General features: G+C 41.8%; 1 protein-coding gene and 1 long non-coding RNA gene across 2 annotated transcripts; both read right to left on the bottom strand.

Moving 5' to 3' along the window:
• Positions 1–27,040: 27,040 nt before the first annotated feature.
• On the bottom strand, positions 27,041–91,574 carry LOC124292553 (QRFP-like peptide receptor). Its single transcript, XM_046729687.1, has 6 exons — positions 90,821–91,574; positions 72,125–72,246; positions 31,137–31,260; positions 28,942–29,144; positions 28,366–28,510; positions 27,041–27,860 (listed from the first exon to the last, which is right to left on the bottom strand). Exons 1-6 carry the CDS (start codon positions 91,127–91,129, stop codon positions 27,354–27,356), a joined length of 1,410 nt encoding a protein of 469 aa, XP_046585643.1. The 5' UTR covers positions 91,130–91,574; the 3' UTR covers positions 27,041–27,353.
• A 13,858-nt stretch (positions 91,575–105,432) lies between these two features.
• LOC124292536 lies at positions 105,433–115,634 on the bottom strand. Its single transcript, XR_006902473.1, has 3 exons — positions 115,625–115,634; positions 106,008–106,017; positions 105,433–105,539 (listed from the first exon to the last, which is right to left on the bottom strand). It is a non-coding gene; the product is annotated as an uncharacterized LOC124292536 (long non-coding RNA).
• Positions 115,635–124,041: the final 8,407 nt, after the last annotated feature.

Raw genomic sequence — 124,041 nt, 5'->3', positions numbered from 1 at the left:
CAGATGACAGCGATTTGTTTGTCGGGTTTGGTTCCATGTCTTTTACTTAGCACCGACTGAGAAATACAACTGATTCAAGCGGAATGAAACGGAACCGTTAATAAAATAATAGTATAAATGGTAAGAGCCGACATTGACCATTCAGCATTTGGTCATGGAGTGTGAACAGTTTATCAAGTATAGTTATAATCCATCACTAATATCATGCTACAGGTGTTTCATAATAGTTATTAAACGAGAAACTGGACTGTGAAAGGATGGGGTCGCCTTCAACGGCGTTTGCTCCGTGGCAAGTGCAGCAGCATCCGTAAGTTTATGACAGCTGGTCTATAAACGTAGCATAACACCATAAGTGCCTATTTATGATTATGCATCAGTATCCATACATTTCGTGAATACAGCATCAATATATACATATGCATACACATATGTAGCTCAGTGCATAATGGTTATCGATATATAGATCGAAGCTGTCATATAGAAGCCGAATGTTGTTTGTTTGTAGGGAGGTAGATTTCAAAGGAACTGGATAGATAAGGACAATTCAGAACAACAAATGACGTAGAGTCCAGTATATAGTGACGATATTGTTTAGCCGTTTAGCTCCTAAAACTCGAACTCTCAGCTTGTATCGACCGGTTAGGGAGTTTGATAAGTCTGAGAAGTCCTTGTCCAGCGGCTGTGTAATATTAACCAAAGCTGCAGTGAAATTTTCGGAAATATTTCTCTCATACAGGCGCATGTATCTCGTCTTTACATTTGTCGTGTAACAACGTTCACCATGTCCGTTTCGCCTGCAAAATTATTGAAGAATGTTTGCAATTATTGTTTTGCCAAAATCCGAAGAGGATGTGCATCCCATTGTCTTCGGACATGAGTTATGAATGACTTTCCATTATACAGCGTGACGTAGCTAGATTCTCTGCCGTTACAGGTACTCTGCGTCAGGATTGGCGTGGAGCCAGACAACCAGATGCGTAACCATCGTTCAGATCAGTGACCAAATTACAAATGAGCATTAAACCTCCGCTGAAGTGGATAAACTCCTATCTGACTTAGGTATTACTTATTATCCTCGTGGAGATGGATACGATTGTATGTGTGAAAGTCGAATATATTCAGCAAATATACTTTCCCAAAAAAGAAACGCATAGGCCAGAAATCTGTTGCGAAATGCTGTATTTTCAAACATGTATAACTCGTCCACAAATAGACTTTAGTACATGATGTTTTACATCAGTATAGAAGAAAAATGTCTATACAGCCAAGTGGATCATATTAGATAACGGAGACGACGGAGATAATGGTGACGACGCAGCACGGTCCCGACGTCGGGTCTCCTGGCTCTCAGTCCAATCTCTCTCAGCCTGTTCCGTACAGTTTCACCGGATATCCTCCGATGTTCAGGCACCCTGGCTGCTGTGCTTTCGCCCGTGGCAGTAAAAACACGCAAATGTAGTACCCGGATATACCGATCTTGGGCTGCAGTGGTGACTTAAGGTCTGCCTGTACGGGGACGGTCATTTGTTATACCTGTTTGGTTGTAACGAGGTGCAAGCCGTGATATCGTGCTCAGACTAACATTCAGACGTCTGGCAACAGAAGATTGGTAATCTCCAGCGTGCATTCTTTCAATGGCGATGTTCCGTGTAGCAGAGTCAAGACGTAGCGTAGTGATTTGACCTTGAAACTCCTTCAAAACGAATACCGATTTCCGAAAGTAATCTGGATTTGTATAGCCAGACAGTGCATGCTCTTTGCTGCACAATTTCAACTGGAAGGTGATTTCGGTTGCCTTGTGGCGATGCCTTTTTAATCCTTGTAAGAAATCTCATCAAAATCAACATTTTCAGGTAAATTCGATTTTTTTCTTGTGCAATTGTGTAAAATCATGGTATCAACACTTTTGTTACATATTTTGACGATTATTTGAACACAAAAGGTAATTATTTTTAAAAATACAAAACGCCTATGCGTTTCTTTTTTGGGATAGTATATATTCTTTGGTAAAAATTCTACCAGTGATCCAACATTTAGAATTTTGGCACGCTCTTATTTATTTAGTGAAATCTTAAAGAACGTTGGTAAGATGTTCTTTGTCCTGGAAAAGAATATTGATGCTTTGATGCTTTGCCTGTCTTAGTAAAGAAAATAAGCACACAAAACACTCTGATACGATCTTGATTATTTGTAGCAACTGTAGCAAATTATTTTTTAAATAACAACTGATTCATTAAGTGAAACTTTAAATCGCATCTAAAGCCTGACAATTTACAAGTAGTAACATCAGTCAAGTGTCAGCGAACCTCTTCCTCTCTGTAATGACTGGTTGGGCTCGACGACGACGACGACGACGTATGAGGACCCTTCAATATCTCCACGCATCAGATTATCGGAAAATCTGCATAAATAATTCTTAGTACGTCACAGGTTCATTATCTGTGTGATTACAGCTCCATAGTGGAGAAAGTCTATCTGATGTAGCATTAAAGTCGTTCAACATCTCGGGAAGCGATAGTAGGATGGTAGTTAAACCTACAAAATTACCCACAAATCCAGCCACAATATAAAACGTTCGGCACGTTGAGAGTGTGTCGTTTTGCTGCTTACAAATAAGTTCAAAGAGACGTATTCATGTACAAATTGATCGTTGAGACGCCTCGTGGCATTGTCAGATGCTGTTATCGTGTATAGCATGCATCTGGTGCTGGGTATTCGATCTTAAATATCATTTAAGATTTCTATAATTGTTCACTACATACACTGAAAGTTTCGCCATCTGTGGTCAAACAAAGGCACAAATGGACTGTATCCCCTGTGATAAGTATGTACGTATAGGTTTAATTACACAAACATGAAATAGCCGTCCATATTAAAATGTCTAAAAGTCATCAGCGAGGCATGAAATCTATTAAGTACTTATCCTATCGATCTATTATTATTTACCCTATCGAACTATTATTTATTAACGTGAACATTTGGCAAGTGTCCAGCTCCGATGGATCACAACGTGGGCGATCATGACTCATTACATGTCAATTATAGCATTCCTTAGTTCCATACAAACCGCTCAAGCTACAGCTGTCTAACATAATATCAGCAATGTTAACCACATGTTGCACATCATCAATTTGATATATATTTCTTATATATCTTCCGTTAAATAGTTTATCCTAGGGATTCCCGACAACAACAAACTCCAACTGAACAAAAAACAGACAACAAACTGTGTGGAGTGCATGATTGATTGATTGATTGAGTGAGTGAGTGTGGTTTTACACCGATTCTAGCAATATTTCAGCATTTAATCACCGGAGATGGGCTTCACAAATAGTTACCATGTCGGGAATCGAACCCAGGTCTTCGGCGCAACGAGGGAACGCATTACCGCTAGGATGGACATCCAGCCACTGATTATACTCGTGTTACCGTGACATGTGTATACATAAATTGTCACTTAAACAGGATTACTCCCAAACGTTAGACGTCCCACAAGTCAGACGTCTAACTTTTGGGAGGTCACCCTTAAACAAGATGGACATCCAGCCACTGATGTATGCTCGTGTTAAGGTGACATGTGTATACATATACTGTCACTTAAACAAGATGGACAACCAACCACTGATTTATACTCGTGTTACCGTGACATGTGTATACATATACTGTCACTTAAACAAGATGGACAACCAACCACTGATTTATACTAGTGTTACCGTGACATGTGTATACATATACTGTCACTTAAACAAGATGGACAAACAACCACTGATTTATACTCGTGTTACCGTGACATGTGTAAAAATTGAAATAATTGGGTTATAGCTGAAACGGCCCCACGGCAAAACGGCCCCGAGTCGAAACGGCCCCAAATTGGCTAAAACGGCCCAAAATGTTTCGGCTGAAATGGCCCCATGACTAAACAGCCCCAAGTGAAAACGGCCCCATATTTGCCAAAATGGCCCCAAAATAATCAGTTTTATTTCAATGTGTTTCAATGTGTCCTTAGTCATAAATGATAGATCAAAACGCATATTTTCAATTACTTATTAAATAATTAACTTTGACATTTTCATCATGATTTTATTCTGTTTAAATAACCATGAGGCCAATAATACATGTGGAAGATATGAATCAAACGAACTGAATAATGTACAGATCGTCTAACAATATTCACTAGAATTTAAGTTTGACAAATAAAACATTAGATTTCAGAATCAGAATTCAAATTGTTAAAAACACATCCATACCATGAAGTCACACATGCAGTCATTAAAACAACATTGAAGTAGCAGTTGCTCTGTCGAGTGAATCCTGACAGAGCTGGTGTTTTGACAAACATTAGCAATAGTACATAAATGAATATGATAAAATATAAGTCTATGAACTCAAGACTATGGCATAGTGTTCTCTGTGTCAATGATATACAGTATTTATTGATGGGGATAGATGGTTACTGGACATTCACAATGACACAACGCTGTGTGGTTTGCAATAAGACCGTCGGAAAACCAGCACGCCATTAGCTGTGGTGGTTGTCAACTATGGACACACCGTCTTTGCGGCACAGGGATTTCAGCACTCAGATACAAGGAAATATGCAGAAGCAAAGAAGATATTCCCTTCACATGTGAACCATGTTCACGTTCACCAGAGCAACAACCCATGGCACAGGATGACCAGTCAATCAGTGGGAATCAGACATTCAGCAATTTCAACATAAGTCTTGAATCCGACGTACCAGAGGGTACCAGACACCACTGATGTAAACATCTTCATGACCGCCACTTCTTGGTCAACTTTTGACCAGATGCAGCCAAGTCCATGGACCCATCAGCCGCTGACTTAATATCTAAGAACTGTTCCCTTGTTGGTATCATGCTAGAATCATTGGAAGTTTATTGTCTGTGTCGTTATTCTATTTAATACCCATTATGTAACTTCAGATTACACCAAAATTGAAAACAAATACATGGTCAAGCACGTTAATGGTACTGCTGTGTGTGCCGCAAGGAGTGTATTGTTAGGACTTTTTTCTGTTTTCAATATATGTTACATGTCAATATATATGCTCAAATATATTTCACGTCCTTTTTTTGCAATTGTACGGGGTCATTTCAAGCAATCTCTGGCTGTTTTCACTTAGCAACATCGGGGCCGTTTTGTACTATGCGCAAAGCCACCAAAGCAATATAAACACCGTTGCATTTTAAACCGTTTTAGCCAACCAAAATTGGGGCCGTTTTGCCATGGGGTCGTTTTAGCCTGATTAATCATGTCTCACATACAAACTCAACCACACACTCCAACACATATACACCATCCACTCAACACCAGCCCACACAACACACACCCTCTACACCTTGTACCACTCCCTCAACCACACACTCCAACACATATACACCATCCACACAACACCAGCCCACACAACACACACCCTCTACACCTTGTACCACTCCCTCAACCACACACTCCAACACATATACACCATCCACACAACACCAGCCCACACAACACACACCCTCTACACCTTGTACCACTCACTCAACCACACATTCCAACACATATACACCATCCACCCAACACCAGCCCACACAACACACATCCTCTACACCTTGTACCACTCCCTCAACCACACATTCCAACACATATACACCATCCACACAACACCAGCCCACACAACACACATCCTCTACACCTTGTACCACTCCTCAACCACACACTCCAACACATATACACACCATCCACACAACACCAGCCCACACAACACACACCCTCTACACCTTGTACCACTCACTCAACCACACACTCCAACACATATACACCATCCACACAACACCAGCCCACACAACACACATCCTCTACACCTTGTACCACTCCCTCAACCACACATTCCAACACATATACACCATCCACACAACACCAGCCCACACAACACACACCCTCTACACCTTGTACCACTCACTCAACCACACACTCCAACACATATACACCATCCACCCAACACCAGCCCACACAACACACATCCTCTACACCTTGTACCACTCCCTCAACCACACACTCCAACACATATACACCATCCACCCAACACCAGCCCACACAACACACATCCTCTACACCTTGTACCACTCCCTCAACCACACATTCCAACACATATACACCATCCACCCAACACCAGCCCACACAACACACATCCTCTACACCTTGTACCACTCCCTCAACCACACACTCCAACACATATACACACCATCCCTCCAACACCCCACCCCACACAACACAGACTCTCTTCACACCTTGCACCACTCACTCAACCACACACTCCAACCCAACACATATACACACACCATCCACCCAAGACCCCACCCCACACAACACACACTCTCTTCACACCTTGCACCACTCACTCAACCACACACTCCAACCCAACACATATACACACACCATCCACCCAACACCCCACCCCACACAACACACACACTCTACACCTTCCACCTCTCATTTACATACCGTTCCTACGCTATCCAAACAACTATCCGCCAAGATCCATTACACAAGGTACACCCCGCCCCGTACATTTAACCACCGCACCGTTCCATGGCAGCCTCACACCGTGTACTCGCCAAACCTTCTCTCACACCCCTTCAGTATCCCAGCACTACCCGTCACGAGAGTGACACAAATCTAGAATTGCTTTGCATTTTTTAAGTTTTCAATTTTCCAGAATATTGGTTTAGTTTCTTATTCTATGGCATGTTTAAATCTGCAAAATGGCGTGCATGCCAAAAGATTGTAAACGATATCAGCTTTAGTATGCATAATGTTTAGTATGTCAGTATTTTACGAGTGTTTCAGTTCGTTCCTCGACACTGTTGACGTTCCAAGTATCTTCTTGTGCTCCCGTGTATGACGTATCGTACACAATGTATACACTATCAAATAAAGACAACAGACACTTACTTGCTATTGGGACCCGTGGAGGTCCGGCTTAGAACTGATCTTCAGTAACCCATGCTTGTCGTAAGAGGCGACTAACGGGATCGGGTGGTCAGGCTCGCTGACTTGGTTGACACATGTAATCGCCAGTTGCGTAGGTCGATGCTCATACTGTTGATCACTGGATTGTCTGGTCCAGACTCGATAATTTACAGACCGCCGCCATATGGCTGGGATATTGCTGAGTTCGGTGTAAAACTAAACTCACTCACTTACTCGCTATTTGCGTCATATTATTTACCTAAAACTATGTTTACCTCAAATAAGTAAATAACATGATATCGTTTTGTAGTTGTGTGAATTGTTTTGAAAGAAGTCCGAGAGGAATATTGAAACTATTGTTCCCAAAGTTATAACTAAAAGACTATATGAAAGCGAATGTTCTGACATACAATATTGATGGGACAGAAGTGACTAATCGATGGATTTGTCTTCTGTTTTTGTTTAACGTCCCAGCGCTATGTTAATATAATGACATGCACGTCTGACTGACGGACCGCCCATCTCGTTAGCTGCCTTTTACGACAAGCATGGGTTGTTGAAGACAACTTGTGACCCTGATCTTCACGCTAGATGGAGTCAACTTCTTGACCTTATACGATATCAGGTTAACTCAGCCAGTCAAGATTGTCAGCTTGTACAACAAGACATCAACACATAGTTTGACTACACGAGGTGCATATATACTCTCAAATAAAGTAACGCATAGGTGATATTGATATATGAAATTTCACACATTTTTCAAACAAGTGTTTCACTGTTATAATTTCGCCATTATAATGCTGGTTTTTGTAAGAACATCGTTATGCCACGACACACTGCAGTAAACAGAAACATTGCCATTGGACGCCTGGAGGCTGGGGAGTCTGCCGTTGCACATCACCTCAATGTTCACCAGAGTACCATCAGTCGTTTATGGGACCCATATCAACAAACCAATTCTACGCAAGATCGGTCTCGAAATGGTAGACATTGGATTGCTACTTGCAGGTAGGTACATCCAGCAACTACAACTGCAAGTGGAGTGTCTGGTTTGAGGAGAGTGTCGGCGCAAACCATTCGTAATCGTTTATGAGAAGCTGGACTTCAAGCCAAAAGACCCTATTTTGGCCCTGTGCTCCGACGACTACACCGACGTCGACGGATCCAGCGGTGCAATAACGTTTGATTCTTGAATCTTCAAAACTGGTTCAGTGACGTGACGGAAGCGTATGTCGAAATGAACGTTTTGCCAAGAATTGTATCGCTCAGGTTGACCGATGTGATGGTAGGAGTGGCAGGATATGGGGAGCCTTATCCTACATGCAGAAATCGAACTTTGTGCGGCTTCAGGGCAATTTAACTGCTATTTGGTACAGAGACGAAATCTCAAGGGTTCACATGGTTCCGATCATTGGCCGCCAGAGGGAGTTGTTCCAGCAAGATAATGCCAGACCTCACACAGCACATGCCACTATTCAGTATCTTCAGAATGAGATCATCACAGTGATTCCATGACCTTCCAAATCGCCCGTCCTCAACCCCCATCGAGCATTTGGAGGATGACCTACGTGAAGATCGAATTTAAAGACTTATTCAGTCCATGCCGAGACGGTGAAGAGCAGTTTTGAGGGATCATGGTGGCCACAACAGATATGGAAGACAACGACCAACTTTAACGGACGCCTTCACTTACTGAACTTTTTATAAGCGATACATGTTAACACACATTTAGTCTTTTATACACTGAAACTTGGCTGCCACTGATCCAGAATTAAACGCGTTATCTCACTTTAAATTTAGCAGATTAAAATCGTGAAATTTCTTTTTGGGGGGAGAGTATATTTCAAAATAGTAAACACTTTACATATAACATATATACTCCCCAAAGGTTTATGCGAAGCCGGAAGTTTTCTATTTATGTAATCACAGTAAGGCATTTTCTTGTTGTAAATACGTATGTATTTATTTTCATTCTTGTTCGACCTATTACATGACCACTGCCCGCTCACTTCCCCCAGAACTGTCTCCTTCAGATATATTGTATTACCCATATACTCTCCGCGCACAGATTGGCCTGTGTTAAATCCACCATAATTCATTATACGATACCGAGGTTTTCCATTTTGAAGGTAGTGGGCATTATTTATATTTCATATTTCATCAAACCGATGAAAACTGATGAAAATTGAAATCATGGTATACATGTACGATAAATGGTAGAAATGATTCACTTCTTACTACTATGGCGACCACCGGATATGACCACTAACGGTGTGCCATTATATACCTTGCTTAAATTAAAGAACATATTGGAAATAATTCCACTGGTAAATCCCTACAGGGACATGATAGCCGATGGCTTATAAAACGTTCCCAATACAATGTGGCAGTAGAAACAGGACACGAAAGCAGGCACTCCTTAAATATAAGTGGGATGAATCTTATAGGGAAAATAGTACAATAAAAACTCCGTTATCAATTATCAATTTTACCGCAAGCACATTTACATTTTTCACAGTTACGTCTTTTACAAAGTCCCGTCTGAGAATGTTAATGCTACTGCATTAGAAAATGCCAGGGTGAGCCTTGAGGGAAACACACTGATCCTATGATCCCATCGGTATCTGTTGTAAACCAATTAAGACTTGTCGATTTGTCTTGAAGGACAAGAGTTTAGGCTCAATCAGTATTCCTCCTGTCCTCAACAAGCCTAAGTGACCACTAATGCACTCAAGCCTCTAGCTGGGCCAGTGTTTGGATCCCATTTCATTTAGAATGAGCATGGCCCATGGGCTGTTGAGGTGTATAGGCGCAATGCGACGTTGTCCCGCTGATGCCCTTCTTAACCTGATACAGGGTCACAATTCCTCTGCTTAAATTGAACAAGCATGAACTCTGATTTGATTAAGCAGGGAACTGCCCAGAGAAACACGGCTTGAGATCACTAGACAGTTAATTGTGCATGAGAAGATCACACGCCGGAACATTTCAAGATATCGACACATCACTTTGGCTATTTGTTCACTTCCTCAGTATAAGCCAAACTCATCCTGAACGTAATATTAGGGAAGGTTTACGTTAGTAACCTCTCTTGTGAACATCGAAACATTTGCTCGAGACAACCTGTACTGATTTGCGAGAATCTTTGGACATCTTTGAATATCCTTTTGGGCAGAACCCAGCTTGAGAAGTTCAGTATCTAATAAACTCACTTCTTTTATTTTGTGAGTGCAACGTTTCGGCACAGATTCTTGTGCCTCAATGTACAAATAAATCTCTACCGAAACGTCACACTCACACAATAAAAGTCGTTGTAGTCCATAAGGTTGTCAGCAATCTGAGAGATAGATTTGTGAACAAAGTCTGCTCGACAAAAACAGGTTGAGGTGAAATGGGTTTAACATGACGTCTCAAATTACTGCACTTCTATTTTGACCAGATCATGTTTATACCGTTTCTGTCGGAGTGGGTAACACCATTAATGAACAAGTATTCTGGTATGACGGACCAGGTTATCCAGCCAGCGACCATCTTCCCGGACAGGCCCTCCAGCTACTATCTACACCCCGGACACTATAACGCTTGACATCGGAGAATATCAAGAAGATGCAGTTACAATATTGAAGCGTGCGTCTCATTGCCTACTGTTAGAACTGGACATGAAGAAAGAAACAGTTGGAAGTGGTTTACACATTCTGTTATACATTGTTGTGGTCTTCTAGTTATATCATGTTTTAGCAAACATATATAAATATATATAATAAGCAATGTATTCCATATCTTTCATCCTCACGGGTCCAGATTAGAAGAAGATGCACGTTAGGGTTTACTGCTGTTGGACACTATCCTAGATATAAATATTACCTGGCAAGTGGTTCGTTTTTTAAAATTATAATACAATTGAATCTATCTTCACTAAACTCTGCCAACACAGCAAAACCGACAAAAATCCAGATGTTGCTGTTTGTGAAGATTAGGTGTTTTGCTTATCGATTACACTTTGAACAATTATGACGCAATAAATGACTCATCTTTGACAGATTTATAAATGACTCTATACGTGTCAGATTTATTGTAATCACCAGTCTAAAGCACTGACAAAAGGTATGGGGTGTGGCATGTCACAAGTAAGAATGAAGACAGACCCAACACCAACGAATCACAGATCAGGTGTAGTTATATTTTTAACATACCATTCCAATTTATAAGTACAATATTTAGTTTGCCATACTTTAGTTGGTACTTTAGGTAGGTAGCAAGAGTTCTGTCTATTAACACATATAGATATAGCCATTCATATTCATATTATTATTATGTTTGTGGGAATGCATATTTTAAAATGCATTAATTTTAGATATGCACTGCTACGATCAAAGGCAAACATCATGTCAATATGTATACAGGTCATTGAGCAAATAGCAAGTTTGAGTAACCAGTCCTTACAGCTCGAAAGCTTGGAGAAATCAATTGATTCCGTTGTTGATAAGCAAATATGGGCCTCCTCAACTGACAACTGCTCAAAGATGGCAAGTTAATGGTGTGCGAAATGCTGGCATGGTATAGAGGGCTACTGCAAGAGAGGTTGGTTGTCATCCATCGACAATCATCCACTGGCCAGGAAACATCAACAGACAAATGACGTTAAGGAACATCAGCGTTCAAGTCAACAACGAGTGACGTCCCTTCTTATCCCCGGAGCACAAGACAGCACGACTAAATTTTTGTTAAGCTGGACGTCACTGGAATTTGACGTCAGGAGGAAGGATAAACCGGTCGGACGTACGAAGGTCGATTCCTATCGTTCGTTCATGTCTGCCGACCTAACTCATGCTTGGAACCGCAGAAACACTGCATACACACACCGGGATATCTTGGAGCAAGTATCGTTCGTCGGGGGTTCATTGAAGGTGTGGGAGTGCTCCTCACATGACGATAAAACATCTGAACAGATGGGGTTGTTCTACCACCTTTCGCTGACCATCCTCTCAACATTTGGCCATTCTTCATGGACGACAATGCTTGGTCACATCAAGATGATGTGATTTCATGCTGATTATGAGACAGAATTTAAAAACTGATCTCACTTGTTAACGTCATACGACCATAGTTATCACCACTACAAAGTGAGCAATGATTCGCGATATTTGTTTCTCTGAATAAACTAGTTTTTTCGGGGAATATTTCGTTTAGATTTGCCATTTAATAATTACATCAATACATTGGTGAGAACAAGGTATTCACTATAAAATATCTCTCGACAAAGAACAGTGGAAGTCAAATAGGTTTGGAAGTGGATTACTTTGAGGCATAGTTGCATTATACCGCGATAAGGATGTATTATAACCAGATACCATAAAGACTAAACAAGGATGAATCTGAAGTGAAATCAGGATTATGACTGTTTCAGGAGTGACAACACGGACATGTTCCATCAGATGAATAATTGCTACCAGGCTCAAGCACTGTTGTGGTCATGCACACCAGATAGGCAGCTGCCTCGAAGATTGTTCACCCACGCAATAGACGGCATACCGAGACACCAACTGCTGCTGGGGTTTCATCAATGCATTCTTTAGAGGAACTAAACCGTGTCAACTACATGTTGCGAAAACCACTCATCTCTGTCCAGGATGCCAAGTCAGAATATTCTAAAAAGAGAATACTCATTTTCTATTAAATGTTAACGATCGCATTATTGCATGATTACTCTCAGTGCGTGATTTGACATAGAGGAACACGTTATGGTCCTATGACAAGGAATCCGCGAGCATCATGAGTCTGTCAATCACCTGCCCTACAAGTTAATAACTCAGATACGGCCTTCAGATATAGCAACTTTATAGGCAGGGATCTGTGTGTTCTCCGGCTCATATTAATGGAACATTCCTTTCACTTTCACTTTAATGATCGTCAACCTCATCGCTTGCGACATGAACCTAATCGCAATCTTCTACTTAAAAACAGATTGCGAATTATATCTAGAAACATTTGAAGATCGTTTCAGAATTATACAAATTGGTTTTGATTTGCGAATGTAATGTCTGAATTCCAAAGCTAGGAGAGATTCAATATGAAAGGATTCACGCAAATTGGGACACTGTTTTGACTTGTCTATTATCTAATGCAAATCATGATACAGTTATACTAGAACTGACGTCACATGGCTGCAAGGGTTAAGGTAATTGAGAACAATGGCTGAGTTATGTGACTGAGTTGAACCTGGGGAATATGGAATGTAACGTTACGATGTACACGATTGCCTTCCCCAAAGATGAATTAACTGTGTGATATGACCTAAATGTTGTGCAAAAATGCGTAAATGCAAACTCACATGTTCTCAGGCTCAGCTGTGGCTAATGTAACGTGGTTGGATACACACAGGAAACACATAAACAATACAAACAAAAGGCTGCCGGTCAGAACACTGCGTACCTGTAAAATGACCGTATCACTCATTGAACCATTAGAGGAGTGGACTTACGTTACAAGTTTAACCTCTGGTAGGATATTATCTTTGGGTTACCATATAGCATGAGCATTCATGAATGTACTAGTTCTCAGTCTCATCTCCACTGATGATATAATTGTATAACATTAACAAGTACGTATGTATAAAATGTGTATTTACAAGTTTCTGATATCGAACTATGTAATCATTCAGATACGAAACGCTCTTACGAACGGGCCATTACATAAGAGAAGATACATTGAGTCTCAGAGAACATACGTGAATGCATCCTCCGTGCGCCGACCGAAATTAAGACAAAACACGGTCTTACAACATGCCGGGTACATATCTATACAATGGCTCAACAAGCACACCACTACGTACAATAGAACGGCGTAGTGAGAACTGAATGTTTAATACCTGAGGCAAAGCACACCACTACGTACAATAGAACGGCGTAGTGAGAACTGAATGTTTAATACTTGAGGCAAAGCACACCACTACGTACAATAGAACGGCGTAGTGAGAACTGAATGTTTAATACTTGAGGCAAAGCACACCACTACGTACAATAGAACGGCGTAGTGAGGACTGGATGTTTAATACTTGAGGCAAAGCACACCACTACGTACAATAGAACAGCGTAGTGAGAACTGAATGTTTAATACCTGAGGCAAAGCACACCACTACGTACAATAGAACGGCGTAATGAGGACTGGATGTTTAATACTTGAGGCAAAGCACACCACTACGTACAATAGAACGGCGTAGTGAGAACTGAATGTTTAATACCTGAGGCAAAGCACACCACTACGTACAATAGAACGGCGTAGTGAGAACTGAATGTTTAATACTTGAGGCAAAGCACACCACTACGTACAATAGAACGGCGTAGTGAGGACTGGATGTTTAATACTTGAGGCAAAGCACACCACTACGTACAATAGAACGGCATAGTGAGAACTGAATGTTTAATACTTGAGGCAAAGGACACCACTACGTACAATAGAACGGCGTAGTGAGAACTGAATGTTTAATACTTGAGGCAAAGCACACCACTACGTACAATAGAACGGCGTAGTGAGAACTGAATGTTTTATACTTGAGGCAAAGCACACCACTACGTACAATAGAACGACGTAGTGAGAACTGAATGTTTAATACTTGAGGCAAAGCACACCACTACGTACAATAGAACGGCGTAGTGAGGACTGGATGTTTAATACTTGAGGCAAAGCACACCACTACGTACAATAGAACGGCGTAGTGAGAACTGAATGTTTAATACTTGAGGCAAAGGACACCACTACGTACAATAGAACGGCGTAGTGAGAACTGAATGTTTAATACTTGAGGCAAAGGACACCACTACGTACAATAGAACGGCGTAGTGAGAACTGAATGTTTAATACTTGAGGCAAAGCACACCACTACGTACAATAGAACGGCGTAGTGAGAACTGAATGTTTAATACTTGAGGCAAAGCACACCACTACGTACAATAGAACGGCGTAGTGAGAACTGAATGTTTAATACTTGAGGCAAAGGACACCACTACGTACAATAGAACGGCGTAGTGAGGACTGGATGTTTAATACTTGAGCCAAGCACACCACTACGTACAATAGAACGGCGTAGTGAAAACTGAATGTTTTATACTTGAGGCAAAGCACACCACTACGTACAATAGAACGGCGTAGTGAGGACGGCAGTTTTCTGACGTCTACGTCCTTGACTTACTCTTATTAAAAGCGACTCTGAGTAGGAGTGGCACTGATTGAACTGGTCATCCACACTTTGAACTGGTCATCCACTTTTTGAACTGGTCATCCACACTTGAACTGGTCATCCAAACTTGGACTCCTAAACTATGCTGACAGGCCGTTGACAACAAACACCACACAAAATGACTGTATTACCCAAATTTACTAATGTTAGGGAATATACGTTTCATCCGGCGGCCATATGAACAACGTTTGAAATATACGTATCATCTGGCTGTCAGATTTACACACGTTTAAAGGGGTGTTAACATAAACGAACACTCAACTCTGTATTTACACGTATTTCACAGGTGTGTAAATCTGGCAATTGTTTTCATGTTTTCTAGCATGTGTAACATATGTAAATGCTGTGAATGTAGGACATGCATTTTAATACCTTTGAAATCTCGTATGACCAGGGTTAGGTTTGTCATATATTTAGTACACGCGTAAACGGTTGGTAATGGGTAAATATAGTGTTACAAGATCAACACTACTTTAACATGTATTTCAATGGTTCTGTAATGTAACTGTCACATCGGGTTCGTTAGCGCGTCGGACCACGCCATAATGCACGGAGATCATTAGAAACACATGGCGAAGTGATATCCATGACTGAGCACCACTATTAACGTGCCTGCCTTTCTTGACATACACATGATGTATGTTTAAAAGGTTCAAATATTATGTCTATGGGCCAGAGCGATATGTATGTTAGGGAGTGTGTGTGTAGGCCTAGGGTGGAGTGGTGGCGGTGGGGTACTGATAAGCCTTTCTGATCAATAGGTAATACCGTTTGTACTTTTTGTAATGGAAATTACATTATAGTTTAAGTAACTGACCTTAGGTACACTTCTTATATATGACATACAAGGAGAGACTGCTTATTGCAATAAAACACAGACAGGTGTCATCACACAGACATGAACCGGTAGGTCCCTAATTTTAGTGCACACTTGTATGAGTTATCATACTCATGATCATAGCTGCACACATTTCATTATCTATACTTTCAAAAAAGATGATTACAATGTTTTAATGATTCCCGATGTAAATTACTGTTGTAATGTGTAAATATGCACATACTTGGTATTAGAGTTGTGTTTCGTAGCCTAAGTGGGGAGACGATATAATTATCCTGATACCAGTTTAATGAGGCGAGACGATATATCATGAGTGAGTGAGTGAGTTAAAGTTTCTAGTCACAGTGGCAGTATTTCAGCCATATCGTGACTTAAAATAGTTATAAATTCATTAAAACCTGTGTTACATTCACACACACACACTTAATTAGCTGTTGATCTAATAAAATTTCAGCATCTCATGTTGAAGAAGGCACAGTCAAACATGTTCAGCACGCCTATAAAATTGAAACTGAAGTTCCCTTTGGGAAGTTGTGTTTCTACACCAATTCTTTCACAAACAATTCAATGTAATTTATATCACAATTCAGAATTACTGAAAAAACCTCTTAAGTCTGCTGTCTAAATTGTATCTTATCTTTGTTCTCTTTCTTAACAAAGCTAAGACATCATTCATAGTTGTGAATAAATGGTGTTATTTGTCAAACAAATAAAACATATTTCAATTACCTGAAGACACGTACTGTACAGTTCACAGAGTTTGAAAAAAGTTCATTCTTTATCACTCTATCACTCCTTTGTTCATGTAACAGATACAAACAAATTCCTATAAGGCTCAATTTGTTTTTAAAATTCAGAAGAATTTCAAAGAGACTCCCTTCCTATTCCTAATGCAATACTCCTTACAACTTTAAGTAGTACTTAAATAGTATCGGGATATATCGTCTCTTGTGGCGATACATCGATGTATCACGGACCCTCGTGAAAGAAATATCCTGATATATTGCCTAAATGTGTTTTGTATTGATGCATTCGTATCGATTCTCAAATTACAGTTACCCGGCGGAATATACTGTACACCCATTTTGATTCCATCTCTTGGGTAGATTATAGAAAACTCTAGTGATTGCAATTAGTTCATAAAGTTAGATAACTAAGCTGTTTCTGTAATTATTGAAAGCTTGCTACCTGACATCATTTATGTTGCTCATGCGTTTTTAATTTTTGCATTTTGTTGTCTTATCTGTTATATATTAAATAATAATGTTAATCATTTTGGCATCCCAATATCATGGAATATAATGTGAACTTATTAATCTATCAAAGTACCGAAACGTATTATTTGTATGCTTTACTGTTATTGGTTGAACTGTTACATGTACCTCCGTACAAAGATTCCAGAAAATAATAGAAACTGAAAATTGCTAAATAAATGGAAACTAAATTGGGTAAAGATTACAAACAGTTATTATTTATATACCTGTTTTAAATTATCAGTTGTGCAGATCATATCACAAGGATGGGTGTGGAAAGAGTGGGGGAAAATACGTGCAAAGTATCTGAGTCAACTGAAATTATGTTTCAAAATATCATTATTTTATGTACATTTAACAATCACTTATTATTAAGTGCAACCAAAGCATTACAAAAACGCCATATTTCCAGACAGCATAACACCACCTTTGGCCGGAGTTACAAATATTAGATACCGAAAGCCTGTCAGTTAACTCAAAGGAAATAACCCTTGTGTTTTACAGTGATGACTTAATCATAGTCACAATGAATTATAGGCTGCTATGTGTTTTCCAATGTGACTGAGTCTGTGAAATACTAATATTTACCAAATAGAATTCTAAAGGAGCCTTTCTTCAAGCAGTGACTTAAAGCCATACATTGCTCGATTGCTTAGATTATACTTCATATAAGGCATCATAGATATTTCACAAACATGGTACAGGACCCTTAGCCTCATTAGCGTATTGCCTCACCACTTGCGAATTAAGCGTTGCCAGATGCAAATGTTACTGAAGATGTTGGTCCCCGCCAGCCATGGGTGTTTGGTATGTTTTGTCTGTAACCCGAACCCTGCAGTGAGTTTTCCTGCAGATTATAACAGACGGTGAACCAGGGAATATCTAGATATGCTTTATTGAGGGCGTAAGCATTACAGGAAAGGCTGTACGGAAGGGGAAATAATATCGTTCTGTGACTATGATACAGCAGAGACCATATAATAGACTATTATGCGGTCTCTGGATACAGATTGGGACAAGATATGGAAAACAAAATATTTGGACAACAGACCATTGTTTGGGTCTTTTAATTGTAAATATGATTCAAATAGCTTAACCTAGATTTCGATATCCTTCGAATGTACATTTGGTTGAAACTGGAAAGTATACATTTATCCCGAAGAACGAATGTTTACTTATAATTCAAAAGTATAACAGCACGAGTATCCATTTTGTCTTTTGTCTTCTACCCGTCCCTACTAGACTAACAACTAGTCTCTGAAACGAACATATTTTACAGAAAAAAGTTCATAGTAAAAAATAAATAAATATAATGGAAAAGGAGCCCTGAGACTTTCTCCAGAAGCTGTGGAAATCTAGACTTGCCACATTTTCTAGACTTGCGTGGACTTGGATATATTTATTTCAGGGTCTGTATGACAGACTACGTCCCTACATACGCTCAATCACATGTGTCTCCAGGTCACGGAGCATCAGTGGTTTAGGGGCCCGTATTGCAATTCTCGTGCGTGTCCATGTGTTTTTGATGCGGCATGGACGCCTTGTAACATCACTATTTGATTATGATTCACAAACACATGCTCATAATATGGTTGGAATCGTGCCACGGATTAGCAGATATTTATCATGAAGGTTTTTTATGTAGGTGGCTTGAAACTCGCTTTTACAAAGGCAAATAGGTTCGATCACATTAATATTCCTTTTACAGCTTCTTTTCTCTTAACAAGCTCACGTCAAAACTGATTTAAATTCTAATCGCAGATAAAACAATAAGACAATAAATAATATGCCAAATTATCGTTACCATGACAACCTTGTGATATTTCACCTTATATAAGAGAGTAATAAATACGATGCTAGGTATGGCAGTACGACTGCAGATGATAGTGTATGTCGTAAATTTCAATAAGTTGCTGCAGCGCTATCCCTAATCACTGGGTATCTATACAATTATATGTGTGATGGAGGAGAACACATGTCGCTACTTTTCTCAATAATCTGAATACATGTATGTAGCGTGAAACCGGCAGATACCTATAGAAGAAAGTGTTTGCCCTACCTGTAACAATCATGTCCCGTGTCTATAAAGGGGATGTAATGTGGGAATGAATGACAAGTACTTTTATCTGGGCCCGGTTATGATGATACATATTGCTATCTTTCACAATAATCTCACTGCCTATCAGATTGAGGGTACTTTTCAAACATAACCGGTATATCTAATATTGTATTTATAAAGCAGCATTCTTCGAACTTTGTCCATATACGTCCGCCAGATACATCGCACACTACCCCTTTCTCTCTTAATCTTCTCAAACGACTGTTGCAAGTTCGGAGAATCCTGGTCATAGTAGAAAAGTCTTAAGACTATTCCCTACAAATCTGTAACATACATATTGTACCCTAAATGGGTAGAGCTTCCGTTCGGAGGAATATCAGAAGGACAACGATACCATTATCTCCAATGTTGTAGAAAGCACCCCACTTACTTAGGAAAACAATAACCCACTGAGATATTGCTTTTCTTGTCAGAATCAATATTTTCGGCACCTGTCAGATCTGAACTTGAACATGCGAGGTCTGCGTCTATGTCAAGCTAAAGGTCTGCAAGATGTTTAGCAACACTGGGGCGTAATAGTCATAGGCCTGCTCCAAACAACGGAATATATATCTTGCGAGAAGGACTTCTCCGACAGGGAAAATTATAGCAATGCAACATCACATTTACTTGTGTGACATTTGCTTTCGGAATCTGGGTTTATGGATCGTCAATTTAAACAGGACCATCAAGACGAATTTCACAAAAGGCACGGAGGTCCAACATGCCTATGGTATACTCAGAGAACGCACCCGACTGTGCTATCCGGTCATAATCGCTACACGATAAAAACTATTTTTCATTTCATGTCTCACAGAATATATTATTTTATATGGCGTTGTTTGTTATCGTATACGTTTGTGGTAATGAAACAAATGTGGACAACTTTAAGTTCATGAATGGCGTTATTACAGCAAAGTTTGAGCGGAAGGAGAAACAACATGGTTCAGGCACTGTAAGACTATTTAGAAAGGTCACATGCAGCGCAATAATATTCCAATTATGTACTGCCAAACACTATTTTACAGTAGTGATGCGCGAGCTGAAGAGACTTGAAGAAATTACAAGTTGGTTCATGTAGCGTATTTGGCCTTGCTCCAAGAGAGATAAAGTGCTATTCTGTTGGGACAGCTGGGGACACTTGCAAGGACAAAGGGGCAGCTCATCGCCCTTTTGTTCATCACTCACAAGATTTGCCAACACCACACACAAAGCGTAACTGATACTTGTAGCAAGAGCGTGTGCAGCTTAATAAGCCATGTTAGCTTGCGTTATACTGCTTTCTTAGTCAGGCTCTTTTGATGATAAGAATAATGAGGTCACATGAACGTTGATTTCAAACGTACTAAAATGTGTGACAATGAAATTACATGAACCAAATACTAGTAATTCACATGATGGAAACAAATTATCTTGCTTGAGCACAGGTAACATGAAGGTGTATGAACCGTTCATATACATACCCCTGATATCCGGTATGATACATACATATCTAAGGTGTGTAAACATTTGCAAATTTGAAGACTTACATGTGTTTCCACCTCAGTAAATTTACATGTTTCCAACCTGAGTAAACTTAGAACGAAATCGGAAATTTCACCACCCATTAAAATTCAAGGGAATGCATCGGAAATACTGTATGATCATGTATTTACTGGGGTATCTGTTTTGCAATTCATGTTTGGAAATACCTGACAATCCGGTCACGGCATACATGAACGAGGTGTTTGTGCATACGAAAATGTACGATGAGCATATGTTTCAAAGGTATAGATTCATATGAAATATTTGCCCGATGTTAGGAAATATCTGGAAACATACGTAAATCCGGTCATGGCATGTATTTCCTACTGTATTTACGTTTATTTCAATGGATTACACTATCCGGCTTTTGGTCCTGTGAAGTTGCTATTATGGGAACGATGTGAGCTGATTGATACAATGAGCCTGTCTCAATGCCGTGATCACATAGTCGATTCGCTGCATTGAAATAACAGGGCCACTTACAAACACCCTGGCGCAGGAGTTACAGAGCAGACACGCAGCTGCTCCTCAGCATTATTTGAGGCCTACGTGAATCTTCGCTGAATAATTCTCAGTGTGATTTACATCGATTTTCAACAGCACAGTTAGGTGATTGTCAGTTTGAGAAATGCTCGTCAGATACAACGCGTTCAGTTATGTTTAAGGAAGCTGCAAAGTTGCGTCCATTATGTCAGAATCCTTTGTGGTTTCGAATTGACATTTTGCCCTGTTTATGAAAATGGCTGCAATGCAAACGGTGCCCCCAGTGGCGCAGGTCTCGCTCACCTTTTCATGAACATCTGGTATTACCACTTGATAGTAATTCATAACCATACTCATCTTAAAGCCGCCCTTCAGTTACTGGTACGCAAGATTACGGAAATAGGTACGATGTGTCTATCTTCTCCATATCGAGAATTGCGTTACGTTTCACTTCCAAATGTTATTAACACGCCATGTAAAAAATGGAACACGTGTTGCGCAACCCAAATCACTCACTGCACAAAGAAAGCATAACATCATCATATTGCTTGGTGTGGGTGTTGTGTGGCATTGGACCAATAGTGGTAAATGATCACACCTATGACATTCAGTGATGTACCGTACGAGGTGATATGACGGTAGCACAATCTCTCATAAACATTTAGTTACAGGCAACGATGAGGGCTCCTTGGCTTTAGTTCTATCTATTGTATCTGAGGACTAGAAATCATCGTCCCAAACGGAGCCAGAACACGTTTTTGACAGGCGAGTGGATCTTCCAAATACAGCCCCGGGGTTGAAAGTTCCGGAGAAGAAATAGTTCCCTCTTTAAGAGGCTGTATCTCAGTTGTTCTTGGGTCTACGGTCAAAACAATTAGTGTTCTGGAATCACCAATCATTGTGAGCATACTACTCGGAAAACTGCTGAAAAACATAACTGCCAAACGCTACGTTTTAGCGACTTGATCCGTCCAGGCAAACTTGTTGGGAATTCGATTGTGCACCTGTACAAGTGATTTGGAAGTGTTGGAACAATTAGTTCTTGAGATATTTGCTGTCAAACTTTGAAATTTTGGAATTAATTTTGAATTCTCTCCCCTTTGCTATTGGGCCTAGAGCCTAGAGATTTTTAAGGGGAATATTTACACCTCGGTGCGCATCTGCATGATTTTTTGTTTTTGTAAGCGATTCGGAGCATTGGTTTAGGAGTTAGGTTTGGTATAATAAATCGGCGGAATAATAAATAATAATAATAATAATAATAATAATCCGAGCGATTACAATAGGTCTCCTGCCTAGAGGCAAGGAGCCCTAATGATCGTCTCTTGTGCTGGTCTTGAAGCTGCCACCTGTGCGATAGCAGCGAGCGTGTTTACGATAGAGTGTCTGTATACTATCGCAGCTATAAAGGCACGTACCAGTAACGTATTACTGACAATACTGTTTCAGATCAGGCGTGAGTGATCTAAACGACTGAAGTTAAATTTTGCTTCAAGCCGCATCGCCCCATACATCAAAGGCAGTTTGTTTAAAGTGTTTAATGTAGCATCAACGAATCGTTGTGAAACTGAAGAGGTAAACACACTTGTTATAGGAATTCCTTGTACTGGCGATCCTTGTCTGAACATGGCGACCGTTCTCGAAAAGAACAAGACAAACGTTTTCCAACTAATATAAAATAGATGGGTGAAATAGACCTTGTGTTATGAATACGAGATGGAGAATAATTAGAGAGGTTACATCCGATATTATACCAAGTCTATGATTTTTTTACTAATCAGTTGCCTGCGGAATCTCTGCTAGCGGGCGGACGACTCTTTTAAACCGAATCTAATTATCAGATAAAAAATGTGCTTGTTAAGTTTTTCTGACCTGCGGGTGTTGCGTAGGCATTACAGCTGATTCGTAAAAAACAACGTTCGCCAGAGCTTGTTGCTACCCTTCTTGGTGATCCTCGCCAGGGCTAGTTCTGTAGATCACCTTTACCGTTAGGAGGCAAACAGCAGATTACATGTTCAGTACACCACCTTCAATATCGGGAGGTGTATTACAGGTTACATGTTCAGTAGGCCACCTTCAATATCGGGAGGTGTATTACAGGTTACATGTTCAGTAAACCACCTTCAATATCGGGAGGTGTATTACAGGTTACATGTTCAGTAGACCACCTTCAATATCGGGAGGTGTACGGCAGGTTACATGTTCAGTAGACCACCTTCAATATCGGGAGGTGTATTACAGGTTACATGTTCAGTAAACCACCTTCAATATCGGGAGGTGCATGGCAGGTTACATGTTCAGTAGACCACCTTCAATATCGGGAGGTGTATTACAGGTTACATGTTCAGTAGACCACCTTCAATATCGGGAGGTGTATTACAGGTTACATGTTCAGTACACCACCTTCAATATCGGGAGGTGTATTACAGGTTACATGTTCAGTAGACCACCTTCGATATCGGGAGGTGTATTACAGGTTACATGTTCAGTAGACCACCTTCAATATCGGAAGGTATATGGGAGGTTACATGTTCAGTAGACCACCTCAATATTGGGAGGTGTATGGCAGGTTACATGTTCAGTAGACCACCTTCAATATCGGAAGGTATATGGGAGGTTACATGTTCAGTAGACCACCTCAATATTGGGAGGTGTATGGCAGGTTACATGTTCAGCAGACCACCTTCAATATCCGGAGGTCTACTTGCCCGTTACATGTTCTTCCAGATAGTGAAAGTGGTCTACTGAACCTGGAACTTGCAAGCAGACTTCCTGGCAGTGATAGGGTCTGCTGAACATGTAATCTGCCACAGACTTCGGGATAGTGAAGATGTTTTTCCGGATAGTGAAGTTGGACCACTGAACCTGGAACTTGTGGTTCACCTTCACTATCCTGAAGTCTATCGCAGGTTACACGTTAAATAAACCACCTTCACTATCGGGAGGTCTACTTGCAAGTTATAGGTTAAGTAGTCCACCTTCACCCACTCTGTCTGATATGAATCAAACTTTTTCCGATTGTGTCTGTGATATAAGACTGAAAGGAACTGAAGTCTTTGAAAGAATTGCTCATCAATTCAGACAATTTGTTGCAAGAAATTCATCGTCAAGAGAAATATACATGTACATTCCATGTCGATGACACGGAAATTTCATTTAAACTTAATTTTGAATGTATACGATCAGTCTAGGGGGAACTAGAAGATCAGTTTATATAAATAATAGAAAGTATTGAATTTGGGGTTTTATGCATTGAGACACTGGTCACTTATGTAATAACTTCATTCCACTTCATGCAGGGCACAGACAACATTGACTACGTGTTGTGTTTCATATACATGTCGATAGTTATCCGTCTCTAATACGAAGGGTTGCGAAAGAAGCCTAGAAAATATACTCGGCGTTAATAATGAAGGGTCAAGCTATTGGTAACACTATTACTTAAAAGCTGCAACATCTTCGGCTTTGTTTGAAATATTTACAACGAAATGTTTTACAAACTGTTTTTACAGTCTGGAAAAATACACCAAGCCGTTGAAATGCCATTATTACTCTCTTTAACGTCCGATACATTCTGTTACAAATGGCACATTTTTCATTCAAATTCACTTAATGTCAATGATCTGTACGTGCAAGTCGCCCTATCCATGGAAAGTGGAGGACAATACACATGCATTGATGCTTTTTCACAGTCGTTCACTTTTCAGGTACCTGTTTTTTCACACTTGCTGATAGGGGTCAGGCTATAGGCCTTGTGGAATCTGGTCAAACTCAGCGGCAGGTTGCTGTCCGCTTCAGTGTGAGTCAGAGTGTTATTAGTTGACTGTGGCAGAGATTTCAAGGCAATGGGTCCGTGGAATATGCACGTTGGCCAGGTCGCCCCAGAGTCACAACAGTCCGCGAGATAGGCACATGATTAACACTACGTTACGTAACAGATTCCTTAACGCAGTAGATCTTCAGACAGAACACTTCAATGTTTACAATGTAAGGATATCCAGGAGCACCGTTCGTCGACGTTTAAGGGCAGCCAGGCTCCGCTGTAGGTGACCTGCAGTTCGTCCACCACTAACACCGCGTCACAGGCAGGCGCGTTTGAGATGGAGTAGACATCATGGCCGCTGGAGTCAACGTCAATGGTCTCATGTGCTCTTCACAGATGAAGGGAGATTCAATTTGCCTTTCCATGATGGTCGGCAGAGGATTTATCGTCGCAACGGAGAGTGAATCACAGATGCAACTGTGGCCACGCATAACCGATTTGGCGGGGGGTCGGTCATGGTTGGGGCAGGGATAACTCCTTCTGGACGTACTCCACTGCACGTGGTCGACGGTAATCTTACCGGAAAGCGTTATCGGGACGAGCTTCTGGCTCATATAGCAATACCATTCCCGCAAGCTATGCATGGCTTTTATGGTCGACGCTCTTTACTGCAAGACGACAACGCTAGGCCTCATAAGGCCAGGATTGACACGGAATTCCTAAGGCAGCATGGTGTAGAGCGGATGGAGTGGTCAGCATGCTCGCCAGACCTCATCCCAAATGAGCATGCCTGGGATTAGTCTGTCTCACAGTCCCTGAACCACATTAATTTCCCTACTGCCAAGCCCTCTCTGCAGTGCTAAAGCCCTAAATAAAGCAAGTCTAGATTTCCTCAGGTTCAGGATCTCTGGTCTCCCTAGGGCTCCTTTTCAATATAAATGGGCTTGTTTGTTACTATCAAAAATTATATATATTCAGAGACTAAGCCTTAGTCTAGCCTGGGATGAGCTCGGTCGACTTGTCTACGCACGTCACTCAACACCAATGGATCTCCCAGGGCGCCGCAGAGCTCTAGCAGAGGATTGGAATGCGATTCCGCAAGCTTTCTTTATGAACTTGATAAGGAGCATGACAACAAGGTGTACTTGTGTATTGGACGCGCGAGGAGGGTACACAAGATATTGAATGACCGAGTGCTTCATATTTGACATTTTCATTTTGGGGGTTGGTCTCTACAACTGATGTTTGCTGGTGCTGTTTGAACATTTTGTCTGTATGTCACGATGTGTCACGTTTGTTACACATTAAACATTCTGATAACACTCTTAGTTCTATTATGTCTGAGAAACTTTTCTTTACATGTGCTATATATAATTTTCACCCTTTATTAATGACGCCTAGTATACTACTAGTATACTATAAATGCATTGTGCTAGAGATTTGAAGTTATATTCTCTATTTCATATAGGTCTTGCACAGTCTGTAACCTAACAGTATCCTTTGATCGATAGCGTAAAAACATTGTGTTAGATACCTCATGACATGTCAGCTTGGTCTTTAGTATTCGAATCTCCCCACCGGATAATCCTGGGCCTGTATTCACAAAGCGATCCTAGAGTTAGGATGTCCTAACTTGGTTCTGTCTATGTATTTGAATTGAAGCTATGATTAAGTTAGGACATCCCAGCACTAGGATCGATTTGTGAATAGCTAGCCTGGCTACCAGTTAGACCACCTGTCCTATCCCAGATCATGGTTAGGTTACATAAGCGGCATGTGTCACCGGGTCAGCACAGCTTTCAAACTCCTCTATCATAGCAGTATAACTGTATGAACTATTAACAACCACATCAGCCAGAAAAATAAGAAGTAGCATTGTTTCACATTTAATTACCATGAACAATTTGGATGTCAAAAGTACTTTACAACAGCGTAAGAGGGCATTAACACAGTGGCAAAGGTAACACACAAACAGGATGGTGGTCACTGCGCCATGTACATTATGGCACCAGATGCACCCTGGTCTGCTGACTTCTTGAGCCTTCAAGATCGCCTCATAATCATATCATTGTGCCTTCACAGAACCTAGGTATACAAGCATGAACACTCCAGCGGTCAATGGCCCGGCAACATGGCTCTGTATCGATGATTCCACAGCACTCACATTTTGATCATTGTATGACACTTCACGGCATCTGACAAACATCATGAGATGGTTTGGTGCAGGTGTGGCCTTTAAGAGTCAGATTAACAGGGGTCTTTACATCGGCGCATTTTTTTAAGTCTGTCATTTCAGTGGTTGGGGAACCGTGTGATATATTCATCCTAGGGCAACGATAGATGTTCCACCTGTCTGTTTCATGCATGGAAGCTGCCCGCATGCTGGTGGACTGGCCTGACGGCAAGGAGCAGCGGCCTTGCATCGCCATCATCCTACTGGGCGTCCTTCTCAAGCAACAAAGGCCGATGGTATAACGGAATGTATCACGGAAATTCTTTGACATAAAGCCATAGACGATTGGATTGACACAACTGTTGAAGTACGACATGAGCCAGAAAGCCTGTCTCATTGGCTTCAGGTAGCCGAAGCTCAGTTGTTCCAGCACACCAAACGAAACCAGAAGGTTGTTGACCATGATGGGCCCCCAGCACACAGCAAACAACACGATGACAGCTACCAGCATCTTGATCACCTGAAACGTGAACTGAACAAGCTTACGTCTAGCACCACCATTACCACATGCCTAGATCACACACGTTTAGGCAATGCATTCAACACAGATTACCCGTCGTTGGAGCGTCAGTAAAGGCGAACAGCGGAATAGACATAAAGCGATAAGGTATCTGGAACTAGAACCGAGGGTCAGAGACAGGAATATGAGAAGAATTTAAAAGTGTGCATATGAACTTTATTTGCTCGTGATATTGAACTACTTCGATATCCTTCAGAATGTTTGAAACGTTTGCAGATTTCATCCTTACAATACTAATCAAAGACACTTGAAAGAATTTATCTGACAAATATATACTATAGCTTTACTCAAGTCCTCAAGGACACTTGTCACTTGTAAAAACACATACAAGTTAGTAGGAGGCCAGTTCAAGAGCCTGGTTCCAACTTGCCAAGCTGTGACTCGTGGCAGTGATGCTATCTTTAGTTGTTCCAGTAAAAACGAGTTATCATCAGTCGCCACCCACCTGTTTCCTGGTGGAATCTTCATCCACAGCAAACAACTTCTTCCGCCGAACGGTAAAAGCATTCGGGGCTATTTTGTCTCTCCGCAAGGTCCCTGGCGTGGTGTCGCCATTCAGGAAGATCGTCTCCTGACAGGAGTACCGTAAGCTGGATGACAAAACAACATGCCCGTTACAAGAGCAGCGGTAACTAAAGCGTATGTTCTATTCTCATGTCATTCGTGGAAGCATGTCGCGGTTGACAGGCTGTATTTTATTCAGGGGTTGCAAATGAAGATAATTTGCTGATATTGTTGTTTCGTTTTTCTTAACAAGGCATCGAGGGGAATCTTTAAAAAAGAAACAACAACATGCTTGAATTGTCATTAATAACAAAGTCTTATGCCTTTCTTCATAAAGTATTTAACAAAAGCAACCAAATGAAACCGGTTTTCTATATAACTGGTGGGGTATAACATGGTTTACATAAACAGGTCATATCAACCACGCAGTCTGCCTCATTACGCTAATTAGTCTGCTTCTAATAGCCGACAGGCTAATGTTGAAAAAAAAAGCGTTAGGAGCTTGCTGTAGACTCACTTGTTTGCCCTGATAGAGGCTCTGTGATAGCGGACCAGCCACAGTTTCCTGCAGATACTGGCATACGCGAACGTCATCAAGGTCAAGGGCAGGAGGAAGATGAGGAAGAACATGTATATCTGGTAGAGCTGGTGGTAGATAGGGAGATCCCACTGCTCGATGCACCAGTAACCTTTTCGCCTGGATCCCACCAAGATGTGTTGCTGGAGTCAAAGCAAGCTCACATCACCACCTACTGTACATCTCTCAGTGAGTGAGTGAGTTTAGTTTTACACCGCACTCAATAATATTCCAGCTATATGGCGGCGGTCTGTAAATAATCGAGTCCGGACCAGACAATCCAGTGATCAACAGTGATCAACATCATGGGTATTTGTCCACCCAGTTAGCGAGCCTGACCACCCGAGTATCTCTCACACAATGATATTTATCAACCAAGTTAGCGAGCCTGACCACCCGATTATCTCTCACAGAAGGACATTTGTCAACCAAGTTAGCGAGCCTGACCGACCGAGTATCTCTCAAAGAATGACATTTGTCAACCATGTTAGCAAGCCTGACCACCCAATTATCTCTCACAGAATGACATTTGTCAACCAAGTTAGAGAGCCTGACCACCCGATTATCTCTCAAAGAATGACATTTGTCAACCATGTAAGCAAGCCTGACCACCCAATTTTCTTTCAAAGAAGGACATTTGTCGACCAAGTTAGCGAGCCTGACCACCCGATTATCTCTCACAGAAGGACATTTGTCAACCAAGTTAGCGAGCCTGACCACCCGAGTATCTCTCACAGAAGGGTATTTGTCAACCAAGTTAGCGATCCTGACCACCCGATTATCTCTCACAGAAGGATATTTGTCAACCATGTTAGCAAGCCTGACCACCCGATTATCTCTCACAGAAGGATATTTGTCAACCAAGTTAGCGAGCCTGACCACCCGAGTATCTCTCACAGAATGACATTTGTCAACCATGTTAGCGATCCTGATCACCCGATTATCTCTCACAGAATGACATTTGTCAACCAAGTTAGCAAGCCTGACCACCCGATTATCTCTCACAGAAGGACATTTGTCAACCAAGTTAGCGAGCCTGACCACCCGAGTATCTCTCACAGAAGGACATTTGTCAACCAAGTTGGCGAGCCTGACCACCCGATTATCTCTCACAGAAGGACATTTGTCAACCAAGTTAGCGAGCCTGACCACCCGATTATCTCTCACAGAAGGACATTTGTCAACCAAGTTAGCGAGCCTGACCACCCGATTATCTCTCACAGAAGGACATTTGTCAACCAAGTTAGCGAGCCTGACCACCCGATTATCTCTCACAGAATGACATTTGTCGACCAAGTTAGCGAGCCTGACCACCCGATTATCTCTCACAGAAGGACATTTGTCAACCAAGTTAGCGAGCCTGACCACCCGATTATCTCTCACAGAATGACATTTGTCGACCAAGTTAGCGAGCCTGACCACCCGATTATCTCTCACAGAAGGACATTTGGCAACCAGGTTAGCGAGCCTGACCACCCGATTATCTCTCACAGAAGGACATTTGTCAACCAAGTTAGCGATCCTGACCACCCGATTATCTCTCACAGAAGGACATTTGTCAACCAAGTTAGCGAGCCTGACCACCCGATTATCTCTCACAGAATGACATTTGTCAACCAAGTTAGCGAGCCTGACCACCCGATTATCTCTCACAGAAGGACATTTGGCAACCAGGTTAGCGAGCCTGACCACCCGATTATCTCTCACAGAAGGACATTTGTCAACCAAGTTAGCGAGCCTGACCACCCGATTATCTCTCACAGAATGACATTTGTCAACCAAGTTAGCGAGCCTGACCACCCGATTATCTCTCACAGAAGGACATTTGGCAACCAGGTTAGCGAGCCTGACCACCCGATTATCTCTCACAGAAGGACATTTGTCAACCAAGTTAGCGAGCCTGACCACCCGATTATCTCTCACAGAAGGACATTTGTCAACCAAGTTAGCGAGCCTGACCACCCGATTATCTCTCACAGAAGGACATTTGTCAACCAGGTTAGCGAGCCTGACCACCCGATTATCTCTCACAGAAGGACAAAATTGTTTGTTTTCAGCATACAATTGTCATGGTCCGTATTACAAAAATCCCAACATTTGGCAGCAATGATACAATATACGCTCGCAGTACGTACCTGCCCAATGAGTATTGGTACGCCCATGATGATACTAAGAACCCATAGTATGAGAACTGTTCTTCGTGCCAAGGCCACGGTGCAGGTGTACTTGGCTCTCATAGGGTGAAGGATGGCGTAGTATCTGAAAGTATAGTGCGGGTGTACATCGCTTATGGGAGAACTTCTAATCATCAATTCAAGGTAAGTAGTAGTACTCATGGAAACACATTTCTGTTAATTATTTCAGTGGTAAGAACTATTTCCGACATGAACACACATGATTATTTTACTTAACATAAATTTTATGAATTTAATATATCACAGTCAGCCTAACTGAACTATTTCACTCCGAGTTTTACAATGACTCAGAGAGTCGAATATTGGGAAACTCCTCTGCTGTCGTCAGGAGTAGTTTCTAATCAGCTAATCAGTAGAAGCGAGATCGTGCAAAATGATAAGTGCCAATGTCAACGCGTTATGGATATGTCACCAATCCGATCGTTTCTGAGCACCACGACCTTCACATCCCAAGTCGTGTTCTAAATGTTCTGGAGGTTTTACAGGTAGCTTAATATCCCTATGTTTAGATTGGGGGGTCGCAATTCGTTCAGTATTCCTTGATATGACGTACCAGAAATGCTCTGTCGATACGTATCATATCGGTGTAATTGTCAATATGTTTCAAGCCACTGGAAGCGTTTATTGACATATTCTGTAATACCAAAATATACCTTGAGACAGTTGGAAAAGACAGATGTGATTACTGTTGGAACTGGCCATGTCTGTAGGGATCATAAAGACTCTTAATAACATGCTTTAGGTCAAACAATCGGATGAAGGATTTAATCATGGCATCTGTCCCTATGGCATTGGCTATGACTATGGCTATACTCGGTTCAAAGTGTTTATTTCTTACGATGTAAAGTTCTGTGGAAACTAAGCCTATTGATTCAATGTAACCAAAATGCACAAGATTATGTAATCTTTGCCATATGTCTATAGATCAAAATAATTCGTTGGAAGGCAATCTCAGTCAGAAATAAGGAGGCACACACTCTATCAATTTAAGATCAGGAAAATACCAGCAGATTTCACTGTATACTTTAGAGGTGTGGCAGAATTTCAGAGATTACCGCTTCCACAAACATCTGACGTATTTAAACATACTTGCGCAATTCTGTGGTATCATAGTTGACTGATTCACACTGAACCCAAAAGATGGATATCCTAATGCCAGCCATTTCAAAGTTCTATGGGGAGAAATCTTACATTGCATTCAGCCGTTCTGCAGTACCCTCACAGTCGCTGAGTGTTATCGGCAACATAACAGTACATCACGTCTCCCTTGAGTGTTATCGGCATTATTACAGTACATCATGTCTCCCTTGAGTGTTATCGGCATTAATACAGTACATCATGTCTCCCTTGAGTGTTATCGGCATTATTACAGTACATCATGTCTCCCTTGAGTGTTATCGGCATTAATACAGTACATCACGTCTTCCTTGAGTGTTATCGGCAATATTACACATCACGTCTCCCTTGAGTGTTATCGACATTATTACACATCACGTCTCCCTTGAGTGTTATCGGCAATATTACACATCACGTCTCCCTTGAGTGTTATCGACATTATTACACATCACGTCTCCCTTGAGTGTTATCGACAATATTACTGTGTCTCACGTCTCCCTTGAGTGTTATCGGCAATATTACACATCACGTCTCCCTTGAGTGTTATCGACAATATTACACATCACGTCTCCCTTGAGTGTTATCGACATTATTACTGTGTCTCACGTCTCCCTTGAGTGTTATCGACATTATTACACGTCACGTGTTATCGGCATTATTACCTTGAGTGTTATCGGCATTATTACACATCACGTCTCCCTTGAGTGTTATCGGCATTATTACATCACACGTCTCCCTTGAGTGTTATCGACATTATTACAGTGTCACGTCTCCTTTGAGTGTTATCGGCATTATTACAGTTACACATCGTCTCCCTTGAGTGTTATCGGCAATATTACAGTGTCTCACGTCTCCCTTGAGTGTTATCGGCATTATTACACATCACGTCTCCTTGAGTGTTATCGGCATTATTACTGTGTCTCACGTCTCCCTTGAGTGTTATCGGCATTATTACAGTACATCACGTCTCCCTTGAGTGTTATCGGCATTATTACACATCAAGCCTCCCTTGAGTGTTATCGGCATTATTACAGTACATCACGTCTCCCTTGAGTGTTATCGACATTATTACAGTACATCACGTCTCCCTTGAGTGTTATCGGCATTATTACACATGTTATCATTATCACTCCCTCCTTGGTGTTATCGGCATTATTACAGTACATCACGTCTCCCTTGAGTGTTATCGGCATTATTACACATCACGTCTCCCTTGAGTGTTATCGTTATCGACAATCACGTTACTGTGTTATCGGCGTCTCCTTTGAGTGTTATCGGCATTATTACAGTACATCACGTCTCCCTTGAGTGTTATCGGCATTATTACAGTACATCACGTCTCCCTTGAATGTTATCGGCATTATTACACATCAAGTCTCACTTGAGTGTTATCGGCATTATTACATATCACGTCTCCCTTGAGTGTTATCGGCATTATTACAGTACATCACGTCTCCCTTGAGTGTTATCGGCATTATTACAGTATATCATGTCTCCCTTGAGTGTTATCGGCATTATTACAGTACATCACGTCTTCCTTGAGTGTTATCGGCAATATTACAGTACATCACGTCTCTCTTGAGTGTTATCGGCATTATTACAGTGTCTCACGTCTCCCTTGAGTGTTATCGGCAATCTTACAGTACATCACGTCTCCCTTGAGTGTTATCGGCAATGTTACAGTACATCACGTCTCCCTTGAGTGTTATCGACATTATTACAGTACATCACGTCTCCCTTGAGTGTTATCGGCATTATTACAGTACATCACGTCTGCCTTGAGTGTTATCGGCATTATTACACATTACGTTTGGTTTTACGCCGCTTTTAGCAATATTCCAGCAACATCACGGCGGGGGACACCAGAAATGGGCTTCAACGTCTCCTTAGGGTGTTATCGGCATTGTTACAGTACATAACGTCCCTCTTGAGTGTTATCGGCAATGTTACAGTACATCACGTCTCTCTTTAGTGTTATCGGCAATCTTACAGTACATCACGTCTCTCTTTAGTGTTATCCGCAATCTTACAGTACATCACGTCTCCCTTGAGTGTTATCGACATTATTACACATCACGTCTCCCTTGAGTGTTATCGACAATATTACTGTGTCTCACGTCTCCCTTGAGGGTTATCGGCAATATTACACATCACGTCTCCCTTGAGTGTTATCGACATTATTACACATCACGTCTCCCTTGAGTGTTATCGACATTATTACAGCGTCACGTCTCCCTTTGAGTGTGTTATCGGCATTATTACAGTCTCACGTCTCCCTTGAGTGTTATCGGCATTATTACACATCACGTCTCCCTTGAGTGTTATCGGCATTATTACAGTACATCACGTCTCCCTTGAGTGTTATCGGCATTATTACAGTACATCACGTCTCCCTTGAGTGTTATCGGCATTATTACAGTACATCACGTCTCCCTTGAGTGTTATCGGCATTATTACACATCACGTCTCCCTTGAGTGTTATCGACATTATTACAGTGTCTCACGTCTCCCTTGAGTGTTATCGGCATTATTACAGTACATCACGTCTCCCTTGAGTGTTATCGGCATTATTACAGTGTCACGTCTCCCTTGAGTGTTATCGGCATTATTACAGTGTCTCACGTCTCCCTTGAGTGTTATCGGCATTATTACAGTACATCACGTCTCCCTTGAGTGTTATCGGCATTATTACACATCAAGTCTCCCTTGAGTGTTATCGGCATTATTACATCACGTCTCCCTTGAGTGTTATCGGCATTATTACAGTACATCACGTCTCCCTTGAGTGTTATCGGCATTATTACAGTACATCACGTCTCCCTTGAGTGTTATCGGCATTATTACAGTACATCACGTCTCCCTTGAGTGTTATCGGCATTATTACAGTACATCACGTCTCCTTGAGTGTTATCGGCATTATTACAGTACATCACGTCTCCTTGAGTGTTATCGGCAATATTACAGTACATCACGTCTCCTTGAGTGTTATCGGCAATGTTACAGTACATCACGTCTCCTTGAGTGTTATCGGCATTATTACAGTACATCACCTCTCCCTTGAGTGTTATCGGCATTATTACAGTACATCACGTCTGCCTTGAGTGTTATCGGCATTATTACACATTACGTTTGGTTTTACGCCGCTTTTAGCAATATTCCAGCAACATCACGGCGGGGGACACCAGAAATGGGCTTCAACGTCTCCTTAGGGTGTTATCGGCATTGTTACAGTACATCACGTCCCTCTTGAGTGTTATCGGCAATGTTACAGTACATCACGTCTCTCTTTAGTGTTATCGGCAATGTTACAGTACATCACGTCTCTCTTTGAGTGTTATCGGCAATGTTACAGTACATCACGTCTCCCTTGAGTGTTATCGACATTATTACACATCACGTCTCCCTTGAGTGTTATCGACAATATTACTGTGTCTCACGTCTCCCTTGAGGGTTATCGGCAATATTACACATCACGTCTCCCTTGAGTGTTATCGACATTATTACACATCACTTCTCCCTTGAGTGTTATCGACATTATTACACATCACGTCTCCCTTAGTGTTATCGGCATTATTACAGTGTCTCACGTCTCCCTTGAGTGTTATCGGCATTATTACAGTGTCACGTCTCCCTTGAGTGTTATCGGCATTATTACAGTACATCACGTCTCCCTTGAGTGTTATCGGCAATATTACAGTACATCACGTCTCCTTGAGTGTTATCGGCAATATTACAGTACATCACGTCTCCTTGAGTGTTATCGGCATTATTACAGTACATCACATCTACTTGAGTGTTCTCGGCATTATTACACATCACGTCTCCCTTGAGTGTTATCGACATTATTACAGTGTCTCACGTCTCCCTTGAGTGTTATCGGCATTATTACACATCACCTCTTCCTTGAGTGTTATCGACATTATTACAGTGTCTCACGTCTCCCTTGAGTGTTATCGGCATTATTACAGTGTCTCACGTCTCCCTTGAGTGTTATCGGCATTATTACAGTACATCACGTCTCCCTTGAGTGTTATCGGCATTATTACACATCACGTCTCCTTCTTTGAGTGTTATCGGCATGTTATCGGCATTATTACACATCACGTCTCCCTTGAGTGTTATCGGCATTATTACAGTGTCTCACGTCTCCCTTGAGTGTTATCGGCATTATTACACATCACGTCTCCTTGAGTGTTATCGGCATTATTACACATCACGTCTCCTTGAGTGTTATCGACATTATTACAGTGTCTCACGTCTCCCTTGAGTGTTATCGACATTATTACAGTGTCTCACGTCTCCTTGAGTGTTATCGGCATTATTACAGTGTCTCACGTCTCCCTTGAGTGTTATCGACATTATTACAGTGTCTCACGTCTCCCTTGAGTGTTATCGGCATTATTACACATCACGTCTCCCTTGAGTGTTATCGGCATTATTACACATCACGTCTCCTTGAGTGTTATCGACAATATTACAGTGTCTCACGTCTCCCTTGAGTGTTATCGGCATTATTACAGTACATCACGTCTCCCTTGAGTGTTATCGGCATTATTACAGTACATCACGTCTCCCTTGAGTGTTATCGGCATTATTACCACATCACGTCTCCCCTGAGTGTTATCGGCATTATTACAGTACATCACGTCTCCCTTGAGTGTTATCGGCATTATTACAGTACATCACGTCTCCCTTGAGTGTTATCGGCATTATTACAGTACATCACGTCTCCTTGAGTGTTATCGGCATTATTACAGTACATCACGTCTCCCTTGAGTGTTATCGGCAATGTTACAGTACATCACGTCTCCCTTGAGTGTTATCGGCAATGTTACAGTACATCACGTCTCCCTTGAGTGTTATCGGCATTATTACAGTACATCACCTCTCCCTTGAGTGTTATCGGCATTATTACAGTACATCACGTCTCCCTTGAGTGTTATCGGCATTATTACACATTACGTTTGGTTTTACGCCGCTTTTAGCAATATTCCAGAAACATCACGGCGGGAGACACCAGAAATGGGCGTCAACGTCTCTTTAGGGTGTTATCGGCATTGTTACAGTACATCACGTCCCTCTTGAGTGTTATCGGCAATGTTACAGTACATCACGTCTCTCTTTAGTGTTATCGGCAATGTTACAGTACATCACGTCTCTCTTTAGTGTTATCGGCAATCTTACAGTACATCACGTCTCCCTTGAGTGTTATCGACATTATTACACATCACGTCTCCCTTGAGTGTTATCGACAATATTACTGTGTCTCACATCTCCCTTGAGGGTTATCGGCAATATTACACATCACGTCTCCCTTGAGTGTTATCGGCAATATTACACATCACGTCTCCCTTGAGTGTTATCGACATTATTACACATCACTTCTCCCTTGAGTGTTATCGACATTATTACACGTCACGTCTCCCTTAAGTGTTATCGGCAATATTACACATCACGTCTCCCTTGAGTGTTATCGACATTATTACACATCACGTCTCCCTTGAGTGTTATCGGCAACATTACAGTACATCACGTCTACTTGAGTGTTATCGGCAATATTACAGTACATCACGTCTACTTGAGTGTTATCGGCAATATTACAGTACATCACATCTACTTGAGTGTTATCGGCATTATTACACATCACGTCTCCCTTGAGTGTTATCGGCATTATTACACATCACGTCTCCCTTGAGTGTTATCGGCATTATTACAGTACATCACGTCTCCCTTGAGTGTTATCGACATTATTACACATCACTTCTCCCTTGAGTGTTATCGACAATATTACAGTGTCTCACGTCTCCCTTGAGTGTTATCGGCATTGTTACAACATCACGTCTCCCTTGAGTGTTATCGGCATTATTACACATCACGTCTCCCTTGAGTGTTATCGGCATTATTACCTTGAGTCATCGGCGTCTCCCGTCTTGAGTGTTATCGGCATTGTTAAACATCACGTCTCCCTTGAGTGTTATCGGCATTATTACATCACGTCTCCCTTGAGTGTTATCGGCATTATTACAGTACATCACGTTACAGGCATTGTTACACATCAAGTCTCCCTTGAGTGTTATCGGCATTATTACAGTACATCACGTCTCCCTTGAGTGTTATCGGCATTATTACAGTACATCACGTCTCCCTTGAGTGTTATCGGCATTATTACACATCACGTCTCCCTTGAGTGTTATCGGCATTATAACACATCACGTCTCCTTGAGTGTTATCGACATTATTACAGTGTCTCACGTCTCCCTTGAGTGTTATCGGCATTATTACACATCACGTCTCCCTTGAGTGTTATCGGCATTATTACACATCACGTCTCCCTTGAGTGTTATCGGCATTATTACAGTACATCACGTCTCCCTTGAGTGTTATCGGCATTATTACAGTGTCTCACGTCTCCCTTGAGTGTTATCGGCATTATTACAGTACATCACGTCTCCCCTGAGTGTTATCGGCATTATTACAGTGTCTCACGTCTCCCTTGAGTGTTATCGGCATTATTACAGTACATCACGTCTCCCTTGAGTGTTATCGGCATTATTACACATCACGTCTCCCTTGAGTGTTATCGGCATTATTACAGTACATCACGTCTCCCTTGAGTGTTATCGGCATTATTACAGTACATCACGTCTCCCTTGAGTGTTATCGGCATTATTACACATCACGTCTCCCTTGAGTGTTATCGGCATTATTACAGTGTGTCTCACGTCTCCCTTGAGTGTTATCGGCATTATTACAGTGTCTCACGTCTCCCTGTTATCGAGTGTTATCGGCATTATTACACATTACATCACGTCTCCTTTGAGTGTTATCGGCATTATTACACATCTCGTCTCCTTGAGTGTTATCGGCAATGTTACAGTACATCACGTCTCCCTTGAGTGTTATCGGCATTATTACAGTACATGTTATCGGCATTATTACAGTGTCTTGAGAGTGTTATCGGCATTATTACAGTACATCACCTCTCCCTTGAGTGTTATCGGCATTATTACAGTACATCACGTCTCCCTTGAGTGTTATCGACATTATTACACATCACTTCTCCCTTGAGTGTTATCGACAATATTACTGTGTCTCACGTCTCCCTTGAGGGTTATCGGCAATATTACACATCACGTCTCCCTTGAGTGTTATTGACATTATTACATATCACGTCTCCCTTGAGTGTTATCGGCATTATTACAGTACATCACGTCTCCCTTGAGTGTTATTGGCAATGTTACAGTACATAACGTCTCCCTTGAGTGTTATCGGCATTATTACAGTACATCACGTCTCCCTTGAGTGTTATCGGCATTAATACAATACATCACGTCTTCCTTGAGTGTTATCGGCAATATTACAGTACATCAGGTCTCTCTTGAGTGTTATCGGCATTATTACAGTACATCACGTCTTCCTTGAGTGTTATCAGCATTATTACAGTGTCTCACGTCTCCCTTAATCTTTGACTATGCACATGAACGGCATGTTCGTATAACGTTTGTGCGACTTTTGAAGAAGAGACAGAACTATAACTACCAGGATACTTATACAGTGCAAGTTAACATTGACTTTGATGATTATGAAGCTGTTGTGTCATGTAATCCAGAATTCTGGCCAGCGGATATTAGAAGTAAGGACTATGTTCCTAAAAGCAGGATGAGATACTCATATGATCAAGCTGACAACCACAACTTTTAAGGTGACTATGGTTGATATGTTACTTAGACAATATACCATGATGTATATAATTTGTATTCATATCCTTATGGCGCTATCCTTTCTGACTTGGAATGTGAGAGGTGTGAGAGATGGTTCGGACTATATAACCAAAACCTTGTCACTTCCGGTTGACGTCATTGCTTTACAGGAGCACTGGTTGTCGGCAGATAACATTGACAACTTAACAGCATTTCATGACACTAACCTAATGGCATACAAAGCTGTTCCTCGTAATCTTTCATGTTCTAGGGGTTCAGGTGGATTAGCCATTTTAATTAATAAGCAGTGTAACTGGAAAGCTGAAGCTGTCTCAACTCTCACAAGTCATGCAATAGCAGTCAAACTGTCCCGTAAACATCATACAGATGTTTTTATTATTGCATGTAGACTGCCCTCAACAAATGTACTTCACTCTGTCTATTGTGATGCACTTAATGAGATTTTAGACATTTATGATAACCTCTGTCAGCTTGGTACTACTATTATCATGGGTGATCTCAATGCAGATATATGTAAACACCCCCTGTCTACACGGGCCAAGCATCTCAATAACATGGTACTTGATAGATACCTTTCACATATTGTTGATGCATTACGATCCAGAGGACCCGGATTTACATGTCGATCCAAAGATAACCTCTCTCAAAGCCTAATCGATTATTTTCTTGTTCCATCTTGGGTTCAGGGCTATGTTACAAATTGTGAAGTGATAGACTCATGCCCTTATTCAGTATCCGATCACTTTCCTTGTCTTCTGTCCCTTTCAGAACACGCCCTACGCCGTGATGATTTTAACAAAAACCCTAAAGTCCCAAAATGGAACAAAGCTAACAGGGACAACTTAGATATGTTTGAGTATGAAGTAGAAAAATATCTCAGTTTTGTATATCACCAAAGCACACAATCTACAACTGACCATTGTCAAATTATAGAAAACCATTGTCAGATTATTACTAAGGGCCTTATACAGGCCAGCTGTAAATGTATCCCACAAAGTACATTCAAGCCTTATCTAAAGCCATACTGGAAACAGGATGGTTTAGATAATGCCCACTACCGTATGAGAGCATGGGTTAACAGTGGTAAGCCCAGAGGTGACGACTCGGATGTATTATTATCATATAAAACTGAAAAGTCAAACTTTAGACGTCTGCATCGAAAATCTAAAAGATCTAAAAAGCGTGGTATTTTGACTGAAATTGAACATGCAGCTGAACTTGATATCAATACCTTTTACAAAACTGTCAGAAAACAAAGATCCACAACTGATGTCATAACCACACTTAACTATGATAATGAAAATGAATCAACACCTGCTGGTATATGTAGATTGTGGGGTAAATATTACACGGACTTAGCTCAGCCACACACCTCACAGATGTTTGAAGATGACTTTAAAGATGAAATATGTCAGAGGGTTGAATCTATTGAAGCATTAGATGACTATTTTATCGATGAAGGACTGGAAAAGGATTTTACAGATAACGAGGTACGTGAGACTGTCAAATCTCTCTGCAAAAACAAATCTCCAGGCCCAGATAACATTACAAATGAGCACATTATCCACGGGGGGCAGTGTCTCATTACACACCTTTGTGACCTGTTTAACAAAATAATTAAATTTCGCTATGTGCCTTTTAACTATAGACTTGGTATGGTCATTCCAATCTATAAAGGTAAAAAGGAAAAATCCGATCCCCGAAACTATAGGGGAATTACTCTAACGTCATGCCTTGGAAAACTTTTTGAGAACCTATTACTTAAACGAATAGAAACTAAATTACTTGAAAATAATCCTTGCTTCCCTGATATACTACAGTTTGGATTTAGAAAGGAACATGGCGCAGTTATTTGCGTTTTTGCTCTTATTGAAAGTATCAGATATTACATTGAGAGAAACTCTACAGTATATGCTGCCTTTTTAGATAACGAAAAAGCATTTGACAGAATATGGCACGATGGTCTATTTTACAAGTTACATCAACTGGGCATCCAGGGAAACATCTGGAAACTACTGCACTACAGCTATACAAATAGTTATGCTTTTGTAAGATATAAGGGTGAAAACTCTGACTGGTATCCTATTAAGCAAGGTGTTGGCCAAGGCAGAGTCATGTCGTCCTGGTTCTTCCTAGTGTTTATCAATGATTTAATTTCTTCTCTGAGACAGGCTAGTAACGGCCTAAGTGTGTATGGTGTGAATGTTCCGACTATATTGCTTGCTGACGACACAACACTTCTTAGTACTTCACCAAAGGGACTTCAAATTGCTCTCGATACTGTACATACATATGCCAATAAATGGCGCTTAACATACAATCCTGCAAAAAAGCACAGTAATCATTTTTAATAAACGTAAACGTAAAGTTAAAACTGTAAACTACACTCTTGGCAATGAAAACATCGCACCAGGAGATTCCACTACTTACGGCGGTATACTTCTAACGTCTGATTTAACATGTAAATCTAGAATTGAAAAGTGCTGTCAGAAGTCAAGACAGAGTGTTAATTCCCTTAAATGCTTGGGGCTAAATAACACTGACCTACGTCCAGCTACCAGTGTTAAGATATGGCAAAGAATGATTCTGAAAACAAGTTTTTATGGCTGTGAACTATTGTTTGACATTAAAGGGCAGCAACTTTGGTTGCTAGAAAACACACAGAGGTACTTTGCCCGCACTGTCCAGGGACTAGATAAGAGATCTCCGTCTGAATCCACTATTGCAAACTTAGGACTGTGGACCATGATTGGCTACATTGATAAAAGTAAACTCCAGTTCTTTGGCTCTTTATGCAACACTAGTTGTGACAATCTCATAAAACACACATGCTGTGCTTCCATGGCTAATACACCCCGAAAATCAACTATTTGTGGAGATCTTCAGTCTGTTTTGTGCAAATACAACCTTAGAAACTACTTACATACTTACTTATACAGTGGTTCATTTCCCCCCAAACACCAATGGAGACGAATCATAAACAAACACGTACAAGAATATGAAGAACACATGTGGCGTAACAAAGTATCACTTAATGCAGGACTGTCTCGTTACATGCAAGCTCATACCTCACTGACATATCACATACTTTTGAACTTAGCATTTTTATACCCTGAACACAGAGCAGCCTTGCAATTATGTTTGAAACTTTCATCACGAAATAAAATCTCAAAAGAATGTTTGCTTTGTAACAACCACGCTTATGACTATGACAACCATGTGATACTAAACTGTGAAAAATTATTAGGTCTCCGAAATAACTTTTTCTCATCTCTGATTGATATACTTGATGTTGAAACCTATGTAAATTTTGAAATGTTGGAAGACGACGAAATGCTCTCAACTCTCCAAGGTGCAGCTACACAGTTCACACGATCCCTAGTGCGGGACACATACCATGCTGTCATTATAAACTTTGCAAACTATGTCTATCATTTGAAACAATATCTTGAGTTTGTATTTTAATGGAGGCACAAGTAACGCAATCCCTTTGTGAATGTTTCTGTACATATCAATTGTCAACTTTGAATAACATTGCCCTGTTTGTAAATACTATTGTATTGTATGTTTGATTGAATTCATGTATCAATAATCTTCGGATTGATTTCTGGAGGAAACAAAGAATCTCTCTCTCTCTCTCTCTCTCTCTCTCTCTCTCTCTCTCTCTCTCTCTCTCTCTCTCTCTCTCTCTCTCTCTCTCTCTCTCTCTCCCTTGAGTGTTATCGGCATTATTAGATATCACGTCTCCCTTGAGTGTTATCGGCATTATTACAGTACATAACGTCTCCCTTGAGTGTTATCGGCATTATTACAGTACATCACCTCTCCCTTGAGTGTTATCGGCATTAATACAGTACATCACGTCTTCCTTGAGTGTTATCGGCAATCTTACAGTACATCACGTCTCCCTTGAGTGTTATCGGCATTATTACAGTACATCACCTCTCCCTTGAGTGTTATCGGCATTATTACAGTACATCACGTCTGCCTTGAGTGTTATCGGCATTACTACACATTACGTTTGGTTTTACGCCGCTTTTAGCAATATTCCAGCAACATCACGGCGGGGGACACCAGAAATAGGCTTCAACGTCTCCTTAGGGTGTTATCGGCATTTTATCTCAAAGGAGAAGCGTTTTGCATCCCTCAACAGCCATGAAAGCCAGAAGCCCTGACCATGAGATTTTCTTTCAAAGGAAGGACGTTTGTCAGAATGAGTTAAGCCCCGAGCCTGACTGCCCGATTATCATCTCACGGAAGGACGTTTATCAACCATGTTAGCCCAGGCCCTGACCACTTGGAAATCTCTCACGGGAAGGGTATTTATCAACTTAGAGTTAAGGAGCCTGACCACCCGGTGATTATCTCACAGAAGGGATGTTTGGCTGTCAACCATGTTGTAAAGGCCTGACCTGCGCTTAGATTATCTCTACACACGGAAGGATGTCGTACATCATGCCAAAGTTAAGCGGAAACACCTGACCACCCGGTCTTATCATCTCGGAATGACGTTTGTCAACCATGTTAGCGATCCTGATCGGTGGCATCTCACAGAATGACGTTTGTCATCAATATAGAGTTAGCAAACCTGGTAATGGCGCCCGATTATCTCTCACAGAAGGACGTTACATCCAACTAGATTAGCCAGGCCTTACCCGCGAGTATCTCACAGAAGGACATTTGTCAACCAGAGTTGGCGAGCCTGACCACTTGAGTATCTCTCACCACGGAAGGACGTTTGTATCAACCAGTTAGCGAGCCCGCAGAAGCCACCCATGATTATCTCACAGAAGGACGTTTGTCAACCAAGTTAGCGATCCTGACCACCCGATTATCTCTCGGAAGGATGTTTAATCCAGCCAGAGTTAGCGAAGGCCTGACCACTTGTTATCTCTCACAGAAGGACGTTTATAGCAACCAGCAGGTTAGCCAGCCTGAAGCAATTATCTCTCACAGAAGGACAAAGGGTGTTGCATTTCAACTTTATGCAATTGTCATGGTCATAATAAAATCAACATTTGGCAGCAATGATACAATATACGCTCGCGAGTACGTACCACCACGCAATGAAGAGTGTTACCCGTGATGATACTGGAGACCCATAATTGTAAAGGAACTGTTCTTCGTGCCAGGGCCACGGTGCAGGTGTACTTGGCTCATAGGAATTGAAGGATGAAAAATGAAAATACAGAAATTATAGTGCGGGTGGCAAAATAAACTATGGAGCTTCCACAATCATCCCAGTTCCAACAGATAGTACTCAATGGGAGACACGTTTTCTATTAGTGAATTATTATTATTTCGGTAAGTGGAACTATTTCCGACATGAACGCACATGATTATTTTTGCTTAACATCAGTTTTATGAATTTAATATATCACAGTCAGCTAAGCACGAACTTCTTCACACTCCAGGTTTTACCAATGACTCAGAGTCAGAATATTTGGGAAACTCCTCATATATCGTCTAAGGGTAGTTTCTAATCAATAAATCAGTGAAGCGAGATCTGATGCAAAGATGATGAGATGCCAATGTCAGCGCGTTATGGATATGTCCGCAATCCGATCGTTTCACAGGCACCTTCACATCCCAAGAGTCATTAATTTCTAAATGTTCTGGAGGTTTTACAGGTAGCTTAATATCCCTATGTTTTTAGATTGAAGTCACCAAATTCCGTTCCAGTATTCCTTGATATGACGTACCGAAGTACTCTGTCGATACGTATCATATCCAGATAATTATCCAATGTATAACAAGCCATGGAAGCGTTTATTAGCCTTATTCTCTATATCTACAAAATATACATGAGTCAGTTGGAAAGACAGATCATGATTACTGTTATGGACTAAAATGTCTGTAAAGGGATCATAAAGACTCGCCTATGTAGCATGCTTAAGGTCTGAAACAATCGGATGGAAAGGATTTAATCGCAATGTCCCTATGGCATTGGCTATGACTACATATGATATACTCAGTTTCAAAGTATTTATTTCTTACGATGTATGAAGTTCTGTAAAACTATAGGCCTATTGATTCAAGTAACCTAAAATGCAAGATTATATGCAATCTTTGCCATATGTCCTATAGATCCAAGAAAAATGAATTTCGTTGGAAGGCAATCTCAAATTCAAATAAGGAGGCACACTCCTATCAATGAATTTAAGATCAGGAAAATACAGCAAAGACACCACTGTATATACACAGAGGTGTATGGCGGAGATTTCAGAGATTACGCTTCCACTGGCTTATCAATATTTTAAACATGTACCCATGCACTGAATTCTGTGGCATATAGTTGGCTGTGATTCACAGACCCAAAGATGGATATCTAATGCCAATGCATTTCAAGAGTTCTGGATTCCATACCATTCCACCACTCCTTCCTTCCACCATTCCTCCATCTCCTTTCCTTCCTCCATCTCCCTTCCACCCTCCTTCCTCCCTTATCCTTCCATCCACATCTCCACCATTATTTATATTCCTTCCTCCTCTCTCCCTTTTCTTCCTCCATATATCCTTCCTCCTTCCTCCACTGTTATTTCCTCCCTCCTTCCTCCATTTATTATTATGTCTCCATCCTCCACCATCTTCCACTGTCTTATCCTTTATTCTTCCACATCTCCATGTCCCTCCACCTTTTCCTTCCTCCATCTTTCCTTATATTATACACTCCATGTGTATCTCCATCTCCTGTGTATCCATTTCTTGTCCACTGTGTCCTTCCATCTCCACTGTGTCTCCTTTTATTATTCCACTCCATCTCCATGTCCTCCATTTGTGCCACATCCACCTCCCACATTCTTCCATGCCTTCTCCATCTCCACTGTTATCATTTATTTTCCATCTCCATGTCTCCACCTCCATGTGTATCTGTGTGTGTCATTTGTGTCTTCCATGTGTGTATTTATTTTCCTTGGTCAGCCACTCCTTTATATTCCATCCATCTCCTTGGTCCTCCATGTGTGTGTGTGTCCGTGTCTCCATTGTGTTGTCTGTGTTCCTCCATGCCATGCTGTCTGTGTGTGTCTCCATGTGTCTCCTTGTATTTTCCTTGGTGTCGGTGTGTCCTCCATCCATATTCCTTGGCTGTCTCTGTGTCTGTGTGTGTGTCTCTGTGTCCATGTGTGTGTCCATCTCTCTTTGTCCTTGTCTGTCCATCTCACTGTGTGTCTGTGTCCATTCCTTCTCTTCTGTCTGTCTCCATTTTCTGTCCTCCTTGTGTGTGTGTCCGTGTGTCTCCATGTGTGTCCCTCCGTGGTCAGTGTCCTCCTCGGTGTGTGTCTCCATGTCTCCATATCTGTGTCTCCACACCTCTTCCTTGTGTCATTTGTGTCTCCTCCATGTGTGTCCATCTCCTTGTGTGCTCCATGTCTCCATGTGTGTCCTTGTGTCCCACCTCCATCCTCAGGTCTTGCTCCGGCGTGTCTGTGATTGATTGTGGTCTTTCCATGGGTCAATGTGGTCATCTCAGGATGTGTGGTCTGGGATGTTATCGATTGGTCTCCATGGGTCGGCCATCTGACATTGTCCGATCTCAGGTCAGTTATCAGCATCCGTCTCCATGAGTCATTATCGACAAATCAGTGGTGTGTCTCCATGGGTCTTCCTTGATCAGCCTTGTCCCATCCGTCTCTCGAGTCAATCAGGCGTTTGATTGCATCCATGGAGTCATTGCATCGATGCATCAGAGCCTCCATGAGATTATTATCAGTGATGGTCATCGTCTCATGGGTGTTATCAGTGATTGATTACATCCATTCTCCATGGATGTTAATCAATTATTCCATCAGAGCCTCCATTGGGTATCGGCATTCTGATTGCATCGATCTTCCCTCTGGGGTGTTATCGACAGTATTGCTGTGTCTCGTCTCCCTTGTGGTGTGGGTATTACGGTACATCGCATCTCCAGCCGGGTGTTATCGACGATGTTGCAGTTACGTATCCGTCTCCACAGCCGGTTGTTATCAGCGTTATTACGGTGCATCGCACCTCTCGCCCGGTAGGTATTTATCGGCATTATTACGGTGCATCACGTCTCCTTGAAGGTGTTGTCCGGCGTTATTACACCGCGTTTGGTTTTGCATGGCTTTTTAGCAATATTCAGAACTGTCGGCGGGGGACGCAGAATGGGCGTCAGCGTCTCTTTGCCAGAGTTGGTATCGGCATTTGATGCAATTGCATCACGTCCCTCTTGGGTGTTATCGGCCGTGTATTTGCAGTTACGTAAAAGTCTCGCCGGGTGTTATCGGCAATGTTACGGTACATCACGTCTCTCTTTAGTGTTATCAACTGATATCATCTTACGGTACATCACGTCTCCCTTGGTGTTATGCGACGTTATTACGCATCCCGTCTCCTTGATTGTTGTCTCGATATTACTGTCTCAAGTCTCCTTGAGGGGTTATCGACAGTAATGCATCCGTGTCAGCAGATTAATTTATCGGCAATATTACATCCCGTCTCCAGCCAGGTGTTATGGGCATTATTGCATCCTTCTCCTTGAGGTGTTATCGGCGGTATGCGTCGTCTCCTTCGGTGTTATCGGCGGTATGCATCACGTCTCCAGCCAGGTGTTATCTGACATTATTAATGCATGTCCATATCGCCGAAGATTGTTATCAGCGGCATTACGGTACATCCGTCTGGCAGATTATTTATCGAAGCAGTATTACGGTTACATCCGTCTGCGCCAGGTGTTATCGGCAGTATTACGGTACATCGCATCTGCGCCAGGTGTTATCGGCATTTATTGCATCCCGTCTCCAGGTGCTATGGTATTACGGTGTCTCCGTCTCGCCGGAGTGTTTTGTTAGGCATCCGTCTCCCTTGGTGTTATGCGGCATTTATTACGCGTATCTCCCTTAGGTGTTATCGGCGTTATTAAACATCGCGTCTACGCCGGAGTGTTATCGGCGTTGTTAAGTATCACGTCTCCAGCCAGGTGTTATCGACGCATTGCGCATCCATCTCCGCCGGTGTTGATATCAGTACGTATTACCAATATCCATCTCTCAGCAGGTGTTATCGTTTGTTCAAATCATCCTTCTGAATTATTATCAGCATTATAACGCGTCGTCGCCAAGGTGAAGTATCGGTTGCTTGATTTATTATCCATCATACATAGCCAGGTGTTATCAGCATTTATTACACGTCAGCGTCTCCATAAGGTGTTACATCGGCGTTATGAAGCACATCGTCTACTTAGGTGTAATGTGTTTATCGATAAATGGTACGTGTCCTCGTCTCCTTGAGTGTCACGTAGGGCCATTGCAGTGTCTGCATCTCCCTTGGGGTTATCGGCAATATTACATCACGTCTCCCTTGAATTGTTATCGACATTATGACATATCACGTCTCCCTTAGAGTGTTATCAGCATTAATGCATCCACTTCTCCCTCAGTGCTATCGGCATTATTACTGTGTGTCTCGTCTCAGCCAGGTGTTATCGGCATTATTACGAAGTGCATCATCCATCGTCTTCCGCAGGTGTTATCGGCATTATTGCACGGTGTCTCGTCGCAGCATGAGTGTTATCAGCAGTGTTACGGTTACCGATCCGCCACGTCTCAACCAGGTGTTATCAGCAATGTTACAATTATCACCTCTCTTATTATCAGGCATTATTACGGTATCACCTCTCCGGCAGGTTGTTGTATTACGAAGTGCAAATCACGTGTCTCCTTGGTGTTATCGACGTTATTACGCATCGCTTCTCAGCCGGTGTTATCGACAAGTATTGCGTAATCTCCGTCTCCTTCAGGGGTTATCGGCGATATTACGCATCCGTCTCCAGCCGAAGATTATTTATGACGGTATTATTATATCCGTCTCAGCAGGTGTTATCGGCATTATTACGAGGGTACCTCCGTCTCCCTTAAAATTGACCCCATTGGCGATATTTTGCCTGAAGGTGCACTTTATGGCATCGCGCGAATTATTGTATCGGCATTGGCCAAATTACATCTTCTCACAGATGTTATCGGCATTAATGAAATTGCATCACGTCTTCGCCAGGTGTTATCAGCGATATTACGGTACATCCCGTCTCTGTTGAGATATTATCGGCATTATTACGGTACATCCCGTCTTCCTTAGGAGTGTTATCGGCATTATTACGAGGAATTTGTCTCACGTCTCCGCCAATCTTTATTTGTATGCATGGCAGCATGTTCGTATATGTACGATGACAGAAGAGACAGAACTATGGCTACCAGGATGCTTATACAGTGTATAGAGTTAACGCGACATTGAAGTGATTATGAAGCTGTTGTGTCGTAATCCATGATTCTGGCCACAACGGATATAAAGAGTGGATTTCATGTTCCTAAAAGCTTAAAGATGAGATACTCCTTATGATCAAACTGACAACCCTGGCTTTTTAAAGGAAGGTGACTATGGATTTGATATTGCTTAAGACAATATACCGCCAATTAATATATATCTGTTTTGTATTCCATATCAACCCTGGCGCTATCCTTTCTGACATGGGATGTGAGTCCATTTTACATGGTTCGGACTGTCTCAAACCCACATCCGCTTTCCGGTTGACGTGTTGCTTTAAGGGCCTTACTGGTTTACCTCGGCAGATAACGGTGACAACAACAGCATTTTCGCTGCGAGGCTAATAACCTGGCGCGCGCGCCAGGCTGTTCACTCAATCTTTCATATTCTAGGGGTTCCAGGTGCACTGGATCAGCCATTTTAATTAATAAACGCAGTGTAACTAGGCGGCAGGCTGTCTCTCATCTCCTGAAGTCATGCAATAGCAGTCATTTATCCCATGGCATCCTTGTTTTATTGTTACATGCTGGATTTCATCCTCCTCAACCATTCTTCCATAAATACTGGCGATGCAGCGGGATTTTAAGCGTTTATGATAGCTTTCCTCTATAGGCGGTAATTTTCTATTATCGTTGATCTCAAATGGATGTAATATGAGCACTTACCATCACCACCACTTTTAGATACGACATCTAATGGCAATAACATAGTACCAATGGAATACCTTCCCCATATTATTGGTACGTATGCGATCCGGAGAGTTCGGTTTACATATCGATCCAAGATAGCCTCTCTCAAAGCGCTAATCGATTGTATGCCGTTACATCTTGGGTTCGGGGCGCTATATTACGTTGTGGTGATAGACTCAGCGCTTGCGCCAATTCGGTAATCGATCGCTGTCTTTGGCCCGCTTCCAGGAACCGCCCTACCGCCGTGATGATTTTAAACAAAGCCCCTAAAATCAAAATGGGACGAGAGAAGCCTGCTGGGGACGAAAGCTTAAGATATGTTTATGAAGTGAAAATATCTCCCTGGTTTTGTATATCACCGAAGCTGCAATCTGAAAGCGGCCATTGTCAAATTAAGAAACCATTTATCAGATTATTGCACAGACATATATACGAATGGCTACAAATCATCCCTAAAATTACCATTCATTGCTGCCAGCCATCTAAAATATACATACTGGAAACCGGTGGTTTGGGTTAAATAACCCACTCACCATATGAGGAGTTGCTCGTAGAGGCATATAGATTATTTCAATTAATTCAAAGTGGCTGACTCTGGATGTATTATTATATCAACATATAAACTGAAAGAGTCAGAGCTTTAGACGTCTGCATCTAATCGAAATCTAAAGATCAAAGTATTAATGACCCCAAGAATTTGGAACAATACAGCTGAACTTGATATGTTATGCTACTTTACAAAGACTGTCCAGAGGAAACAAAGAGATCCCACCCACAATACGGTGTAAAAAGCATAACCCGCCTTAACTATGATGAAATGGATCAACACCTGCTGGTATATGTAGATTGTGGAATTTAAATGTTACGGACTTAGCTCAATATACACCTCACTGGAATGTTTGAAGATGACTTTAAAGATGGGAAATATATCAGAGGAGTTGAATCTATTGAAACGATAGATGACTATTTAATCGATGAAGGGACTGGAAAGAAAGGATTACGGATAACGAGGGTACTGAAGAACTATCAAATCTCTGGCAAATCTCAGGCCCAGATGTAACATTAAATATAGCTATCACGGGGCGGTGTCATTACGCCTTCAATGACCTGTTTAACAAAGATAATTAAATTTCGCTATGTGTGCCTTTTTAACTTCTGGAACTTGTTGTAGTCATTTCAATCTATAAAGGGTAAAGGAAAAATCCGATCCCCAGAACTACTTGGAGATACTCTGGCAGTCTGTGCAGCCAGAACTTTTGAGACCCTATTGCTTTCGTGAATAGAGAGCTAAATTAGCAGAAGGAAATGAAATCCTTGCTTCCCTGATATACTCTGATTTGGATTTAGAAGGAACATGCAGAAGCGCAGTTATGAGGCGTTTTTGCTCTGTGGAAAGTATCAGATGTTACATTGAGGGAAACTCTACAGTATATGCTGCCTTTTTAAGATAGCTTGAAAGAAGCGTTTGACGGAATGTAACGATGGTCTGTTTTGCAGGATTTCCATCAACTATGGGCATCCAGAGCATCTAGAGCTACTGCACTTTCTGACTATATACAAATGAATTGGCATGGCATGGATATAAGGGTGAAAACTCTGACATGGGCATCCTATTAAAATAGGAATTCGAAACTTGGCCAAGGCAGACCATGTCGTCCTGGTTCTTTGCCTAGTGTTTATCAGTAGTTTAATTTCTTCTCACAGGACAGACTGAAAGTAATGGCCTAGTGTGTATGAATTAATGAATGTTCCGACTATATTGCTTGCTTTGACGACACAACGCTTCTTAGTGATGCTTCACCAAGGGACTTCAAATTCTCCTCGATGCACAATACGCTCTATTAATAAATGGCGCTTAACATACAATCCTGCAAAAGCACAGTAATCATTGTTTAATAAGAAGTAGAGCGTAAAGGTTAAGGCACATATAGCAAATTTCCCACTCAGCGGTAGAAACTATCGCATAGGGAGGATTCGTTCTGCTGCGGTATGCTTCTAACGTCTGATTTAAAACTTCATAAAATCTAAATTTGAAGAAGTGCTGTCAGACGGCCAAGAGACAGAGTGTTAATTCCATGATACTTACAGGGCTAAATACTTGCTGACCTGCATTAAATACCAGTGTTAAGATATGGCAAAGGAATGATTCACAGAAACAAGTTTTATGGCTGTAGACTATTGACTTTGACATTAAAGGGCCTTCTTTGGTTGCTAGAAAACTACGAAAATTACTTTGCCCGCACTGTCCAGGGACTAGATAGAGATCTCCGTCTGAATCACTAGCTGCAAACTGGACTTTTATGGACCATGATTGGCTACATTGATAAAGTAAACTCCAAGTTAACACGGCTCTTTATGCAAGCACTAGTTGTGACAATCTGTATAAAACACACATTCATTATAGCTTCCATGGCTAATACACCCCGAAATCAACTATTTGTAGCAGATCTTCAGTCTGTTTGCAAATTTGTACTTAAAACTACTTACATTACTTGCTTATGCAGAGTGAACATTTCCCCAAACTATAATAGGATGAATCATAAACAGAACACGTACAGAATATAAGAAGAACACATGTGGCGTAACAAAATTATCACTTAATGCAGGGACTATCTCGTTACATACGAAGCTCATACCTCACTGAAGCATATCACATACTTTAGACTTAGCATTTTTATACCTAGACACAGAGCGAAGCGCAAATTATGTTTGAAACTTTCATCTGAAATCTCCGTCTCAAAGATGTTGCTTTGTAAACAACCACGCTTATATTTCACTGACAACCATGTGATACTAAACTGCTTGAAAATTATTAGGTCTCCAGAAATAACTTTTCTCATCTCTAGATTAATCTTGATGTTGAAACCTATATAGAATAATCATTGGAAGACGACGAAGTCTCTCAACTCTCAAGGTGCAGCTACACAGTTCACACGATCCTAATTGGGACACATACCATGTTGTCATTATCAACTTTGCAAGAGCTATAATATCATTTGGAAACCAATATCTTGAGTTTGTATTTTATTATGAATTTTAAAATTAGTAACGCAATCCTTTGTGAATGTTTCTGTACATATCAATTTATCAGCTTTGAATAACATTGCTTATAGTGTTTGTAAATGCATTGTATTGTATGTTTTGATTGGTCCATGTATCAATAATCTTCGGATTGATTTCTGGAGGAAATAAAGAATCCTATCTCTCTCTCCTCCTCTCTCTCCGTCTCCCTTGGAGTTAATTTACATCGACAATATTACTGTGAAAATCTCCACGTCTCCCTTGGGGGGTTATCCGATATTACATCACATCTCCAGCCGGATCAATCATCGGCGGTATTGCATCGTCTCCGGGGTCTTTATCGGGCGTTATTGCATCAGCTATCGCCGAAGTTGGTATGGGCGTTGTGCACATCGCCTCCTTAAGGTGATTATCGACGATGTGCATCACGTCTCTGGCCAGGGTGTTATCGGCATTGTCATTACATATCACCTCGCCAGGTGTTATCAGGCAATTATTACGGTTGTCTCGTCTTCGGCCGGGTGTTATCCGGCATTAATTACGGTGTCGTCGTCTCCAGCCGGTGTTATCGGCGTTATAAGGCGAAATCGTCACATCCGGGTCATCGGCGTTGTGCATCGTCTCCATGCCCATGGATGTTATCGGCGTTATAACGGTGTCTCGCGTCTTTCAGCGTAGGGTGTTAATCGACAATATTGCAGTTGTCAGTACGTCTCCTTGAGTGTCGTCGGCGTTGTTGCATCCGAAACCATCTCGGTGTTATCGACGTTATAATAATGACACCATCAAAATCCCGCCAATGGTATCGATGTTATTACAGTGTCTCACGTCTCCATCGGTGTTATCTGCGTTATTGCATCCGTTCTCCTTCGAGGTGTTATCGGCGTTATGGCTTGCATCAAAGTCTCTTAGCGAGGTGTTATCGACCACAGTATTACGGTGTCCTCGTCTCGGGTGTCATCGACAGTATTTAGAGGTTATCTCCGCGATCTCCAGCAGGTATTATCGACGTTGTTATTACCGGTGTCTCCGTCTCCATGAGTGTTATCGGCATTATTGCATCGCCTCTCTTGGGTGTTAATCGGCGTTATTACGCATCCGTCTCCCTCGAGGTGTTATCAACAATGTTGCCGGTGTCTCCTCTCAGCGGGTGTTATCGGCAATTACGTATCCTCGCTGTAGTGTTTATCGACGGTAATGCGGTGTCAAAATTATTTCAGCCGGGTGTTATCAATTACGGCGTCATCACGTCTGCTTGAATCGATACCTCGGCGTTATAATGCGTAAATGGTGTTATCCTGCATTATTACAGAACATCCGATCTCCATGAAGGTGTTATCGACATTATTGCAGAGTACATCCGTACCATGAGATGTTATTGAATATTATTACGCATCAGAGCCTCGCTTGGTGATAAAGTGGCGTTATTACGCATTCTCACGTCTGCTCAGCAGGTGTTATCGGCGATTATTACGTGGTGCAGGCCTCTCAGCCGGGTGTTATCGGCATTGATACGGTACATCACGTCTCGCCAGAGTGTTGTCGAACGATATTACCGGTACATCACGTCTCCAGCCGGGTGTTGTCGGTATTATTACGGTATCTCGTCTCAGCCAGATTAATTACATCGGCGTTATGGCATCAGTGTAATCAGCGTTATGGCATCCGTCTGCTTGGTGTTATCGACAATATTACATTACGGTGTCTCGCAACCAGGAAGATTAATCAATCGTCGACATTCGTACGATATCTCAAAAATTATCATACATGTGGTGTTATCGGCAGCATGGATACGATGTCTCCGTCTCCTTGAGTGTTGGTCGGCGTGTAAGTACGCATCACGTCTTCAGCGGAGTGTTATCGGCAATATTAACGGTGCATAAGTATCCACTTGAGTGGTTATCGGCATTATTACGGTACATCCGTCTTCCTTGAGTCGTCATCGGCATTGTTAACGGTGTCTCACGATCTCGCCAGGTTGTTATCGACGATGTTACGGTACATCCGTCTTGATTGCGCATCGGTGTTATTACGCATTAAATTACTCCATGCGGGTGTTATGCGGCATTGTGCAATGCATCCGTCTCGATTGTTAGCGATACGGTATTCACGGTGCAACCAAAATCGGTGGGGGACACCGAAATTATTGTACGCAGCCAGTCCTCCACAAGGCGTGTTATCGGCAATTATTACGCATACATCGTCCCTCAGGTGTTATCGGCAATGTATCAGGCTGCTCAACCAGATACTATCGTCATCCTTGAGGTGCATGCATATCCCAACCAGTTGACCGGCGTTTCCATTGCACATCCGTCTCAGCTTGGTTATTGCATCAGACAATGTTACTGTGTCTGCGTCTCCTTCAAGTGTTATCGAATGCATTATGTACAGTACATCGCGTCTCCGCCAGGATGTTATCGGCAATATGCACATCATCGATCTCGCCGTTATCGGCATGTATTAGATATCCGTCTCCAGCAGTCATGTATCGGCATTGGCCTGGTACTTCACGTCTCCTTGGTTGTTATCAGGCGTCGACGGTACATCATCTCCATGAGTATTTATCAGCATTATTTGCGGTGCATTCACCCTCTCCACGCCAACAGGTGTTATGGACATAATTACCTGGTGCATCACAAAGTCTCCTAAGGTGTTATCGAAGCAATATTACGGTGCATCCGTCTCTCTTGAATTATTATCGCCATCAGCGTTGTTACGGTACATCGTCTTCCTTAAGGTGTTACATCGGCAACATTACGAGTACATCATGTTTACTTGGTGTTATCGGCAATGGCTACAATTGCACATCACGTGTCATCGCGAGTGTCATCGGCATTTATTACAGTTTTATCACGTCTGCCACAGTGTTATCGGCATTATTTTTATTCACGTTTTGCTTTTACGCCGCTTTTAGTGTTATCGAGCGGTATCATCAGGGCTGGGATTTTAAGTGAAAACTTCCGTCGTCCCTTGAGGTGTTATCGACATTATTACACAGAACATCGATCTCACTTGGTCTGTTATCGGCAATATTTGCCGGTACATGCCGTCTCCTTGAGTCGTTGTCGACATTTATTTACGCTCACGTCTCCTTGCCGTCGGATGCCTTCGAACAATGTTACTGTGTCTCGTCTCCTTGAGGGGTGTCGACAATATTACGCAAAACGTCTCCTTGGTGAATTTATAGAGGCCAGTAATTGCACATCAAATCTCCTTGAGGTGTTATCGACATTATTACGCATCACTTCTCCAGCAGGTGTTATCGACATAATTACATATCGTCCTCTCTTCCTAGGTCGTTATCGACAATTAATTACGCATCCGTCTCCTTGAGGTGTTATACCGACATTATTACGCATCCGTCTCCGGCGGAGTGTTTATCGGCAGCGATACGGTACATCATCCTGCCAGGTGTTATACCGGCAATATTGAGGGTACATCACGTCTACTTGGGTGTCATCGGCAATGTGCAGTACATCACATCTACTTGAGTGTTGGTCGGCATTATTACATCCGTCTTCCTTGAGTGCTCAGCGACATTATTGCAGTGTCTCACGTCTCCCTTGGGTGTTATCGGCATTATTACGCATCCGTCTCCAGATTAATTACATCCTGAGCGTTCATAATGTCTGCAAAATCTCCATTGGTTGATGGACGTGGGTGCCAGCCAGATTGGTGTGTCAGGCGTGCCCGCGTCCGCGTCTCGCGTAGGATGTTATCGACGTTGACTTGCGTCACCGTGCTCCATGGCCAGATTGTTATCGATAATGCTGTCTCACGTCTCGGCGGGTGTTATCGACAATGATGTTACCCAGTGTCTCCTGCGTCTCCTCAGCTTCGAAGTTATCTGCGTTAAATTGCACATTAAAGTCATGCAGTTGGTACATCCGGGCAAACGTGTTAACCGTCTCGTCTCGCCGGGGTTATCAACTGATATTGCATTCTCACCGCATCTCTGGTCGGTATTTATCGTTGACCCATATTGTCTCTGCGTCTCCTGTGGTGTTTATCGTGCCAATACGGTAAAATTCTCCATGCGAGATGTTATCGGCGTTATTGCATCAGGCGCTCCATGTAGATGTTGTCTGTTATTGCGGTAATCCGTCTCCGCAGCCAGGTGTTGTCGACGTTATTCACGGTCATCTCAGCCGAAGGTGTTTAATCAGCGCGTTGTCGGTCCGCCCGGTTATTTATCGGCGTTTCATAACCATCCGCGTCTCTCGCCAATTAATTTATCGACAATATTACCGGTATTAACGCCGTCTCCGCGGGTTATCAATCAGGGCGATAGTACGTGATATCTCTAAAATCTTAATGGTGGTATCGAATTGTTACGTTGTCTCCGTCTCTGCCGGGCGTTATTATAAAGTTTGTTACTGCATCCTCGTCATGGATTCGTCAACCCAGTATTCGCCGCGTCTCACCGTCCTCTCCACCAGGTTTATCGAATGATATTACGTCGGTCTCCACTCGGGTGTATCGGCATTATTAACTATGTCCCGTCTCTGTACCAGGTGTTATCAGGCGTTATTACGAGGTGCAATCAAAATGTCGCCAGATTGAACATCGGCGTTATTGCATCAAGGTGCTTATCGCCAGGTGTTATCAGCGGTACGGTACATCCGTCTCCGCTGGTCATCGATGCATTATTGCGGTACATCCGTCTCACATGGATCGTATTTGGCGTTATTACATCAGAGCCTCCTTGCGCGTCATCGGAAATTTATTACATCGTGTCTCCTTGAGGTGTTATCAGCGTATGATAATTACATCCCGTCTCCGCAGCAGGTGTTATCGACGTTATTGCAGTGCATCGTCAGCGAAGGTGTTATCGATGATATTACATCAATCATAAGTCTCAGCAGGTGTTATCGGCTCATTATTGTTATCGACGTCATCTCGTCTTCCAGATCGCCGGGTATTTATCGACATTATTACGGTACATCGTCGTCAGCAGATTGTTATCGGCATTATTACGGTACATCGCGTCTCCTTGGGTGTTATCGGCATTACGGTGCATCATGTCCAGGTCCTTGGTGTGTTATCGTACCAGCATTATTACACATCAATCACGTCTCCTTGAGTGTTATCGGCATTATTACATCAATGTCTCTGCCTTGAGTGTTATCCGGCATTATTACGCGGTTGTTATCGTATTACGTATCCATGGAGTGTTATCGGCATTATTACATCACGTCGTCTCCTTGAGTGTTATCGGCAATATTATAGTACATCTCGTCTCCTTATGTTATCGGCAATATTACAGTGTCTCGTCTCCAGCGGGTGTTATCGGCATTATGTTACCGCACGTCATCCGTCTCGAGTGTTATCGGCATTTATTACACATCACGTCTCCCTTGAGTGTTATCGACAATACTGTGTCTCGTCTCCCCTTGAGGGTTATCGGCATTATTACACATCACGTCTCCATTTGAAAGTGTTATCGGCATTATTACAGATGTCGTACTCCCTTAGAGTGTTATCGGCATTATTACTGTGTCCTACGTCTCCATGAGGTGTTATCGACATTATTACGATACTGTATCACGTCTCCATTGAGTGTTATCGGCATTATTACAGGTATATCACGTCTCCCTTAGGTGTTATCGGCGTTATTACAATGTGCATCTCACGTCTCCTTGAGGTGTTATCGGCATTTACGGTTCATGATTGGCATAAATTCCGTCTCAGCCAGGTGTTATCGGCGTTATTACGGTATCATCACGTCTCCCTTGTGTTATCGGTGTTATCAGTATTAATACACATCACGTCTCCCTTGAGTGTTATCGGCATTATTACAGTGTCATCACGTCTCCTTGAGTGTTATCGGCATTATTACAGTACATCGTCGTCTCCCATGCAGAGTGTTATCGGCATTATTACAGTTACATCATGTCTCCTTTGAGTGTTATCGGCATTGTTACGGTACATCACGTCTCCCTTGAGTGTTATCGGCATTATTACAGTACATCACGTCTCCCAAGTGTTATCGGCATTATTACAGTACATCGCGTCTCCTCGAGGTGTTATCGGCATTATTACACATCATCTCCTTAGGTGTTATCGGCATTATTGCCAAATCTGTCTCCCGTCTCCTTAGGGTGTTATCGGTATTATTACAGTACGTCGTCTCCCTCGTTGATGTGGCATTACTATTGCATCGGCATGGTGTTATCGGCATTACATTACGTCTCAAACGTCTCAGCCAGGTGTTATCGACATTATTACAGTGTCTCGTCTCCTTGAGGTGTTATCGATGATGTTACCATGTCTCACGTCTCCTTGAGGGTTATCGTACCTTGGGTGTTATCGGCATCATATCATCACGTCTCCTTGGAGTGTTATCGGCATTATTACATATCACGTCTCCCTTGTCTCGTCAGTGTTATCGGCATTATTACGGATCCATCCCGTCTCCCGTCATGGTGTTATCGGCATTATTACATCACATCACGTCTCCAGGTGTTATCGGCATTATTACAGTGTCATCACGTTCTCCATTATTGAGTGTTATCGGCATTATTACATCATCACGTCTCCAGCCAGGTGTTATCGGCATTATTACGGTGTCATCACGTCTCCTTGGGTGTTATCGGCATTATTACGGTACATCACGTCTCCTTGAGTGTTATCGGCATTTACAGTACATCCATCGTCTCCTTGAGGTGTTATCGGCATTATTACACATCACGTCTCCCTTGAGTGTTATCGGCAATATTACGGTACATCACGTCTCCTTTGAGGGTGTTATCGGCATTATTACAGTACATCACGTCTCCTTGAGTGTTATCGGCATTATTACAGTATCAAGTCTCCTCTTTGAGTGTTATCGGCATTTATTACGGTACATCGTCTCCAGGTGTTATCGGCATTATCGACATTATTTGCAGTGTCATCGGCATTGTCCATCGCGTCTCAGGTGTTATCGGCATTATTACACATCACGTCTCCTTGAGGTGTTATCGGCATTATTACGGTACATCAGCGTTATCGGCATTATCAGTGTTATCGGTCATTAATTGAGTCATTACGCGTGTCATCACGTCTCGCTTGAGTGTTATCGACATTATACAGTGTCTCACGTCTCCTTTAGTGTTATCGGCATTATTACAGTGTCTCGTCTCCCCAGAGTGTTATCGGCATTGTTAAAGCATCACGTCTCTCTTGGGTGTTATCGGCATTATTACAGCAAGTTCATATTACGTCTCCTTGAGTGTGTTATCGACATCACGTCTCCCTTGACGGTGTTATCGGTATCACGTCTTCCTTGAGTGTTATCGGCATTATTACGCGTATTACATCTCGTCTCCTTGTTATCGGCGTTAAGTACATCGTCTCCTCCCAGAGGTGTTTATATCGGCGTTATATTTACATCGTCTCCTCCGAGGTGTTATCGACAATTATTACAGTCTCGTCTCCGCCAGGTGTTATCGGCATTGTTAACATCACGTCTCCTTGAGTGTTATCGGCATTATTACACATCACGTCTCCTTGAGGTGTTATCGAGCAATCGGCATTACAGTGTCTCAGGTGTTATCGTCTCCTTGGAGTGTTATCGGCATTAATGTTACAGTATCTCGTCTCCTTGAGTGTTATCGACATTATTACAGTGTCTCCACGTCTCGCTTGGTGTTATCTGGGCATTATTACAGTGTCATCACGTCTCCTTGAGTGTTATCGGCATTATTACGCATCACGTCTCCTTGGTGTTATCGACAATTATTACAGTGTCTCGTCTCCTTCTCCGTTTGAGGGGTTATCAGCATTATTACAGTACATCACGTCTCCTTGAGGTGTTATCGGCATTATTACAGTGTCTCACGTCTCCTTGAGTGTTATCGGCATTATTACAGTATCTCCGTCTCCATGGGTGTTATCGGCATTATTACGGTACATCGCGTCTCCTCAGAGGTGTTATCGGCATTATTACGGTACATCACGTCTCCTTGGAGTGTTATCGGCATTATTACAGTACATCACGTCTCCTTTGAGTGTTATCGGCATTATTACACATCACGTCTCCCTTGAGTGTTATCGACATTATTACAGTGTCTCACGTCTCTCCTTGAGTGTTATCGGCATTATTACAGGTACATCACGTCTCCTTGAGTGTTATCGGCATTATTACACATTGCTTGGTATCACGTCTCCTTGAGTGTTATCGGCATTATTACGGTACATCACGTCTCCCCTTTGAGGTGTTATCGGCATTATTACGTACATCACGTCTCCTTTGCAGAGTGTTATCGGCATTATTACATCACGTCTCCCTTGAGTGTTATCGGCATTATTAATGTGTCGTCTCCCTTGAGTGTTATCGGCATTATTACAGTACATCACGTCTCCTTTGAGTGTTATCGGCATTATTACAGTACATCACGTCTCCCTTGGATGTTATCGGCATTATTACACATACACACGTCTCCCTTTGAGTGTTATCGGCATTATTACACATCACGTCTCCTTGAGTGTTATCGGCATTATTACGGTCTCCGTCGTGTTATCGGCTTTACAGTGTTATCGGTTATCGGCATTATTACGGTACATCACGTCTTCCTTGAGTGTTATCGGCATTATTACAGTACATCACGTCTCCCTTGGTGTTATCGGCATTATTACGGTACATCACGTCTGCCTTGAGGTGTTATCGGCATTATTACACATTACGTCTGGTTTTACGCGGCGCTTTATAGCAATGTTCCAGCAACATCACGGCGGGGGACACCAGAAATGGCTTCAACGTCTCCCAGGAGTGTTATCGGCAATGTTACGGTACATCACGTCCTCTTGAGTGTTATCGGCAATGTTACAGTACATCACGTCTCCTTTGAGTGTTATCGGCATTTATTACAGTACATCACGTCTCCCTTTGAGGTGTTATCGGCAATATTACTGTGTATCACGTCTCCTTTGAGGGTTATCGGCAATATTACAGGTACATCACGTCTCCTTTTGGTGTTATCGACATTATTACAGTGTCATCACGTCTCCCTTGAGTGTTATCGGCATTATTACACATCACATCTCCCCCGTGGGTGTTATCGGCAATATTACAGTACATCGTCCTCCTTGAGTGTTATCGGCATAATTACAGTACATCACGTCTCCCCTGGGTGTTATCGGCAATATTACAGTACATCACGTCTCCTTTGAGTGTTATCGACATTATTACACATCACGTCTCCCTTGGGTGTTATCGGCAATATTACAGTACATCAATGTCTCTCTTGAGTGTTATCGGCAATATTACAGTACATCACGTCTCCTTGAGTGTTATCGGCATTATTACAGTGCATCACGTCTGTTTGAGTGTTATCGGCATTATTACACATCACGTCTCCTCTTGAGTGTTATCGACATTATTACTGTGTCTCGTCTCCTTAGAGTGTTATCGGCATTATTACAGTACATCCGTCTCCCTTGAGGTGTTATCGGCGTTATTACACATCGTCAGCGTCTCCTTGAGTGTTATCGGCATTATTACACATCACGTCTCCCCAGGGTGTTATCGACAATGTTACAGTGTCTCACGTCTCCCTTGAGTGTTATCGGCAATATTACGGTACATCGTCTCCTTGAGTGTTATCGGCATTATTACAGTACATCACGTCTCCCTTGAGTGTTATCGACATTATTACACATCACTTCTCCTTGAGTGTTATCAGCATAATTACATCCACGTCTCCCTTGAGTGTTATCGGCATTATTACACATCATCGTCTCCCTTGAGTGTTATCGACATTATTACATCGGGTGTCATCGTCCTTCTCACGTCTCGCCAGTGTTATCGGCAACATTACAGTACATCACGTCTCCTTGAGTGTTATCGGCATTATTACGGTACATCACGTCTCCTTGAGGTGTTATCGGCAATATTACGGTACATCACGTCTCTCTTGAGGTGTTATCGGCATTATTACACATCACGTCTTCCTTGAGTGTTATCGGCATTATTACAGTGTCTCACGTCTCCCTTGAGTGTTATCGGCATTATTACAGTACATCACGTCTCCCTTGAGTGTTATCGGCATTATTACAGTACATCACGTCTCCCTTGAGTGTTATCGGCATTATTACAGTACATCGCGTCTCCTTGAGTGTTATCGGCATTGTTACACATCATCGTCTCCTTTGAGTGTTATCGGCATTATTACAGGTGCATCATCTTGTCTCCCGGCATTGAGTGTTATCGATGATGTATCACGTTACTGTCTCACGTCTCCTTTGAGTGTTATCGGCATTATGTACGCATTATTACATCTCCCTCCTTGAGTGTTATCGGCATTATTACAGTACATCACGTCTCCCTTGAGTGTTATCGGCAATATTACGGTGTCATCACGTCTCCTTGAGTGTTATCGGCATTATTACAGTGTACATCAGAGTCTCCTTGAGTGTTATCGGCATTATTACAGTGCATCGTCTCCCCTTGAGTGTTATCGGCATTATTACGGTACATTACGTCTCCTGAGGTGTTATCGATATTACGTTTCTCTCGCCAGGTGTTATCGGCGTTATTACATCACATCGTCTCCCCTTGAGTGTTATCGGCATTATTACAGTACATCACGTCTCCCTTGAGGTGTTATCGGCATTATTACAGTACATCGTCTCCTTCCTGAGTGTTATCGGCATTATTACAGTACATCCTTGCGTCTTATCTTTAGTGTTATCGGCAATGTTACATTACATCACGTCTCCCTTGAGGTGTTATCGGCATTATTACAGTACATCACGTCTCCCTTGGGTGTTATCGGCATTATTACAGTACATCACGTCTCCCAGAGTGTTATCGGCATTATTACAGTACATCGTCTCCTTGGGTGTTATCGGCATTATTACAGTACATCACGTCTCCCTTTGATGTTATCGGCATTATTACAGTACATCACGTCTCCTCCATTGAGTGTTATCGGCATTATTACGGTACATCACGTCTCCGGGTGTGAGGTGTTATCGGCAATGTTACGGTACATCACGTCTCCAGGTGTTATCGGCAATATTACAGTACATCACGTCTCCAGCGGTGTTATCGGCATTATTACGGTGTTATCACGTCTCCTTGAGTGTTATCGGCAATGTTACAGTACATCACGTCTCCCTTGAGTGTTATCGGCAATGTTACAGTACATCACGTCTCTCTTGAGGTGTTATCGGCATTATTACAGTACATCACGTCTCCCCAGGTGTTATCGGCATTATTACAGTATCACGTCTCTCAGGTGTTATCGGCATTATTACGTCACGTCTCCAGGGTGTTATCGGCATTATTACAGTACATCGGCTCGTCTCCTTGAGGTGTTATCGGCAATGTTACAGTACATCACGTCCCCTTGAGTGTTATCGGCATTATTACGGTACATCACGTCTCCTTGAGTGTTATCGGCATTATTACAGTACATCACGTCTCCTCTTGGGTGTTATCGGCAATATTACAGTGCATCACGTCTCTCTTGAGTGTTATCGGCATTATTACGGTACATCACGTCTCCCTGAGTGTTATCGGCATTATTATCGGCGTCTCGTTACAGGTGTTATCGGCATTATTACAGTACATCACGTCTCCCTTGAGTGTTATCGGCATTATTACAGTACATCACGTCTCCTTGAGTGTTATCGGCATTATTACAGTTACATCACGTCTCAGCCGGAGTGTTATCGGCATTGGTGTTACGGTACATCACGTCTCCTTGAGTGTTATCGGCATTATTACAGTACATCACGTCTCCCTTGAGTGTTATCGGTAATTATTACAGTACATCGTCTCCTCCTTGAGTGTTATCGGCATTATTACAGTACATCACGTCTCCTTGAGTGTTATCGGCATTATTACAGTACATCACGTCTCCTTGAGTGTTATCGGCATTACAGTACATCACGTCTCCTTGAGTGTTATCGACAATATTACAGTACATCATTACGTCTCCTTGAGTGTTATCGGCAATGTTACAGTACACATCTCCCTTAGTGTTATCGGCATTATTACAGTACATCACGTCTCCTTTGAGTGTTATCGGCATTATTACGGTACATCACGTCTCCTTGAGTGTTATCGGCATTATTACACATCAATCGTCTCTTGGAGTGTTATCGGCATTATTACAGTGTCATCACCGTCTCCTTGAGTGTTATCGGCATTATTACAGTGTCTCACGTCTCCCTTGGTGTTATCGGCATTATTACAGTACATCACGTCTCCAGTCTTATCGGCATTATTGAGTGTTATCGGCATGTTATCGGCATTATTACGCATCACGTCTCCTTTGAGTGTTATCGGCATTATTACGCATCACGTCTCCCTTTGAGTGTTATCGACATTATTACGGTGTCTCGTCGTCTCCTTGAGGTGTTATCGGCATTATTACAGTACATCACGTCTCTCCTTGAGTGTTATCGGCATTATTACAGTACATCACGTCTCCTTGAGTGTTATCGGCATTATTACAGTGTCTCACGTCTCCCCAGGTGTTATCGGCATTATTACAGTACATCACGTCTCCTCTCCCTTATCAGTGTTATCGGCATTATTACATATCATCATTATTCTCCTCCATGGAGTGTTATCGGCATTATTACAGTACATCACGTCTCCTTTTAAAGAGGTGTTATCGGCATTATTACGGTACATCACGTCTCCATGAGGTGTTATCGGCATTATTACGTCTCCTTGGTATCACGTCTCCTTGAGTGTTATCGGCATTATTACAGTCACGTCTCCTTGTCTCGGCATTAGTACTGTTATCGGCATTATTATCTGCATTATCACGGTACTCACGTCTCCTTGAGTGTTATCGGCATTATTACAGTACATCACGTCTCCCTTGAATGTTATCGGCATTATTACACATCAAGCCTCCCTTGAGTGTTATCGGCATTATTACACATCACGTCTCCTTTGAGTGTTATCGACAATATTACTGTGTCTCACGTCTCCCTTGAGTGTTATCGACATTATTACAGTACATCACGTCTCCCTTGAGTGTTATCGGCATTATTACAGTACATCACGTCTCCCTTGAGTGTTATCGGCATTATTACACATCAAGTCTCCTTAAGTGTTATCGGCATTATTACAGTACATCATGTCTCCCCTTGAGTGTTATCGGCATTATTACAGTACATCATCTCCCTTGATTGTTATCGGCATTATTACAGTACATCACGTCAGCCAGGAGTGTTATCGGCATTATTACGGTACATCACGTCTCCTTGAGTGTTATCGGCATTATTACGGTACATCACGTCTCCTTGAGGGTGTTATCGGCATTATTACATACATCACGTCTCCTTGAGTGTTATCGGCATTATTACAGTACATCACGTCTCAGCGAGTGTTATCGGCATTATTACGGTACATCACGTCTCCTTGAGTGTTATCGGCATTATTACAGTACATCACGTCTCCCTTGAGTGTTATCGGCATTATTACAGTACATCACGTCTCCCTTGAATGTTATCGGCATTATTACATCATCAAGTCTCCCTTGAGTGTTATCGGCATTATTACACATCACGTCTCCCTTGAGTGTTATCGGCATTATTACAGTGCATCACGTCTCCTTGGGTGTTATCAGGTGTTATCGGCATTATTACAGTGTCATCGTCTCCCTGAGAGTGTTATCGGCATTATGTTACAGTACATCACGTCTCTCTTTAGTGTTATCGAGCATTATTACAATGTTACATCACGTCTCCCTTGAGTGTTATCGGCATTATTACGCAGTACATCACCTCTCTCTTAGGTGTTATCGGCATTATTACAGTTATCGGCACATCATCCTCTCCTTGAGTGTTATCGGCAATTATTACAGTGCATCACGTCTCTCTTGAGTGTTATCGGCATTATTACAATACATCACGTCTCCCTTTGAGTGTTATCGGCATTATTACAGTACATCACGTCTCCTTGAGGTGTTATCGGCATTATTACAGTACATCGTCGTCTCTTTGAGTGTTATCGGCATTATTACATCATCGTCTCCTTTGAGTGTTATCGGCATTATTACAGTACATCACGTCTCCTTTGAGTGTTATCGGCATTATTACATACATCACGTCTCCTTGAGGTGTTATCGGCATTATTACAGTACATCACGTCTCTCTTGAGTGTTATCGGCATTATTACACATCAACGCGTCTCCTTTGAGTGTTATCGGCATTATTACAGTACATCACGTCTCCTTGAGTGTTATCGACATTATTACAGTACATCACGTCTCCTTGAGTGTTATCGGCATTATTACGGTACATCACGTCTCCTTGAGTGTTATCGGCATTATTACATATCACGTCACCTTGTGTTATCGGTTTACCAGTACATCACGTCTCGGCAGTGTTATCGGCGTATTATTCATCACGTCTTCACGGCGGTGTTATCGGCAGATGTTACAGTACATCACGTCTCCTTGAGGTGTTATCGGCATTGTTACAGTACATCACGTCTCCTTGGAGTGTTATCGGCATTATTACAGTACATCACGTCTCCTTGAGTGTTATCGGCATTATTACAGTACATCACGTCTCCTTGAGTGTTATCGGCATTATCGGCACGTTCATTACAGTGTTATCACGTATTACAGTACATCACGTCTCCCTTGAGTGTTATCGGCATTATTACAGTACATCACGTCTCCCTTGAGTGTTATCGGCATTATTACAGTCATCACGTCTCCCTTGAGGTGTTATCGGCATTATTACACATCACGTCTCCTTTGGGTGTTATCGACATTATTACAGTCATCGTCTCCTTGAGTGTTATCGGCATTATTACAGTACATCACGTCTCCCTTGAGTGTTATCGGCATTATTACACGTCTCCATCGTCTCCCTTGAGTGTTATCGGCATTATTACAGTATTACATCACGTCTCCTTTGAGTGTTATCGGCATTATTACACCTTGAGTGTTATCGGCATTATTACACATCACGTCTCCCTTGAGTGTTATCGGCATTATTACACATCACGTCTCCTTTGAGTGTTATCGACAATATTACTGTGTCTCACGTCTCCCTTGAGTGTTATCGGCATTATTACAGTACATCACGTCTCCCTTGAGTGTTATCGGCATTATTACAGTACATCACGTCTCCTTGGAATGTTATCGGCATTATTACACATCAAGTCTCACTTGAGTGTTATCGGCATTATTACATATCACGTCTCCCTTGAGTGTTATCTGCATTATTACAGTACATCACGTCTCCCTTGATTGTTATCGGCAATGTTACAGTACATCACGTCTCTCTTGAGTGTTATCGGCATTATTACAGTACATCACGTCTCCCTTGAGTGTTATCGGCATTAATACAGTACATCACGTCTTCCTTGAGTGTTATCGGCAATATTACAGTACATCACGTCTCTCTTGAGTGTTATCGGCATTATTACACATCAAGTCTCACTTGAGTGTTATCGGCATTATTACATATCGTCTCCCTTGGAGTGTTATCTGCATTATTACAGGCTACATCACGTCTCCTTGAATTGTTATCGGCATTATTACAGTACATCGTCCTCCTTGAGTGTTATCGGCATTATTACATATCACGTCTCCTTTGAGTGTTATCGACAATATTACGGTACATCACGTCTCCTTGAGTGTTATCGACATTATTACAGTACATCACGTCTCCTTGAATGTTATCGGCATTATTACACATCAAGCTTCTCCTTGAGTGTTATCGGCATTATTACACATCACGTCTCCTTTGAGTGTTATCGACAATATTACTGTGTCTCACGTCTCCCTTGAGTGTTATCGACATTATTACAGTACATCACGTCTCCCTTGAGTGTTATCGGCATTATTACAGTACATCACGTCTCCTTGAATGTTATCGGCATTATTACACATCAAGTCTCCCTTGAGTGTTATCGGCATTATTACATATCACGTCTCCCTTGAGTGTTATCGGCATTATTACAGTATCACGTCTCCTTGAGGTGTTATCGGCAATGTTACAGTACATCACGTCTCTCTACATCCGTCTCCTGTTTATCGGCATTATTACAGTACATCACGTCTCCCTTGAGTGTTATCGGCAATGTTACAGTACATCACGTCTCTCTTGAGTGTTATCGGCATTATTACAGTACATCACGTCTCCCTTGAGTGTTATCGGCATTAATACAGTACATCACGTCTTCCTTGAGTGTTATCGGCAATATTACAGTACATCACGTCTCCCTTGAGTGTTATCGGCATTATTACACATCAAGTCTCACTTGAGTGTTATCGGCATTATTACATATCACGTCTCCCTTGAGTGTTATCTGCATTATTACAGAACATCACGTCTCCCTTGAGTGTTATCAGCATTATTACAGTACATCACCTGTCCCTTGAGTGTTATCAGCATTATTACAGTACATCACGTCTGCCTTGAGTGTTATCGGCATTATTACACATTACGTTTGGTTTTACGCCGCTTTTAGCAATATTCCAGGAACATCGCGGCGGGGGACACCAGAAATGGGCTTCAACGTCTCCATAGGGTGTTATCGGCAATGTTACAGTACATCGCGTCCCTCCTGAGTGTTATCGGCAATGTTACAGTACATCACGTCTCTCTTTAGTGTTATCGGCAATGTTACAGTACATCACGTCTCTCTTTAGTGTTATCGGCAATGTTACAGTACATCACCTCTCCCTTGAGTGTTATCGGCAATGTTACAGTACATTACCTCTCCCTTGAGTGTTATCGGCAATGTTACAGTACATCACGTCTCTCTTGGGTGTTATCGGCAATGTTACAATACATCACGTCTCTCTTGAGTGTTATCGGCATTATTACACATTACGTTTGGTTTTACGCCGCTTTTAGCAATATTCCAGCAACATCACGGCGGGGGACACCAGAAATGGGCTTCAACGTCTCCATAGGGTGTTATCGGCAATGTTACAGTACATCACGTCCCTCCTGAGTGTTATCGGCAATGTTACAGTACATCACGTCTCTCTTGAGTGTTATCGGCAATGTTACAGTACATCACGTCTCCCTTGAGTGTTATCGGCAATGTTACAGTACATCACCTCTCCCTTGAGTGTTATCGGCAATGTTACAGTACATCACGTCTCTCTTGGGTGTTATCGGCAATGTTACAATACATCACGTCTCTCTTGAGTGTTATCGGCAATGTTACAGTACATCACGTCCCTCTTGAGTGCTATCGGCAATTTTACATGTACAGTACATCACGTCTCTCTTGAGTGTTATCAGCATTATTACAGTACATCACGTCTGCCTTGAGTGGTATCGGCATTATTACACATTACGTTTGGTTTTACGCCGCTTTTAGCAATATTCCAGCAACATCACGGCGGGGGACACCAGAAATGGGCTTCAACGTCTCCATAGGGTGTTATCGGCAATGTTACAGTACATCACGTCCCTCCTGAGTGTTATCGGCAATGTTACAGTACATCACGTCTCTCTTTAGTGTTATCGGCAATGTTACAGTACATCACGTCTCTCTTGAGTGTTATCAGCATTATTACAGTACATCACGTCTGCCTTGAGTGTTATCGGCATTATTACACATTACGTTTGGTTTTACGCCGCTTTTAGCAATATTCCAGCAACATCACGGCGGGGGACACCAGAAATGGGCTTCAACGTCTCCATAGGGTGTTATCGGCAATGTTACAGTACATCACGTCCCTCCTGAGTGTTATCGGCAATGTTACAGTACATCACGTCTCCCTTGAGTGTTATCGGCAATGTTACAGTACATCACCTCTCCCTTGAGTGTTATCGGCAATGTTACAGTACATCACGTCTCTCTTGGGTGTTATCGGCAATGTTACAATACATCACGTCTCTCTTGAGTGTTATCGGCAATGTTACAGTACATCACGTCCCTCTTTAGTGCTATCGGCAATTTTACATGTACAGTACATCACGTCTCTCTTGAGTGTTATCGGCAATGTTACAGTACATCACGTCTCTCTTGAGTGTTATTGGCAATACGACATATCACATCGACCTTCGGTGCAAACGACAACATCCAATTATGTTATGCCATACTGCCGATGTACGACAATAAGGTACGGTTTCTGCAAATTGGGAAACATGAGGGTAAGAGAAGAAAATACGATACCTCTCGAGACTTAGTCCGGTCAAGTTAGCCACTGAGCAAATTATGACGACGTTCTGGAGATAATGGACACCTTTACACAGGAACTCGCCAAATGTCCACGTGAATGTGAAGAACTTGGCAATCTGTAAAACAAAGGTACAAATGAAACAGTAATAAAATGCAAAGAACAAGGAAGTGTTATCTACAATCGTGTTGCAATTTTGTTACCCGACACTAATTTCTACAAAGGCTATGTCTTACATGTTATTTTCCATGACAGATAATCAAAAATGTCATTAAATATTTAAGAAGCTTAGACCCTTTTCCGATTCACATAAGCTGTAATTAAGGTGACTGCATTTTACTGTCAAAAAATGACAGTACTTATACATGCACCAGTGTGTACCCGAAAAGTGATGTCTACCTGAAATAGTGCCAAGCCATCCGTTAGAGGTGAGGTGAGGTGAAATTGGGTTTTACGTCGTGCTTGAGAATATTTCGCTCATATGACGACTTGCATGCGTGTGTATGTGCGGCTGCTTGTACTAGCCCAGACTGAAGCTGGTTTTATAGTGCTAGCCCACTGAGATACCATGCCGCAGTGAAGCATGAATACCCCACTCAGACACATTATACTGACTCCGAGTCGACCAGTCCTTGATGTACCCATTAATGCCGAGCGCCAGGCAGGGACCAACAAGTACCATATTTTAACGTCTTTTGGAATGACGCGGTCGGGGATCTAACCCGCGACCTTCCGCTCTCCGGGCGGACGCTCTAACCACTACACCACGGAGGCGGTCCCATCCGTTAGAGGCCAGGTGACATATATTTGAGAGACCCAGTTATGTGGTACCAGTGTGTTGCAATTGGCCCGGTTTGGGGTTCAACAAGAACGGTGGAAGATATGTCCAGGTAATGGAGGTACCATGTCCCACTCTGACACATATCGCCATCACTGATGCCTCTACTAATCTGACATATTCTTGATAACAACACCTGGTACCGCATAGGTTACTGACTCTCAGATACAGGAGTCTTCTATCAGCAAATGCAAGTGGTTATACTTGCAGCCAAAACATTTGACGAGGCGAGATGAGGATTCCGAGTGTGAACTAGTTCACAGCGACCACATGGACCCTGTTCACACTTTGGAGGATGGTTGCATGCCTGTCGTAGAACCAGCCCGTGGGGATGGCTGCATGCCTGTCGTAGTACCAGCCCGGGGGGTTGGCTGCATGCCTGTCGTAGTACCAGCCCGGGGGGATGGCTGCATCCCTGTCGTAGTACCAGCCCGGGCAGATGGCTGCATCCCTGTCGTAGTACCAGCCCGGGCAGATGGCTGCATGCCTGTCGTAGTACCAGCCCGGGGATATGGCTGCATCCCTGTCGTAGTACCAGCCCGGGGAGATGGCTGCATGCCTGTCATAGTACCAGCCCGGGGAGATGGCTGCATGCCTGTCGTAGTACCAGCCCGGGGAGATGGCTGCATGCCTGTCGTAGTACCAGCCCGGGGAGATGGCTGCATGCCTGTCGTAGTACCAGCCCGGGGAGATGGCTGCATGCCTGTCGTAGTATCAGCCCGGGGAGATGGCTGCATGCCTGTCGTAGTACCAGCCCGGGGAGATGGCTGCATGCCTGTCGTAGTACCAGCCCGGGGAGATGGCTGCATGCCTGTCGTAGTACCAGCCCGGGGAGATGGCTGCATGCCTGTCGTAGTACCAGCCCGGGGAGATGGCTGCATCCCTGTCGTAGTACCAGCCCGGGGAGATGGCCATGCCTGTCGTAGGGGGAGATGGCTGCATGCCTGTCGTAGTACCAGCCCGGGAGATGGTCGATGCCCGGGAGATGCTGCATGCCTGTCGTAGTACCAGCCCGGGGAGATGGCTGCATGCCTGTCGTAGTACGATCCCGGGGAGATGGCTGCATCCCTGTCATAGTACCAGCCCGGGGGGATGGCTGCATGCCTGGCCCAGACCTTCCAGGTGGCCACCATATGGTTGGAACAACGTTGGCTGTGTTGTTGAAGACAGACAGTCATCTTACAGTCTTCCTGGGTCATGTCAATAATCGATGTAGAAAACTGACATGTTTACATGATACACGACAAGCTCAATCTCAAGAAGACAGGGGATGACGGTTCAGAAGGATCAAGGCATCCGTGACGCCGTCAGCGAGATGAACACCATGATAACCCTTTTTAGCGTCAACGTCGAGTATCCTTCATTGTTGATAAAATAAACGTGAGCCTAAAAGTTCACATTGCTACGGCATTTCAAATGTCTGATCTAACCTTTTATTGCATGATGAATTTTTAAAATGGGGATGGTTTTCAAAGTAATGCGGTACACAGATACCAATGAAAACAGTTTTTAAATCACTTTCATCACGCTATTAAAATCCATGAAACTTATGCAATCAGCATTAAGTAAGAATCAGTAACAATGTAAAATGAATTGCCAATACATCACTAAGCCAATAAGCCACATACTGCTGTTTGTTATATCGTTGATTAAGTACTTGTCTCATAGAAGATGTTATTTGCTTACTGGAAATGCAATAGTAGGCAGAAAAAAAGAAAATGAATAATATCCGTCTGTCGGTTAAAAACAACGAGCCAGGAAAAAGAAACCAAAGAAATATTGTAATCAAATATTCTATCTCAAAGTCAGCTCACAGTGTGTGATATATCATAACAATGTGCTGCATGAACCAACAGTAGGGTTATACGAAGTCCTGGAAGGTGCCACGTGAAGAAGCCGTGTGACTGTGTAGGCGCTGATGTTGTCATCATACACCAAGCTCCTCCACACCTCTGACACTGCGGCGAGTCAGTATCGATAAGCAGTTAATCATCATTTAATAGGTGGATGGTTGTGTTAGCTATCTCTTGATCACTCTCTATGCGGCAGTCGTCGAAAGTTTTGACGTTTAACACAGGGAAAAACACAAATTGTGCCTGAAGATGCTCAGCTGGCATTGGGTGGCCTCAATTATTCTTGTTCCTCTGGAAAATAACCAGAGTTAACTAGGCGAAAGTAGCATTCTATTTTGGACACTGTTGGCAAATCTAATATTCTGTGTGTAAAATAATGTTGTAGAATACAATGCTTTGAAACACGTAAGAGGAACACATCCAAACTGTTAAATCACCTCTGATTAGTTGTGAACATAGGCGTGACAAGACATGTTTTGTCAGGTGTGCTTTGAAGAAAAGAAGTTTTGCTTAAAGTTATATACCAACATATAGTGGAAAGGATTTTTATCCGACGGACTCAAATTCGAATCTGTGAAGTCTCACTCAGGTTTACCTTTTCCATATCCAGGTTAATACACACCACACGTATTCAATAATAATTTCTATACTGACAATAATACTGAAATATAGAAATTTCGAGTCACCTGTAATCAGTGACTACTTCCTGTAAAGCTGCACATTGAACCTAACTAAATGGTGTAATCAGCAATGACTAATGGCCGTTCAACGTCAGTAAATGCTATATGTGAGTCATGTCACACATCTACAGTGGTTTTGTTGTGGCCATTATAGTGTGACTTTATGTGATTATGTGTGAGCATAACTACAGAGTGCTTTGGGCTTTGTCATATATAACAAATAAAGGTGAGTTTCTTTGCTCGCAATGTGCCATGCTGTTAAGTATAATAGTCAGTGGCATAGTTTGAAGATTGCTCGAAACATCACTCAACACACAGATATGAAATTTATGAAAGCTTGAAACATTTCTTAAATTATGAAACTCGGTTGACCACAGAGGGTGCTCAGGTTACTGTGGCCTTTCAAAAACTGAGACAGTAGACAGCTGTCACCAGCACGTGGAATCTCGCTTTCAATCTCTTTACTAAGGTATCTTTTACATAAATATTATATATCTGTGTAATTAAGAATAACGTTTAATTTGAAATCCTGTTAAGGGTGTGAGTAAAACGTCCTGCAAACAGTGTCAGCAGCAGCAGCAGCAGCAGAGCAGGAGCCATATCTGTATATGATCTCTGATGTGAGGGATATGAACCTTTAACGCCTTCAACAAGCCCAGTCTCCCACGTCATGTGACACTTGGACAGATGGTGGAAGTACTTCAGCTACAACATGTTGATTTAACCTGTTAGCTGCTCCACTCTCGCTCTAATAATCCTTCGTAACAAGACTGTTTGGTCATGCGAGTAGTTATCGCAAGAACTTATTGAGTTTTCAAAGATAGTTTTTCCTAAACAACTCTATTCAATGATATTTGACAGTTGTTCGAGTGATTTCATTTGTTACCGTTCCCCCTCAAATCGTGTATCTGTTAAATACGTGACGTCAGAGCGGATGATAACATTCCTCAATGGCACAATTGTCCGTCGAAGTCTGAAGGTATTGCTTCCATTTCATGATGACTAACGAATCGTCCATATTAACAATTCAGGTGTCTCAATACAATCATTCTTCGGACTATGGTTACCTTGAAGCAAGAAGCAGCTCAAATAGCAATGACAAAAGCCAACCCTAAAACAAGTCAAACTGTCAGCTTGAATTCAACTTCATCTGAATTATATATAATGGGTCGTGTACGTTGTAAATCGTTTAAGGGATCATTGTTCAAATTAAATTTCTAAAGTTTTTAAGCTATATTCGAAGTTTTCGGACGAAACGAATATGATCCTTCTGAGTGGTCACCTTTCCCATAAAGGATGTTCATTTGACACATTGACTTCTTCCAGGGTGAAACTGCCAACGCCTTAACACGCTGGTTATATTGCAATGTACATATTTTGCACATCCTCAGAGAGACTATATCTTTTTGTTACGCGAGTTACATGAGTGATTTGTATTTTGTTGAAGGCAACTCTTAACCGCTAATCGACACAAATCCGACACAAGTACATTGTGTTATTGTTATGATGAAGTCCTTTTCAATAAACTGCGTAGTTCCTTTGTTAATACAACTTACAAATTGTTCAAATGTATATCAGTCTGTGTTCGGTAAAACGGATCTGTTACTTGATAAGTGCACCTTCCTCGAGCTTGTGAAATGTTCCGAAAGGCCACGCACCACAGTTTATTTCACTGAATTGTCAAAACGAAGCAATTTGCTAAATTGGTGCAGGCGTTTGTACATATACCTCTACAACAATGTTTTTTTTCACAATTATGCAGTTCAGTCCACGCAAGTCATCACTCATATTTACAAAGCTCTATTTGTGCATAATGGTATAACATATATGAGTATACATCCTGGAAATCTCAAAAGCTTTTTTGATACATGTATATAGTTTTGACCATAATAACACCGCGCTATGTGCTTTGTGATGAATTTGAATGAAGATGAGTTTCTTTGCTCTCAACGTTCAGAATGATAATAAATGACATGGTTTCAAGTTTGCTCGAAACATCACTCAACACAGACAACTATGTATTACTGACTAGCACGATATGTTTATCTTATTTCAGTGTGTGCTATCATTAAAAACTGTCAAATATGGCCATGGAACTTAGTAAGGAGAAGATATATGGATGAACAGCATCTTTATTACAATCAGGAACGTTTCGGTGAAGACACTGACACCGTTATCAAGCATGTGATGTACAGAGTAGTGTCGGGAATCATACACATGTATACAGATATGAAGCAGCGTGTTTACAATAGATCAGAGAAATCAGGATACAGTGCTGAAGACCAGGGCCCCGTTCCTCAAGGCGATCGTAGCACTAAGTTGATCGTAACTCCTATACTTTAACATAGACTTACGACTGTCGTAGCGCTACGATCGCCTTGAGGAACGGGGCCCAGGCCCTGATTTCTCGAAACAAACTTAAGTTTTTACTCAAATTTGAAACTGATTTTTACAATTTGAAACAGTTGAATTTCTAACTCAAATGCATTTCTAAAATCAAAAACCCAAAACAACTCAAGTAACCTACCTACTAAACTTAAATTGTCTCCTTCGTTTGAGTAAATATGAATTTCAGTTAATTTGGGGAAATGCATTTACATGCATTTTCTCAAATTTGAGAAAAAACTTTAACTTGAGTCAAAACTCAGACTTAAGTTTGTTCCAAGAAATCGGGGCCAGGTCCTTATGATGCTTCTACTTCAGTTGGCCGACGATATGGTCTTAATGCCTAGAACTGGATTACAGCCATAGCTTCATTCTCTGTCCAGTTGCTGTAAAACAGGGGGATTAACTGTAAAGCATTGAAAAACTTAAGTTGCTACATTCAGTAAATCCCAGGAACCAGTAGATATACATTTCGTGTATGATTCAACTACTTTAGAAATTGTAATCATTTAGGATTATCGGACGTGATATCAAATGATAATCTCAGTCATACAATCAAAGTGTAAGCCGAGGAAGGACTAAAGCCTGTAAAGCGTTAGTGTATGAGGTTAAGACAAGTTAGGTGTAAAACCTTCCCTAGAGTTATTTGATACCTGCGTCGTACCAGTATTGCACCATGTGAAATTTGGGGTTGGAAACAAGCTGAGAACATTGAACGAGTTCATCGAATGTTCTGTAAAACTATTCTCAGTGTAAAAAATAGTACTAACAATCTTTGTGCGTATGGAGAGATCGGAAGACGCCCGTTAATTATTCCGAGACAAGTGAATGTGGTGCAATGTTGGTTTAAGGTAGTATCGTCGAGTAATTTTATTTTAAAGGAAATACAAGGTAATGCATGTCGCGAACATCCGCCAGTCTGAGGATACATGCTATTTAGGTTTGTTTTCACTGAGCTACAAAATCAAGACTACTTTCTAGTGGTAGTAAAATATGTATTTGATTGATGGCCAATAGGATTTTGCATGACATATCTTATAACATAACAATTTTTCTCGTGGAAGCGAGGTGGGTGTCAATATAATACTACTTACAATATTATTGTTACTTCGACCACAACCACGCTTCTGAGGAAGAAATCGTTATGTTACAAGTTGTGTCATGGAAAGTCTTTATGGTCATCAATCATATAGATAGTTTACTACTAGTAAGTAGTTTTGATTCTTTAACTTCCGTGAAACGATCTGAACACAAGTAAGACATCGTTTCAGGCTTCCACAACGCTCGCTTCGCACTCACAAACATAACCCATTTAGCACGAACTGCGGGGTCCTGTGGAAATCTGTGCATGGTGACACCATCGCCCGACCACTAGGAGCAATTGGCGACAACGCAACGATTCGGCATGTCCTCGTTGATGTCGAGAAATCATCAAAATGACGTGCGTGCTACACACTTTCTATACAACTAACTGAAAATCCTTCCTCATATGACGTCACTGCAGTGCTCTGGCGACAGAGTTACGTAACCTGTTTGTGGTTTCGTTGGCGGGCGAGATTGAAGCAGGCGACTTTTTGGCAACTTTTAATCGCTCGGTATTAATTAACCACAAGCTTTTTAAGAATGAATTTGGTGTTCCGCATAAGACTAACCACAAATCTTTCAAATGTAATAGTTAGTAGAGTAAAAAAAACCAAAGTCGATTTGTTCTTTAAAGGAAACACAAGGTAATGCATGCAATATTTCGAGTAAGTGATATCGTTACATAAAAATATCTATTTTACCATGAATGGTTATCTCCTCTTGTGTAAACGTGCGTACTTTTCTCGCAGTGTTTAAACGGCGCCTAGAAGATAATTACACGACAACCTGGTACCAAAATGTAAGAGAATCTAATTTCTTTTAGTTGTGTGAGGATTTTAAAGTGAAATGTGGTCTTGAAGGTCATCTTTACCAAGTTTTAAGCTCTAAAAATTAATGGGTACTTACAAGATTACAATTATCATCTCATTCTCTACACAGAGACACCGGGAGACATGGAAGTAATAGAATCCACCGTTTGAGAGATTCTGTTTAAAATGTAATAATAATGATACAGAAGACAAACACCACTTTGGTTTTAATATGCTATTAAACAGTTATATTATGTTATAAAAAGTATCTTAGGCAATGTTATTACTTAAAACCTATGCTAAAATTTATACAATTATATCAATGAGAAAGTATCCCCATACAAAGAAACTTAGCGAAATATGTTTGTGAAGCGCCGAAGTTAAGAAACAAGAGTCATACTAATTGTTAAATGATATCCTCGCCAAGTAGTTGTCTCTGTCGTTAATCTTGACTTTTCATCACCAATCACTATAAATATGACCAATAACGCTGTACTACGCCAAGAAATACATTATGGCATGAGCTAATAAAGTGTGTCTGCCTGTGGTATCCCGAATGAGTGTTTCATACCGTTTATAAGGTAATTCAGTCAAATTGCACTCATAATTTTTATTGTGTTTCTGGGAGGTCGGTAGACTAGTAGTAAAAGTATTCCTCGTCAATCTGAAGGCCGGGTTCTATTCCCGACATGGGTACCATAAGTGGAGCCAATCTCTGGTGACCCCCATGATATTGCTGGAATTGCTGGAATATTGCAAAACGCAGCCTAGCCTTGTCACTAGAAACTAATCATGCCACGTTAATATAGATACACAAAAAAACAGTCTTGTACGTGCGTAATATTGTAGGTTGATATACTACACTGTAGACATGTTGTTTTTTACTAGCTTTTTAGTTATTCTGGCTAAAATAATGTCAACACACTTTTTGACTTGAGCCAGACGAACATCTCACTGTATGGCTTAAAGTCAAGGCCAGTACACCACAATCTTAATAAACCATATAATCAATTTTAATAAGTTGGCTGCAAACACCACAACCTGCAGGGATCTGTTAAGATAATGAGAGAGCTAAGTAATGTCAAGGCGTCTAATTAGTACTGCCGGATTAATAAATCAAGCGCATTAGTTGTCACCAGACGTCCTTCATAATCTTTCCCTAGCCGGAGAAGTGGATTTACATGTTTTCTTGGAACAGCCCTACGTCATGTTCATTGAATATTTAGTGTCAAAAGTCAGTAAAGTGCAGCCGGATACGGTTTCATGCATGTACACTTTTTTCGCTCTTATGCTAATCTTTGGCTTCAGAGAAGAAATGTTCACATCGTGATAGCCTGCTGAATTCGCGCGTTCCAAGGCGGCGTACGCTTCAAAGAATCTTTAGAATTCAACAAATGGGTCATTTCCGTCCCAGAAATGTAAAGTAATTACTCGGTATATAAATTGGATTACAGTGATGTTTTGAAGAGCTACCGTAGTTGGACAAATAATTAACTGTACCAGTTTATTGAATGGATTACAAATATATATCAGTAGATAAGTGTCGAATGTCTATAGGCAAGTTAGGACAAGGTCTCGGTGCCCCATGGTATAACCCGGATAACCATGATGGCGGTTTCTCTCTCAAGCTATTATTTAACAGTCTGTTTAATGAAAATGGAAGAGCACTTGTAATGGCATACACCAGCATTCACTCACCCACTAAGTTAACTCATTTACCGAACATAACTGGCAATTAATTGAGCAAATATAATTAAACAGTATTTCCTGACATAAGGGGAACCTCCATCTTCACGTAGTGCATGGCGGGTGCTGCTCACATAGGTTCGTTTTTAGAAAATGGAGCCGTGGGAAAAAATAAACATTGAATCGTTTTCGCTGACAAATGAGAAACATCAATTTGAAGATAAAAGGAAATCCTTCGAGGGGAATGCGAGAATGTTTATTGCCTTCACGAAATTAGAGACATCTTTCAAACTGGACATGGTAAGTTGTTGATATTGGTGAAGTTCAGGCACGACCGAGTCTCCAGCATAAACACACCGTGAGACAATACTGCTGATTGTGGAAACAATGGAACGGTGGAACTGGCGTCACCTTGTGAGCAAAAGATTGCAATTAGCAAAAGACTGACATATCTGACAAGGCGTTTAAACCCAGTTCTCATAACCTTTTGAGAAACACACACTCGAGAGCTCACTCTCCATTTCATTCAAAGCCATCCACCTCGGCCACTGGTCGAATAATTCAAAACAGGCATTTTATATGCATCGTCTTGCTAATACGTAAATACAATGTGCGTGTGCGTGTGTATTTTTCTGCCTCGCTCTCTGGGAATAACACGGTACTGGTCACGGCGATGGCAAGGGCATCTGTTCATGGTTAATTCAAATTATAATAGTAAAATTCGATTATATTGCTGCATACTGAGTTATTTACTGTATACTGAGTGAAGTTGTATTATATACCATGTTAAGTAATGTCGTAAATGACTAAAACAGAGCTATAAACTCTTAGTTATAGTGAATTAGTTAATGTTTATAATAAGTGGAATAACATGTTATTGCTGAACTTGTTTCAATTTGTTGTGATGGGCTTGAGCAGAGCAGCAGGTAAAATTGTTGTTTTCACTACAAGAGTCGAGCGAAATATCAATCTATATTTTAGTAGTACCGACGATATTCTAACGTGTGCCAGAGCAACTGGTGAGACCGAGTTGGGCGGTGAGAAAAGCACACAGAATATGATCAGTTTTAGAAACAAACTGTTTGCCTAAGCTCGCGTGACGACAAATGAAATTATAAACTGCGTCTCACTGTGCAACCTACAAAAAGCCACAGATATGGTCCGTTCCGAATTTCCATGCCACCTCTAAGTTGGTGCCGACAAGTGTATCTATGAAGACAAGGCCAGTATTGTGAGAGTATTGAACAACACGATTCTTCTTTTACAATATCTTTGTTACATACCAGACATTGTATTGAAAAGAAAGGTTCCAAAGAACGTATCTGAGGCTGTATGTGAACGGTTTGAGGCCAGCTATCATCTAAATGATATTTAGTGTAAACACAAACTGAAACACACAGTGATCCTCTGGTGATAACTTGTTGCCAAGGGGTGTTAAATCGTGACCACCGAGTGTTAAATCTTTGCCTCTGGATGTTGAATCGTGACCTCTGAGTCTTAAATCTTTGCCTCTGGATGTTGAATCGTGACCTCCGAGTGTTAAATCTTTGCCTCTGGATGTTGAATCGTGACCTCCGAGTGTTAAATCTTTGCCTCTGGATGTTGAAACGTAACCTCCGAGTCTTAAATCTTTGAATATGGATGTTGAATCGTGACCTCCGAGTGTTAAATCTTTGCCTCTGGATGTTGAATCGTGACCTCCGAGTGTTAAATCTTTGCCTATGGATGTTGAATCGTGACCTCCGAGTGTTAAATCTTTGCCTCTGGATGTTGAATCGTGACCTCTGAGTGTTAAATCTTTGCCTCTGGATGTTGAATCGTGACCTCTGAGTGTTAAATCTTTGCCTCTGGATGCTAACTCGAGATCACAAGGCGACACATTGTTGCCACGGAATGTTAAATGGGGATCTCAAGGTGGTATTTTGGGTAAAGGCGAAGTCATTGCTATGCAATTCCAAATTGTAGATACTGAGTGTTGAATCGTAACCTCCGGGTGTGAAGATGTTGCCACCGCACACTCAATATTCTTAATCGTTGATCTTTGTCATTATCATGGCCTCCCGACTGGAAGTCGTTGCTGTTGGGCGTTAATTCGCGGTCTTCAGGTGGTAACTCATTGCCACAGGATGTTACATCGTGACAAGACGTAAACACTCACACATTTTACAGAAACTTAAACAATATGCACGAAAATAAAATATTAATACAAACAAACACCTAACCGTTGACATGAAAAGTTGAAATAACAATATACAATCATGTCTGAATCTTCTCATCTTGGGATACAAGCTCTTTTGTCATTTCAAACGAAATGAAAGAAATATAATCCTAACTTACAGGCTCACGTGTATATATACAGAAGAAAGCAGGTGTTACAAAACTAAAACCTGTTGCAAAAAGAAATCCAGACGGAAGTGATCCTGCTAGTGTAATGTTGTCATTCTTGTGTCCAAATCTGGAACAGTTACGTTCTTGGAAAGCCGAATTTCAGTAGGTGTATGCATTTCATATGCTACAAAAGTCTCAATGAAGACGGGGGTGGTTGGAAAACCTCAGTGTGAGGAATGTTTTGGTTTCCAAGAATGCATCTTAAGCAAATAAGCGAGACATCCTTCACCGCTGCACTTTCAGAGACAGGGGATATGGGGCCACTTTTACAACCGGTAACGGAGAGTGCAAAACATGTTCAGTTTTAATGAGATTGCGTCGCCAGCATATTAGTGTCGAGCCTAATGGAAACATTCCATGCTGTTAAATGGAGGGGTATGTTCAGAACTGCTGTTGGAAATTGGATTTTGTCCCCGATATGGAGAGATAACAAATGCGTCCACCATGTGTACCTCTACTGGTACATGTCACTATGGAGAAAACGTATTAACATCGTTTCTCTCACCAATTCCGGTAATTGGGACCCGGGATTGGTGGAAATAACGGATCTCGGCTGAAACAAAACATCGCGCAGACAGAGAGATGAAGACGTATGTGACGCTTGAGGTGATCACTGCCACAAGGTACATCAACTCCCGCCATCCGTCTTCTTATTAATAAGACCATAACACTGCCATCATTAACATCTTTACTTGATACGGATAGAGAATTCTCTGAAACTATTCTAATCAAGCTTTAATGATGTTGATATATTTTCAAATATGGCCATGTACATACAACAGAAATTAGTTTACTTTCGGCTGGTTGAGATAAACTGTGATACAAAGCCATGTTGTTGAACGTTGATACGCCCCACTGAAATATAATGTGATTCAGGTGGACGATGAATGCCACACACGTTCTGTAGTCATGGGTCAGTTTGATTCATCCGTATCATGAAGAGGAAGAATAAGAAGAAGAAGAAGCATGAATTACAGGATCATTCACAGATCAATGGGACACATAGGGACGTTTGGTAAATACGTAACATTGTTTAGTAATATTTCTATAACATATGTTTACCATATCTTCTAAATACCTTCATTAACAAGTATATGTCTACCTCAAAGGCCCTTAATCAGTTTATAAAGTATTAGGACAACTAGTATTCTTACACACCTGTGGGTGAGAAACCCATGTGAGATAACTGGTTTCAAACATGTCAGATCCAATTCCTACTCTATGATTGGCTACTTCATGATGGCGACCTGAGATGTTCACCTGGAACTGCTTTCCTCATTGAATTGTTGTGACCTGTCAGCTGTGCATCGGTCTAAATCATTAAAATCCGTTTCATAGGTTTACGGTTTTCATCACCATCTTCGACTTGACTATAATTCTACAGTAATGATGGAACTGTTTACATGGAGGGTCACGCTAGGTCTTAGTAAGCAGGTGGCCATCGAAAATGTCCGTTGTGCATTTTAGCACCTGTGTGATCTTGAGAATACACAATATTATGGTGCAGGGGTGACTATTTAGGGGAAACAGCTAGTCTATTGTAACATACTATTGCGATAGCGACAGTCTGTTGCGACAAACTATTGCAATACTACTGCAATAGATTTTTTCTCCTTGAATTGTCATTTCCCAAATAACGTGCAAACGGTTGACAATAATGTGGCAGTTGAACAAGTGAGTGATAGCACGAGCAACTGTCGTCGTAGTTGATGTATGTCTAGAATATATTCTTGTGTACATAATATAGCAAGGAGAAATGAACTTTCCTTAATATAAATTTGATATCCTCCTCATTTGATTCTGTCAGACGTGCAACATATTTGTGTTTTCTCACAGAAGCCGCTCCTGAGTGGATGGTTTATAAATAAAAGCACTGCACCACGCTGAACGAACCAAAGCAGTCTGCATCAGACATGAAACAGAATCGTGATGTCAAAGTGAGTTTCCACCGCCTGCACCGTGCACGAACAGCAGGTTCACAGAGAAAACAGGAATTATCTTGTACCAGCTGCACAGGAATTTGAATCATTTCTGCTTCCATCAGGCCCACATGCACAGTAACGAGGTGTGCAGGTCACAGTAAACATCACCTGACAATCAGATTCCTTCAGCATCATGCATCAAAGCCGATGTTCCCATCAGGCAGTCTACTCCATCGACCCACAGCATGGCCTGAATAGTTCAATAACTCTCAGGACGTCACACAGACAGCACTGTTGGAATACAATGTCTTTAATAAGAATCAGAGATCAGGTTATCAGAGGTTCGGGTTCGCTGGATATAAGAGCTTCCTGGAAGCTATATCTATTGTCGAGTTGATGTATATATGAACTCAACACTACGTACTATATATACTGACACACACGGACAGAATAGAATATGCGAGGATACTTAATAAAGTAAAGAGATTAACAGACTGTTGGGGGTATGACCAATCATCTCTTCCAGATCCCCGTCCACTGTGTGGCGTCCGGCACACATCCTGCCACGTGCAGACACAGGCTCCAGAATCTACATCAGGTCATGTGGCAGGGAGCGTGAACCCTGTTTGTATAACGAGAGTACACATGGAAGATAATGAAGACGTGAGACTAGCTATCCACCCCACCCCTTCTGGATCCTCCCCTGTGTTGAATGTTTCATCTTAAATTTTTACTGGTTTTCCCGTTCAGGAAATATCAGTACATGGGCTAGCTAAACAAAGACAAAACCAATGTTGTTGTTTTTCTGAAAGAGAAATTAATTTTTTTCACAAATGGATGAATTATTTAATACTGGGGCTCTTGACAATAATTCGCCCATGGGAAATTGAAGTTCCTGTATTTTTCCGAACGGTTAGTATAAAAAACAATGTATATTAAGGCCTCCCAAGTGTGTCTGTGAAGTATTGGGAGGTAGCGAGGACCGAGGCGACAGGTTACAGGTGGAAGCACCTTGTTTGTGACTGGATTGTTTCATGCACGTTACAGCGGATACCTTGGTATCTAAATCGTATATTGTTCCATTCGTATAAAACAAACACTCATTCACACACTGTCAATGGACACACAGCCAATGTTTCAGAGGGGTCTTTATACTACTGTCAGGCTAAAGTTCTTAATTAGGGACTAATTGGGGTATAACATATTTTGGATGTATTGATGCTATTGTTCTTAATTTGATCAACTGTTCTCGTCGCTCGTAAGCACTGACCAGATGTCAAAGATGATAAAAATACATCATAACAAAGAAAGCCACGTTTACATGCGCATTCCACCTTTGTCGTCAAGGACTGTTATACGTCATATCCAGTAATATCATCGTAATGTGATAACAGAGAGGTGTGTAGTACAGATAGGTCCACCGTAATGTGTGAATATATCCACGTCATATCAAGCTTAGTATTCAGTAAAGGGACCCTTGTTTCAGGAAAATATAGGGGCGGTGGGGTAGCCTAGAGGCCAAAGCGTTCGCTCGTCACGCCGAAGGCCCGGATTCGATTCCCCACATGGGTACAATGATGTTGCCGGAACATTGCTAAAAGCGGCGTAAAACCATACTCACTCACTCACCTTCACTCCCATCTGGTTCGCTGTGATACTTGACACCTATGTATATCTGAAATCGGTGCATGTACATCAGGAATTAAATGGAAGGATGCCTCTATTGGCTGTTTTTCAACATAACGTGCTTAAGAATCTTCCGATCACTCCCTTGCGATTTTCGTGCTTAACCACAGTGGTATAATAATACATTGCGCAAACATTGGTTAGTGTCTGGTCCCGTTGACATAACAGAAGTAAGCTAATCTAATAATGCCTCGTTTCAGGTGATTTGTCTAGAAACGTTTTCTTGTTATGACAATGTAAATCGCTTTGGCATTTCGATCAGAGAGCGTTATCTGCAGGCAGTGAGTTGCTTTAGGATATGACCGTGCTGTATTCTATTACCATGACGTTTAATTGTCAATCTAATAATTTATCAAAAGTGGTGTTTAGGCTATAAATACCATATTGATTAAACGACAACCTTTGTGAAAGGCCTTCAGTGTTGCACATCCACAAGGCCATCTGTTTCTTGTAATTAGGTTTTTACAGATGACAGGCGATGTTAGAAAGTATGTATTACGGTTCCCCATACATGAAATATGTGCATTGATGAAAACTCTGTTTGAGCTGCACTACTGGTTGTGATACACCGGTGACCCAGCTGTCATCACCTGCTACCTGCCCTTTGGGGAGCACGCTCTAAATCGCCGCTATCTCTGCGTCATCGTCTACATCAACCAACATTCACCGAACTCTTACAGAAACGGGCGCTGACATTCATTATCATTATCACGCTCGACCACTTCAATGAACATTAACCAGCCGATGATCAACAAGAGATGCTAAATATACACACAATTTACCGTCGGTGTCATGCATTAACGTCCCCCCAAGGTCATGTTTGGCGCATACAGCGGCATATCAGTGTCCAGCGTGACGTCAAGGCGTGCAATGTCGAGCATGGCGTCATGCATTATATGCAACAGTCCTGTCATGTGTTCTGTCCCCTCAGCACGACGAGTAGTCGGCTACATGACCACAAACCTAAATATATAATATTATATTCCTTAATGCGGCTTATTGGTGCCTGGTTGTCAGTGTAAACAAGAAGTCACACAAGGTATGAAGTTGTGATATATACAGGGTGGAATTCAGCCTGCCCGGTGGCAGTCCCGAACATAACATGGAGGTTCTGATTATTTTCCATTTTACAACCAAGGTGAACACTTACGCGATCTCTGTTCGGTGTGATCTGACATTGCAGTGAATCATGGGATATCACTATGTCTCTGCAGCTCGGTATTACGGAGTAAGCCAGGTTGTCCTGGGTGGACGTCTTGCGTAGGCTACGGGGCAGTAATATCCATTATGACGTTATGTATATGGTAGGCTTCAGTGCTACAATATCCATCATGACGTTATGTATATGGTAGGCTTCAGTGATACAATATCCATCATGACGTTATGTATATGGTAGGCTTCAGTGCTGCAATATCCATTATGACGTTATGTATATGGTAGGCTTCAGTGCTGCAATATCCATTATGACGTTATGTATATGGTAGGCTTCAGTGCTACAATATCCATTATGACGTTATGTATATGGTAGGCTACAGTGCTGCAATATCCATTATGACGTTATGTATATGGTAGGCTTCAGTGCTGCAATATCCATCATAACGTTATGTATATGGTAGGCTTCAGTGCTGCAATATCCATTATGACGTTATGTATATGGTAGGCTTCAGTGCTACAATATCCATTATGACGTTATGTATATGGTAGGCTTCAGTGCTCCAATATCCATCATGACGTTATGTATACGGTAGGCTTCAGTGCTCCAATATCCATTATGACGTTATGTATATGGTAGGCTTCAGTGCTGCAATATCCATTATGACGTTATGTATATGGTAGGCTTCAGTGCTGCAATATCCATTATGACGTTATGTATATGGTAGGCTTCAGTGCTGCAATATCCATTATGACGTTATGTATATGGTAGGCTTCAGTGCTGCAATATCCATTATGACGTTATGTATATGGTAGGCTTCAGTGCTGCAATATCCATTATGACGTTATGTATATGGTAGGCTTCAGTACTGCAATATCCATTATGGCGTTGTGTATATAGAGGGCTTCAGTGTCGTAATATTCATTATGACGTCATGTATAGTGTAAGCTTCAGTATTGCAGTATCACCACTACAACATGATCCCCCAACAACCCTGCCCCATGGTTTACTGTTTAGATACCTTTCATCTTTAATCTGAACTTGTTTGCTAACTATAAATAACCCCTCTCAACATGTGTAAGCACGTATCCTGTATACACGTCTTGCTGTGAATGGGATGTAAACAAGTACATACACACATATGGCGCTAATATATAACCATACAGGTTTAAAGACGATTCATTCATTCTACAGCATGCGAGTGCTTACCTTTTTCCTAAAACATTTAGTTCTGTATCATTTACGTTCATAGCACTGAAGACATTTTGTGCATTTATGAACTGACTTCGCTGTAGAAATACGTCAACAAAATGACTTCACAAACTACTTTTTAATGAGCAAACCAAAATGTAGACACCAGTACGAGTGACATCGTTCAGCGCAGTGATACAAGACATATTCTGCACGGCCTGTTTTGAGTTGACGAGAAAACAGTTACCCTTTAGTGTCCTCGTTGCTTAAGGTTCGTGGACAAAAACCCAAAAACCAAAACGTTGCTCGGTTTTCCAATTTTAAGCCATGGAATCACTTGCAAACATTTGATTGAAAGTGAACCTCACACTAGGGGCGAAATAATATAAACACGTAGTAAATACGCATCTGGTAAGCAATCGCAAAGGAGTGGGGGGGGAGCTCTAATAGCAGGTTAAGGTCCACAGATCAAAGATGGAGGAAATGTCTACATTGGCGTGCAAAGATAATTGCTCTCTTACAACTTACTTGCAGTTGTAAAATGGAGGCCTCAGTCATTGAAACAAACAGTAAATATGCTTGGAACATTAACCTTCATGGTTCTAACAATATTTCCAGCATAACCTCTCCAAAACCATCACTCAAACACATATAAGCAAAGGCTTTGTGTTTGGTTGTTCTTGACAAACAATATGTTAACACTGAGAGATACACTGTAGGCACATACATCAGTGATGATCTGCTTTCATTGATTTCTCCACATTTTGGAAGACTTCAATCGTCATCAATGAATCTTAACGCTCATGTCAAAATTTAAATACCAATCATCATGGTGACCTCAGTATATTCTAAAACACAAACTGACAACGTTTTACAAAAACACGTGGTGTTGGTGCAACATTGTATGTCAATTAAAGTGAAAGTAAGACATGACGTTACAGGTAGTTCACATTACCGTATGTTAGAATGAAGTGGCCTATATCATCCACGTTATTTTTGGTACAGGTGTGCTACTCACCTTTACAGGCACACAGGTGAGCACAAGGAGCAGGTCCGCGGTGGCCAGACTCAGCAAGAATATGTTGGTGACGTTCTGCATGCGCCTGTACCTGGCCACGGACACGATGACCAGCGTGTTGCCCACAAGCCCCAACAACAGAGTCAGGCCGTACCCCAGGGCGTTCGGCACCAACTCGTCCAGGGGTACATTGTTCACAGAGTCTTCGTAGTTGTAGTAGTACTCATCGGTGGCGTTTTCCACGTCTTCGGCAACGACGTTATGCGACGTTGTTGAGTCGTGAAACGTCATGAGCGAAAGGGTTGTCATTTTGTAAAGGGCACGTTTGATGGTGGATTTTGGCAACTATTCCATGTAATTTTCATGATTGTGTCATGTTTGTAGTTGTCAGCGAGAACACGACCTCAAGCCTGGTGCACCGCTCCAGATGGGAACGTGACGTCCTGGCGTAACGTCGCACGCGCTATGTTCTAATGCAATCACGAATCACTTCCAGGAGGAAATTAAATATTTGACATTCTCCGTTTTTAATCTGGGCGGCATGGTAATCCATATGGAGATCTCTCTGCTGCCGCAACAGACAGCAAATGTAGCAGTTGTCCGGTATATCGACCCGCACGCTTTGATAACACACCGATAAAAGTTGGTCCTCCTCTCTTACACTGACTTGTTTAACTTGTAGTGACTGTATGTCTACAGGGGACGAAGGCCGACACAAGGAGAAGAGCAGCAGCTCACCCAACGCTCCCTACGTCACGGCGATGAGACAGTCAGTGATCAACGAGCAGAAGAGGCAACTTAGGCTCAGAATTAAAGCCCTACTGCCTCCAGGCTGCACGTTGACATTTATAGTTCATTACTCGTATTTCCAATTTTGCATTGCTCAATGTGATTTGATGCGTACGTTGGTATTGTTTAATCGATGTAGGCGTTCCCATGTGGTGTTAGGATTGTTAGGACACTTTAGGTTCTGGCCTTAAAATGGAGAGAGCGTGTGTGGGAAGTATTCACATGTATCAATGTTGTATTCATGATATTTTAAGCATATATTAAAGCGTTCGATTAGTACTGTTAGAAATACAGTAAATCACTTGATATATACATACACATGAAAACAGGTATCGCAACATCTATGAATTTTAACACCCATATAGCCATATATATTTATATCATAATTATGTTTGTGTGCATGATTATTTTGGCCCTTCGGGTGCACCATACATTGATTTTAAATCTGCATGTGCTGCGATGAATACATGTACCCGTCATAAGGCAAATAAGGTAAACTGCACTTACAGGTCGGTAACTTGGAGAATCAATTGATTTCGTTGTTGTTGAGCAAATATCGGGCCTCCTCGTCTGACAGCTACTCAAAGATGGCAAGTTATTAGTATTTAGAAGGCTTTTCATTGAAGGCTATTGCTACAGATGTTGGCAAGAAAACATCGGCAAACTAATGACAAGGATCGTAAGCCTACAGGTCGACCACGAGTAACTCCACGAAGATAATAACAAATGATATGATGTCGGTTCTAACGTTATGTTCATGATACCATTTATCTTCATAAGCAATACCAAATTGTAAACATGTGGGAAAAGTATGTTCAAATTCAGTTCAGTGTAGAAGAGTGGAGTCCGCAAGACGCTTGAGGTGTATGTTTTGCGTATGTTACGTCTTGAATAGAGTCAGCATGCAGATGGTGTATCTGAACTTGGTATTGATCATCCTTCAGCGACACCACATAGCACTTCAGGAGCGAGAAAGATTCACCTCATTTCTGACGACTGTTGAGGTAAATGATGTGATGATCTGTTGACATGATACGTGGAGAGGCACCTCCACGATATAGTGTTGTCACAAACTGAACTGAAGAAGATGAAGGAAGCACCCCACAAACATGAAAGTGTTGAACGGACAGTCTTCACAGACATGAGAATGTTTAGAGTAGGGTCGTCAGAGACATGAGAATTTTAAAAGGATGCTTGTCACAGACATGAGAGTTTTGAGGCGAAGACTTTGACAAATGTGAGAGAGTTGAGAAGAGAGTTGTATCATACATGAGAGTTTTGTCGGGAAGTCTTTGACAAATGTGAGAGTTTTGAGGCGAAGACTTTGACAAACATGACAGAATTAAGAAGAGAGTTATATCAGACATGAGAGTTTTAGGACAAAGATTTTGACAAATGTGAGAGGTTTGAGGGGAGGTATGTCACAGATATGAGATATTTGAGGGGAGGGTTTTCACAGGCATTAGAGAGAATATTACGGAAGGTCTTCACATATGTTTTAGGGAAAGATGGTCTTGGGCTATAATGGTATCGCTTATAGGCTTGAGTACCCAGAACGACACTTCAACATCAATCTAGATTCAAAATGGCGACTTTGTATAAGCAAATCCTTGATTTATTTCCAGCAAGTGTGTTTATAACAAAACAGAAAACTATTAAAGGAAGACAGATCTGGAATCGATGTATTCCTCAGTATTAAGGCATAGGACGGGAAATCGGTTTGCTGAAAGGCGAATCGAGCACATCAGATATTGCCGTTTGTCGGCGTCTTTGGGCGAAAATGGGATCGGATTGTATCTGTGTTGCCGACTAATTCACTGTACTTGCATGACGATATAATACAGTGGATGACAGAGAATGTGGAGTGTCTTGCATAATTGCTAACAGCGACCGGAAACTTAACTCAGTCATTGGTGTTACGTCCCAAGTATTACCAGAGAGCCAAACTAGACTCCCTTTTCGTCCACCATAACATCCCTTCCGGATGGATGACGATCGAAAGTAAAAAAAAATCCTATAAGGGCATCATTGTTATTATGTGTTTCACGTAGCACCAAATTTTGAACATGGGTCGACCGACAAAAAAAACCCAAACTTAATAAAGACAAAATTGTCTGAATAGTGCTCTTGATTCTCATTTGTTGTACTTGTTATTACAATTTCTCGCGTTCTCTGGACTTCAAACTTGTGGCAGCGACTGATATGAAGGTAAACAATCTTTTTTAATGACGAAACTCACCCTAAATATCTTAGATAACATTTATTAATCTTTTAATAAAATATTAAATAATGAAATCTTTGTAGATCAATCGATATCAAGAGAGATAGAGAGAGGGGGAGATTGTTACACTAAGGTGGCAACAGGTTCATTATACAAGTGAGGTGAGGTGAAATTGGGTTTAACGTCGTGCTTGAGAATATTTCGCTCATATGACGACGTGCATGCGTGTGTATGTGTAGGTGCGGCTGCTTGTACTAGCCCAGACTGAAGCTGGTTTTATAGTGCTAGCCCACTGAGATACCATGCCGAAGTGAAGCATGAATACCCCACTCAGACACATTATACTGACTCCGAGTCGACCAGTCCTTGATGTACCCATTAATGCCGAGCGCCAGGCAGGGACCAACAAGTACCATATTAACGTCTTTTGGTATGACGCGGTCGGGGAACCAATCCGCGACCTTCCGCTCTCCGCATTATACAAGTAGTACAACATGTATGCACAATGTACAGAGGGTACAATGCATATTCTTCTTTACAATTGCGACTGATTATTTCTTTATTTCAGGGCAAGAAATACATACTTTGCTAGACAATTAATAACATCTGGGATTTTGGATGATACTAGCTAAAATTGACACCATAATTGGGAGTAAAAAACTATACGCCTCCCTCTTGAACTCAAAATTTGTTTGGTTACCAAGTTTTTCAAAATGGGACAGAGTTCTAAAGAGTGATTTTACTGAAAACGACTGGAAACTTTTTAACATTATTGCGAATAAATGTTCGCGAAGCACAGACTTGAAATGGTTGCAATATAGAATTATCCACAATATCCTCCCAACAAAACAACTACTTTATAAAATGGGATACACATCCTCACCAATATGTCCATTTTGTGAACAAGAAAGAGAAACTATCAACCATATGTTATGGGAATGTGAATTTGTTTTTAAATTATGAAAAGAAATAGAATCATGGTTGAACTCGGTACAGTTACAACTGGAACTTACAAATAAAATCGTTATATTGGGAATGAAAGGAAAAAACAATAATCCGATTAATGAAATCATTTCAGTTGTCAAACATTATATCTACAGATGCAGCATAAATGGTTTCAAACCAAAGTTAGAATATTTAAAGAATGAAATTGTCCGTCACTATGATATGTCAAGATATGTTTACTTATCTGCGGGAACTGAACAATTGTTTTTTCAATATTGGTCAACATTACATCTATTACTTGGAAGATAATCCAGCCAATTTTACTTTTTCAGCCAACTGTACATTTTCATACATGTATACATATACCATTGTATTATTATGAAACTTATCTATACATGTTTGCCTGTACATGAAATATGGAAAATAAAAAAAAAATAAAAATTAATGCCGAGCGCCAGGCAGGGACCAACAAGTACCATATTAACGTCTTTTGGTATGACGCGGTCGGGGAACCAATCCGCGACCTTCCGCTCTCCGCATTATACAAGTAGTACAACATGTATGCACAATGTACAGAGGGTACAATGCATATTCTTCTTTACAATTGCGACTGATTATTTCTTTATTTCAGGGCAAGAAATACATACTTTGCTAGACAATTAATAACATCTGGGATTTTGGATGATACTAGCTAATAAAATAGGATATGTTGGATTTACAATATAATATTCAGGTAACAATTTTATCAAATCTGACAAAAAAGGACATATTAAGCAGAAATGGTACTCTGTTTCAAGACAGGGAACAATGCATAGATGACAAAATCGTTGATCTTTAGCAGTATGAAGTTTTCTATCTTCCTCTGTCATTAATCTTTGATTTGAACACCTAAATTTAGTTAGGGCTATTCTATATGAAGTAACATTCACAACTGACAAATAGTCTTCACAACATTATTCCTTCTTCAGAGATTGATATACAATACATTTGGGAAACGAGCATATTAATTCAAACGATGTCTGTTGATCTATTGATATATAGATGAGAACAACTTACATCCTGATTGTGCCACACATAACTTAAACCATATTTATTTAACAATTGTTTTACATTATGGGCTCAACATTGTCAACCAACTTCTGCTAATTTATATTGATAACGGTATGTGTGGAATAATATTCCATTATCCTTTTGGTATAACAACCGTGTCCAGTATTTTACAATTGTCTAGTTTTGAAAGATAAACATCAATTAAATTCGGTGCCTTTCTACCAAGAAAGAGAATTTGCTTTAAGAAATTATTCTATACTCTGTCTGCATCCAGTGATGAAATCCCCATATTTCTGAGCAGCAAACTAAAGTTGGGAATACTTTGTGGTCAAAGATGTTGAGAAGAACTGATAATGTTAATTTTCTGAAATTTGATTGCTGGGAACTAAAGTATTTAATACTTTCTGCACATGACAAATTTTTTTGTGGTATATGCCATGACCCACTGCATGAGAAATGAACACTCAAATATGTGCAAAAAGACACAATTTCTAGTTGGGTATCATTAAAATTATGTTTTTCGCATTTCTGTAATCTACCACCTTTCCTGAAAACCATACATTTAGTTTTACTAATATTGACGGTTAAAGACCACTTTTTACAATATATTGCAGGATAATTCAATCTTTTTTGTAAACCTCGGACAGTGCTATCAAACAGTAACATATCAGCGAAGAGTAATATAGACACCAATGCAACTATCTTCATCATCACCAAGAAATTCAGTAATATCATTAACATACAATGACAATAGCACTGGTGATAGTTGGCAACCCTGTTTTATTCCGCTCAAACAGTCAGACAGTTGTGTGTAGCCACCTTACAATGATATACATGACTCAACATTTGTGTACATATTTCAAATTAATCTAAAACAATTACCTTTGACATTGCCAGTCCAAAGTTAATACATCAAACTTGTTCTATTGATGGAATCCAGTGGAGCTTTAAGATCAACGAAACAACAGTATAGTCTGCCCTTATATAAAGACAAATATTAGAGACCAGTGTATCTAGCACAAATATATTGTGCTTGAATGAGTTTATAGAGTTCATAAATTTTAAAAGGTTATCAAATTAAGATGACACTACTTCCACTTTAAAAGGGATATGAAGGTGATACTTCAAAATAGACCAGATGTTTGTTTTTCGTTTTCGTCTGCTATACGAGTAGCAGACATCATGGTCGGTCTGTTGTCAAGGTCATAACTCTGATTTTTTATGACGAGTCGGTACGTTCTAGGTTCGAGTCAGCGGTGTTGGAATGACAAAAATGTTGGGTTTTTTTATTTTGGGGTGGCAATAAAATTAGGGTCGGTCGGGCGATGAGATACACAAAAAATAAAAATTCTGCCCTAACAATGACTTGAAACATGTATTGATTCAATCCTATCCTGAACAGTTAGCTGAAGCTATCCCCTTTGATAAAAGATGGGGAATAGGAATTGATGTATCTCATCCTGATGTTAATCAACCTTGGTAATGGCGGGGGAGGTAGGCTGGGTGGACCTGTTGGGAAAAACATGAATGTATGTCCAGGAAACGTTGTTGTTGTAAATATTGTCCTTGATATGTTTTGTATGTATATGAATAAAACAATTGATGTTATTATTTTGAGATCTGTTTTTCTATAAATAGTTTATTCAAAGATGATTTTCATAAAAAAAAACAAATAACTAACAGACCACATGACGTAAAGATTGTCGCTAGTTTACGTCAGTCGGTAATGCGTGTAATCCGTCATGTATCTAGAGTGTGACTGACATTGATGTAATTGTCCACATACTGTGTCAACTCAAGCGCCATGGAACATCAAGATCACATTAGAGGGTAGAGAGTCTCTTTTAGATGCTCTATATAGGCCGCGGTACCACACTGAACCCGTATGTATGTAAGGATGCAATCTGCCCACGACAGTGTGTTTATTTTGTAATTAGTCTAGCAGAGGCAGGGATAATACCGAGGAACGGTTTGTCTCTCCGGCAGCTTGACATGTTTAGAAGTATGTTCGCATTCCACAGTGCAGCTTGATAGAGCTGTTGACTGGCAGCCATTCACGCACCTGCATATTGCCTACATTGGAGTCAGTTTGATTAAACTACCGGAGAGAAAAACCATGCTATATTTATACACACAATCATAGGTAAGATGAGGATGTTCTGAATGTCGGTATTGATGTAGATAGTGTGTGTGGGGAACGAACTGTTTATTGGTTCAGCACCCAGCCTGCCAAAACAATCCTATATTATGGCGGAGAGTTTTCGGCCGCTCACACAAATATGTATGTATTCCGAAAATTTACACGCATTAAGTGACATCTGACGAACTGTTATCACGAGTCCAGCTTCAAGCTGGTCGTGCATCTTATCCAGCTGTAAGAGAAAACACCCCAGTTTGAAGTTAGAGCGATTTAGTAGCAACACAGTTTTCCGAGCGTTATCGTGGAATATCCAACTTAAAATATCTTGAAATTTATCTTCAATAACGACAGGGTAAATTCAAAGAAATGTGGTCTCTACATTACTGCAATGTTGTCGGTGCGAGAGTGTGATGGTATCTAGATCGTACCTCTATTGTACCAGCTTGGTGTTATGCCTGTGCAGTTTGTTCATCACGATTCAAAGGTTTATCGTCTCTACCCATACCATACACGCATGCAACGTACATCGTTAAAGGTCTGGGAACCCCACAGTGCAAATATAACGGATAGACTAGAGACACACAAGGTATATACGGGGAGACATTAGCCACAGTGCAGAATGCATCATAAACGTCCATGATGGGGATACACAAGGCAAATACAGCACCACGTGAAAGTGATGACAGAAATGTGTAATGAAACATGAACCCATAAGTGCTGTGGTTATAACATCATGTTGTTCCATGCATAATTCTCTACATTTCAAACTGGATATTCCCATCTGTGTCTGCCTGTGACGCCAGACCAAATGGTCTCTCAAGAATACCAACACCGGCACATGCCGTTTTGCTTCTACAAGCTCTGTAGAATAAATTAAACCCTGCTGCCTACTTACATATTGTTGACCAATAGCATACAGAGTACATAGGCGTGGGTCAGTATTTCGGAAAGTCATTGATGTTGTTTCGTGTCTACAGTACACTGGGTGGTTTATTCTATACTCCATAATATAATCCCACATTGGTATTTACCAACAGAATTACATGACAGGCTCGCGGTCTTTAAACGAACAAGCAATAAACACTACATTTACTATACTGTGATTCGTGTTATTTCGTGTCTACAGTTCCCTGGGTGTACACTATACAACATATATAATATACTGTGTGTGTTATACACAACTATACAGCCTATCCTAAACACGGAGGAAATATTGAGGAGGAACTTTAGGAAAGGAAAAGCGAGGGGAATCTTTGGAAGAGACTGTAAAAGTCAAAGCGATTGCAGATATTTTGAAACATACTTTTATGATCGTAAAAGCACAGTAAGCTTTTTCATAAAACACAATACATATGCATGAAGACTTCTATTGCAGTCCAACGTTGTCAGGTTCAGGCGTGGCCGCCAGCTGTAATTCTCCATACCTGAAAGATTTGCGCTATGATGACTTGATCGCGGTCCATGAACACAACAATTCGATGGGGCTGCTTGAAACACACACGGATGGCTTTAAGAAATTAATGCAGTGTATATATAGGTTAGAAACATGGGCCCACCGTTTGCTACTGTCATCGGGTGCACTAGAAACAACAGCAGGTGTCCCAGTATAATGACGACGCTTGGAGGAATCAGGTAGTTGCGCCTGTAAAGTAGTCTTTTTCGTTGGCTAAATGCCATAAAGTTTAGTTTAGATTTCCAAACTATTCCCTATGATTATGCTACTGTCCCACAGGTATTCAAGACAACAATACAACAACTTCAAACCTCAAGACAAGATTCACTTCGGATATTAACACACATGATGTCATGCATGGAGTGGAGGTGTGTTGGTTAGTTGTCCAGTGATGCAGCCATGCATGGAGTGGAGGTGTGTTGGTTAGTTGTCAAGTGATGCTGTCATGTATGGAGTGGAGGTGTGTTGGTTAGCTATCCAGTGATGCTGTCTTATAAGGAGTGGAGGTGTGTTGGTTAGTTGTCCAGTGATGCAGCCATGCATGGAGTGGAGGTTTGTTGGTTACTCGTCCAGTGATGCAGCCATGCATAGATTGGAGGTGTGTTGGTTAGTTGTCCAGTGATGCAGCCATGCATGGAGTGGAGGTGTGTTGGTTAGTTGTCCAGTGATGTTGTCATGCATAGAGTGGAGGTGTGTTGGTTAGCTGTCCAGTGATGATGTCATGCATGGAGTGGAGGTTTGTTGGTTAGTTGTCCAGTGATGCTGTCATGCATGGAGAAGAGGTGTGTTGGTTAGTTGTCCAGTGATGCAGCCATGCATGGAGTAGAGGTGTGTTGGTTAGTTGTCCAGTGAAGCTGTCATGCATGGAGTGGAGGTTTGTTGGTTAGTTGTCCAGTGATGATGTCATGCATGGAGTGGAGGTGTGTTGGCTAGTTGTCCAGTGATTCAGCTATACATGGAGAGGAGGTGTGTTAGTTAGTTGTCCAGTGATGCAGCCATGCATGGAGTGGAGGTGTGTTGGTTAGTTGTCCAGTGATGCAGTCATGCATGGAGTGGAGGTGTGTTGGTTAGTTGTCCAGTGATGCAGCCATGCATGGAGCGGAGGTGTGTTGGTTAGTTGTACAATGATGCTGTCATGCATGGAATGGATGTTCGTTGGTTAGTTGTCCAGTGGTGCAGCCATGCATGGAGAGGAGGTGTGTTGGTTAGTTGTCCAGTGATGCAGCCATGGATGGACTTGAGGAGTGTTGGTTAGTTGTAAAGTGATGCTGTCATGCATGGAATGGAGGTGTGTTTGTTAGTTGTCCAGTGATGCAGCCATGCATGGAGTGGAGGTGTGTTGGTTAGTTGTCAAGTGATGCAGCCATGGATAGACTTGAGGTGTGTTAGTTAGTTGTCCAGTGATGCAGCCATGCATGGAATGGAGGTGTGTTGGTTAGTTGTCCAGTGATGCAGCCATGCATGGAGTGGAGGTGTGTTGGTTAGTTGTCCAGTGATGCTGTCATACATGGAGTGGAGGTGTGTTGGTTAGTTGTCCAGTGATGCAACCATGCATGGAGAGGAGGTGTGCTGGTTAGTTGTCCAGTGATGCAGCCATGCATGGAGTGGAGGTGTGTTGGTTAGTTGTACAATGACGCTGTCATGCATGGAATGGATGTTCGTTGGTTAGTTGTCCAGTGGTGCAGCCATGCATGGAGAGGAGGTGTCTTGGTTAGTTGTCCAGTGAAGCAGCCATGGATGGACTCAGTGATGCTGAGGTGTTGGTTAGTTGTCCAGTGATGCTGTCATGCATGGAATGGAGGTGTGTTGGTTAGTTGTCCAGTGATGCAGCCATGCATGGAGTTGAGGTGTGTTGGTTAGTTGTCCAGTGATGCAGCCATGGATGGAGTGGAGGTGTGTTGGTTAGTTGTCCAGTGATGCAGCCATGCATGGAGTGGAGGTGTGTTGGTTAGTTGTCCAGTGATGCAGCCATGCATGGAGTGGAGGTGTGTTGGTTAGTTGTCAAGTGATGCAGTCATGCATGGAGTGGAGGTGTGTTGGTTAGTTGTCCAGTGATGCAGCCATGCATGGAGTTGAGGTGTGTTGGTTAGTTGTCCAGTGATGCAGCCATGCATGGAGTGGAGGTGTGTTGGTTAGTTGTCCAGTGATGCTGTCATGCATGGAGTGGAGGTGTGTTGGCTTAGTTGTCCAGTGATGCTGTCATGCATGGAGTGGAGGTGTGTTGGTTAGTTGTCCAGTGATTCAGCCATGCAGCCATGCATGGAGTTGAGGTGTGTTGGTTAGTTGTCCAGTGATGCTGTCATGCATGGAGTGGAGTGTGTTGGTTAATGATGCTGTCATGCATGGAGGAGTGTGATGCAAGTGATGCTGTCATGCATGGAGTTAGTTGTCCACTGATGCAGGTGTGTTGGTTAGTTGTCCAGTGATGCTGTCATGCATGGAGTGGAGGTGTGTTGGTTAGTTGTCCAGTGATGCAGCCATGCATGGAGTGGAGGTGTGTTGGTTAGTTGTCCAGTGATGCTGTCATGCATGGAGTGGAGGTGTGTTGGTTAGTTGTCCAGTGATGCAGCCATGCATGGAGTGGAGGTGTGTTGGTTAGTTGTCCAGTGATGCAGCCATGCATGGAGTGGAGGTGTGTTGGTTAGTTAGTTGTCCAGTGATGCAGCCATGCATGGAGTGAGGTGTGTGGATGGAGTGATGAGGTGTTGTCCAGTTGGTTAGTTGTTAGTTGTCCAAGTGATGCATGCATGGAGTGGAGGTGTGTTAGTTAGTTGTCCAGTGATGCAGCCATGGATGGAGTGAAGGTGTTGGTTATGCATGGAGTTGTGTTGATTAGTTGTCCAGTGATGCAGCATGCATAGATGCCATGCATGGAGGTGTGTTGGTTAGTTGTCCAGTGATGCAGCCATGCATGGAGTGGAGGTGTGTTGGTTAGTTGTCCAGTGATGCAGCCATGCATGGAGTGGAGGTGTGTTGGTTAGTTGTCCAGTGATGCAGCCATGCATGGAGTGGAGGTGTGTTGGTTAGTTGTCCAGTGATGCAGCCATGCATGGAGTGGAGGTGTGTTGGTTAGTTGTCCAGTGATGCAACCATGCATGGAGTGGAGGTGTGTTGGTTAGTTGTCCAGTGATGCAGCCATGCATGGAGTGGAGGTGTGTTGGTTAGTTGTCCAGTGATGCAGCCATGCATGGAGTGGAGGTGTGTTGGCTAGTTATCCAGTGATGGTGTCATGCATGGAGTGGAGGTGTGTTGGTTAGTTGTCCAGTGATGCAGCCATGCATGGAGTGGAGGTGTGTTGGCTTGTTGTCCAGTGATGCAGCCACGCATTGAGTGGAAGTGTGTTGGTTAGTTGTCCAGTGATGCAGCCATCCATGGAGTGGAGGTGTGTTGGTTATTTGTCCAGTGATGCTGTCATGCAAGGAGTGGAGGTGTGTTGGTTTAGTGGTCCAGTGATGCAGCCATGCATGGAGTGGAGGTGTGTTGGTTAGTTGTCCAGTGATGCAGCCATGCATGGAGTGGAGGTGTGTTGGTTAGTTGTCCAGTGATGCAGCCATGCATGGAGTGGAGGTGTGTTGGTTAGTTGTCCAGTGATGCAGCCATGCATGGAGTTGAGGTGTGTTGGTTAGTTGTCCAGTGATGCAGCCATGCATGGAGTGGAGGTGTGTTGGTTAGTTGTCCAGTGATGCAGCCATGCATGGAGTGGAGGTGTGTTGGCTAGTTGTCCAGTGATGGTGTCATGCATGGAGTGGAGGTGTGTTGGTTAGTTGTCCAGTGATGCAGCCATGCATGGAGTGGAGGTGTGTTGGTTAGTTGTCCAGTGATGCAGCCACGCATTGAGTGGAAGTGTGTTGGTTAGTTGTCCAGTGATGCAGCCATCCATGGAGTGGAGGTGTGTTGGCTAGTTATCCAGTGATGCTGTCATGCATGGAGAGGAGGTGTGTTGGTTAGTTGTCCAGTGATGCAGCCATGCATGGAGTGGAGGTGTGTTGGTTAGTTGTCCAGTGATGCAGCCATGCATGGAATGGAGGTGTGTTGGTTAGTTGTCCAGTGATGCAGCCATGCATGGAGTGGAGGTGTGTTGGTTAGTTGTCCAGTGATGCAGTCATGCATGGAGTGGTGGTGTGTTGGTTAGTTGTCCAGTGATGCAGCCATGCATGGAGTGGAGGTGTGTTGGTTAGTTGTCCAGTGATGCAGCCATGCATGGAGTGGAAGTGTGTTGGTTAGTTGTCCAGTGATGCAGCCATGCATGGAGTGGAGGTGTGTTGGTTAGTGGTCCAGTGATTCAGCCATGCATGGAGTGGAGGTGTGTTGACTAGTTATCCAGTGATGCTGTCATGCATGGAGCGGAGGGTTGTTGTGTAGCTGACGCATAACCAACGAACCTTCCCTGCAAGCACCTGAAAGACATCACTCGAGACTTAACCAATAAACCACTACTGGATAAGATTATGTCATGAAGTCCAACTGCCTCCTCTAAAACATACGGATGCTCGTTGTTACATGTTAATGCCCTCTAGATTACTTATTATGCTTTTTGCGTACTTATATTGAACAACTGGTGGGCTCAAAGAATAATTGTGTATTGTTTGGACATCCTCTTATCACAGTGATATCTCATTTTATCGTTCCTTTGCAAAGGCAGGTCACTAGTTATAAAACACTAATTAAAGAGACTCCGAACGCTGTATTATCATGTACGCTATGATGGTCACAGTGCGGTTGAGCTACAAATGGAAGTAGAGTGGTGTAGTTAAGTGGTATATTGGCAAATACAATTACCAGGACTAATGTCTCCTGCAACTTCCGATATCAGTACTGGCTTTTTGTGGACAATCCATAAACTGCGCCCATTAAACATCATGTTGTGACACACTTCCAGCCTTCTAGAAGGCACCCTAGAAGGACATGTTCAGAAAACAAGTGAACGATTATCATTCAATCCGGCAATTTATGCCTGAATGCATGCATGATGCACGTGCGTCTCGATTTCAATGTTGTGTTTGTGCGAACTCTTCCCTTTCCACAAACAAAAACATTTCTAACCTCAATCTCGAACAATACTTTAGTGGGCAAAACAGTCTATACGACCACGATTCATGTTATTCTCAAACTTGACTTCCGGTGTATATTTTTACAAAAATAGGTTCAAATACTCCAATGATACTTAAATGTCATATCCAATATTACGACCTTTCTTTTGCTTTTCAGTATATATGAAAAGAAGCAAACAACAGCCCTAATCCCATAGCCAGCGCGTATGCATATCGAATCCAACTTCAGTAAAGCCGCTGCTTTGACGCCATAGTGGAGAGACGTTTCCTTTGTTTACAGTGTATTCATCTACATGAAAATGGAGAAATTTTCCGTTATTTTCTTGATGTATAATAGACATACAACGGGATATTGGATTGCATGGAGGTGTTCCAGATAATCAAGCAAAGGTACAAAGGTGCCATTTCTTTCTTCATACTTCCATGAGCTAATACTGATTAAGAACGGATGAAAGTTAATATGATGTCGCATTGATGCCTTTAACCATTAATGGTGAACATGTGTATGAAGTCAATTACTCTACGCATGCACTGAAATGGTGATACTCCATTTTAATCTCCAGTGGGTGTTTTCACTATCAGTGATCATGGGATTATCAAAGCACCAATGGGAGTAAGGGGTGCTTCTCTACTAACGAAATCTAATCTTGTGACAGCAGATAGAAACAATTCCCATCTTCATTTCATTTAATGCCGGTCTGTGACAATTGTTACACACCGAGGAGGGAACAAGGTTGGCCGAGTCTTTCAGTCGGTGTGCATAGTAGCGTCCCCTTGGCATTACAAAACATTCGGTTTACTCCCACTGTACCCACTTTTGGAAATAGGCAGTGTTAAAACAACAGAGGGATTAGGGTATAGTCTGTATCAGGCTAGTGGGGAGTGGTATATATGTATAGTCTACTTAACTCATAAACTACATAATTAATTCATAAAGTAGTATGTAACTGGCATTAACTCAGTAAGACATAAGTATAATCAGTTTGAAATAATAATGTATTAACATACAAGTGATATGCATCTTAAGGAACATCAGTATGAGTAACATCAATAACATGTCATCAACATATCTGGAATCACCAGTCTTTTTTTCAGCTTTTTACATGTTCATTTCTTGACACAACCATTAATTGTCAATTCACAATGCAGTTAAATGAGAGACTGACTGACTGACTGACTGACTGAGTTTGGTTTTACGCCGCTTTTGGCAATATTCCAGCAATATCACGGCGGGGGACACCAGAAATGTAAATGAGAGACACAATCAAGGTATTGCAGAACAGATTTTCTTCCATGCTGGAGATCATCTTTCAGGGTGAGAAATCTACTGTTAATGTCTCCATACTTCTTACTTGATGGGCGTGGCTTGCCGTGGTTCTGCAGTTGAAGGATTGTTGCTTCTGTGTAGGCTTGTTCTGACTTAGAGAACGGGACCAGGCGGAAGACATTCAGGTGAGATTAACGAAAGAGTCGAGAATCCTTAGAGTGCCAACCCTCTAAATGGTTGGTCGTACGAGGGCCTGTCACGATCATTCCACATGCCCCTACCTAGATTATTTATTCAAACGTGTGGTCAAGGCGTCACCAGGCTTACCTATTATCATTTGTTCTGAAATGTGCTCACCAAATTATTCAGAGTGTCCAGAGAGTCAGGTGTCCAAGCGCCATGCACATGCATCACTTCAACCCATCCTCCCACATGAAGTTCTTCTGTAAAATACATGGAATTGTCAAATATAAACAGTTGTATAAATGCGACAACGCCACTCTTTGATGAAACTGTCACATGAGTGAGCTTTATGAAAATTATAGATTTGCAGCCAAGTCAATCTGAAACGTTGTTCGATATAGGGATTAACTGAAACAGAAATTAACAGATTTTGCTTTCGTCATTACTGTGGAAGCTCGACTTATAATCTTATTTTTTCAAAAATTCAAATCGTGTTTTTTTGCATTGCAACGATAGGGGTTAAATATAACGCATTACAGTATGATAATAATATTGATTACAATCTAAATCAGTAAACCAAAGAATAAACATGATCTTACTCAGTCACCTATGGCCTGAAACAACAGTCCTTTGTAAACATGGCGCTGTTGGGACACTTGGCCCTGTTATCAGACAGTGGTGACTTCAAGGTGGCTCCTATTATCATTTTCAACTGTTACTGGGTGACTTTAGCATGCCCTCTGCTGGTTTATCAGGCAGGAATTGAGTGACTTCAGCATGTCCCTTGCAAATTTATCAGGTAGTGACTGAGTGAATTCAGCATATCCCCTTCTGTGTTATCGGGCAGTCATTGGGTGAATTCAGCATAGAACGTCATAGTTTATCAGATAGGCATTGGGCGAATTCAGCATGTCCCGTGTTAGTTATCAGATAGGCATTGGGTGAATTCAGCATACAACTTCATAGTTTATCAGATAGGTATTGGGTGAATTCAGTATGTCCCGTGTTAGTTATCAGATAGGTATTGGGTGAAATCTACATACAACTTCATAGTTTATCAGATAGGTATTGGGTGAATTCAGCATAGAACTTCATAGTTTATCAGATAGGTATTGGGCGAATTCAGCATGTCCCGTCTCAGTTATCAGATAGGTATTGGGCGAATTCAGCATGTCCCGTGTTAGTTATCAGATAGGCTATGGATGAATTCAGCATGTCCCGTGTTAGTTATCAGATAGGCATTAGGTGAATTCAGCATGTCCCGTGTTAGTTATCAGATAGGCATTGGGTGAATTCAGCATAGAACTTTATAGTTTATCGGATAAGTATTGGGTGAATTCAGCATGTCCCGTGTTAGTTATCAGATAGGCATTGGGTGAATTCAGCATGTCCCGTGTTAGTTATCAGATAGGCATTGGGTGAATTCAGCATACAACTTCATAGTTTATCAGATAGGTATTGGGTGAATTCAGTATGTCCCGTGTTAATTATCAGATAAGCATTGGGTGAAATCTACATACAACTTCATAGTTTATCAGATAGGTATTGGGTGAATTCAGCATAGAACTTCATAGTTTATCAGATAGGTATTGGGCGAATTCAGCATGTCCCGTGTTAGTTATCAGATAGGCATTGGGTGAATTCAGCATTGAAACTTCATAGTTTATCAGATAGGCATCGGGTAAATTCAGCATGTCCCGTGTTAGTTTATCAGATAGGCATTGGGTGAATTCAGCATAGAACTTCATAGTTTATCAGATAGGTATTGGGTGAATTCATCATGTCCCGTGTTAGTTATCAGATAAGCATTGGGTGAATTCAGCATAGAACTTCATAGTTTATCAGATAGGTATTGGGTGAATTCAGCATGTCCCGTGTTAGTTATCAGATAGGCATTGGGTGAATTCAGCATGTCCCGTGTTAGTTATCAGATAAGCATTGGGTGAATTCAACATACAACTTCATAGTTTATCAGATAGGTATTGGGTGAATTCAGCATGTCCCGTGTTAGTTATCAGATAGGCATTGGGTGAATTCAGCATGTCCCGTGTTAGTTATCAGATAGGCATTGGGTGAATTCAGCATACAACTTCATAGTTTATCAGATAGGTATTGGGTGAATTCAGCATGTCCCGTGTTAGTTATCAGATAAGCATTGGGTGAATTCAGCATAGAACTTCATAGTTTATCAGATAGGTATTGGGTGAATTCAGCATGTCCCGTGTTAGTTATCAGATAGGCATTGGGTGAATTCAGCATGTCCCGTGTTAGTTATCAGATAGGCATTGGGTGAATTCAGCATACAACTTCATAGTTTATCAGATAGGTATTGGGTGAATTCAGCATGTCCCGTATTAGTTATCAGATAGGCATTGGGTGAATTCAACATACAACTTCATAGTTTATGAGATAGGTATTGGGTGAATTCAGCATGTCCCGTATTAGTTATCAGATAAGCATTGGGTGAATTCAGCATAGAACTTCATAGTTTATCGGATAGGTATTGGGTGAATTCAGCATGTCCCGTGTTAGTTATCAGATAAGCATTGGGTGAATTGAGCATAGAACTTCATAGTTTATCAGATAGGTATTGGGCGAATTCAGCATACAACTTCATAGTTTATCAGATAGGTATTGGGTGAATTCAACATGTCCGGTGTTAGTTATCAGATAAGCATTGGGTGAATTGAGCATAGAACTTCATAGTTTATCAGATAGGTATTGGGTGAATTCAGCATGTCCCGTGTTAGTTATCAGATAGGCATTGGGTGAATTCAGCATACAACTTCATAGTTTATCAGATAGGTATTGGGTGAATTCAGCATGTCCCGTGTTAGTTATCAGATAGGCATTGGGTGAATTCAGCATGTCCCGTGTTAGTTATCAGATAGGGGTGAATTCAGCATTGGTTATCAGATAGGCATTGGGTGAATTCAGCATACAACTTCATAGTTTATCAGATTAGTTATCAGATAGGCATTGGGTGAATTCAGCATAGAACTTCATAGTTTATCAGATAGGTATTGGGTGAATTCAGCATGTCCCGTAATTAGTTATCAGATAGGCATTGGGTGAATTCAGCATACAACTTCATAGTTTATCAGATAGGTATTGGGTGAATTCAGCATGTCCCGTGTTAGTTATCAGATATTGGGTGAATTCAGCATAGAACTTCATAGTTTATCGGATAGGTATTGGGTGAATTCAGCATGTCCCGTGTTAGTTATCAGATAGGCATTGGGTGAATTCAGCATAGAACTTCATAGTTTATCATAGGTATTGGGATAGGAATTCAGCATTGGGTGAATTCAGCATAATTCAGCATGAACTTCATAGTTTATCATCAGATAGGCATTGGGTGAATTCAGCATGTCCAGAAAGGTATTGTTAGTTATCAGATAGGCATTGGGTGAATTCAGCATAGAACTTCATAGTTTATCAGATAGGTATTGGGTGAATTCAGCATGTCCCGTGTTAGTTATCAGATAGGCATTGGGTGAATTGGGTGAATTCAGCATGGGTGAATTCAGCATACAACTGTTAGTTATCAGATAGGCATTGGGTGAATTCAGCATGTCCCGTGTTAGTTATCAGATAGGCATTGGGTGAATTCAGCATAGAACTTCATAGTTTATCAGATAGGTATTGGGTGAATTCAGCATGTCCCGTGTTAGTTATCAGATAAGCATTGGGTGAATTGAGCATTGGGTTTATCAGATAGGTATTCAGCATGTCACGTGTTAGTTATCAGTGTTATAGATAGGCATTGGGTGAATTCAGCATGTCCCGTGTTAGTTATCAGATAGGCATTGGGTGAATTCAACTATAGTTTATAGAACTTCATAGTTTATCAGATAGGTATTGGGTGAATTCAGCATGTCTTCATAGTTTATCAGATAGGCATTGGGTGAATTCAGCATGTCACGTGTTAGTTATCAAATAGGCATTGGGTGAATTCAGCATACAACTTCATAGTTTATCAGATAGGTATTGGGCGAATTCAGCATGTCCCGTGTTAGTTATCAGATAGGCATTGGGTGATTTCAGCATAGAACTTCATAGGTTATCAGATAGGCATTGGGTGAATTCAGCATAGAACTTTATAGTTTATCAGGGGACCATTTTAACTAGATGAGTGTGGACTCTAGGCACTGAATTAACCAGTGTATGGTTGCTCTGGGACCTAACCGTGGGTGGATACCTTTGGATACACATGCACGTGGCGGTGTTCACCGTTGGATATATATGTAACATGGTAAAGTTCAGGTCATTTGTTGAGGGTTTTTTTTTTCATCCGATGACAGGACGTCCATTATCGCTGATTCTTGCTAACAAGCTGATATTCAGTACATGTGATAATGAGAAATGTTTGTTTGTTTGACTGTAAGCAAATGCATCAACAACATTATTACCAGCTTTCACGTGTCTTGAAAGCGGCCTAATTACATATCCATCACAGAACAACGGTCTTCTGTACATAGGCGGCAAACAGAGCATCGGTGGCATTTCTTAACAAGATCTTATTCAGGGGTGGTTTTTTGTGTACTCCGGAATCTGGTATTGGTGGAGTTTTAGTCCGGAAATAAACTGATGGAAAGACTATGAAATAGCGCGAGAAAGCTGGATAGTTACGTCCTGTTATATTTCACATTCATTCTGACTCACAATGGAACTAATAGAAACGTCAGATGTCACTGGGCACACATTCTTTAGAGGCCACTGACATTTGCATATCACTTTGATTTCAGTGTCTGATCAGTGGGAAAGTAATTATATTGAGTTTAGCGTCGTTTGGATAGACACCTTACAGCCACAGCACGGGGTGTTTGCTGAATGTGGAAGGAAACACAAACACACATTTTCGGGAAAGACGGGGTTAACATTGTGATAATACACAAATGTCCTGTGACTTCCAGTGGTATATAAATAAGCGACGCAGTAATGTAGATTAATGTTCTACCTGAAGGGCTCAAGGCGGTCTGTATTGATGCAAGCTACTTGTTTTACTGATGGGCAGTAGGTTTATCTGTGTGGAGCGCTCACGTCGAGTCTCCGTTCATGTCAGGACGCGATGTGGCCTTCGACTGACACACCTGAATACATAGACTGACACACTTGAATACATAGACTGACACGCCTGAATACATAGACTGACACAGTTGAATACATAGACTGACACAGTTGAATACATAGACTGACACACCTGAATCCATAGACTGACAAACCTGAATCCATAGACTGACACACATGAATCCATAGACTGACAAACCTGAATCCATAGACTGACACACCTGAATATATAGACAGACACACATGAATCCATAGACTGACACATCTGAATACATAGACTGACACATCTGAATACATAGACTGAGACATCTGAATACATAGACTGACACGCCTGAATACATAGACTGACAAACCTGAATCCATAGACTGACACATCTGAATACATAGACTGACATAGTTGAATATATAGACTGACACACCTGAATCCATAGACTGACACACCTGAATACATAGACTGACACATCTGAATACATAGACTGACACATCTGAATACATAGACTGACACGCCTAAATCCATAGACTGACACAGTTGAATATATAGACTGACACACCTGAATCCATAGACTGACACACCTGAATCCATAGACTGACACGCCTGAATACATAGACTGACACAGTTGAATATATAGACTGACACGCCTGAATCCATAGACTGACACACCTGAATCCATAGACTGACACACCTGAATCCATAGACTGACACACCTGAATACATAGACTGACACAGTTGAATATATAGACTGACACACCTGAATACATAGACTGACACACCTGAATCCATAGACTGACACACCTGAATCCATAGACTGACACACCTGAATCCATAGACTGAATCCATAGACTGACACGCCTGAATACATAGACTGACACACCTGAATACATAGACTGACACACCTGAATACATAGACTGACACACCTGAATCCATAGACTGACACACCTGAATCCATAGACTGACACACCTGAATACATAGACTGACACAGTTGAATACATAGACTGACACACCTGAATACATAGACTGACACACCTGAATCCATAGACTGACACACCTGAATCCATAGACTGACACAGTTGAATATATAGACTGACACACCTGAATACATAGACTGACACACATGAATCCATAGACTGACACACCTGAATCCATAGACTGACACGCCTGAATACATAGACTGACACATCTGAATACATAGACTGACACGCCTAAATCCATAGACTGACACAGTTGAATATATAGACTGACACACCTGAATCCATAGACTGACACACCTGAATCCATAGACTGACACGCCTGAATACATAGACTGACACATCTGAATACATAGACTGACACGCCTAAATCCATAGACTGACACAGTTGAATATATAGACTGACACACCTGAATCCATAGACTGACACACCTGAATCCATAGACTGACACATCTGAATACATAGACTGACACACCTGAATACATAGACTGACACATCTGAATACATAGACTGACACGCCTGAATACATAGACTGACACATCTGAATACATAGACTGACACGCCTAAATCCATAGACTGACACAGTTGAATATATAGACTGACAAACCTGAATCCATAGACTGACACGCCTGAATACATAGACTGGCACACCTGAATCCATAGACTGACACATCTGAATACATAGACTGACACGCCTAAATCCATAGACTGACACAGTTGAATATATAGACTGACACACCTGAATCCATAGACTGAAACACCTGAATCCATAGACTGACACATCTGAATACATAGACTGACACGCCTGAATACATAGACTGACACACCTGAATCCATAGACTGACACGCCTGAATACATAGACTGACACACCTGAATACATAGACTGACAAACCTGAATCCATAGACTGACACACCTGAATACTTAGACTCTCACAGTTGAATATATAGACTGACACATCTGAATCCATAGACTGACACACCTGAATCCATAGACTGACACATCTGAATCCATAGACTGACACAGTTGAATATATAGACTGACACATCTGAATCCACAGACTGACACATCTGAATACATAGACTGACACATCTGAATCCACAGACTGACACATCTGAATATATAGACTGACACATCTGAATACATAGACTGACACATCTGAATACATAGACTGACACACCTGAATCCATAGACTGACACACCTGAATGATGATGAACTATAATCTAGTACATCTAGTACGTCTAGTACATCTAGTACGTCTAGTACATCTAGTACGTCTAGTACATCTAGTACATCTAGTACGTCTAGTACATCTAGTACGTCTAGTACATCTAGTACATCTAGTACATCTAGTACGTCTAGTACGTCTAGTACCTCTAGTACATCTAGTACGTCTAGTACATCTAGTACATCTGTCTAGTACATCTAGTACCTCTAGTACATCTAGTACGTCTAGTACATCTAGTACATCCAGTACGTTTAGTACATCTAGTACGTCTAGTACATCTAGTACGTCTAGTACATCTAGTACATCTAGTACGTGTGATTTATTTTGAATCATTCTTTCGATAAGCATAGTAAAAACATAGGACGTTGGTGAAGTACATCAGTACTATGTCTACCAAAGGGTTGGAACTGGGTTAAGCACAAGACGTTGTCAGGCCATTCTTCCACCTTCATGTTACCAGAAATAACATGTGTGAGTGAAATGTTTTTAACACTGAAGTCAGAAAAATTCCTTTAGGACCCTCTGTTAAGGACACAACAGCCTTCTGGGCATATAACAATGCTACTTAAATCCATCGAGTTATTTGTGTCTAATAACACTTTCACAAACATTGAATTTTCTTAAAAAGACATTGATCCATGGTTTAAGGCAGAAACGCTATTTCATTCAAATGGACCATGCAATCTCGATATTAGAGCCTTGTTGCACAAGGACAGTCATGACGGCAAACATCCCTACACGCCAGGCAGTAAGATGGTATAGAGCGACCATACGTGCTACATGGCCTTTGTGGGACACAAGAACGCACAAAAACACAGACGTAAGAGCCCTTTGTCCACGCATGCGGCGGTGGGGTTGCCGTTCTCCCTCATCAAAGCTGAAACTCGATCAGGTAACTGTATTCCTTGCGCAGGATTAGAACACTATTGTCATTAAGCATAGAGTACATTGGCCGGTATTGAATTTAAACCCTCTTATTTCCAATTTGCTGCAAATGAGAATTGAATTAGCGAGAGGGCTAGTGCGTGTTGCTGTCGTCAGACTGTCGTTACTTCTTGCACAGCGGAGAGGAGCCCATCAAGCCGGCCGGATCATCGGGCTGCCCATCGACTACGGCATATAATATACGTCATTATATCACAGATAATTGCCCATTATGACTTTTCTGTCATCAAAGAATGTCCAACAAATTCGATATGAGGCACTGAGATCCAGTTTGCCAGCGGTTTGTCTTGAAATACGCTCCGATGACGCTATACGCCGGGATATATCGAGGGTGGAAAGGACAACAGTTTTAAAACATGATTCATTTGTATTATGTCTCTGATTGTCTTTAGCTTGCAGACTTGTCTGACATTGCTAGTACTACACTATAATCTTACAGTCGATGAATGTGTATCCATCCTAACGATATCGATGATGGCTATTAATCAAGCTTGACAACACAAGCCTCCCACCTTGCATCATGTCAAACTCGGCTACAAACAGGACTCGTTCTCTTGTTGTTTAAGGCCGTACTCAGCAATTTTCCAACTCCAATCTGGACTAGACACTCCGGTGATTGAGACCATGAGCACAGATCTACTCAACTTGGAGACGATGACACACACCAAGTCAACGAGTCTGACCACCCAAACCCGTTAGTCGCTTCTTCGGATCAGCATGGGTTCTGTGTATGGTTCAAGGATTCAGGATCAGCCAGCAAAAAGTTTTGTTATTAATAATTTTAATATATACGTATATAATCGATGGAAGAAAATAATCGATTAAACACGAGTGGCAATCGCCCACTGCCACCTTTTCGCTTGATGGATTATGTTCTAGCTGTTGATATAAAATATGTTCTTTTTTTGTTGAATGTGCATTGCTACCGAAGGGGCCCTTTTCGCAAACACATAGGTTATAACTGATTTTCAGTGGTTCATTCATATAATCAGCCAAAGCAGACAGTAAAACAGCCCTCACAGGACACGAACAAAAGTCGCCTGTCCATCAAATTCCGTTTGACAAGTCGAAATTCTCACCTCCAAAAATCAGGACCTCACGCAAAGGAAACTCTTGGAAGCCATCGAAATCCGCCGCCACTAACCTTTGATCACCGGTGATCAATGGCATTACATACCATCGTCGTCCGGAGAGGTAATTAAGCGATAGGCTCTATCAATCAACTTTTCAATTAGCATCCAATCAGCTTGTTTATTCCTTCCTGTATACTGACTCCACGACTCCAGCTATTTGTTGTTCTTACTCTCCACTTGGTCTCATCCAGTCATGTGTTATTATATCAGTTACCTGTGGTTATGTTGTTAATCTGCTACTGATCACTATATACCATGCGCTTATCTTTTAGCATGATAAACATCGAATTATCTCTCTGTGCAATGAACTAGAGGATGGCTGTCCATAAAGTCGACTGCTTCGTTGGAACCTGTATTTACACAATACAGGTGAATACACAATGTCATTTAGAAAGTGGTCAAATGTAACATATGGTGTATTTGGGATTACATTCCCTCAGTAAAGTACAGATTCTAGTACTTTTGTTGGGTTGAGTCCGGAACTGAACCCAACACCATCAGAGACGGGCATCGCCAGCACGCAATGTCAGAGGCCGCACCCGGTCAGCAACCGCGGCCTCAGACTCTGAGGGTGTGGGTTCGAATCCCGGATGGGACTCGACCCAACAAAAGTATAAGAATCTGTACTTTATTAAGAAAGTGTAATCCCAATTATAACTGTTACTGTATCTATTTCGAGCAAGTCGAAATTTCTTGGAAGTCATCCGGTTATGCACGTTCAAAAATAGCAGAGCAAAGGCAAAATCCCCTCCCGTAGAAGTACTCATGGACTGTCAGAGGTCAGAGCCCCTTAATGCCTCATGCACTCTAAATGAAATCCCCAAACTAGAATTCCCGATTAAAGACCGACACAAGCCGATTATGGAACAGGTGGTTTGGGACAATCTACTTAGAATGGCATATTTAAACTTATACAATGTTAGGTTTAATACTCTCCGTGTCATAAACAACTCTTTGTATTCCTCCCAAAAATACACTTTTCCAAAAGGTGAAAAGATGTTCGAAATTTGTCCAGATAGATTAAATGCCAATATTGCAAAATGGAAACGTAAACTTGGTTTTCAGATGTATACTTTATCCATTATATAAATAATCAACAAGTTATAAAAGATTTGGCACAAGTCATTGTCACTGACCGAGGTTCGTCATGGCACACATGAAACAATCGGATGTCAATGTGAAGGTCAGTCTCAATATCCTTATGGTCAAAATGAGAGTTCAGGACTGACTGGCGTCTTTGCCCCGTGTAACCAATCAGATTACGGCCTGGGGAATGTTCACCCACTCATCCTGCAGTGTTTGTACTAACTGTTTAAGGTTCTGTGACTGTTGCTGACGTGATCGCAGACGTTGATGAAGAACATACCATAAATGAGGTTTAGATCTGGATACCTTACGGGTCATGGTAGTACTTGGATGTTGTGGTATCCCAAAACTGCCATTATCAGTGCCGTGTGGGATGGGGGGCGTTTTCATGTTGAAACAAGCCTTTTGTTAGAGTGTGTATTGTTTTACACCGCTTTTAGCAACATTCCAGCTATATCATGGCTGGGGACACTAGAAATGGGCTTCAGGTTAATTACTTTATCTTTTAGAGTTTCATTAAGTTACCTCCACAAGATTCAGTTAATCCATAATTAGCTGGGGTTAATCCATTCTGTCAGATAGGGGAGTAAGGTGTGTTTTCTTAGCTAATTACCTACTCCACTGTCTCACAACTGGGAGTCTCACAACTGGGAGTTCTCACAAATGGGAGTAGACCACTAGGCTTTCCCACCGCCCCTACTTTTGCTTAATGCATAATGAGAAGCACGTGAGGCCCAAATGATATTCTTCGTGTAACGTTGTGCTGTTACATTATCCTGTATACAGTGTACCAAGTCTGTTGTGAAAGATGGCGGTCCACATCGTCACACCTTTGCCACATAACCTGTTCACTTTCTGTATACAGTGTACCAAGTCTGTTCTGTCCGAGTGGAAGATGGCGGTCCACATCGTCACACCTTTGTCACATAACCTGTTCACTTCCTGTATACAGTGTACCAAGTCTGTTCTGCCCGAGTGAAAGATGGCGGTCCACATCGTCACACTTTTGCCACATAACCTGTTCACTTCCTGTATACAGTGTACCAAGTCTGTTCTGCCCGAGTGGAAGATGGCGGTCCACATCATCATACCTTTGCCACATAACCTGTTCACTTCCTGTATACAGTGTACCAAGTCTGTTCTGCCCGAGTGGAAGATGGAGGTCCACATCATTACACGCCTTCAACCTAACCTGCTCACTTCCTGTATATATTTTCGAGCATAATGTTCCCCAACGATGTCTGTAAACACGGCGGCTTCCGTCTGTACGGAGAAGCAAAAACGTGACTAGTCAATAAACCAATAAGTCTCAATCGATGTTGTGGCCACACTGTGTGTCCTTGACGCCACTGACGTTGCAGTCGACGACAGTTGGCGGCGCCTCGAACTGGTCGTAAGGGGCGAAGGCAGTTCGTCACTGTCTGGGCTGAAACCCTACTCAGTCCCGGTATTGCAGAAGCCTTAGAGGTGTTCGTGGTGAGGCTGTACGTGACGAACCCGTTTGAACCTGTCCTGCACTGCCGGATCTAGTTCCATAATATTGTAATGTTGAAAAACCCATCTATGGGCGAAGCCGAGTCTCCTGTCTGCAGTCATAAAAACGTATTGAATATGTACGCGTTCGTGAAGATGAACGTACGATTGAACTCAATTTCACCAACAAACGGTTTTAAGATTGATAAAGTCTTTACTAACAAAGCGCCAACTACCTGAAAAAAATCAATAAAAACGCAGTATAATTTTCTCTTACTTTGTTTAAAGATTTGTATGAGCATATCCAAGAAATAAATGTTATCCGTTGTAGAGTAATTCTTTCTAAACCCGGCTTGCGCTGAATTTAATATTTTATTTATCTCCGGGAATTTATTGAATCTATTTTTGAAAACAGTAGTGAAACGTTTTCCAAAGAAGTTAAGTATTGTGGGTATGTAAGCGTTAGTATCTCATCTTGTCCTTTTCCCTTTGGAGATACGACGTATTGAGCCAGAAAGCAATATTCCTGAATATAATATCAAATTGAAATAATCAACAATTTCCAAAGACATCATACGAATCAATAATGTAGTAATTCTCAATTTCATCGGTCCTTGAGGCTTTGTTGCGTTTAAGATTCTTAATGGACTGCACTATTTCATCATAGCTTATGTCCCTATTCAACGCATATCAAAATCTAAAATGTCATTCTTTCTTCAATGATATCCAAATTACTCACTTTGTATTCGCCATTAACGTTCTTAAATATGTTCCCGAACTTTAGTGACATGAGATATTACCGAGTTTTGGTTTCTGTTACTATTACTGCGGATCTTCCAGAAGTCTTTAGGTGAATGGTTAGCTTTTTCTCTTATCACAGTGCTAAATTCAGTTTTGTACTTATTAATACGTTTATTAAGGCCCCTCGTATATCCCTTTGAACTTTGTTTATGGATGATTAAGTTTGTTAACTGCTGATTCATGATCAAAGCTTTCCCGGAACATTGCACGTGCAGTCTCAGTGAGCACGGGCGCGATCTCATCAGCACGTGCTGGGTCGTCATGACCTTTTGTTGATTGTAAGTTATAGTCAGCCTTCACACAGCCTCTGTGTTGATATTATTTACAAGTGCAATTGCTTTATCCTTTTCATAATGTTTTGGATTTGCGTCGGAACTTTTCGTAGGATGTGTGAAGTTTGTTTTATTTCGCAGACTTGCAGTACATGTTACGGTAGTTCTGGTACTACTGTTTAAAGTAAATGAGAACATAATTGGGCAATGGTTATCCGAGTGTTGGGGGGGGTTGCGACTCGGCAATATCAAATTTACTAAAACATGGACGGCACATATCTAGGATGCCATTACGTACAAACACATTACATATTTTGGTGTTCTTACATAATCCTACAAATTTATATCCTGGGCTGTTCACTGCTCCTTGCTCTTGGTAACGTCTTGTAAAGAGGAAGAGAGAAGTACATTTTCAGGTACATATATATTTTTCATTTCTCCAGTATCTAAATCAAGTTCTTCAATGAGTTGTTCATCTACAATGCAGTAATCCGTGTAATGCAGTGTTCAAGTCCTTGCATTAAAATCACCCATAATATTTTTAGCATATTTAAAACCTTCTGGGAGTAGGTATAGTGTTACTAATTTGATAATAAATTTGGCAATCATAGGGTATGGCGTAACGTGGCGTTGTGGTTTCCTGTATCGCCCAAGCCAATGGACACATTTAAACCTAGCTGTTTGATGAACGGCCACAGTTTTCTTCTCACATTGCTCATGTGTCGAGTCTGGTCCTGTCTCTGTAATATTTATAAAGATGAGATTATCTCTCATACTTCTGCACTTAGAATCAGAAGTTTCAAACTAAACTTCTCCATCTGTCCACATACCTGAGTTTCAATATGAGATAATATTTGGTCTTCACGAAGTTCAATATCCTCAGCAATTCGAGGTTTTCAACTTGCCCAGGAATTCTAGCTTGCACAAACGAAGTAATGCTTTCTTCTAGTTTATCAACCCTGCCACTTACCTCTTCAAACTCTTTCACTTTCAGCTCACATTGGATTTGATAGTGGAGATATCAGTCTCAATTCTATACAGTTTAGTCAATTTCATGGCCTTCCCGTCACGTTTCGCCATGATGGCCGATATGTCAGGACCCAAGGTGAGGTGGGAGTACTGGAGACCACGATAAGGGTTTGGAAGTTGGTGATACTACCCTGTGGGGTAAGGTATACCCGAGGTGAGGTAGGAGTACTGGAGACCACGATAAGGGTTTGGAAGTTGGTGATACTACCCTGTGGGGTAAGGTATACCCGAGGTGAGGTGGGAGTCCTGGGGACCACGATAAGGGTTTGGAAGTTAGTGATACTGCCCTGAGGGGTAAGGTATACCCGAGGTGAGGTGGGAGTACTGGAGACCACGATAAGGGTTTGGAAGCTGGTGATACTGCCCTGTGGGGTAAGGTATACCCGAGGTGAGCTGGGAGTACAGGGGACCACAATAAGGGTTTGGAAGTTGGTGATACTACCCTGTGGGGTAAGGTATACCCGAGATGAGGTGGGAGTACAGGGGACCACAATAAGGGTTTGGAAGTTGGTGATACTGCCCTGTGGGGTAAGGTATACCCGAGGTGAGGTGGGAGTACAGGGGACCACGATAAGGGTTTGGAAGTTGGTGATACTGCCCTGTGGGGTAAGGTATACCCGAGGTGAGGTGGGAGTACAGGGGACCACGATAAGGGTTTGGAAGTTGGTGATACTGCCCTGTGGGGTAAGGTATACCCGAGGTGAGGTGGGAGTACTGGAGACCACGATAAGGGTTTGGAAGTTGGTGATACTGCCCTGTGGGGTAAGGTATACCCGAGGTGAGGTGGGAGTACAGGGGACCACGATAAGGGTTTGGAAGTTGGTGATACTGCCCTGTGGGGTAAGGTATACCCGAGATGAGGTGGGAGTACAGGGGACCACGATAAGGGTTTGGAAGTTGATGATACTGCCCTGTGGGGTAAGGTATACCCGAGGTGAGGTGGGAGTACAGGGGACCACGATAAGGGTTTGGAAGTTGGTGATACTGCCCTGTGGGGTAAGGTATACCCAAGGTGAGGTGGGAGTACAGGGGACCACCATAAGGGTTTGGAAGTTGGTGATACTGCCCTGTGGGGTAAGGTATACCCGAGGTGAGGTGGGAGTACTGGAGACCACGATAAGGGTTTGGAAGTTGGTGATACTGCCCTGTGGGGTAAGGTACACCCGAGGTGAGGTGGGAGTACAGGGGACCACAATAAGGGTTTGGAAGTTGGTGATACTGCCCTGTGGGGTAAGGTATACCCAAGGTGAGGTGGGAGTACAGGGGACCACACTATACCGAAAGGTGCTGACGGGTCGGCGTACAGTGTCCATAGATTGCCTCACCAAACTGTCTGTGAAACTCTAACTAGACGGGTGGGCAGGGGGTGTCACCTAAATCCGTATCTATGGCGTTCACTGATGATAAAGACTCTTTCCCTCTTGTTAGCCTTTCATGAATCGCCTTTATACATCCGAGCAAGTTGATCACACCATTAATGAGCATTGCATAGTCCTTGGTGTCTCCTAAAGCCCTTAGGCTAGCACCAGAAATCATAGCGAGGAAAACACAGTGTTGTTATCTGCCATGTTGCCAACTAATACCCTGTTAAAATATGTTTACGACACATTGCACGTGATGTTATCGAAGAAGATATCAAGGTTGTGATAAGTTCATTTCTAAACAAATGTGATGCTATAAATGAGAAGGTCGCAGATAGAATTGGAGAAGGGGTGTGAAGATTTGAAATACTGACATTGTTGACAACTCTCCAGAAGATATTCTGTGGTTAGATTAGATACCATTACATTATGACTGCCATTTATATATTTGTATTTAGTGTCTCATACCACATGGATCAACACATCGGAGAAACCCAGAAGAAGTCTTCAACATGTTTCTTAGCCAAGTCTATACCTACCAGTGCCAAGGTATTGACCAAATGTGAACCACTTATATGAGCGAACAGGGTCGCTCTGCAGGAGACCATGTGTCAGTTCTCCCTAAGGAACTCCCACTATGTCCAAGGACGTCTTACACGGGATGAGAACATGTACAGAAGACGTACCTGTTTTACCTGAATTATATTCACTTCTCCCGTATGCCACTTTATCATGTTTAAATGGGGCGGTGGGGTAGTCTAGTGGTTAAAGCGTTGGCTCGTCACGCCGAAGACCCGGGGTTCGACTCCCCACATGGGTACAAAGAGTGAAGCCCATTTCTGGTGTCCCCCGCCGTGATATTGCTGGAATATTGCTAAAAGCGGCGTAAAACCAAACTCAGTCAGTCAGTCAGTTATCATGTTTAAATACGTATTTAGTGATATGTCTTAGATTTTAGAGACAACATCTCATAAGCCTTTAGGCTGGTTGATAGGTTATTAACTTTCTACTAACTGATATATTTTACGCCGGTAACCTATCTTGTGACACTTAACTGGGTGAGTGAGCGAGTGAGTGAGTGAACCTATTGTTTGAAGCCTTTTTTGCAACTCTGGCCTTTCCTCTTCATCTGCGCTGCCACGCGCATATTACACAACATACTCACTGCTGTCAGTAAACATGGAAGCCGTTTGTGTTGGGCCAGTTTCCACATTTCAAGCTTATGACGGTGGTCCCGAATCCTTTATTGACCACGTCCTAATTCCTGCTGACGTCATCGGGTTTGTAGGTAATGCCAAGGTGAAAGATGACAACCCGTTCAATGTGTCAGACCACCATCCTGTGATGTGTCGACTAAGCATCCCTTCACTTAGTAGGCCGATATCTGAGGACCTATTCAAGAAACCAGCCTGGTACAAAGCCGTGCAATCTGGTCAAGTTAAAGACTTTACATATGCGGTAAGCAACGCCCTGTGGGGTATTCGAATTCCAGCTCTTGGCTGTACACCCGAAGATGTGGAGACACTATATGAAACAACTGTAAATGCCTTAAAATCTTCCGCTGATGAATGCCTCCCTGTCAAGGAATACGTTCCCCACCTGAAGCCGTACTGGAAAGGTGTTACCAAGAGTTTGCATGATAAAATGTTAGAAGCAAGGCGTTACTGGATAAATGATGGAAAACCCAGAGGCATGGAACACAACTCCTTCCGTCTGTACAAACTTGCTAAAGATGAGTTCCGCTCAACCATGAGAGACAGTGCTGAGAAGTTCGAGAGAGAATATTTCCAGAATGTGGATAATCTCTGCGATACTGAACAAAGATTGTTTTGGCATCTCATCAATAGGAATAACAAATCCAAACAGATACTCTCTATAAAAGATGATAACAAAATCTACACCAGTCCTGAGGACATCTGCAATTCACTGGCTGACCACCTGAAGAAAGTATTTTGTGACCTTCAAGAGCCCCATTTTGACAACGACTTCCAAACAGAGATAGAAAATGAGGTACAACAGATACGAAATGAAGTAAATAGTACAGACCTACAGAATTCCTTGACACTCTGTTCAGAATTAGAAATACCTAGACTTTGTTCATCTCTGAAAAATGGTAAAGCCGGAGGAATCGACTGCATTCAGTATGAACATCTAAAACACGGTGGTACCTACGTTCACAGAGTCCTTGCACATTTGTTTAACATTGCTCTTGTGACCGGATTCCTTCCTACCTCATGGAAAAGAGGTCTTGTAACACTAATACACAAAGGTGGTGGAAAACCAAAGAACTCAGCTGATTCTTACCGGGGCATTACTCTACTTCCTGTCATAATGAAACTCTTTGAGAAGATCATCGAAAGACGCATCCCCCACTTTGGAAATCATAACGAGTTCCCAAATTCACAACAGTGTGGATTCCAGAAAAGACTGTCTTCCCTACACACCTCATGTGTGATACAAGAAACTGCACACCATTACAGGGAACACTCGGATTCTCTCAGAGCCGTGTTTCTGGACAGTGCCAAAGCCTTTAACACGGTCTGGCATGCTGGTCTCCTTTACAAGTTGCATCTCCTGAAGATCCCTAGTGCGATATGGAACGTTTTGGACAACATGTATTCCAACATGGAGAGTTGTGTGATTGTCAACAACGTCATCTCACACTGGTTTGGTGTTTCGAGAGGTGTGAGACAAGGCAGTGTTTTATCAGCCAAACTATATCTTGCATAGGCGTAGGAACAGTTTAAAAGTTGGG

The sequence above is a fragment of the Haliotis rubra genome, unplaced genomic scaffold (assembly GCF_003918875.1).
Source record: "Haliotis rubra isolate DU_JTF1 unplaced genomic scaffold, ASM391887v1 Scf52, whole genome shotgun sequence".
NCBI lineage: Eukaryota > Metazoa > Mollusca > Gastropoda > Lepetellida > Haliotidae > Haliotis > Haliotis rubra.
Note: the sequence above shows the minus strand (reverse complement) of the source record. Positions and strands in the feature narration are given on the sequence as shown.

Bases quoted from the DNA above. Each gene is read 5' to 3' on its own strand.
- LOC124292553 (XM_046729687.1), bottom strand. From the start codon at position 91,129: ATGACAACCCTTTCGCTCATGACGTTTCACGACTCAACAACGTCGCAT. The intron at 31,261-72,124 runs GTATCGTATTTT...CTATACTTTCAG, and splicing joins ACCGGACTAAGTCTCGAGAG to ATACTACGCCATCCTTCACC. The intron at 29,145-31,136 runs GTACGTACTGCG...CTTTGACTCCAG, and splicing joins TACCAATACTCATTGGGCAG to CAACACATCTTGGTGGGATC.